A 144,179-nucleotide genomic window follows, 5' to 3' on the forward strand; every position below is an offset into this window, starting at 1 on the left:
GAAGTTCAAGCCCAGGAGCAGCAATGTTGAGAGCAAAAGGAGGTGAGAATGTTATTTAAAAGATGAAATGCTGCAGCTGAAGAGAAGGGTACAAGTGTCATATCAAGGATACTTTGTTTCAGAGAATGGTGGATGCTAAGAGCAGCTGATCTATTACATAAGTCATCAGGGACACCTACTGTCCCAGGATCAAATACTGCATGTGTTAATGGTTGAATGAGAACCACAATAGATTTGGTTTGGACAAGCCCCTGTTTACCATATGTTACCACTGCTTGGCAGTAGGTAGCTGGGGCCCGCTGAGGCCCACGCCGTGTCCACAGCAAGAGGTGATGGGAGAAGTAAGTGGGGAAAGAGCTGTAAGAGGAGAGGGGGGCAAGGTGGTGCAGGTTTGGGAGGCACTGGGAGCATGGGAAAGGGCCCAGAGGTGACACGTGGGGTAGCCATGTGCCCCCCCCCAGAACCTTTAAATTGTGCCTCCCCTCCCCACCCCCATCAAGAATTACATGTTGCCTCTGATAAATAGGGTTCCACAAGGATCTGTACTGGGACGTGCACTGTTCAACAGATTCATAAATGATTTGGAAGAGGGGATGAATACTGAGGTGGCAAAATTTGCAGATGATACAAAATTACTCAAGATAAGTGCAAAGCTGACTACAAAGATCTCACAAAACTGGGTGATTGGGCAACAAAATTAGAGAGACAAGGTGGGTGAGGTAATATCTTTTATTGAACCAACTTCTGTTGGTGAGAGAAGCTTTTGAGCTATGCAGAGGTCTTCAGGCCTGGGAAAGGTGTTAAGGGTGAGCTACAAAATGGTACATGAAATTCAATGTTGATCAGTGCAGCAACCATATAAATCCATGGTATGCCCACACCTTGAATACCACATGCAATTCTGGTTGCCCCATCTAAAACAAAAAGATGTATTAGAATTGGAAAAAGTACAGAGAAGGGTAACAAAAGTGTTTAGGGATATGGACCTTCTTCCATATGAGGAAAGATTTGAAAGACTGGAACTGTTCAGTTTAGAAAAGAGACAGCTAAGGGGGAATATGACTGAGGTTTATAAAATCATGAACGGTGTGGAGAAAGTGTTATTTTCCCCCTTGACATAAGAACTAGGGGTCACCCGATGAAATTAATAGGCAGCAGATTTAAAACAAACATAAGGAAATACTTCATGCAACACAGTCAACCTGTAGAACTCATTCCAATGGGATGTTGTGAAGGCCAAAAGTATCTAATTCTTTTTTGAACCCAGTTATAAGTTCCTGGAGGACAGGTCCATCAATGGCTATTTGCCATGGTGGTCAGGGACACAACCCCATGCTCGACTGCCAGAAGCTGGGACTGAATGACAGGGATGCCTGGATCACTCAAAATTGCCTTTTTCTGTTCATTCCCTCTGAAGCATCTAGATCTGGCCACTGTCCGAAGACAGGATACTGGGCTAGATGGACTAATAGTCTGACACAGTATGGCCATTCTTATGATACTTTGAGGATTTTTTTCTTTTAGTTATTTGTAAAGATTTTTAATTTATTTTAACAGCACTTGTCTCTGACAACTAAATTTCTTCTCCATAACCTGCCATCAAACCCCCATCTGGAATTTTAGATGACAAAAGGGAGCTCTTTGCCATTATAGTTAAAAGCAAGATGAATGTAGACAGAATAACTATGGTGAGAAATCAGCATAGAAGAAAATAGACATCTGAAGCATGAAGGGAATTAAATGAAGCACCAGCTGAAAGAAGAAATGAAGGAAAGTTCTAAATTTAAAGAAAAATGAGTTTCTTTCTTATACTTTTTACCTTTGTATTGGATGTACCTTGTGATTTATCTTAAAGGCTGAGGACCTGATTCTCCTCCCACTTACACCAGTGTAACTCTGTTTACTTCACTGGAGTTACTCCTCATGTACAATAGTGTAAACTAGAGGAGAACCATGACTCAAATTTCATGGCTTGAGTGTTACCAACTCTTGTGATTTTATCGTGCGTCTGAAGATATTTGGTGTTTTTCCCTAAAGCCCCAGCTGCTGGAATCAAGGGTTTGCATGAGAATCTCACTTTAGTTTTTTAAAGAGCAAGCTTCTAGCCCTTGTGGTTCCAGAGAGAAGCTGGAAAATGTGAAGAGGACACCCTAGAGCCTCTGAAAGAAGGCAAATAAAAAGCCAACTTTTTTTTTTAAATGTCAAGATTTTTCAGCCAGACACATGATTTTTGAAAGCTTGGGGTTGGCAATAGTGTAGTCTCTGAAAATATGAGGGAGAGTAAAAAAAATATATATATATAGCAATTTTACAGGCTAGTACATTGGGAAAGCACTGGTTATTTTATAGCACAGATGTGCCTTTATGGTTATTCTGAAAATGACTATATTGTTTATTTCCTTTTGGTTTTCCAGAGAAGTATCTCAAAGATGGAGAGGCAGCAGCTGAAGAGGCTTTAGAGAAAGCTACCATGCCTAAGTAAGAGGCCAAAAGGGGAAAATGTTTACTGGAATGTGACAGAAGAGAAGAGGATGTTGTACCAATAAATTAAAAACCAGCAGGATCTTATTAAAGGGAAAAAGGCAAAATACCACATTTATTGTGAATACAGAAAGAATCATAGTAAGCAGTTAGTTATAGCTATAACATTCCATTCAATCTCATATTTCTTCACACATTCATTCATATACACACACACACACACAGGTTCTGCAAGGTTGTTATCATAGTTACCAGCCTTAGAGTTGCTCATGCCAAGCCACTGGCCAGGTGGCCTGGACATGAGGAGGGAGCAGGGCCTTGTCAGATGCTCATCTGATGCTCCTGGAAGTTGGTTTGCAGAATCAGACCCCAAAGTTCTCACTTCTTAGAGTCTATTTTTATAGGAATTTCTTCCTATGCCAGTCTATGCAAATTGCTTCATCATGCTGTTGCTGATGGCACATTCCTGAAGGCTCCCTGCTGCTAGATGTTATCTTGTTCTTTGGTTCTCCCATTCTTGAGGCTGTTGGGTGGATTCCAGTCTGCCCTCCAGGGGTCCTCTGGTTATTTCCACTTGATGCCTTCTTCAGCCGATGGACACTGGATTCTTAGGCTGGCACCTCCCTGATCATTCAGTTATTATCCACACCAAGCATCCATCCACATACATCCTCTATCTCTATTTTAATCACAATTGTTAATACAACAAAAGGGCGGGGAGTCTCTGAGTGCTGTTTCTGTTGCTTTGAGTCTCTCTCTCTGTGAATTGCTTTGAGAACAGACTCTGTCTTAGAATGTACTAACGCAATTAGCAGCTTGCAAGTTTCACACACAGAGGGAGAGAAACAGTACCAAAAACCAAGAGACCTCTTAATTAGTAATACCCTGGAATTTAAACTATGGGGAATCAAACTCATTTGTGATTTTAATACAGAACTTCTTTAATATGATCCAACAAGGAGAGAATGTGAGTTATGGATGAACACATACAATGTTCCTGAGGTCTTAAGAGGAGAAATCAAACAGATAAAATAAGTTAGTATACCATGGGTATACAATATACAATCAAATACCATGGGTCTTGACAAAAGATTTTTTTAAAATAATCTTGTGTGCTCAATGGATGTTTTAGAAACCTTTAGCGGCATTAGGGAGAAGGTCACACTAGATGGTCATAATGCTCCCTTCTGGTCTTAAAATGTATGAATCTCTGAAAGCAAAAACAGGAAGCGGTTGGCAGACAAGAGGTTGGGGAGTCTTCCAAGATCACATGAAAGCATGAAGCAACTCAGTTATGGAGAGAGAGTTTTAAGTGGCAGTGGAATAGCCAAGAAGAGATGCACGAATGGTCAGAAGGGGTTGCAGGGGAAGGAGAGAAATAGAGTTGGGTTCTTTGGTATGAAGTTGAGGTATAGAGAGCATGAATGGAGAACACCAAAAGAGAAAAAGGGAGAGGAACAGAATCACTCAATGAGATGCTGAAGGAAAGGTCAGTTGGGCTGGCTAGTGTAGAAATCAGGGTAGAGCATGGTCTCTTAATAGTTTAAACTTAGACCAGAGTTTAAAGCTTGGCTAGAATACTGGTTATAAAACTGATAACTAACCCATCCAGACTGGCCAACTAAATTAGGTTTAGACCGTTCAGCCTGGAACGAAGTTTTTTAAATTGATTCAATAAACCTAGTTTGAAACTGAGTGTAGCTGTATGTTCTTTAGCATGAAAAATAGTGTTTGCAGTCTCTGAACTCTCTCATAGGCACCTAGAGTTATAGGAGCATCCATGTTATAACATGGTGGGGAAGCGTAATAGGCAGTATAATATTGTTTCTCAACATAGTTGTAGGACTATGTTTTTCCATCCACCTTAGCAATAAAGTGTTAAACCATGGATATCCCTCACTGTGGCCGACAGCTAGCACACAATTCTGCCTGTAGTGCAGTTGTGCCCTGTGTGTGCTGAGCTGGCTCCATGACAGATTTTTTATTTCAGTGCCACAAACTTAACCATTACAGTAGCTTGGACATTACTGTGACATTATACTCCATGTTCTTTATGAAAATATGCTTGTGGCAGGAATGACACACCTAACATGCTTTATGCAAGATACCTTACAAGAGTTATTGGAAAGGTTATAATTTACTGAATATGATTATTCTATTTGTATGCATATATCATTTCTGTATCTGTATTTCAACAATGCTACTTTGGGTGATGCCTACTGCTACCACTTAAGGTACAACAGTGAAAAAGCCTGACAGTGCTGATGGCCCATCAGCAAGAGACAATGGACTGTAAAAGAGCTTAGTCTTCTTGTGAACTTGTGGGTCAGCCTGTGAAGAATGGCTAAAGGGGCCCTACAGAGGCATGTAACCATGTTACCTGATACTGGAACCCATCAGGAATTCTGTACTTTTCCAGGAGAAACTAGTAGGTGTCGAACTAGGAAACAAAAGACTCCCGCCTTATGCAAATCCTATTTAAGGGTTGGGAGTGAGGTAATCCAGCTCATCAGGTCTCCACTGCTACCCCACCCAAAATGACTGCTGGAAACAACTAAAAGACTGAACTGGGAGAAAGAACTGGACCCAGGCTGGAAGGGCATCTGGCCTGTGAAGAAGATTATTAGAACCACATTACATGTAACCAGTTTTTTAGTATATTAAGTTTAGTTTGTGTACTCTGTTTTATTTTCTTAGTAATCTGCCTTGTTCTGTCTGCTACCTCCTTAAAATGCACCTGTTACAGTTAATAAATTTCTGGTTTATAATATAACCCAGTTTATGTGATTTCTAACGGGGGCGGGGGGGTGGGAAGCAAGAAGTTGTATATACCCTCCTCCACACTGAGGGAAGAGGCAAATGTCATAATTTTGGGTCTGTACTTCAAGGGGGCGGGGGGAGGGTGGACATCTGGGTGCTGTGGCAAGCCCCTCAAACTGAGCCTTTCCAGAGTGGATCTCAGTCTCTCTGTGCAGTTGGGTGTGGCTCTGCCTGTGTGCTTGGCTGGAAAAGGCTAGGGAGCCTAGCCCAGCAATACCAGGTAAGAGGGGGACCAGGCTGGCAGAATAGTCTGACTCAGTGGTGTCCCAGCACACCAGGTGACATCCCAGGGGATCCAGCCCATCACAATTACCTTCTGCATCCTTCTTAGCTAATTGAATTAATTTCCCATTGAAGATATAACTTTGCATACAAGACAACCTGGACAGGATCAGGAAATTCATGTGAGGCCTGATCAAACTCCCATTGAAATCAAAGGGAATCTTTTCAGGATCAGGTCAGTACCCACCGCCACACTCTTCCTTCCCCCAGCCACCTATGGCTTGTATATTCTTTGAGACTTTTTAATTGTTATATTTAAATTTTTTGAAGTGCATTTTAGGCTGTTTCAGCAGCATCAACAGCAATCTTCTTTTAGCTCCCCCAGTGCCAGGTTAAATTAAAAAATTACTTCTTGTGCATTGGTGAAAATGACCAGAAAATTAGCATTCTGAGAAATCAAGATAGAACCTTAAGGAGTTCTGTGATAAATAGCTTCAGATTGGTACTGTTTGTATTCTAGTGAAGCCCTCTTAACTAACGCCACAATCCTACAATGAGTGGTGGACTCCTGTACTCACAGAGCCCCATTGAAACAGCCCAATGCAGGCACAGAGACTACAATGCCCACTAAGCCATTCTAAAGCGCATCGTATACTGTAAAAATAGTGCATGGGTATAGATGAATCTCCAAGATACTGAATAAATCACTCACAATTAAGGTGTTATGATAATGTTCTTCTGGGTTGCACCTGTATTTTATTGCATAACTGACTGCGCTTCTTGGTAAGCCAACTATCTTTCATTAGCCTATGTGTAATTTTTATCAAGCATGATTCTATATGTACAATGGAGAAAGTGTGATCAAATCCTAAACTGAAACATACATGATGTCAAAGATTTGGGCGTTTTAGCTACATTTAAGTTATATGGTTTGAATGAGATATGGTGTCTCTATTGCATAAGTAATAAAAAGAATGGTGAGGGGGAAAAACAAGACTTGATTTACAGAGGTTTGCCCTAGTTAGCAGGAAAGACAGAGGGGGTCTGCCAGTCGGAACTATGACGACTTTAAATGCTCTACCTACTGGGCCCATTTTTGAGGTCCTTACTGAGTTTCCACTTGGCCCTTTCTCCAGCAAATTCCTATTGAAGTCAGCTGCAGTTTGCCTCAGTGAGGATTCAGTTAAAACTCAGTCAAGATCTCAGAATCTGGCCCATTGATAGGGCAATAGACTCCAATATAACTTGTTTAATACTGCATTATTTTACAGAACGTGGCCAGATCCTCAGCTGCTATAATTCTACATAGGTTGACGTCAATGGACCTGCATAGTTTGTACCAGCTGAGGACTTTCCAGATGTGTTGAGTCTTAACAGTCTTCATTGTGCCCTTTGGGCTTCAGTTTAATACTGAAATTCTGCAATACTAGCTATATAATCTATAGTTATATATGGCCCCCGTCACAATTTTTAATGTGACGCTACAGATGAGGTGACTTGCCCAAGGCTACACAGGAAGACTAGAGCTTATAGCAGTGCAGCTGCACCACCGTAGCACTGCTAGTACAGACGCATTACGCTGACGGGAGTGAGCTCTCCCATTGACTTACTCTGGCTCCTGCAAGCAGCAGTAGCTATGTTGGTGGGAGAAGCTCTTCCACTGACATAGCTCTGTCCACACTGGCGCTTAAGTCAGTATAATTTATGTTGTTTGGGGGGTGGCTTATTCACACCCCGAGCGACATAACTTATACCGACATCAACTGTAGTGTGTTCATAACCAAAGCCTTTGGTGGAGCAGGGAATTGAATTCAGGGCCCAGGAGAGTGCCCTAACCACTGCACCATCCTTAGATGGTTAGCCAGCAAAAGTGCTAGATTTAACATCCATCTATTCAGGTCTTTACTAACTTTGGGGGGGGGGGGGGGGAAGAGTTAATGTGAATTAGTTCCCTTGGTATTTGATGTTGCTCCTGTCATACTCTGTACTTCTCCAAAAGTGACTTCTGTTACTGCTTGACTACTTAGAGGCTCTAATTTTTTTGTTTCCTTTGTATGTTAGTTAATAGACAGTTGTCATAAATATAAAGGGAAGGGTAACCACCTTTCTGTATACAGCGCTATAAAATCCCTCCTGGTCACAGGGCAACATCTCATTATCTGTAAAGGGTTAAGAAGCTCAGTTAACTTGGCTGGCACCTGACCCAAAGGACCAATAAAGGAACAAGATACTTTCAAATCTTGGGGTGGGAAAGGCTTTTGTTTGTGCTCTTTGTTTACATGTTTGTTCTCTCTTGGGACAGAGGCCAGACAGAAATCCATCTTCTCCAACCCATCCTAATCCAAGTCTCCAAAATTGCAACCAGTATAGGTAAGCCAGGCAAGGCTGATTAGTTTCTTTTGTTTTATGTGATTTTTCCCTGTGTTAAGAGGGAGGTTTATTCCTGTTTTCTGTAACTTTAAGGTTTTGCCTAGAGGCCAAGGCAAAGTTTGTACCTTGGGGAAGTTTTTAACCTAAGCTGGTAAGAATAAGCTTAGGGGAGTCTCATTAGGGTATAGATGTGGGGACCCGAGAGTTCAGAGTGGGGAAGGAACCCTGACTACACTCTTGAGCTTTGAATCAGTTCTCTGCTGCACCAATATCTTGATATTTAAGGATGAAATGAATATCTGCTGTTTTGCGGATAGTTATGTAAGTGTCAGGGAGGAATTGGTTCTTTTCATAGTGATCTGAAAAAAGTCAGAAGGCACAGTGCACATTTAAAATAATGAGTGAGCAGATGACATTTGTCTGGTTGATTTGCAAGGAGAAAGAGTAAAATCAAGAAATATCTTGAAAGAGTAAAAGTAAGGCATTCAGCGCTTCCCCCTTTTTGTGCTGTTAGGTTAGAAACAATGCATGGCCGGTCTATTCAGCTTGCTAGCTTTGTTTACTCCTCTGGGGATTTCAACTCCTTTTCTAAAGAGGCAGCTGTGAATTAATTTACCAGACACACACATGTATGTCATGTTATAACTGAATCATAATGGCAGTTTAACACATTAATAATCTGTTTAGTTAATGTATTCAGAACGTAAATACCTAGATCAAACTATCCAGAGTTAGAATTGAGTTAGCAGCATATTTCCCCATATATTAGTCAAATTATATGCAATAGGGTTAAATTAAGTGTATTTTCAAATCTCCTGGAAGGGATCTAATTACATCCTGTATGACTCCTGTGGGTACCTGATCTATTGTAGATACCATATTGTCATGGGATACAGTGAGCCAAAGAGCTTCATTTGCATGGGCAGGTTACTCCCCCATATGGATATTTTTAGCTATCCTAAGGAAATTTGCCAGTAGTGTGATTGGCAATAATTCCCATCTAATCTTCATCTGCTGTTATTCATTACACTGCTTTGTTCCTGAAAACTGGAAAATTCAAAATTGAGTATAAAATATTTAAATAGCATACACATCAATGGAAGACTAGATTTTTGGCAAGAAAAACAGAAGCACAATTTCCACAGAACTGGCCTGGCTTTCTAATCTTACACCTGTTTCAGGAAGGAGAGCAACCCTGTTGTTCAACTCCTGCTGCAGAAAATGAATGAAAAGCAAGGAGTGCTGACCGGTAGTGTATGAAGTCTACATGGATGTGCTGTCATTTGGAAATGTACAAAAAATGAAGTCAGTGCAGCGTCTAAACCATGAATGCATTCTTGTGCAATGGATTTACGCTTTAGGTTTTATACTAGTTGCTGAGAAACAGTACAGACAGGGTAATCTTAGGGTTATTCTGTGCCTCTCATTTTTATTTTTCTAATGAATGATAAGGAAAGATAGCTACTGTTCAACAGAAGGCAGCACTTACCTGTTCCTCAATCACAGTTCAAGCCATCTAGATTCATCATTCCCAAACTCTAGAGCTGATCCTGCAGGATGCTGAGTGCTCTCAGTTTCCATTGATTTCAGGAGACTCTAAGCACTTTAGTCTTTCAAGACCTCATCCTCCAATTTGTATGAGGCAGAAATGGTGTGAGGAAGAAAACCAAGGGTCTGATCCTGAGCTGTGGCCAAGGAGTATTCATGCAGCTCAGCAATGGTGGAGGAGGGCAGTGTTGCAAAAATGCTGCATGTGTAACCCATTTTTCAACTGGCTGGGTACTGGGCCCCTACCCAGCATGGATTAGAGCAGTGGTGCTGGAACCCTTTTAATAGTGGGGGTGCTGAAGCCAGCCCCCTTACCCTTGTCCACACACCCCCCACCACCGCAGCCACGTCTCCAGGACAGGGATGGGGTGGGGAGGAGAGACCGGATGGGGTAATGGGGCAAAGGCTGGGGGTGGGCACGGAGCCAGGAGCAGGGGGCTGGATGCAGAGTTCTGGGCATAGGGCCAGTGGGTGGGAAGCAGGGCCGGTAGCCAGGACCTGAGCCCGGGTGCAGGACCGGGGAGCAGAGTCCTGGGCATGGGGTCCCAGGAGCAGGGCCAGCAGCTGGGGAACAGGGCCAACGGCCGGGACCCAAGCCTCAGGCTGGAGAGTGGAGGCCGAGGCGGGGGTACTGCAGCACCTCCTACATCCCTAGTTCCCACGCCTATGGATTAGGGTTGTGTAAAGGCTTCACTGATTACCAGTGTTACTCAGGGCTGTAACAGTCTATTGCCAGGATGAGCCAACTACACACCTTTCTCCAACCATACATTGGTAGCAAGGAGAAAGGGTGGCGTAGAAACCACTGCTGTGGCTCCATGCTATCTGAAAATTTCCTTTATACTGGGGAAGTGGAGAGATCTTCTGGTAATCAGCTAAGCTGGTTTTGTGCCACAGGATCTGGCCCAGAGTAACTGGGTATTAATAAAGGGAGTTTGGCCTGGCTAATGAGTAGGTGAAAGGAGCAAGATTTTAAAAAACAGTCAATAGAATCAATGGCTTCAAAGATCTTGCTGAAGACTGAAGCTAGGAGTCACAAAATGATTAAACTGGTTTGTTAAACCGTCCAGTGAAATTCTGCCTCCTTGGCCCCAACAAGTTCAGTACCAAATTATCCTATTACTAAAATGTATCCTCACAGCCTTTAACTTACCAAAGATTTTACTGACACACTTGAAAGTTTGTGTCCCTCCAACTCTGATCTGAGATAAAACTAGAACTAGCATTAGGGTGACCAGACAGCAAATGTGAAAAATCGGGAAAGGGGGTGGAGGGTAATAGGACCCTAAATAAGAAAAAAGGCCCAAAAATCAGGACTGTCCCTAAAAAACATTGAGACACCTGGTCACCCTAACTAGCATCCACACCCTTTAGGCTTTGTCTACACTATTACCCATTGTTAACAGTGGGCATCAACCATGGGCAAAGTGAACTGGTGCTCAACCCAGCTGCAGGAGTAATTGCGTTTAACCACAGGTTCTGAAAGGGTGCTAAAGCCCCCAGGGTTAGCCTCTGGGGAAGACTGCTGATCTTCCAGTGCTACTAGTGCCCCACCCCCAATTAGATCCATGCTGGGATATTGCTAGCAAACCCAAAAGAACAAGGGAACTTCAGATGCTAAATAGAATTTCTGAGAAGGTTAATTAACATTTATGTGCCAAATGCCTCCTTCTCCAACTAGCCACCCACTTACCTAATCTAGTTAGTGGAGACATCTAGCAGTTACCGCTGGACTAGCCTCAATGTTGATTTTAGTTCTACAGTTCATCTTTAAGATAAGTTGGTAATTGCAATGTGTGACGGGGTTGGGACTCACCACCACAGCACCTCCCGCTGTTCACTCTAGGAATAAGCAGTTCTGCCAGTGCTGTCCCATCCATTTCTTGCCCTAGATGGCATCTCAACCTGCGTTGCTCCCAGCTTGTGGCATCCTCTTCAGGACACTGCTCTCCGGCAGTGCCCACTGCTCCAGTCTCACCCCCTTCTGGGGGTTTGGTGTTATCAGCAGTCCTTCTCTTCGCTCCAGCCACAATGGCCAACCACACCCCAAAGTCTAACCCCTTTTGGCAGGGGTCTGGTGCAGTCCATGATGGCCACTCCTAACGGCCAGGTGGAAGTGCAAGGGGGAAGGGGGGGGACCCAGGCCCACTCTCTACTCTGAGCCCCAACCCAGGGACCCTTTGGCGGCGGTCTTCCTGCCTGCCCTTCTTCTCTCCCTTTGTCTGTCTCTCTCCCTGGGCCGTTTCCCCTTCAGCCCCTTTTCTCAGGGCTCACAGACCAGCAGGTACCGGGCGGAAGTTCGCCTTCGCCCCGGCCCACTGGAGACAGACCTTCACCCTCTGAAGGCCTGGGAAAGACTACCTGCTCCCTTCCTGGGCAGCCTTTATATAGGGCCCAGCCTAGCCCTGATTGGCTGGCTGTAATACTGGCCCTGATTGGCTCTCTAACAGGCCCTCTGTGATTGGCTGCCGCCTTGTGCAGCTGCTCTGGCCTGTTGTAGCCCAGTCTGGCATGGGGGTGGGGCACCGCCGCACCACACCAAGGTAACACAAATCAAACCCTGAAGTGTATTTCAGATTTAACTCCATAGACTCTTGAGCCTCTTCCTTATGTTTCATTTGAGAGTTACATAAGATTCAAAAAAAGACAGCAGGGCAGGCTTCAAACTCTGCAGCTAGTCCTATGCCCTCATTTCTAGAGTGCCTCTTTAGAGCTACCAGAAGGTAACAAACAACGATTTTCAATTTGAACTGCATTCTTTAAAGGCACCCCCCCCCAACCACATAGTTATTCTAAATAGTTCCTTTTATTTTTAGATTTAGTGCTTTGGACAGCTGCTCAGGTACCAATAAAACTCTGAGAATGCTTCACAATGCAAATACTTTAGCTATCTCACTGCCAACATAAATAAAAGCTAAATATAGGTCATCAAAATACTACATCTTGTTTTAGTTATAAACTTAAAAATGTTCAAAGATCAAAATCACTGTCAAATAGTCAATTGCTTTCCCCACTTTCACCCTATATTTATGTCAACTGTAATTTTGTTGTCATGGTTGCCTAGTCAACTGATTAAAAATAACATTTCACTAATCTCATAATATCAGATTTATAGAATTTATTAAAGCCAAAGCACACTCATGATGTTTCATAAAAATAATCAGGAATGAAGGATCTACATCACTAGCCACACTCAAGGTTGGACTAGACACTCGTCTCTTAGGGATGATTTAGAAATGGTGAACTCAATTCTTCCACGATGTAGGGGGCAGATTCCATGACTCACGAGGGATTCCTTCTAACCTAATGATTCTGATTCAGCCGTAGCACCACACAGTCCGAGGCCTGTTTTTGTTAGAGTATTCCTAATGAAATACTAATGAGGCTAATATTTTTTCCTATATTAGTTGGGTCCCATCCAAAGCACTAAGTAGTAAAGTATATGTTAAAAATAATCTGTATAAGCAACACGTAATATGAATCTGAACTCAGGGAAGAACTACAGTTGCCTTAGTTGCTTTAGGAAAAGTGCACTTTCCTTTGCCTTTCCTTGTGGGCAGAAAAAATATTGCATACAAGTCTCAAATCCATACTAAGATATTTTCTTTTCAATTCTTGGCATTCAATCCATTCAAATCTTAAGCCTCTACCAGTAAGATTCATCAAGGGCCTGATCCAGGTGCTATTAAAGTCAATGTATTGACTTCAGTGGACTTTGCCTCTGGCCCCAAGTTAAGTATATACTAATATTTTTCTTTTGCTTTCTAGGATATTGTATAAAATTGTTGCACCAAGCTCAAGCCCTGGACAAGAGCAGCTGAGTGCACTTTGCCCCATTGACCTATAAGAGAAAATGCCTGCCAGAAAAAGAAAGAAGTTTGTTGAATATTTCTGAATTCCTGCTGAAGATGAAGAGAAGAGAAGAGAAGAGAAGAGAAGAGATGGTTACAAGCAAATATAGCATTTTACATAAGATGGGAAAAGACCCAAGTGTGACCGTAAGAGCCTCTCAGTGCCAACTGGCAAAGGGTTCACTGTTCTGTCAGCAACTCCTATCAGGCGTGACCAACTCACTACACCTAACATATTGCTTTCATACTATTTCCAAAAAGCATCTTGTGAGGTATTAAATGGAAGTCAGTGACACACTGATGAATTATATTATTGTGTTATGTTTGTATTAACACTATGTGAGGAATTATGTATATCTACTGATATTAAGTTTAAAGTCTGTAACCAAAGGAAGAAACAAGGTTTCTTCCAGACAGGAGGGAAGGTAGTTATCTCTCTGTCAAATGTAAATGTAATACTTTCATCATCTGGACAGATGATCTAATCTCCCTCATAGAGTTCTACTACAACTTCAACAATCATCACCCATCCATCAAACTCGCTTTAGAACACTCATGGACCAGGATCAACTTCCTGGACACCATGCTTCGACGTGGAACCCTGCAAACAATTATATACAAAAAACCTTCAGATCACAATACCTACTTTCACAATTCAAGTAATCACCCCAAACACACCAAGAAATCTGTTACCTACAGCCAGGCACTCAGATACCACAAAAAATGGTCTGAGGAGAAAGTTTAGGATACACACCTTAACCTACTTAAAACTATCTTCAAACAAAGCCATTCCACCAGAGAAGTAGATTGCATCATGTAACCTAAAAATCCCAAGAGAACCTGCTTCAATACAGGAAAAACAAAATCCCTCTGACCCCACACTCCTAGCTGTCACCTACCCACCCCCACTAGTACCTATACGGGGTCTCATTGAACAATTACAACCCATACTTAATGGGGACCACATCCTGAAAGAAAACTACACACTCTTCTGGTCTTCAGACAACCCCACAACCTCATCAAGTTCATCACCACAGACCAGAACATACCAAATCAGAGGCACCAGACACTATCGTAACAACAGATGCAAAACCTTCAGGTATATCTCCACTGGTATGATGATCAAGACCCCCCACAATCCACCTGTCAAGATCCATGGATCCTACACATGCCTATCACCACATGTGATGTAAACACTGTATCTCATCCATGCACTAAATGTTCCAGTAACAACTATGTGGATAAACCAGACAATCACTATAGTCTTGAATGAACTCAGACAGAAAAATGATAAAGGACAAAAACACCATATGCCCCATGGACAAACACTTCTCACAAAACCATCACTTCACGTCTGACGTCTAAGTCCTCATCTTCAAAGGAAACCTGCACAACAACTTCCAAAGATGAGTCTGGGCACTTTAATTCATAACTGCTAAATGCTAAAAAAACATGATCCTAATAAAGACACTATATTTATGACTTATTATAACAATGAGTAACCCACTAAGCCCCCTTCTTTGTCTTATGACTGCAGAGCGGTTAACTGGCCACTTTACCTTGAATGGTCTCTTACAATGTGTGTTAGCTACTTATGCTGAATAATCTATTCCACCTTGTCTTTAGCTGAGACACTCCCAGTACGTTTCTCAGACCTGAAGAAGGGCTCATGGAAGCTTTTTCATAGGTTCATAGATATTAAGGTCAGAAGGGACCATTATGATCATCTAGTCCGACCTCCTGCACAACGCAGGCCACAGAAACTCACCCACCCACTCCTGCGAAAAACCTCTCACCTATGTCTGAGCTACTGAAGTCCTCAAATCATGGTTTAAAGACTTCAAGGAGCAGAGAATCCTCCAGCAAGTGACCCGTGCCTCAAGCTACAGAGGAAGGCGAAAAACCTCCAGGGCCTCTTCCAATCTGACCTGGAGGAAAATTCCTTCCCGACCCCAAATATGGCGATCAGCTAAACCCTGAGGATATGGGCACGATTCACCAGCCAGATACCCAGGAAAGAATTTTCTGTAGTAACTGAGACTCAGCTTGTCTCTTTCACCAACAGAAATTGGTCCAATAAAAGAAGTTACCTCACCACCTTGTGTCTCAAATGTAAATTCAGCATGGTGAAGCTGATAGGAAGGAAGCCCCATTTGCATGTAGGTTCAACAGCAAAAACAGGCTGACAAGGGAATGTGAACTCAACACTGTGCCAACACACCAGAGAACAAACAACAGGGCAGAGAATGTTATCTGGGGGCACTTCAGAAGGATACATTTTAAAGGTTACTGGGCTATAAAAGGAAGAAGAACCCCTTTGTTATCCATTTACTGAGGAAACCCCTCATAGCATGTAGGGCAATAATGAAAATCTGGATCCTGGCATGACTGAAAACTAGCAAGCGCTGCAGAAAAGTTTTTAGGTGAGAAACTGCTTTAGATAAGATTAACTTACTCAAGTTTTGTTCTAGTCTTGTAGAAGTGTTTTTTTGTGCTTTACTTGTAATCTGTTCTTTTTATCCTTGCTCATTACATTTTTGAATCTCTGTTCTTTGTTAATAAACATTCTCTTTTTATTTTAAATTCGTCTCGGTGCTGTGATATTAAATGTGCATCCTCAGTTGAATCAAGCAAGTGGGTGCGTACAGTGTCTCTTTGGAGACAGCGGACTTGGTAATTACTCTGAGTGGCCACTGATGGGCTGGGCACTATAGGTAGACAGTTCTGAGGTGCTGGGGCACACCAAGTATTACCTACAAGGAGGAATAAAGGCTGGCAGAGCTGAGCAGATTGTTTGGATGGCTAACAGACTGCGGTGAAAGGTAGCTACACCAATTTAACACCAGCAAGTCTCTCTCTCACATAGGTAGTGCGTAACAAGGTGACTTACAGCCCTGACCACGCTGAAAGAAAGTCACACTGAGGAAAGCAGCTTCAGTACCACGAATTTACCAAAAAGGCTGGTATACCTTTAATAATTATTTATAATCAACCAGAAAATACTTTGAAATAATACAGATTCAAATTCCCTACTTACACAAGATTGAGATCTTATTAATCTAAGGTTATTGGCTTAAAAATTAGATCCACAACGTCGATGAATACATGACAAACAATTATACTGGTATTTTGTTTAAGCAACTGTTCTAAAGATATTCATGATATTTTGATTTAAAAAGACAGTAGTAATTAAATGTTGCCCATGGAGATATTTCAAGAATCCAGCAATCACCAGATAATGTAAAACATCCCTGTATGTGTGCTTGACTTATTGCTCAGAAATTTATTTTGAATGTATCAATTTTTCTATTCTAGAGGCAAAATGTTTAACTGTGTCTTTCCCAGAATTAACTCATTCACTTTTTTTTTTTAAGCTCTGCTCACTCCAGCTAATTTTAATCAGTAAAGTAAATCTCAAAGAGTGATTACTTCTATCAATAGATCTTCAGTGCCCTGGCATTTTGCATCACAGTATGCTTTTGTAGCACATCATCTAGAAATGAGAGAATGGACAAACCTTCCCTCTTTCCTTTAGGGCATTCATTCCCAGCACTCAGGCCCTGAGCCAGAGCCCACTGACATTAAGGGCAGTCTTTCTGTTGGCACAATAGGCTTTGGATGAAGCACTAAGGGCTAGATTTTTCATTTTCTCAGGTAAACTGTTGGGTAATGATGCTCTGTTCTGTTAAATGGTTATATTTTCCATCACAAAGTGGTTGGAGTGATTTTTATATGTGTATGTAGGTACACTGGAGTTCTTCTAGAGGGAAACTGGGCTCTTCTAGAGGAAAAGGAATAGAGGACACTATATACTAGAAAAATAGCTTCCCCACAAATCCACATAGCAAGGATTGCACCTGCTGGAGTGTGCCCTTTAGTGGTAGCTCTGCAGCATGACAGGTGCACCTGCCTCAGTTTCCTCTCTCAGGTTCCTTAAAAGACACTAGTGCACATTCTTAAATGTCAAGACTTACCCTATGTGGGGCTGGATTATTATCGGGCACATTGTAAACAGCACTTATGCTCCCAAACCGCAGTTCACACCAATCCCCGTGCACATCACCACAGCTACTCCAGTGGACTGTTCTGGAACCACCACAACCATTCCAGCCGTCTCTTCTTTCCAGCCTTCGATAGGCTTTTCCTGTGTCTTTTTGGGCTTTACTTGCTACTTGCCATACCTGGTCTCCAACCTTTAACAGCCTGCCTATACAGGGAATACCTGCCCCTTCTCAAGGGGCCTTAAAGGGACAGACCACCACATCACATCCTATTTTTCATTTTCATAACTAGAAAAACATCTAGAATCAGATTCACAATGGGATTTAGGCCCCAAAGTCCAACTATTAGGCACCACTAGCATTCACAAAACCCCTGCTCAGATGTGGAGGTGCCTAAATTCCCCAGGCACCTGAATTTTTGTTGTAAAAGTCCCCTCCCTGCCTAAGATTCTGCCTCTGCAGGTGCATACTGCTGCCTCAGGCAGGTGCCAGGACACCCTTCTCTCACCCAAGCCCTGAAGGACCCTCAAACTAGGCATTGCCCCACCTCCTATTTCTGCAGGCCCAATGCAATAGGTGACTCTGTGTTCAGAGCACACCTAACTCTACACAAGACAGCAGGGGAGGACTTTACATCGCCCCTCCCCCCACACGGTTAGGGTGCTCACCCAGGATGTAGGATCAGCTGGTTCAATTCCCGCCCCCCGTGCCCTCATCCTGATAAGGGGGTCTTCCCACCGATCAAATAAGTGTCCTACCTACTGTTCTGTAAGCTATTCTGATGTGAGGTTCCCTCAATGTCTCTTGCATATTTAATACACACTGGAACAGCGTCAGCACTGGGCCTGTGATAATGTTCCAGTGGTTAGGGCACTCTCCTGAGAGAGGGCGAGACCCATCTTCAAATCCCTTTTCTTCCTCCAGTGGAGGAGGGAATTGAACCAGAGTTTCCCACATCCCCAGGGAATGCCTAACCAGTGGGCTAGAGGTTATAAGGGAGGTGAGCTCCTCCGGCTGTTTGGTGTGGAGTTAGGCATGCAGGGTCACCTTTCTTGCAAGAAATGGCTTTGGTGCCTGCCTCCAGGAGAGTTCATGTTTATGAATCCCAAATGGAGATAAATGCCTCACTCCGGCCTGGATTTAGATGCACTCCTCTGCTTGACATCCGCTATTGGCTAGCTTAGGTGGCTCAACATGCTGGCTTTTGTGAATCTCATTCTTTGTCACACAAGTCTCCCCCTGCATTGTATAAAGAGCTTGGGTGCCTAACTCAGGATTAGTGGATTCAACCTGGGGAGGCTAAGCATTTAAAAGTTGGGTGTTGCAACATTTAGGTCCTCTTTGTGAATCCAGCCCCTAGTTGTTCTTTGTTTAAAGAAAATTTCTTTATTATTGCTCAATTTCAGCTTACTGAAATGGAAGTTGTTTGGGTTATGTGTAGAGCCCTGATTGGATTTGTATCTCAAATCTGTATCTGCATCTGATCCATGATCTGCAAATGTGGTCCACGGATATCCGCAGACGTAAAGCGGCTATACACAGATTTGCCGGGCTCTAGTTATATGAATCATTGTGACGGAGTACTTGAACCTAAGGTAGTCACTAGAATATAGTATATAGAAGGCAAGTTTCCTCTTCCTCTCACACAAAAATTAAAACTTTATGTCTGCCATGACTGTGCTGTATTTAATACGCATCCTCCATGAAAACTTAATCCAAGGCTCAACATGTTGATTCAGTTTCAACCATACCGTATACACCCCCTGCCCCCATATGTATTATTTTAGAAGAAAAAAAAAATCTGATTTTAGGTTCTATTTTAAGGTAACATTTGCCAATTATAATGTCAGTATAGAACTTCCACTGTGTTATAGTTAAGTTCTATGTAATTTAAGAAGGCTTACCCTGCAAAGTCCTAAACTGCTGTCATCTGTATTTTATCACACAGGTAACATTACTTTTCTGGCTAGGAAGGGAAGTACTTATCTGTTCCATAGCACCAGTTCCTGCTGTTCCAGGACTTGGGTTGAGATTGAAAGTGCATGGTATTTTGCAATCTTTCAGATAAACCATATTTAGAAATAGGTGACTCATATCTAAAAAAATAATCAAATAGAGAAAATTGAAACAAGTTTTAGATTTGCAGGCAAAAATTCAAACAGTGCCAAAAGAAATGCATTTATAGCTAGAGATTAGGATGAAATCTTGGCCTACTGAATTTAATGACCAAACTCACACTGATTTAAATTCGGCTACCCTAGAGTTTCAGAATAGCCAAAGCTGAATAAAGCATGCTGCATTTTTAAAGCCAATAAATCTTCAGATTAAAAGTAATATATAATTAAATGCAAATTAAAAACTCCAATGGTAATAGGACATTCAATTTGCAAACTTAAGCACTCAAAAGTCAGGAGAATCCAAAAGGTGAAATTTCTGGTGTAGCATTAACTCAGCTCTGTTTCCCATCCAATATAATAAGCTACACTTTAATAAAGGAACAACAAATGAAAAAATACTTTTAACAAGGAATTGGAAATACTGCTAACAGGGCAAGATGGCCAAGTTATTTTTGTGGAGAAAACTTATTTCCTGAACTTTCAGCGCTTCATTCACAACTTTATCATTGCAGTAACATTATTATTATTTGTATTTAATTTGTCTGCAGTTTATTGGTTTGTTTTTAGGAAAAGTCTACCGTTAGTATTCTGCATGATGTACAAGCCTCTTGATTTTGCACTTCCTTGCTTCAGCAGCAGATGTGCTTATAAATTCTTATAGCAATCTGTCAGAAGCACACACCTAAGAGTTTAGTGGAATTTTCTACTGCATATGCTCAGTTCTGGATACTCAAGCATTCAGATTTTTTTTTTTTAAAGTTAGCAAGCACATATTGCTCATTAAGGCCTTGTAATGGGGTGCACTCACCTGTCCCAAGCACCCCTTGTCGAGCATATGCATACCTGAAGTTTTCTCAATTCCCCCTGCTCATGGTGCCCACTGTTGGCTGCTGCGCTTGCCAGGGTCTTTGGTGACTCAGCCTTCTGGCCAAATCACACTCTGTCCATGTGCGAAACAATCCCACCCCTTCTGGGATACACAATCCAAAATGTCCCCAATGCCCTGCAGCCCTCCCTGAGCTAAGTCCCCTAAAACAGTCCAAAAGGGCCCATCATGGTACCCTCACTTGGTCCAGCTAGGTTGCAAGGCTCCCACTCTGAAATTGAGTAGCACCCCGAGGGCATCTTCCCCAGGGACTCCTTGCCTCTACTTGAGTCCTCAGTGACCCAGCCTTCCTGCTGAGACATCCCTCTCCACTCCACCTCTGCGGTTAGGTTTCTCCCTGCAGACAGGAGTATCTCCCAAGGTGACGGCTGGTTTAGCTGTCCTCAGCCTTCTGTCCTTCCCTGGTCTCCTCTAGGGGTCGAAATCTTGCTTCCAGGGGCCCCTGCCCTCCGTGTTGGTGAGGCTGGCCCCTGGGTGGACACGTAATTCTCCATTAGTGTCACGGCCTCTAACTGCTTTTGACGGCTAATGACGCTTCACCCACTCCTTCACCCCGGCTGAGAGAATCTGGATGAACTGTTCTAATATGATAACGTCCACCACCTGCACCCCAGTCTGTTTTTCGGGGTCTAACCAGCACCAACACTGATCCTTCAGACGCTAGGCCACTACCCGGGACCGGGCTCTGGGTGGGTCTCTCTCTTTGTGAAACCTCTGGCAGAATGTCTCGGGGCTGATATCTAGGGAGTTGAATATGGCTGCTTTTACCTTAGTGTAGTCTAGTGCTTCAGTGGGGTCCAAGCTCTGATCAGCTGCTTGCGCAGGGCTGGTCAGGTGTGCAGCTATAAAGATAGCCCAATGTTCTGGTGGCCATTGTGCCACGGTGGCCACCAGTTCGAAGGTGACAAGGAAGGCTTTGGGGTCATCTTGGGGTCCTTTTTAGTGAGCCAGATGGTCAGCCTGGTAGGTAGGGCATCTCCTATAGGTCCAGACACCAGATGCGCAAAAGGGCTGTAATAGTATTGCCACCGGCTGGATCAGGCGTGCTTTTTGTGCCTGGTGCTGGGCTGCCAGCTCCCAAGTTAGCTGCTGTTGCTATTTGCCACTTGCTGTTGTTGCTGGGCCGCAATCTGTTGCAGTATCTGCCCTTAATGTTGATGAATTGCCTGATGTTGGTAGTTCTCCATTTCAGCAGCTTTTCTGTAACCATGGCCTCTTTAGGATCATTCAGTTGGTGGTCCAGTTACCCACATTCTCCACCATGTCTCATTGGGGTTCAGGTCTGGTTCCAGCAGCACTGCCTGCCTGGTGGCAATACTCTGGGTTATGGTGCCTCGTGGTGACAGCCAATGGCTGTGTCGCCCAGTGGTAAGAGCCAATAGCTGGATCGCCCACTGGCAAGAATCAGTAGCTGCTTTGCCTAGCAGCTAGTGTCAGTGCCTGTACCACCCAATGGCGAGAGTCAATGGCTGGGGGTAGAGAAACCCAGGCCCTCCCTGCTCCACCACGTTCCAACACGGGACCCATTGAAGCAGTTAAACCAAAATGTGCAGCTTAGGGGAGCGGGTGCTCCTACACCTGCAGCCTGGGCCACTTCCTACCCCGGCTTCTGGTCCTCTGTTGGTGGTCAGTGGTTCACCTCTGAGTCCCTTCTAGAGTTCTATCTATGCTCCAAAGGACTTTTCTCTTGCAGTTGCAGCTCGTTGTTTCCATCTCCATTGCTGAAAGGCTTGTGGCAGCTTGGCATTGAGCATTGGGCCCAGCTGTGTGGGGCCTTTGTGGCTCCTTAGCAGGAACCTGCAACACACAACTGCTCTCCTGCTCCATCCACCAGACTGAGCTAAACTGGTCCCTTCTGAGCTCAGCCTTCACTGTAAGCATGCCCAGCAGGGGTGGTGGGTGAGGCTTTCCGGGCCCAGAGCTCCTCCTTAACCCTTACTTCCCCAGTGTGAGTTCATACACCCTATCACAAGGAGACAAAGAAAACAGGCGATTTGATCTGTGCTTGCCAGGTCCTTGCTAGGCAAGCCAGTAAAAAGCTGGACAGAAGACTGCGTGAGAAAAACCATCTTCAGCAAAGACTGTATCTTGCTAGAGTAAGTCAGAGTTTCAGAGGTGTGCTTTCACTTTCGTTTATAACCATTGCTGACTTTATCTCTCCTACTTGAACTCACTTAAAACTCTTTTTTGATTAAATACACTTTTTACTTTTTTTTCTCTAAAAATAAATCCAGTACTGGGTTTGACTTGAAGTGATTATTAACTCCCGTTAAAGGAACAAGCTGCTGTGCTTTTGCCTCTTTAAAGGAGCAACAGCCCTTATTACGTCTCTGAATGTACCAGGAGGCTAGACATTTCAGGGAAGATGGTTTTGGAGACATTTGGGACTGGATGTGTGCTGGGGGTCACTTAGCTAGTTGTAACCAAGGTTAATGGAGAACAGAGTATGGTTGTGGAGTAACAAGCAGGCTGCTGGAGTTAGAGATGCTGAAATAAGGCTGCTTAACACAGACATTCAGTGCATGCTTATATGCTGGCTGGGAGTGTCCAGACATGGAGCTACAGCAGCAGAGCATTCTGAGTCACTCAGTGTTACACAACGAGCAGTGACACAACCTCTCACTGGTCTGAACTGCACCACAAAACATGACAGCAAGTACTCACAGTAACTGGTCTGGATGAAGGATGATGTTCTATGCCTTGGAGGGGGCTGGTACCAGAATGATTTCTGGTATGACATGGGGATATAGATCCTGAGGTATCTTAACATAGCCTGGAGTCTTAATGAGTAGAATACCTCATCTGTCCTAAAGCTAAACAGATCCATTCTCTCGAAAGGCAGATATCTGATGGTTGCTTGGACATCCAAGGGATGCCTGCTGCCTGCAGCAAAGATGCCCTGAGCATCAGGATATCTGTGGCCATGGACCAGGTGGCAGTGTCTGACTCACCCATGGCTGCCTATAATGCTGCCTTCGCTGTGACTATCCTTCAGTTCCTCTGAAGTTCTGGGTCAGTCTGGAGAGGAAGCGGGTTGCTCTCTTTCCCACACAAGGAAGCTGTACTTCATGAACAGTGCTTAGTAATTTGCAATGCAAAACTGCAGTAGTCTGAAGAGTATGTTTTTCTGATGAAAAGGTCAAGTTTCTTCAGATCCTTGTCCTTTGGGATTCTTTGGGTGGACCTTGTTATGTCTTGGACTGCAAACAAGTGATCATCATGTAGGATGCGTACAGAATTTGCTTAAAATAACCCATTGGGTGAGATTTGGCACCTCTTCTCTACCTGTTTCAAGGTTGGGGGCCCTTCTTGCAGGATCTATCAAGCCCCTGCTGATGTGCAGGCAATTCAGGTGGGCTCCAGGGAACTCAAAAATGACAAACAGTTTATGGATGTCCCCTTGGATGACTGTAGTTTTGATATCCAAGATATCTGCATTTGGACAAAAGTTTCTAGAATGCCTGAAAATAGTCCATGGTTGGCACCAGAGCTGGGGCAATGGCCTTGTCAGGGGAGAAAGAGGATTCTTTGAGAGAAGGAAGCTGGAGTGTCTCTTGGGCCAGATCTGCCAAAGCTTGCTCAGCCATTCCAGTTTTGTCAAGGGAGCCCTCATTACTAATGCTGACAAGGACCAGGATCTCCTCTTTCTTGTGGAAATGTGATAGGGCATGGCTCCAGGATTGGTGGGATGGCAAGCCCCAGTATGGCCAATATGGCCTTGGGGGCAGGTTGTACTGGTATTGGACAGGTTGTGCATGACCCATCCGTTGCCAGTCTTGTCTGGGAATCTGGTACTGGGCACCCTCGGGGCATCCTCTAGGATATCATTCTGGTCTCTCTGGAGATGTTATCTGGTAGAACCAACAGAGGAGGGTCCAGAGACTGGGAGAACTCCACCTCTCAGAATAGTGGTGCTGTCAGGTTTGATGTTGGTGAAGACAGTGCTAATAGTAGTGTTGGTTCCTAAATCAGTGCTGGGACGGTGAAGGTGGATGCTTAAAAGCTGGAATAGTTTCTCAGTCGGCCGGGCTCTCGATGTTGATGTCAGCGCCAGGTCCAAAGCTTCTCTGTCTCTTTTCACTGTTTATGCTCTGTTACCATACCTGGAGCAGGAAGGCTGTGACTGCTGTCTTTGGACTTAAGGTCCTACTTCTGATACAGATGTGATGGGCTGTTGGAGCAACATTTGTGGTGAAGCTCCATATCAGATGTAAAATGTTTTGGAGAAAGAGCAACAGATGGAGCATTTATTGGGGAACTGAGCTTCCCCCAGGCAGCAGAGACATTTGTTACGCCAGTCTGTCAGGGGCAACTGGGTATCACACAAAGGGCAGAGAGCTTGGAGTCTAATTTTCATTGGTTGTCTGAGGTTTTTTCTATTTTTATATTTTGGAATTGCCAATTAAAATGAAGAATTTAGAAATTTATTACTTGTGAAAAAATACTCTTCATCTAAGTCTAAAGCTTAGACCAAAGACTGAGTAAACTGGGCACAGGCCAGGTTCTATCTTGCTGCTGTGGGCAGTAAGAGAGAACTGAGGGAGGGTCTGTCCTTGCCCAGGAGCACAAGGCCCACCCAGGGTTTTAACAGACATGGCTATGCAAAAAATTCTAAACTTAGATTCACACCTACAGCATGAACTATGCTGACACATATGCAAAGAATAAATTTTTATTATTCCACTGATTAATCTCTAGCATGGACAAATCCTCATGCTGCCCAGGGAATTTGAAGTAGGAGGAGTTTTGGCTGCTCAGAGCAATCATACTCTTTCCAACTGTTAATTCATTCCAGATTCTTAGGGAGACCTGTACCTTTTGTGGAAGGTGGTCTTTGGTGGAGGGATCACAAGGAACTCTGAGTTTGGGTCCCAAACCTCTGAAAAATTGTCTGCTGAAGCGAAGCAGATAACGGCCTCCTTCTACCTGGCTACATCCCACAGGAAAGCAGAAGGCAGCTTGAATTGAGAACAGTCCGTATTTGAACAAGGGCGTGGTTGGAAAGGCTGAGTCACTGTAATCCTTCCATTGATTGTTCTTCATTCTCTTAGTCCTATTTGAAGAAGAGCACTGACTGCTGAGATGCATTGTAGTCAGTGGCAGTTGGGGCCAGAGGATGTAAGGAAGAAGGCCCTTTGCAGGGTCCCATAATGCCATTCTAGGCTCAATTTGTGTGTGGTTCAGCTGGTGTATCAGGTGACTCCTCTCCTGCCAGACACTGCTACTGTAATTGTCTTTGGTGCTTCATTCATACTTATGCTAGATGTCCCAAATTGGGAGGAGTAGAAATCTGATGCTTTAATCCCTTCACTATAATCTGCCCCATGCTGCAGCACAGGACAGGGAAAAATGTGTGTAGTGGAATTTTTCCTTATGCTGTGAAGTTTGGGAAACAGGTCTAAAAACTGCCCATTAGCTACATGAGAAGACAGCTCAAACTGGGGAATTTTCAAAAAGGAACTAGTATTGCAGTAGTATTTAGGACCCACGCTCCTGCACCAGGGCACCATTTATGTAGGAACAGTTCAGATAAAAAGATGCCTTCCTGAGATTAAGAGTAACTGTTCCCCAGTCAATCAATGATTGATATATCTTCTATTACTACTGCAAGCCAAAGACAAACGCCTTGTGTAAGAAGAGGGAGCCCTGCAGAAGGGGAATAATTTGAGGGTAATTTTTTTTTAAACACTCCTTTAATGCTAAGGAACTAGTTGTTCCCACGTCTGAGTCACCATCTTGAATCAGGTTTCAGAGTAACAGCCGTGTTAGTCTGTATTCGTAAAAAGAAAAAAGAAAAGGAGTACTTGTGGCACCTTAGAGACTAACCAGTTTATTTGAGCATGAGCTTTCGTGAGCTACAGCTCACTTCATCGGATGCATCCGATGAAGTGAGCTGTAGCTCACGAAAGCTCATGCTCAAATAAACTGGTTAGTCTCTAAGGTGCCACAAGTACTCCTCATCTTGAATCAGTTGTCTGCCACTGACCTAGATGACATCTTTCTCCCTGCCTCAATCTTCAGTATAGGATGAACACTATCTGCTTCAACTTATGTACAGCTGCACAGACATCAGGAAAGGGATGTTACTTAGCCCTGGTCTACACTAGGAGTTGAGGTAGAATTTAGCAGCGTTAAATCGATTTAACCCTGCACCCATCCACACGACGAAGCCCTTGTTTTCGACTTAAAGGGCTCTTAAAATCGATTTCCTTACTCCACTCCCGACAAGGGGATTAGAGCTGAAATCGGCCTTGCTGGGTCGAATTTGGGATACTGTGGACACAATTAGATGGTATTGGCCGCCGGGAGCTATCCCAGAGTGCTCTATTGTGACCACTCTGGGCAGCACTCTCAACGCACATGCACTGGCCAGGTAGACAGGAAAAGGCCCGCAAACTTTTGAATTTCAATTTCCAGTTTGGCCAGCGTGGCGAGCTGCAGGTGACCATGCAGAGCTCATCAGTAGAGGTGACCACGATGGAGTCCCAGAATCGCAAAAGAGCTCCAGCATGGACCGAACGGGAGGTACGGGATCTGATCGCTGTATGGGGAGAGGAATCCGTGCTATCAGAACTACGTTCCAGTTTTCGAAATGCCAAAACATTTGTCAAAATCTCCCAGGGCATGAAGGACAGAGGCCATAACAGGGACCCCAAGCAGTGCCGCATGAAACTTAAGGAGCTGAGACAAGCCGACCAGAAAACCAGAGAGGCGAACGGCCGCTCCGGGTCAGAGCCCAAAACATGCCGCTTCTATGATGAGCTGCATGCCATTTTAGGGGGTTCAGCCATCACTACCCCAGCCGTGTTGTTTGACTGCTTCAATGGAGATAGAGGCAACACAGAAGCAGGTTTTGGGGACGAGGAAGATGATGATGATGTAGATAGCTCACAGCAAGCAAGCTGAAAAACCAGTTTTCCTGACAGCCAAGAACAGTTTCTCACCCTGGACCTGGAGCCAGTACCCTCCAAACCCACCCAAGGCTGCCTCCCGGACTCGCCAGGCGGAGAAGGGACCTCTGGTGTGTATACCTTTTAAAGTACTATACATGGTTTAAAAGCAAACATGTTTAATGATTAATTTGCCCTGGCATTTGCAGCTCTCCTGGATGTACTCCCAAAGCCTTTGCAAAAGGTTTCTGGGGACGGCAGCCTTATTCCGTCCACCATGGTAGGACACTTTACCACTCCAGGCCAGTAGCACGTACTCGGTAATCATTGTAGAACAAAGCATTGCAGTGTATGTTTGCTGGCGTTCAAACAACATCTGTTCTTTATCGCTCTGTGTTATCCTCAGGAGAGTGACAGCATTCATGGTCACCTGGTTGAAATAGGGTGCTTTTCTTAAGGAAACATTCAGAGGTGCCCGTTCCTGCTGGGCTGTTTGCCTGCAGCTGAACAGAAATGTTCCCCGCTGTTAGCCACGGGGAGGGGGAGGGGCTAGCTACGTGGTGGGAGGAGGCAAAATGCGACCTTGGAACGAAAGCACATGTGCTACGTATGTAATGTTAACAGCAAGGTTTACCGTGAAAGAGTGTAGCCATTGTTCTATAAAATGTGTCTTTTTAAATACCACTGTCCCTTTTTTTTCTCCACCAGCTGCATGTTTCAAGGATCACAGGATCTTCTCCTTCCCAGAGGCTAGCGAAGATTAGAAGGTGAAAAAAACACACTCGCGATGAAATGTTCTATGAGCTCATGCTGTCCTCCCACACTGACAGAGCACAGACGAATGCGTGGAGGCAGACAATTTCAGAGTGCAGGAAAGCACAAAATGACCGGGAGGAGAGGTGGTGGGCTGAATAGAGTAAGGGGCGGGCTGAAGAGAAGGCTGAAGCTGAAAGGTGGCGGCAGCGTGATGAGAGGAGGCAGGATTCAATGCTGAGGCTGCTGGAGGATCAAACTAATATGCTCAAGCGTACGGTTGAGCTGCGGGAAAGACAGCAGGAGCACAGACCGCCGCTACAGGCCCTGTGTAACCAACCGCCCTCCTCCCCAAGTTCCATAGCCTCCTCACCCAGACGCCCAAGAACGCGGTGGGGGGGGCCTCCGGCCACCCAGCCACTCCACCCCAGAGGATTGCCCAAGGAACATAAGGCTGGCATTCAATAAATTTTAAAGTTTTAAACTTTTAAAGTGCTGTGTGGCCTTGTCCTTCTCTCCTCCACCACCCCTCCTGGGCTACCTTGGTAGTTATCCCCCTATTTGTGTGATGAATTAATAAAGAATGCATGAGTGTGAAGCAACAATGACTTTATTGCCTCTGCAAGCGGTGATCAAAGGGAGGAGAGGAGGGTGGTTAGCTTACAGGGAAGTAGAGTGAACCAAGGAGCAGGGGTTTTCATCAAAGAGAAACAAACAGAACTTTCACACCCTAGCCTGGCCAGTCATGAAACTGGTTTTCAAAGCTGCTCTGATGTGCACCGCACCCTCCTGTGCTCTTCTAACCGCCCTGGTGTCTGGCTGCACGTAACCAGCAGCCAGGCGATTTGCCTCAGCCTCCCACCCCGCCATAAACGTCTCCCCCTTACTCTCACAGATATTGTGGAGCGCACATCAAACAGTAATAACAATGGGAATATTGGTTTTGCTGAGGGCTAACCGAGTCAGTAAATTGCACCAGCGCGCTTTTAAATGTCCAAATGCACATTCTACCACCATTCTGCACTTGCTCAGCCTGTAGTTGAACAGCTCCTGGCTACGGTCCAGGCTGCCTGTGTATGGCTTCATGAGCCATGGCATTAAGGGGTAGGCTGGGTCCCCAAGGATAACTATAGGCATTTCAACATCCCCAACAGTTATTATCTGGTCTGGGAATAAAGTCCCTTCCTGCAGCTTTTGAAACAGACCAGAGTTCCTGAAGATGCGAGCATCATGTACCTTTCCCAGCCATCCCACGTTGATGTTGGTGAAACGTCCCTTGTGATCCACCAGTGCTTGCAGCACTATTGAAAAGTACCCCTTGCGGTTTATGAACTCGGCGGCTTGGTGCTCTGGTGCCAAGATATGCGTTCCGTCTATGGCCCCACCACAGTTAGGGAACCCTATTGCAGCAAAGCCATCCACTATGACCTGCACATTTCCCAGGGTCACTACCCTTGATATCAGCAGATCTTTGATTGCGTTGGCTACTTGCGTCACAGCAGCCCCCACAGTAGATTTGCCCACTCCAAATTGATTCCCGACTGACCGGTAGCTGTCTGGTGTTGCAAGCTTCCACAGGGCTATTGCCACTTGCTTCTCAACTGTGAGGGCTGCTCTCATCTTGGTATTCTTGCGCCTCAGGGCAGGGGAAAGCAAGTCACACAGTTCCATGAAAGTGCCCTTACGCATGCCAAAGTTTCACAGTCACTGGGAATCGTCCCAGACCTGCAACATTATGCCGTCCCACCAGTCTGTGCTTGTTTCCCGAGCCCAGAATCGGCATTCCACTGCATGAACCTGACCCATTAGCACCATGATCCCCACAGTGCCAGGGCCCATGCTTTGAGAGAAGTCTGTGTCCGTGTCCTCATCACTGCACTGTCGCCGCCTACTCACCCGGTATCGCTTTGCCAGGTTCTGGTGCTGCATATACTGCTGGATAATGCATGTGGTGTTTAATGTGCTCCTAATTGCCAAAGTGATCTGAGCAGGCTCCATGCTTGCCGTCTACACAAAAAAAAGGCGCAGAACAATTGTCTGCCGTTGCCCTGACAGAGGGAGGGGCAACTGACAACATGGCTTACAGGGAATTAAAAACAACAAAGGGGGTGGCTTTGCGAGAAACAGAATGGCCCCCTCAAGGATAGAACTCAAAACTGAGTTTAGCAGGCCATTGATTTCACAGATGGAGGGAGGAGAAAATGAATACAGAACAAATCTGGTCTATTTCTTGTTTTGAGCTACTTCATCTATCTTTATACATTTTGCTGGCAGCAGACCGTGCAGTACGACCGTTAGCCATCATCATCTCCTGGGTGCTTGGCTGAAGATGGAGCAGTATGACCGCTGGCCCTCATCTTCTGCTGGCTGCAGATTAAAAGACAGTGCACTGCCAGTAGGACTCAATCGCCATGAGATGAAACTTAAAAGAGACATGACCTGGCTGAGTCACTCCCATGTTTGCCCATGCACCCCTGACCTCATCGAGGTCAGTTAAAAGAGCACCCAGGACTATGTTGATGACGGCTACCAGTCATACTGCACTGTCTGCTGCCAAAAGGCAATTAACTGCTGCTGTGTAGCAATGCAGTACCGCATCTGCCAGCACCCAGGAGACATACGGTGATGATTAGCTGAGCAGGCTCCATGCTTGCCGTGGTATGGCGTCTGCACAGGTAACTCAAGAAAAAAGGCACAAAACGATTATCTGCCCTTGCTTTCACAGGAGGGAGGGAAGGGGGGCCTGACGATATGTACCCAGAACCACCTGCAACAATGTTTTAGTCCCATCAGGCACTGGGATTTCTATCCAGAATTCAAATGGGCAGCGGAGACTGCAGAACAGCTACCCACAGTGCAACACTCCGTAAGTTGACAGTTGCCTTGGCACTGTGGACACACTCCACCGACTACATGCACTTAGAGCATTCGTGTGGGGACACACACAAAATCGTCTGTATAAAAACGCTTTCTACAAAACCAACTTCTATAAATTTGACCTAATTTCATAGTGGACACATACCCTCAGAACAGCAAGCTTATAGTAAACCTGACTGAAGTATAAGTTGATTCTGTCTGTAAGTGCACTTTCACCATTAAAACAAATACTGGTAAAGCAGATCATATACATTTCACTCGGGACAAACTGGCAATGAGATGTGCAACTGTTGAGAACAATAGATTTTGAGCCTGCAGTGGGTTTAATATCATTAAGCAGCTCAAGGTTGTAGCCAATTGAATAGTCTGAGAAGAGGAAACTACAGTTTATGTTGCTCACTTTCTGCTCTGACTGCTAGGATGGGGAGTAAATATCTATATTTGGAGAAGGCATCAATAAAGGCATATAGTTCAAAGATTTTACGGATTAAGCTTTACACAGGCTAAAATGTTATCCCTATGTACTGCTCATTATCCATACTACAATGTGTCCTGGCACCTCCACTTGCCCTGTATCTAACCTACATTGTGTTGCTTTAGTTGCTAGACAAAGGTAAAAAGAATTAAGGATTTATGTATGGTGAAACGCCTCCCAAGGGATGTTTAACACACATACTCTGGCAAGAGCTATTTTCAATACCAGCTTGCAGACTATGCTGCACTACTTGAAGCCAGCCACCCTCCACCCCCAATTTAAAGTGATACAATGAGCATGCTTCTAACCCTTGTGAGAACTGCACCGTGTACCAACCTAAAAATACACCTACTCATGGGATGAGCCGTCTGAGCAACCTAACTCAGTAGAAGTGACATTTAGACAGCAGTCTTGAACACTTTTAGTCCGTTATATCTTGCTTTCCTTAAGTTCTCATCTACCAGAAAATGTAGCAATTTAGTGCTTATATAAAGTTCTCCTTTCATCAACGTTTCATTAAAAGAGTTATATAAAAGTGTGTTTGCAAGCTTATCAATACTATTTCTCTGTTTTAGTAGAAGGCAATAGCTTGTCCTTCAGGTGAGGAAATCCTAAGTTTTAAATTGCTTGTGGAACACACCATTGTCATGCTGGGTCAGGGCAGTGGTTCATCTAGTCCTCATGTGTAGCCAGTATGAGATACTTCACAGGAAGGTACAAGCAACCACACCACTACAAAATGCAGTCACCCAGATCTCAGGAATTAATAAAACTTGCTCTGTGATTAGAATTTCTTCACTCCCCCACTCCCTTGTATCTCATCTTTTAAAAAAAATCCATTGAACAGTGTCTACATATTATGAAATTAACACTTAGTAAAAACCAATGCAATCTGAAAGTTAAACTGGCCCTAACCCATCAGTAGACATAATGTAATGGTGACATTTTGCAGTTTAACTTAAATCAATTGGGAATAATGTTTAGACAGCCACTCAAACTCCCTTGTAGACACTGTTAAAAAAAGTTGATTTAAACTCACAAATTTAACTTTTAATAGTGCAACTTCCCTCATTTAGCAAGGCCTCAGCTCTACCTCATCAGTATATTACCACCTCTATACTTTAACTTCACTCCATTTGGATGAAATGTTTTTAAGGAATCCAATTAACCTTTGACAGTCAAAGCTCTTCTACCGGGAGACATTCAGAAACAAGTCAAGTATCACAATGTTTATTGATAGATACAAGTATATAAAATCAGGGCATGAACATGTCTTGATAAATTAAAGTAGACTTAATTTCAATACTATAATAAGAGGGACCAATTCAATTTCTCACTATTTTATGTTTCACACCCACAAAAACCACTTCCAAGGGCATTTAACCACCTTTCCAAACTGATCAGTTTTTGTGCAAGTAAACCATGTTTCTTTTAAAAAGACTTGTGCACTTGCCCAGGCTCAAGGATATTAAAATCTAGCACATAAAGCCCATTACTAGAGGTAGAATTACAGGCAATATACTATTACGGCAACAACCATCGATTACAGTTAAGGATTCTCTGTAACAACCAAATGGATAATCAAATATTGCAACGACTCAAGTATTACACTGAGCAAAGTGCATTTCTACAGTATTCAGTGTTGCTATTCAGTTTTCTAACTTAACAGCCTATAATAACTGGCAGCAAAGAAAACCCTTGCAATAGACTGCTGCTGCTTGAGAACTTATGATGTAATTATTGCATGCTGCTAATACACTGTTATCTAAACATTAAAGATACTCTAAAATATTTTATGGTAGACTATGATTAAGACATTACTACAAAAACCTTATGCAGAAGAATATCCTATTGACACGCTTCTGCTTTAAATATTGTGAAACATTACAGCGGAATGAATTTTCGCAGTGGTTAGGTCAAATGCAGTTACATCATAGCAACAGTGTTTGCACAAATTTAAGGCTTTGGCTGGTTCTTTAGTCAGCTTCTTCTTCAGATTCTTCTTCTTCAGCAGTTTCCAGCCAGGTTAGCCACTGGTTTACCTGCAATCATATCAATGCAATTTCAGAAGCAGAACGAGCAGACTGTGCGCGCGCACACAAATTTCTACGTCTCATTCAGGTGGCTTTCCCCTAAAATACTAGCATAGAAAGCATTTCTTTTGGCTAGCATACATGTCATGGACCTTTGTCCCTTTACTGTGTGGAGTACAGTGCTCCTTTATCCTGCCTCAGATTCCCTTCCCGAGCCCAAATAAATGCCACATAAGAGCATTTCTAAATTAAGCTAAGTACTTAATATTTTTACAATAGGCTTCCCTGAACTCATCAGCACAATGGAAGTAGGCAGATATATACTGAAAAAAGATTTTTTACAATTTCTGCTCCATTATACAGTTTTACCTGGAATAAAGCTTTGCCCTTCCCTGGAAACTCTTGAGTAATATCCTCTTTCCATGCCAAAAAGGCTTCCTCTTCAATAATTTCCATGTCGTAGAAATGAACAAAAAAGCGCAGTAACATGCCTATAAAAACAGGCCAGGTAAACCAATTCAATATTAGGCATATTGCTTTCCTCAGAAGCAGTTTCCCCAGCTGTAGAAAGCTCTACACAAGGCTGACAATTACACATTAAATGAAGTTTCATTTAGGTAAGTAAACTTTAAGCACATCCTAGTTATAAAAGTAGCAGAGGCTGCAATTATTAGAGACTGCCCTTTGACAGACAGGTTTACTAAACACTTCATAACATGGATGGCACTGGATTCATACTTTGCCAATTTGTTACTGTATTTGAGGGAAATATGTAAATACATTATCCATACCTTTTGGAAAGTTGTTGTTGTAGCAGTGCACCTGAAGTGCATACAGAGCACTCACTTGTAGATCAACATGGTCATGAAGAAACTTCTGCATTACTGGCTTGAAGGAAAGAAGCAGTTGTTTTTCCTGTTCTAACTGCTCTTTAGAAGGAGCAGACGAAGAATCTGGTTCGTCATTAGGCGGGCTTACTTCACTTGAAATATACTGCAAGAAACTGGAAATAAAAATTAGATATAATTTCAAAATGTTTTCATAGAAGACTAGTGAATTACTTTCACATCGTCGAAGTAGCTGTACAAACAAGCACTTCTGTCAGTTAGTTAAATTCACTATCAATATTTTCCACTTTCAACTGCTTAGAACTCACCACATTAAACCCAAAGACCAACAAGGTCCTATCTGGGGAAGTACTCAATGAGTAGACAGACAAGTTATTTGTGGGCCTATTCATCTTCAGATGCAAGGAATCCTAATCTATTTCCTTGGACTCTGCTGTTAGGGCACTGAAGGATTTGAGGACAAGGTCAGGATTTGCTCTTTAGAGCATTCTTTCCTTCTGCCGTAGTGCTTTAAACAGCATTAAAAACAAGTCATTATGAACCCCCTACTTGTGTAATATCTTGTCTCTATATCCTCCTTCTGCAGGGTACACTTTATTCCTGCTATGTGGATACTTCATAAGACATTATGAGCACAAGTCCATGTTTGAACTACTAAGAAGTATGACTGATTAATTCAGAGCAAACCTATCAGCTCACCTGGTCATCAAAATATTCACAAATCCCTTATCTACATGAAGTTTGGGTGAAATGTTGTCTTTAATCCATTTATAGATGGCTTGAGGGGATGGATCCAACTTTATTTGCTTCAACAGTTCCTTCTCCAGTTTCAGAAGTGGGAACAAGAAACTCAGTCCTTTCCCTTCCAAGATCTCCAGCATACGATCCTTATTCTGATCAATTTCTAAGACAAATTGAATGAAAATTCTGAATAACTAAGACAACTTTTGAAGTTAAACGATGGACCAAACCAGCTTAGCTGAAAAGGAGAGGTTACTTACAACTGCACAGTAACTGAGTTCATGATGTTTTGCCATGATGGGTGCTCCAGGCAAGGATGTACACATGCCCATACAGACTAGGAGATTTTTCTACTAATAGCGCCTATGGGTCTGCACCTGCACTGTATGCCTCCTTGTGCTCTGGTATGAGGAGCAAACTAGGACACTCCAGTTCCTTCAGAACCTCACAGCACAGTAAGACTCCAAAGCAAATGGGAAGGGAGGTAATGGCAAACACCAAATAGGGCCATTACTATAGGAGTAGGTTTAAACTAGTGTAAACTGTGGATTCTCTGTAACTTCACGTCTTTAAAAATCTTGATTTGAGGACTTAAGTAACACAGCTAGATGTTACAGGTCTATTAAAAAGGAGTGGGTGATCAAGGTTCTGTGGCCTGTAATGTGCAAGGCAGATTAGAGGACGGGTTCTCAAACTGGGGGTTGAGGTGAGTGAGTAGAAGGAGGAGGAAGAAGAAAAAGAAGAGTCGAAGGCTGACAGCCTTCACCCTCAAACCACACTGTCTCCAGCATTTATAATAGCGTTGTGTGTTTTTTCAGGGTAGGAGGCGTGTCTTGCACTGAGCGTCTTGCTGTGTGAAAGGGGTCACCAATTCAAAAGTTTGAGAACCACTGGATTACAGGATCATGATGGTCCCTTCTGGCCTTAAAGTCTATGGATCTAAGTTAAGTAACCTCTCCTTGGAGTTATTGTCCCTACGGGTTGTGACAAAGCTCCCACTCTACCTTGGTGGGTCTTGTGCTTATTGGCGGATTTGCTCGCCTTGGAGCTTCACGGCAGCCCTCAGCTTGGCCATTTTTCCTGAATTAACAGTCCAGGTCGACTCCTCCTGTGTCTGACCAGGAGTTGGGAAGGATTTGGGGGGAACCCGGGCTTGCCCTCTAATCCGGGTTCCAGCCCAGGGCCCTGTGGAATGCAGCTGTCTAGAGTGCCTCCTGGAACAGCTGTGCGACAGCTACAACTCCCTGGGCTACTTCCCCATGGCCTCCTCCCAACACCTTCTTTATCCTCACCACAGGACCTTCGTCCTGGTGTCTGATAATGCTTGTACACCTCAGTCCTCCAACACTCCGCGTTCTCACTCTCAGCTCCTAGCGCCTCTTGCTCCCAGCTCCTCACATGCACACCTCACATGCAAACTGAAGTGAGCTCCTTTTTAAAACCCAGGTGCCCTGATTAGCCTGCCTTAATTGATTCTAGCAGCTTCTTGATTGGCTTCAGGTGTTCTAATCAGCCTGTCTTAATAGTCTCCAGAAGGTTCCTGATTGTTCTGGAACATTCCCTGTTACCTTACCCAAGGAAATTGATCTACTTAGCCTGGGGCTAATATATCTGCCTTCGATTACTCTCCTATAGCCATCTGGCCTGGCCCTGTCACAGGGTGTACTACATAAAAGTCCCAAGCAATTCCTTAATGTGGAGGAGGGTGTTTAGGAGGTGGATCCCATACAAAGTATAGAACAGCTTCAAAGGCTGCGTCTGCTCTGAAGGCATGGAATAAGGCATAATGCTATGAAAATGTATTAAGGGAGGATAAGGTGACTGACTTGCAAGTGTCCTTGATGGGCACCTTCTTAAGGAGGGCAATGGAATTAGATGAGCCCTCACGGAGTAAGCAGTGACTTGAGGGGGTTCATCCCAGAAAGCAAAATGCACCACCACAATCACTTCAGTCTGAGAGGAGACTGAGTGACCCCTCCAAAGGGCAGAGTCTAGGGAAAGCCCTTTGAAGGACTTACTTTGATAAGGACACAAACCCAGGGCCCATTTTATATCCAATGTATGAAGACTGGTCTCTGAACCTTATCTAAGTTCCACTTGTCTAGGGAAGACAGATGAATGTCCTGATGGATGTGGCAGTCCAGTGATACTTCATGGAAGAAGTGTGGTAGGCCTGTAACGTAACTTTTGCCCAGAAGACACAGCATATGGTGGGTCAGCCATGAAGGCTTCCAGCTCCCCATCCCTTCTGGCTTAGGCGACTGCCACAAGGAACGAAGTGTTGAAGAATGGATGAAGCAGTCAGCAGGTTGTCCTGTGTTTGAAGGGAAATCCTCTTACTGTGTTAAGCATTAAGCTGAAGTTCCAGGGTAAGTTGTGGTCCTACACTGGAAGGAACAGATTAAGGAAGCCCTTAAGGAATCTTGCTGCAGGATATGCAAAGATAAGGGGTTTTTCTGAGTGGCAGATGGAAAGCTGTAATGGCAGATAAATGAACCTTGACAGAGCTCAGGAACAAGCCCATCAATTTCAGGATTAGTACAAAAGCTGAAGATAGATTTCCTGCTATTTAAAAAGGACTTGCAAGAGCAGAAGTACTTCTAGATCTTCTACCTATTCTCCCCTGGCATCTACACACACATAGAACCAACTGAACTTCAGAAGAACATTCCTGCTCTCGGCCTGAGAAGCTGGGATGATAAACTGGGGCAGGTTATGGAGCGCTACTACAGAGCCAGAAGATCAGTCATTACAAGAAGGTACAGAGGCAGACCAGATGGGCCAGGAACCACATTCATCTTGGCCACACTGTGGTTATGAAAGTGATCATGGCTTTCTCTTTGAGCAGGGCTTTATAGATCAGTGAAATTGAAGGGAAGGCATATAAGGGACCAATGTGCCAGAAGACCATCTCCCAGGGAGTCACAACTGTGTATCTTTCACACACTGCTCTGAGAAAACTGGCATTTTAAGTTGGAAGGCATGGCAAAAAGGTCTACCTGGGGAAGGCTCCTGGTAAGGCTGATCTTTCAAAATAGCATGTCTGTCATCTCCCACTTATGAACTTGATGGCACTTCTAGCCAACAAAACCAAAACAAAAACTCCAATTAAGAATGCAATGGCACACACACATCCTCATCTCAGGCATCCATATAGACAACTTGAAGAATAGCATTGATACGACATCAAATAAATCACTGGGGTAGAAAAAAACCTGATCAATATAAGAAATTCTGCTATATGACAAAGTTATTTATTAAAATACCTTATCCCCCTCCCCAAGAACGTTTCATGGCATTTTCCACCCTAGTGCACTTCACAGAAGTTGCAAGATAAAATGATTAATATCATGTCACAAGTATTTTTGATTGCTTACCTGGCAACATCTTCTGCATGTTGACTTTGCTTTGTTGGAAGAGTTCAGTTAGCCATTCACGGTCTTGTAACTTAGCTAACTGCTGAAGACAAAGCAAGAAGAGGGGGAAATGGGTGCCACTCTCCAGTGGTTGAGCCAGTTCTGAAATGCTCACCAGTTCTGAAATAATGGCACGGGCTGCAAACTGTGCTAAGTAGGATTTCACCAAAGGGATGTCTACCTCCAGTTTGGGACACTGGTCCAATACATTCAGGAATGCCTAGGAAGAGGGAAGAATGTTAACTTGTCAGCAACATGATTAGTCTAGGGAACTACAAGATGAAAGAACCTTACACGCAAGGTCTATTCTGTCTAAAGGACACTAACTATACATCCAGTGAAAACTGTGTCTATTATTCGGAGTAGTACCTACAATTTACTATAGCAGTTTTCAAACTTTCTGTATTGTGACCCCTTTCACACAGCAAACCTCTGAGTGTGATCCCCTTATATGGGGGGGTGGGGGGGGGGGGGAGAGAAAGACTTAAATTAATGGGGGCTGGGAAATGTCTGCCCCGCAGAGCTGATAGCTCACAATCCCCATGCAAACACCTTGCGACATGAGGAATTATGACCCCCAGTTTGAGAACCCCTGTACTATAGGATATTACAGAAAAAAAAAAAGAAGTAGAATTCTATCAAATAAGAAACTGGAAAACCATCTAGTCAGTTTCACGATTTCCATTTGTAGATCTTGGAAACAGTCATTGAAACTGTCACATATGAAATAGGAATGTAGTTGTAAAGCCACAACAGTTGGGAAGAGGGACTTGCAAGGTCAGCATTCAAATCACTTACAGTTTTTAAGCAGACTACCTTTTTGAAGCTAAGCATCAAAAACAGAACCTTTAACTCAAAAAGAACTCCAAAGCTACAACACAGAGTACCTGCATGAAGTTGTCACTAGTGGCTATTCCTTCTTGTTTGAGTAAGCTGATCAAAGCACTTGCTTTCTCTTTATCTTCATCTGATCGGTCTAGGGATTGAATGATAATTTTGCTCAACATCTCGGGTAGGAAGGGCTTTGGAGCCCTCATTTCTCTCACACCACTGATAGCATCATTTGCATTTCCATTGTTCAGATAGTCAGTCACAACAGCTTCCTGAAACAGAAATGAATATCTGAGCTCCACTGATTTCTTGCAGCAGCCGTGTCTCCTGTTTGGAGCAGAGTACAACATTAACTTACAGTGAGTTTAAGCAATTCTTCCTTAGAAGGTGGTGGCTTTTTACTGATCTTTGCAGGCTTCTCTTGAATAAGTGGTGGATTTGTTTTGAGACCAAGCTGAGGAGGCTTGAAAATAAGTGATAAAGTTAGGGTAGTTTCAGAAATTACGTATTTGGTTACATTTATTCAAATAATCTTTTGCTGAAAGTACAGCCAGAAGAAAAGCCTGTATTCATTTCATTGTTTTTTATATACGATTGTGATTTATCCTGATGCATGTGCAAGAGCTACTTTAGTTGTCAGCGCTTAAATTGCATACATATTTATACAGAGCTAAACAATAGTTACTTATCAAATTAGGAATATTTACCTGTCCCAAAGGTGGTGTCTGAGTGCGTGGTGGTTGTGCACTGGGAGGAATCATAGTTATTTGGGGCTGAAGCTTTGGCACTTGGTTCTTATTCATTAGAAAAGATTGAGCAGGTCTCAGGCTTATCTGTAAGACGACAAATCCTAGCCCATCAAACTGCTGAAGTTCCTTGGCAAGTCATTAAATAATCAGAATATCACACAAGCCCTGCTAATGTAGTATAGTGATTCAGGACAAATTTATTTTTGTAGGCCTGATCTTGATCTCATGCCAGTTTTACACTAGTGTATTCAATGGGATTTCAGAATTTACACTAGTAAAACTAATCAGGAATAGGCCAAGTGTGTACTTCAACACCCAACAACAGAATGAACGAAGTCCCAATTTGAAACAAAATGTGTTAATATAAGGTGCCTGTGTATTTAAGTCTTGGCTGTTGATTTACAATATCAAAGACACAATATTGCTAGTTTCAGCCTTGCTTTGGTATTTTGAGGACTGCAATATAAACCCAAAGTGATCTGGTTTGGAAACAGAGGCATGGCTATTAGGTAAGCCAAGATTTAAAGGAAAAATATGCAAGTTGACATCTCAGTGACTGTGTCAAATGCAGAGTAAACTTTGTATTATTGTACATGCATATCAGTTTTCAGATTGACTGAAATGTTATTTTATCATGGCCAACCACTCCCCAAAGCAGACCTTTAAAGAGAGCCGGTATTGTGACCAGACGAAGAGCTCCTTTATATGAAAGGCCAGAGGTATTGGCCTTGCTTTATGAAAGAAAAATCCTGAGAAATTGCCCTCATATCTCATAATCTTGCTCACAGGACGCTGGACACCCAAGGATAATGAGGGTTAAAGTGAAAGTGGAGAAGGGACAAAAAAGAAAAAGAGGAGGAGATGAGAAGCAGAGGTCCAGCATTAGTCCTCGTAATAACGCGTCTTGCTATAATCATTGGGCAATATATTAAGAATGCTGCAAGTAATGTAGGTATATACCTCATCTGCATTAAGCTGTCCTTTCTTAGAAAACCGAGGTGGCATATCCTTCGACTGTCCTTGTTGCTGGGATAACAGTCCCTGATTCTGGTTATGGTAGAGCTGGCTTTGCCCCTATTTCAGAGGGAGAGAGAGGGAGAGAGAAAGAAAGAAAGATAGAGAGAAAAGAAGTGCAGATGACGGGGGTGCACAAAATATGGTAGTAGTACCAAAGGAACTAGAAGTTCAATAGAAAATATTTGCCAGGGAAGGAAGAAAGAGGGGGAAAAAAAGTAGTGTATTCTATCCCTAAAACCAGGGCCATGGATTTAAAAGAAAAAAAATCGACACATTACACACTTCTGACTTGAAGTCATTAAATGTGCACCTTCCCTGGCAATAAAGAAAGAAGTCTCCCTTGCATCAGTCTCTCTCTTTTTTTGGGGGGTGGGGGTGGGGGGGATGGAGAGGGGAGCTGGGGGAGAAACGACGCAGTGTGCAAGAAGTGCTTATTCTCCTACCAGCTGTAAGAACCTTATACACCACAGATGACCATCATCCATCTGGAAGCCTGCACATCTGTCTCAATCTAAAGAGATTCCAAAACTAAGAGGTTTCAGATATACCTAACCACCAAAAGTCTTCCTTACCTGATTTTTCAAAAAAGATTTGCCTAGATCTCCAAACTGGGATTGAGCAGGAGGCATGAGGTGTCCCCCATGGCCATTGAAAAGTTGATTTGAACGATGACGTCCCATGGTTGGTGAAAATCTATCCTGAATAACTCCTGGACCAGTACCAATTCCACTACCTGTACATAGGAAGGTGAATGAGAACATAGACAGTCATGTACACACCTGACGTTCAAGAGGATGCTGCTGCTGCCACAGCAGCTTTAGGATTTCCGTTTACCTGGCATTTGTCCAAACATATCAGCAAGCCCTCCAAGTGGGTCCCTGTCAAGTTTCATCCTGGGTGGCATAAACGGTCCCTCCAGAAAAAAGTCGCTTCTCATCCCTTGAGCCATAGGAGCAGGAATAAAGACTCCCAGATCCTTCAAAGACAGATTTAGAATCTTAGTCAATTCATCTAGATAGTTCTGCAAGTCCAGAATATGTATTCGCAGTCTATTCAGATTCTAGGATTAAGAGTTTAGTCAGAGTCCAGGAGTCTTCATGCAAACATGCCACAGATAACCAATAATACATCATTACATTTGATGCAAATGTACATGGAAGTACTTACTTTTACTGCATCTTGACGGATTTGATTGATAGTCTTTGGTCCATTGTCAAGAAAAGCTTTGCGAGGAACCCAGTTGTGTTCTCTCAACTCCACAGTATCCTAAATGAAAAAAGCAAAAACTTAATGGGAGGGGGGAGAGAAGAGACGAGACAAAGAGGGCAAAAAACCTCACAGGACAAACTGTTAAGTGACTGGCACTCTTACCTGCAGCAGGAAACGAATCCTTGCTGGCAATTCCTTACTTAACATCAAGGAGCGCATACGGGCAAAGTACTGATCCATTAAGGACTAAGAGGAGAAAGAGGCCAAGTTTAGCTTAGTTGTTTAAAGTTTCAGTTTCCCCCTCAGTAGTCTCTCTTTTCAGGATCAGTATTACAAATTACATTTTAAATGTGGCAGTGTTCAAATGATCTAAAAACGATAAAGAGAAACAGGCTGTTGTCCTCCCCTTCTGTTTCCATTCCTTTAAGGGAATGGATTGGAATGGACTGTAGCTGAATCACTAGACTATCTTCTGCCCAAGTCACTCTGAGGCAAAAGTCAACACTACTTAGCTTTATAAACATTCTGACAAATGACCAGCTACTAAAAATACCTATGAAGACAAGTCAACCTTAAGAGACATGGGTTAGGAAAGTTATAGGCCATAAACATATAGAAGAAACATCATGTAACTAGTTGCTTGTGCTTAGAATACAGATCTACATCATCCCCCCCCCCCCCCCAATAGAAAATATTCAGATACATAATTCCCCAACTTTCTAGAGTGAAAATTGTGAACAAGCAACTTATTTCTGCCTTTTTCCCCCTCTCCAGAAAGCCATCTCAAATAAAAAATACAATCAAAATATGAATCCTTCACAGATTTAACACAACGGTTCCAGCATTCTGTTTGGGGGGGGGGGAGGGGGGGAAGAGGACAAGTCTGCGCTAAGTATGCAGAGTTCACACCAATTATGAAGTGATGAAAAAGCAACACAATTAAATGTAGATGAACTCCCTGAATATAAAGAACTTAGTCCAAATCTAGTTCTTTCCAGCCAGTTTTTAAAGGTTTTGGTATAGTAGCACTCAGTCTGAAACACTAATTCAAAGTGGATTGCAACATATTACACCTGGGTCCAAAATTTTTTTTTTTAAAAATCAGTGTTAGTACTCCCGTTTGAAAGAAAGACATACCTTGGCTTTTGCATGGTCTAGTCTAGGTCCCACTGTCCTCATTATCTGACAGAGGCACTCCAAATCCTCCCCCATATCCTTGAGTTGGACTCTCTTCTTCTTTTCCAAAAGCTAAAACATTAAAAAGAGGGATTATTTCCATTAACAGGGGGATCCTTCTGCAGACAGTTATGAGGTTAATTCAAAATACAGAATGCTCTCCCCTCTCTCTATATAGAGCCTGATTCTGCAAAATACCTGGACCAAATTAAAACCTATGAGAATTCTCCAAGATGAGAACTCTATCTGTTCGATAAAGCTATATACTGCACTGAAAGTTGCCCCTCTTGAACAAAAACAAAAAACCCCCAAAGTATTTTGCACGGTCATTAACTATTCAAATTTTCCTACATACACACTTCTTAAAGCAGTATTGACTATTTCGCACTTGAATGTTAGCTGTAAAGAACTATTTTACCAAGCTGTTACACAAATTTAGGAAGTCCTGACACTTACTGTTTTGATGCACTTATGAAGGATAGATTCATGAATAAGATCAAGCTTGCCAAGTTCTCCAATGAATTTGATGTTCCCCAGCATCTTGATCTTGGCAATAGCTCTCTGTTCCTCCTCCTCCGGGAGGAGGGGACCATCACGCTTATCATAGACTGGACGTAAAGAGAAGTGTGTCAACAATACTCTACAAATATACATAAAATATAAAGTCTAGATTTAATATAGACTAGCTTTAATCTTACTATCAACATTTCTGGTGCGGTTTTCAAATTCATCTTGAAGTTTAGAAATTAGGAGGCGTCTGAATGTCTACAAACAAGATATAATTAGGTTTCAGACCAATGCAGTTAACGACAAGCAAAAAGTTTAGATTTTCAGTGAGAGAGAGGAATAAGACACTCACTGTGCTTTGCTTCTGTCCTGGATGACACTCTGCTGATGGGCCATCAAAGTTGGGTGCATCTTCTGCCAGCCGCAGACATAGTTGAGCATACAGGGAGCTATACTTCGGCTCTTCGAGGGCTTTGTCTACGATCTAAAGAAATAGTATGTTTCTAGTACCGTAATTGATTAGATTTTAATTCAAACTTTAAGATACCCTTTCAGGATTAAGTAGTGAATATCTTCAACAGGACACTAACAGGGGACTTTTTAAAACTGTCTATTTGGGGGCAAAGTACCCAGTCATACAGTTACAAGAGTCACTCTTATATGTGACTATTGTTCCAGATGGACTCCTGGTATTTCCTAACCTCTTACAGCCTTAGAGAACTTGAGTATCTTGTGTAATCTTCAACACACTGGTATTCCAATGTTAAAAAATACCCTCCTCCCTCCCCTCCAACCACCTCAGAATCTATTATAGTCTTACAACATTGCTATGGGATTTAGATAGTAGTTGTGCCTGAGCTCACACATCTTTTATTTCATGTGAATGAGTGTATTTGGTTCTGCCTCTGCACCGGGGGGAGGGGTGGGGGTCACAGCATGGTGTGTGTCTGTGGACTAGATTATCTCTCAAAGTCCCTGCCAGCCCCATTTTAGTTCACCTGACTATACTGAAGTAATTTACACAGAGCACAAAGATGGGTAGTACAGTACAAATTATTTTGCACAGTATAACTACTAGTAGTAGCAATGTTTAAAAAAAAAAAAAAAAAAGCTACACTATCACTTGGCACTCAAAGTGTAACAGAGTCCCAAGACCACCTATAGAAATATCAGAAGCATTTGTGGCTAATAAAAGCCTGCTTCAGATTAAAAGAAGTCTTCACATCCTGTACTACTGTAGAAATCTTTACCAGGAAAGGTTGTTTTAATATATGCATAAACATTAAATTGCTGGTTAGTTAGGCTGCTGCTTCTCTTCCAGTTGTAACCCCCAATATGTAATAAAATTAAGTTCTGGACAATATTCCGTCATCTATTTGTCCCTATTTTATATAACAGGAACAATTCTGAGACTTTAACCAAGATCAATCATCCTTTAAGCAAAAACTTAAGTTTTAGTACAATCACTTATTCTTATTAAATACTAAATTAATAAGCACTTAAAAATACACCTGACTTACCAGCAGTATGATCCCTTTTAGAATGAGCTTAGACTCTACACCCACATTGAGGAGCTCAAGGCATAGCTTGTCAAACTTTTCAGGAGTAAGTTTATTTAGTATGCTATAGGAAAAAAAGTTAAGAGGAATCAGTTATGTTTGTAAAATGTTCACATAGTCCATACAGTTTAATCTACATGAGTTGGGGTTAAGATTTGAGTTCTCCTGGTTTTCTTCCAGTTTTCACTTTTGACAAGAGCAATTTACTTTGTAAAAAGAAAAGGAGTACTTGTGGCACCTTAGAGACTAACCAATTTGAGCATAAGCTTTCGTGAGCTGCAGCTCACTTCATCGGATGCATACTGTGGAAAATACAGAATTTACTTTGTGTGTTTGTCAACTAGAGTAGCTTTTAGGGCACATGAAAAATACACTCAGTAGCAAAGAGAATATAGCAGTCTTAATCCCCCCCCTTAAAGTTTTTTTTTACATGACACAGGGCAGACAATTCATATTTTCTACTGCTCCTGCTCCACCAATCCCTTACAGAAGACAGCTACTCAGGAATTTCTAACCAGCTTCAGGAATACTCTCTCATAAGTTTATGCACATGTATTTGCCCCTCCTTCTAACCCTTCCATTAGGAACTATGTATTTCAATTTTAACCATATAAGACATTTCATTTGTGGACCCTCCCCCCCAAAACCAACAAAACAAAAAACCCCCACAACTTTTAACGGAAGTGTGGACCCCTCTGGAAATCTTGGATATAGTCTGCAGACCCCTTGGGGTCTGAAGACCACAAGTTGAAAACTACTGGTATAAAAAGTACTTATACTACAGGTTGGTAAGACAATATGGGGGAAAAAGATAATTTTTAGTACTCCATTTTGCCAATTGATATTAACCTTAAAAATAACAGACCAACTTACCCTCTTACTTTCCTGAAGATTGCATCATGTCGTTCTTTGTCATTTGCGGAGTCGTCATCTCGTCTAGTGCTTCGTGAAGGAATCCATTTCTGAGCGTTTTGCCCTGGGGTTTTCCCCAGGAACTCGCTGTATTTATTGAAAAATATAAATAAGTAAACTGAGAAAACACGATTTTGCTCAAATATTGTCACAAGCAGCAGAAGCATTGAATGTCACCTTAGATTTAGGATATGAACCTGCAACTGGTTGTGCAATAGGTGCGCCCTTAGCCTATGGGGACAGTACGGAGACCCACATACTTCTTTTGCAGGATTGGGTATTCTCTAGGATCCCCAACAACTTCTCTCCACACCCCCTTTACTTCACTTCAGTTAAATGAAATCTGATCATATTAGCACTAACAAGTTAGTAATTGCCTACAGTTGGCCAGCCTAACTAAAAAGGTAAATGTCTTTTTCTCTTGTATACAAAACTGGAATAAGATTTGTCAGTCTTATCTGTTAGCAAGCTAACAAAAACTGACAAAAAGTATAATCACATGGTGTCTTAGAGAAGTCTGCATGCATGCAGCAATTATTGATCTCAAACCTGTAGACTCCTCATTTATGGGTGTATATGTTTTTACCACCATGGCAATATGACATACCTGTTGCTGGCAGTCTTGGGATAGTGCTGAGGTGCACCCCTACTACCTCCTCCGCCTGAAGAAGCACTGTTTCAGAGAAGAAAATATCTTTATTCAAGGCTTTTCAAAAGTACTCTCTCTAGCTCAGGACTAGCTACACGGTTTTTGTATATTTTATTTGAAAGTTTAGCTATACATCCTTCACAAACAGAAGTTAAAAGTGATACAATTAATCCGTCACTTAGCATATGAAACGAACTTAAAATTCTCAGGGAGACAGTTCAACGTATATATTGCCAGACATTTTGCTTTTGAGTTATTTTACAACAGTCTGTCATTGAGGGGAAAAAACCTACCTGAAACGAGAAGCACCCCCTTCTGCAATCGCACTCTCCACTTTGGCGGCTTGACAACGAAGAATCTTCAAAAGAATAATAAATTGACAGGGTGGGGGGAAAAAAACCTAGAACGATAAATCAAGAGATCATATTACAATTATTCGCTTGTGCTCATATCAGAGTTCTTTTCTTCAGCAGGATGACATCTATTAAACTCAAATAATGTGGTTTGTGTTAACCAAGGGCTTTTATTAAAAAGCACTCCCCCAGAGCTTAAATACAGCTTGAAAGTCAGTTTATTCCTTCACTTATGTGCAACACTTGATGACATCAGCAACATAAAGCAATGTAGGGACATTCTCAGAAAGCTCGATTATGTGACCATAATCATTTCTCTTGTGGCCAAAAATAAGGTCTCAATTCTTGTCCGAGAGGCACCTTTTTCTTACAGGTTACTTAAATTAAGATTTATTTGTACTATTGTTGAGTTTGGCAGGAACAGCCACGCAATAATATCAAATTTAACAGGAATGCATCCTAAAAATCGTAGTGTGAACAGATGTGCCAGATCATAAAGGGTTTAATCCAGGCCTATTTAAGATCACATGACTATCTAATCCATGTGATAGTCATTTAACTACAGAACTGCTTTAAACTCCGTTTGCCTCACCCCACAAATGGTTAAGATCCAAAGATGGAGGTAGTTTGAGCATGCCTGGAAATGTGGGTGGCCTTTAAAAGAAAAATCAGAGCAGTACTCATCATGGAGGTAGTCTGCTCTGAAAAGAGAAGATCGAGCACCTGAACAGTTCTGTGTTTCAAAATTTTCCTTCCACAACCTCTTCTACTGGCTCAGCCATTTTAAAAAATTAAGTGACGAGATAAGGCATGATGGAGCCTAGCATAGTTCTCGTCACTGGAGAATGAGCGCATGAAAAGTGTTTCCCCCTGAGGAAGTCCCCCTGCCTCCTATGCAGGTTTGGCAGGTAAGCGCTACCTCCTACTCTTTAGGGATCCTTTCCGCGTGAGCAATACACCTTCTAATCCTGCCCTGCCTACTCAGGGCTGGGGGCAAGGGAAGGGAACAAGAGGGGGCTGCAGCCGAACAAAAGGGCTGCGGGAAACGCAGGCGGCAGCAGCGCCGCCCCGCAGGACACAGGCACTTCCCCCCTCCCTGCTGCACGGAGCCCCGAGCGCCCCCCTGCCCCCCGCCTCCGGGCGCCGCCCGTTCCTAGGCGCAGCAGGCCCGGCCGGCTCTTTGTTCTCGGCGAGGGAAGCAGGAAAGCCCCAGCCCGCCCTCTGCAGGGCGACGGGCCTCCCCCCCCCGGACTATGCGCAGCCCGCGAGGGCCTCGCCGCCCAGACAAAGCGCTTCCCCCTTCGCCGGCGCAGGGAGGCACCCGAAAGGGCGTGGAGAAGCGCAAAACGGGGCGGGGGGGGGGGGGCGGCGGTGAAATGAAGCTCCTGCGGAGCGAAGGGCTCCTCCGCCCGCCCCCAAGGAGGGGATCCTATGGGGGCGACCACGGTCCCGAAGGTGCGTCCCCCTCTCGGGCAGGTCGGGGATCAAGGACTCGCCCCTCCCTGGGGCAGATCAGGACCCCTCATCCTACACCCCGGTGTAGGCGGGAGCAGGTAGCTTCTCCCGGGTTACGCGGGAGCCACACTGCCTTCCCCGGAGAAATCAGTCCTCCGCCTCCCCTTTACCCCGCCGCCGCGAGCGGGCTGAGGCGCCCTTCCAAGGGCAGAGCCGGTAACCGGCTCCCCCCGCCGCTCCTCCCCCCGCCCGGCCGCGCCGCAGCCGGTACCTCCCCACGGCTTCTCATCCTAGCCGGACAGGCTGCGAGTCTCTGCCCTTCGCTCACCGGTCAGGGAGAAGCCGGTCCCGGCGGCCGGAGCCGCCATTTTGTAGTGAAGAAAGAGGGGGAAGCGAAAAGAAGATGGCGGCCATTTTAGCGGCGGCCATTTTAGACAACAGTACCCCCCCACCTACCCACCGCTGTCCGCCGGCACCGGCTTCCTCACCTTCCCTGGGGCCTCGTCAGCTTCACCGGATCCCGGCGGCTACCAAGGGCAGGGGGGGGGGGGAAGACGAGAGAAGGGAGGGGGAAAGAGGGAGCCGGGGACCGGGGTGGGGGGGGGAGAGCGTGCGACGCAGGACGAGCCTCCGAGTCACCCAAGCAGGAGCAGCCAAAAGCTTCCGTCAACCACCTCCATAGAGATCCAACTCGCGGCCGCTTCTAACGCGCACTGAGACAGCCCCACTAACTTTATTACCCTGCGCGCAACCTACCCCCGCCTCAGCACACCAACGGCCAATCGCCGCCGGAGACTCCGCCCACCCCCGCCAATCACAGCAGAGGAAGGGGGCGGGGATAGAGCAAAGATGGGGGAGGAGCGAGCAAGGAAAGCTTGGTTGAAGAGCAGCACCTCCGCAGTGCAGCACCGGTATGCGCGAAGACATTTACGCCAACGGGATTGCGTAGCTGACTGGGTGTAAAGGGGGCAGTTGCGCAAGTGGCGCACCCATTCAATGGGGGCTGCCTGCCTGTCTCTCTTCTTTGCTGTTTGTTCCTATGTTTCTCCCATCAGGCAGGCTCCTGATTCAGGAGGGCGAAGGAGCTGTCCCCGTGCATTACATCGGGCTGCCTGGCTCACAGCGAGCAAGGGGAGGGGACGTTTTACCTACTACTGTATACTACTACTCAGCCTCTCTGACCAGGTTGAAAACACACGTACACACCCCACATATCGTTGTTACACACTACACGGTTATACATTGTGATCTGAGCCTGAAAACAGCTGCATGAAGGACCTTTGCCATGGTGGCTGCAGGGGTCTAGTCCCCTGCATCCAATTCTAGGGTTGCATTCCCTCCTTAGAGGCCACCTAGGGTGCAGTAGATGGGTTCAGCTGGTAGAGCTGTTCAGTCCATTGCATGGCATCATGCACCTGACTGATGGTTGACGATGATTCGTGAGGCCGGTTCTGACTTACATGGTTTATAATGTTTAACAATCGTTCTTGAACATGGTTGTAGCTATGGTAGCACAGTTGGATGCTTTGCCATGGAAGGACTTTTGCTGCTGCTATGACTGACAGCACATGCACATTTCACAATGCAGCTACTAGGCAGATGAAAGATTTTCCTTAGACTATAAATCACAGTTCCTTCCTCCTCTTAATTGATATGTTTTTGCACATTATTTTAGAGTACAGTCTTGTCAACAGTAAACCATCATTATCAGACATGCCAAACTCTCAAAAAAACAAACAAAACAAAAAACAAAAAAAAAAACCCCACATCCAGAAATGGGGCTTGTTTTTTTGCTTAATTAGCTTGTGAATTGCTTATTAGCTAGTTTTTGGCTTGTTGCATCTTATTGCTTCCTTTTTTTGATCAGCTCCCAGCAAGCAGCAGGGGGAAAGAGTCAGGGGTGCACAGCAGGCCCATGCTAGTCCCAGACTGCACACTGGGGGAAATCTAGTCACAGGTTTTTGCCCAGAACCGTGATTGTTCAGCTTGCAGGATACGCTTCAAAATATGGCTGTTCTCTCAAACTGTTGTTTTTTCCTCACTTTTCACAGGGTGGTGGCAAAAATAAAGTGAGAGGTTTGAGTAGATATGAGGATGGTTATAGGAGAGTCTTAGTTGGGGGGTAATAGGAGAGTTCTACCTATTGAATTGTTCCAAAGTGCATGTTATAAAGATTTAAAGATTAAATAAATATTTTATATACGCAGCCTGATCTTGGAGGGAGCATACTCTAATCACAAAGTAAAGAACAGAGCCCTAAACTGTCAGCTATAGCTATGACCATGTTAAAAGTTGTGAAGCATGGTAAACTCTGCTTAGCAATAGTGTTGCTCCTTCTTCTGATATTAGTCTCAACAATCTGGCAAATGGTGGCAGAGGTTGAGGCCAAGGGCTTTGCAGGTCAGTGCCCAGCATTGACTGAGTATACTCCTGTACTCTACCTAGTGGATACACAATACACTCGTTTTAGAAAAAAGTGGTGGTTAGATGACATTAAGGGTAATCTTTTTTTCCCCAGGAATAATAGCCCAACTTCAAGGCCTGGTTCCCAGAGAACAACTCTAACAGAGACAAAGCAGAGAGCAAACTCTCCCACAGCTCACACAGCCATTTCTTCCTTGACCACTGACTTCCATGCAGAACTTGCATAACCCCAAACTAACAACAACAACAACAACGTGTGCTATACCAAAGCTAAACATTTGCTTGCACACTAGAAGGCGAACTTGGAAGACTTGTAACAGCACCACCTCATGATGTGTGCCATAACGATATCATTTTCTAAGGCTTAGTCTACACTACAGAGATAAGTGAATGTAAGGCAGCTTACGTCAACCTAATCATGTCAATGTCTACACTAGAATGCTGCTTCTGCCAAAGCAAGTGGCCTGCTACACTGACATAACTCCACCTCTGTAAGAGGTATAGTGCTTATTTCAGTGTGATTAAGGCAGCGTAGTGTAGTGGCTGTGTAGACTCTGCCTTACTTAGATCTGCTGTTGGTTGTCATTGTCAGTTTCATGGCTCCAGCTGTGAGCCCCAGGCTGCTGCTCTGAGCAGGAGGCAGCTGTGAAACTGACACAAATGTCAATTTCACAGCTGGTAGGTTTCCAGCAGTGAAATTGAGCCCTGCTTGGCTCACAGCTCAGGCTGTCACCCTGGGGAGGGTGGGTTACTCCACTATGAGCTCTGCACTGCTGTCAGTGTCCACAATGCCCCACTTCAGTCATGCAAGTGCTCCTGGTGAGGATGTGCACCATCAGTGGCAGATACAATAGGTCGGGGAGGCTAAGCCTCTCCTAACCCAGGCCATGGCCCCACCCATGCTTTGCTCCAAGGTCCCGCCCTTGCTCCCCCGAAGCCGGCAGGGGCTGAACTTGGGCTGGCAGCCTGGAGCTCAAGGCTTGTCTGGCTGGCGGCCCAGAGCAGCTCAAGCCAGCCTGAGGGTTGGGACAGTGCTTTGGCCTGCCTGGTCCCCAGGCCTGCTGGTGGCCAGGGGCAACTTGGGCCAGCCCACAGGCCCCCGGTGGCCAGGGGTGACTCAGATGGCTGGCAGCCAGGGGTAGCTCACGCAAGCCCATGGCTGAGGGGTTAGAGTGGTTTGGCCAGGGCTTCTCTGGCTGGGAGGGGCCCCCAGGGCTCTGGTGGGCGAGTGGCCAAGTAGGTGGGCTAGCCTTCCCGAAGTGGGGGAGGGTTCACCCACCACCTATGATGTGCACTATGGACAGAAGTAGGGTAGTATGGACACCAACAGTCAATTGAATTACTGCGGTGGCTGTAGGTCAACCTAAATTAAAATAGACCTAATTTTGTAGTGTAGACAAGCCGTAATACAATTATAGCTTGCAGTTTGGTGTTTTGATGGGGATGAGGCTTTTAATTTGTACTGAATAAAATTTACCCCTGCACTGAGTGCCCACTTCAGGAACTGTGTGTCATTTAAACCAGTCATAGGAAGGCTCACTCCTCTCATTGAAGTCAATAGGAGTGTGCTCATGTATGTTAGTTCAAATAATGCTGCCACAGATGCAGCCTTAGGTGGATTCCTAGGTCATGCAGGATCCCTATCAGCTACAGAATAAAATGCTAGACTGATATGGGTCATGTCCCTTTACCACGGGAGCTTTATGGTGATACTGCTAACTTTAACCTCCTAAAAGAATCAAAATATCTTCCTTTTTATCACAGTCCTGGATGGGTCATGCCAGAGGTTTTTCTTAACACTAAACTTCCACAAACACCCACGTTAGCTCTGGACACATCACCTACTGTGCCTTTCTTTTTTTTAGCTGGCATGACAGAAGTGTAGGGCAAGTGACTGAGAAAGTGACACACTAACTCTTGCACCCTGCAGCTGGGAGGTCCAAACAAATGGCTTTACTGAAAGCCTCTAATTTTCCAGAACCAACTCTGGTTCTTCATACCTTGCAGTAGGCTCTCAACACCTTATATTGCTGTCCAAAAATTTATGGGAGGCCTACCGTGGCGCACCGATATAGGCCTTTGTGTGTTCCTCTTCAGTAGGATGACATTAATCCAAGGTATTTTCCTCTATCTAACAACAATAAGCATTAACAGTTTAATCTACAAAATTCTATATGAAAAAACCTGAACAGACTATTTAAAAATAAATTTCATGCACAGACACATATGCTGTATGTAGGTAAACACATGTAGGGACTGTCTTTTTTTAAAAACAAGCAAACAAAAAAACTAGGAAGGTCAAGATTTCTTTATGATGGGGGGAGGGGTAGAGGAATATTTTTTCCCCTGACTTGTTGTGTCAAAAGGCAGTTTCCCCAAGGAGCTATACAGCAACAACATTGAGCCTGCATAGGATTCACACAAGCAGACCTCCGCGCCTGTTCACAGCTCCACTAACTTCAGTGGGGTTCTATGTGGATGTAGGGTCTGCGTGCACAGAGGCCATTGCGAGATCAAGGCTCAAGATATTAAAGCACAATTATTAATGTTGGTACCAGGCTTCTGTCAAGTAGAAGATTTTGACCTGTAGTACAGAAGAGATCCAAAAATTTGTGTTCTTGGGGGTAAAAAAAAAAGTGTACTGGAAGTACTCAATTTTTGAAAACCAAATTGAAATGAGGGATTGTGTTTTGCTTTGAAGTACAGGACATTCCCCTACAGAGTTTGCAGCACAACTATTCCAGCACTATGTTAGGGCACAAAGGATCCCAAAGTGGAAGTGAAGTAGAAGCTTGATCATTTGACTTTCTCTAATAAGTCGTTGTTGGGAAGTGGGTAGAAACCACTATTTATTTATTTTTGTAAGCGAATTATGTGGGTGTTGATTAGCAGACCATTGTATCAACCTCGTTACTTTTTTTTTTTTTTTTTAGAAAACTACACTACAAAATATTTCTATATTATAGTAATCAATGAATGTTAAAACTACATTTGCTAAATAAACTAACAATACATCTCATGGTGCATGATCCTTACTTTTTAAAGTGTTCTTGTTCTCTTAGGCCCTGACACTGCAAATATGCATGTAAGTAGCTGTGTACATAAGTAGTCCCATTGACTTGAATGAGACTATTCAGGTGCATAAGTGTTTGAAGTGCGCCTTTAAGGTGAGCCTGCAAGGTGTTGAGCATCTCTGGAGAGAGTTGGTTTCTCTTCCTCTTTAGTACTGCTAAAAACGTTGGCAGGACAAATTAGGCTTTGAAATACCAGTGTCACATATATTGCCCATCTTACTAGTACCACCAATCAACAGTGAAGGCACACCATTGCTCATGTCCGAGAGCTGCATAGCCCAATCACTAGTACAGTATCCAGCACATATCTTAACTTGAAGGGGTTTCTATATTATCCCACTTTGCTCCAGGCAATCAGCAATATGTTAATCAGTTATCAGTTTCATTACCCCTTTTGACTGTCATCTGTGGTCCTGATACCTTTATCATAAGCTAGTCTTCTCCAAACTACCCTATCCTCACCCCTTTAAATATCTTTTTTCATAATGTCACTTATACTGAACATCAGCTACTCAATGTCTGGAAGAATCCAAGGCCAGGACTGATCTAGCTATACCTCTCTGCATCAGTTGTCTCTGTGGGTATGGAATAAGTTGCCTCTTTAACAAATAGTTATAATTACAGTATCTATAATCTTTGTGATCATCATGTCACAGAGATGGCACAAAACATGGAACAAACATGGTTTCCTCTTGTTGCTGCTGTTCATTGGCACCTGGGTTGTTCCTTAAGGTGGGGTCCACTGCCTTTTTTTGGGTAAAGAAAGAAAAATGTTTAAAAGAAGCCTCAACATCCTTCCTTCACCCTATATCTAAAACACAGTTTTAACATGGACTGCTAACTCCAAAAGTAAAAACCTCAGTCTGGTCCTGTAGAATCTAAATCCAATTTCAGTACCTGCACATTGTGACTTGGTGACTAATCAGGGAAGCTAAGACCCTGAAAAATGTTGTGTGGGTGTACCCTTACACTCATTCAGAACCCCACTAGTGTCAGCGTACATCCCCATTGATGGGCATGGAACAGTTGCAAGATTAGGGAAATGGACAGATTTTTGTTTTAGGTGGATGCAATTATAATTGCTATTAAAACAATCCCATTTGAAGTTCATGTGTCACTAATGCACAGAAAATAATCTTGTGAGGGCTACATAGATTTGTGGGTATCAAAGAAGGAAAACATTTCAATTTGGGAGAAAATTTAAAATCACATAAGAAAGGCACATAGGCTTTACTAGGAATGAGTGAATTTACTTTGTCAAATCTCAAACCCACTAACAGCAGAAGTTAAACCGTTTGACTTGAACTGGAACATTATTTCATTTGGTGTTCTGTTTAGGAAAGGCAGGGGCTGGGGCATACAGCAGAAGCGGAAGATTTTAAAAAAAAACAAAACACAAACCTCCAGTGGGAAAAAATAGGAGAAAAGATAGTGGAGAGAAAAACCATTTACAAAGGCATTACAAAAAGGACCAGAAAGAAGGAAAGAACAGTATATAACCAAAAATCAGTGATTATATGTACAGTACTGTATAGGGTCATCTATTTGTTTGGGTGTAGTCCTTTAATCCATACACAAAGGTGTTTTCCTAGCTGAGACCACCTTGTATTTGGTTTAACTCCCTTGAAAAAGAAATGGAAAAGTAGCATGCAAATTTTAACAAATCCTGAAAACCCAAGAAGCAGTTTGAACAGTGTAAAACTGTCACTGGATTTGCTCAGCTCTACTCCCTACCTTCACATACTCGTCTCCAGCAGATCAGTTTAGGCACACACAACAATAGTAGCATCTAACATGTCAGTTCAGAAAATGCAATGGAATAAATTGGTTATAAAAATATCTATAAATGTAGACAGCTACCTCAACAAGTGAAAATGTCTTAAGCAAGAGTTAACTGGATTGTGGGGAACCCATCAATTAAAGGACTTGAGATATATTTTTCTGTCTACATGAACAAACATTTAAACAGCCAACAATTAACATTTATCCAGTATAATCTGCTGGAATAGCAGGACAATTGCAATTAACAAGTTATTTTCCTCAACTGATAATTGTTACACACTTGGAATAAAAAGTGTTTGCCATCAGAACGTGTGGGACCGTATGATATTTCTGTAAATGGAACTCTATCTTCACAAAAACAATCCACCCCTCCCTGCTTCTCAAGCGCCTATTGTTATATGCTGTCCTCTAAGCTGTGCAAAGTGATGGGAAAGCTGAACTTAACTCCTTGTTTGCTAAAACCAGTTTGTGTCTCTGCCCCATCACATGTAGCTGTTGTAATCAATTAAATGCTGTCAAGGGATCTCACTAGTTCTTCCTTCTGAGCCTGTGATAAACTCTGAATTGGAGACATCTGTGCTATGGGATTGAAGCTGTGAGGGACTGAAGAATCTATTCATTTGTTTTTCACTTTAAACAAAAGTCCTCTCCTCACTTCCAGCCAAAGAGGAACACATCATCATTTGGCAAACAAAGTTATATTGGGCACTTGCACTTTTACTAGAAGTGTTTATACGTATTTATGAAAAATGCACTAGTGCATTGATAGCATATCACAAGTCTTAGCTTGGGTAATGTGACAGGGTTAGGGGTGGAGATGTTTTAGGGGGCTCTGGGGACATCCTGCCTTAGAAATTTGCTTGAAAATGCTTATTTGGTACAAACGGATTTCCTTTTCAGAAACACTGTATGAGCCCCAGAGTTGCTATTTCCAGAGAGGGGTGACTCCAAAGACTCAGGGAAATCCTCCCTCTAGTTAAGGGGTGAAGTTTTAACAAGGGGTTTCTGAGAGCACCCCCCTTCCCTCCTCCCAAGAGCCCCTTCCAGCTCATCACTGAATATTCAGGAATATCTTTTTATGTTGTCACAGTTTCAGGGTAACTGCATCTGTATTTCCCCCCTCTGTGGTCCCTCAAGAGCACCCGCTGAAAGGTTTCTGGCTCCCAGCTGTCACCAATCCTGGGTAGAGACCTATCTCACTCCCTCCTGACCATGGTTGTAAGGCAGCACAACTCCGTGCACTATCCTCAGCAAGTTAGTTTGCCTAAAAGGCCAGTGCCTGTACTTCGCTTTCTCTGCAAGGGCTATGGTTACTGTATTGCCAGCACTGCAGTTCCAAGTTACCACACAATTCTTTCTAAGAAAGAATGTGTTTCCTTAAAATAAAAGCATTATAGTGAAAACAATGAGAACAATAAAAACTTTACCAGAGGTCACTGCTACTGCAGCCTAAGGCTGTGGTAGTATCAGTCCTTCAAACCCCACAACTGGGTTTCCTTGTTGTTACAAGTTCAGATCAGTCTTCAGATCAGGAACCAGAACCAAGGCTAGACAGATCAGCTATTTCTTTATGCAGCTCAGGCCTTTGATCTCTAGTCTCCAGGAACAAGTAATAACCAGCCAATGGCTCACTCCTCCAGGTGTAGCTTCAAGAAGCTGGTTTTTGGGTGTTTTTTTTGGGGGGGGGGCCATAGCCAGTATTGTGGCATTACCCACTCCCCCAGAAAAATCCATTTAACATGTACTGTCTCAAAAATCCGTGCTTGTCTGGCACATTCAAAAATTTCAAACCCCACCCCCCCCTTCTGACCTTCAAACACCCCCCCAGCTTCACCAAGCTCATCAACCCACAGACCAGACCTCTTCAGAACAGATGAAAAACCTGCAAACATATCTCCACTACTATGAAGATCAATACCCCTCAACACACCTTTCAAGATCCCTGGGTCCTACATGCCTTTCACAACATGTGGTGTACCTCATCCAGTGCATCAAATGCCACGACTATGTGGGTGAAAGCAGACAATCACTCCGGTCTCAAATGAATTCACACAGAAAACCAATAAATGACAAAGACATCCTATCACCCAGAGATGAACACATTTCACAAAGCAATCATTCCATAGCTGACCACGCAGTCCCTGACATCAAAGGAAATCTGCTCAAACACCTTCAAAAGAGAAATCTGGGAACTTAAATTCATAACTTTGTTGGACACTATGAAGTTACAGAGACGTTAGGTTTATGGTTCATTACAATGTGTAACACACCCTACTGCCTGCTAACCCTTAACTGCCCACTTCATTTTAAGTCAGTGGTCTCCAACCTTTTAACACCCAAGATCACTTTTTGAATCTAGAGGCACCCCAGGATCTACCCTGCCCCTTCCCTGAGGCCCTTCCCCTTCCCCAAAGCTCCACTCTGCTCACTCCATCCCCCCAGGCAAGAGCAGCGCACAAGGGGAGACCCCTGCCTTCCTGGCCCCAGGGCTGCACTGGCTGCTTCCAGGAGCGGCATGGGGCCAGGGTAAGCAGGGAGTCTGCCTTAGGGGCAGCCACACTGTACCGCCGGAGATCACGATCGCCTGGAGATCCTCTAGGATTGACCAGTAGATTGTGATCGACTGGTTGGTGACCACTGTTTTAAGTGGTCTCCTACACATGCGTTAACCTCTTATGGTTAACAATCTGTCCCATCTTATATATAGTTTAAACAAGTGGCCGGCAACCTTTGAGAAGTGGCATGCCAAGTCTTCATTAATTTAAGGTATCACGTCCCAGTAATAAATTTTACATTTACAGAGGCCCCTGACAGAACCCCAGACTGGCAGCGGGCTGAGTGGGGCTGGTGGCCAGGACCCCGGCTGGCAGGGGGCCAGGCAGCTGGAACCTTAGACCAGCAGTGAGGTAAGTGGGGCCGGCGGCTGGTATCCCAAGCCGGAAGCAGGCTGAGAGGGGCCAATGGCCAGGACCCTGGCTGGCAAGGGGCCGGCAGCCAGAAACCCAGCCCGTCAGCGGGCTGAGCAGCTCAGCCCACTGCCAGTCTGGGGTTCCGTCCGCTGGCTTCTGCCAGCCGGGGTCCTGGCCGCAGGCCCCGCTCAGCCTGCTGCTGGTCTGGGATTCTGTTCACCCAGGCAGGCAGTGGGCTGAGTGGGGCTGGCGGCCTGGACTTTGGCTGGCAGCAGCGTGCCAGTTAAAAAAAAAAAAATTGGCTTGCGTGCCCCAGATTGCTGACCCCTGGTTTAGACACTTTGGTTACCTTCTGCCAAACTGAGGAATAATTTTGTGAAGCTTGAAAGTTTGTCCCTTCCACTAACAGAAGTTGGTCCAATAAAAGTTGACTAAACCTACCTTGTCTCTCTCTCGTCCTGGAAACATGGCTACAACACTGCAAACAACATTTCAATATAGTCATTGGAACTCTTTACCACTTCTCAAGTGTCACATCTGGCTCAGATGTGTCTGAGCCAGAGTTTTGCTTTTATCTCGTCAGCTTCTGAAAAATCAAGCTCTATATAAATTAGATCAGCATCTGGATTGCCCGCTGCTGCTACCCACTTAATTCTCTATCACATATATGGGCAGTATTCCTCCCCCCCCCGCCCCATCACCCTCTTTTTACACACTGGCCTATCAACTAATAGTCACTGGATTCCTCAGATCTTACAGTCAGGATTGCGTGTGATTTTAGTGGGGTTCTTTGTAAAAATGTGGAACCCAAAATGTCATTGTTTACCCAGGAGCTTGCCATGCTTTTCAGCTTGTTGCACTTACCTTAAGAGACCAAAGAAGGCAAAAAACTTACCACCTCATTATTTCACTGGCTAATGATAAACTATGGCCCAGCTTTACCACATGGACAGGCAATCACTAGACCATCAAATATTAGGAGTATTGATGCTACAGCAATAACTGTGTGTGGATGACTGTGGGCTGTTATAGGTGGGCATTTACTAATTTGCTTAATGGTAGCAGAACTTGAGCCAGTCCTGCTTTAATTAGTATTACACAAGATCTTATGCACAGTTCTGTCTATACAGTTCAATAGCCTACCAGTATGCTCTTCGTTTCCACAATCCTGTTTAAAAATAGTGCATATTCTGAGCCAAAACATAACTATAGTAATACAAATATTTAAATATGCTAATCTTTTTAAAAGCTAAAATAGTGCATATATGTCCTCAGTATAGTTTGTACTCTTGGGGGGGAAAAATGGTGGCCCTTTATTAAATGTTGTCTACTGGTATACGGGACCCACAGAATGCTTAGATTCACCATCTTGTTAAAGTGACAGCATTTTTATAATATTTATTATCAGAGAAATTGCTATACTGGGGCAATTTAGTTCAGTATCCTGTTTCTGCCAATGGCCAGGACCAATTTATTTAAAATAAGGTGTGATTTTAAAATTACATAGTACCTGCCCACAGGAGAAGCTTTTTCCCCCTACCTTCAGTCACTTAATGCTTGACTTATGCCCTAAAGTACAAGGGTACATGCACATGGGTGTATATCCCTCATCAGTTTGCATAATACGTAATGCAATGGTCAATGTTATAATTTTCCATTAAAAAAAATAATCTATTTGAGACTTAAGCCTTTGGCCCCAACATTATGTCTCAGAGTTCCACAGTTTAATTATGCATTGTATAAAATATTTCCTTTTATCAGTTTTAAATGGATTACAATTTAATTCCGCTGAGTATGCCCTTGCTAAAGCAGAACGGGTTTTGTGCTGACCCCTCCCATCAGCATAGGTAGCGTCTATACTGGAGGTCTGCAATATAGGCCTCCCCTCAATTTGTCTCCCTGACATCTTCTCATGGACATCTGGCCATCAGCTCAAGTTCAACATAGCTAAAATAGAGCTCTTAATCTAAATCCCACAAAACCATCCTCACTACCTCCTTTCTCAATCCCCATGGAAAACACTACCATTCTACATGTCCCTCAGGCCCGTAACCATAATCTTCAATTTGGACCCCTCTCCAGGTCCTCACAGTCACATCCAGCCAACATCTAAGTCTTGCAGATTATTTCTGAACAACATCTCCAAGATACAGCCTTTCCTAAAGTTCTCATCTTGATTACTGCAACTTCCTTTTCTCTGGCTTTGATAGCAGATATCCATTTAGAATGCTGTTGCAAAGATAATTTTTATAGCCCATTGCTTTGGCCACATCACCCCTCTTTTTGGATCCCTTCACTGGGATTCCCTCTTTTTTCCCCTCACATCAGAGAAGCTGCTCAACTTTGATCTCCCCTCACCCACTTATCTCTTATTCAGTATTGAAAAGACAGCTGCTGCCTCTGATCAGCTTATGTCGTCAGCTTCCATCACCCACTTGTTAAATTTTCAGACAAGCACTTTTGTGCTTTCTCCCATTTTGCCTCTCATGCTTGGGAGAAGCCCCCTGTAAATATCTGTGAAACTAACATTATCTTCTTTCAGAGACCTCTTCTGAGCTCTACTTTGCTCTGAAGACTGCAAAAAAATTTGACAATGGGTAGGCAGCTGGAGTGCTGAGAGTACTGCCTATCACAAGGACAAATATTGTCTCATTGTTCCTTGTACTCCTCCCTGCTTTGTCTATATCTGTTTGTTGTTTCTTGCCTTATGCTTTAGGTAGTAAGCTGTTTGGGGCAGGTCTTTTTGTTCTGTATTTGTTTAGAGCCTAGCACAGTGGGGTCCTGGTCCGCCTAGGTACTATGATCATACAAAATAAACTAATAATCATACTGACCTCCTTTATAAAGCACCTGGACAGCTACTGATGAAAAGAGCTATAAAAAAGCTAGGTATTATTATTTATAGAAGTGTATTTTCTGAACTCTTTCAATCCAAGTAGTTTAGGGGTACCTTGGTGGGGAAATTTGCACTGTATTTATTCTGCAAATTAAAAATACTCCATTTCTCAATGTTGGGTTTATTTCAGCAGCATGAAATTTACTCAAATGATAAGATTATCTTAAATTCATGAAACGTAAGAAAACAAAGTTTTTAACAATTGTAATAAAGGACTATAGGTGTGTATTTAAGTTCTATGAATTGTTGGCCCACATTCTCTCCTGTCCTGTTTCCATTCAGGACGGGAGAGGGAGGACCTGAAAGGGAGATGGTTATAGTTACCTGATTCTCTGGCCAGTTCTGAGCCAGCTAAGCCTTGCCAGCTGGCAACAGTCCTGCAAAACTATCCACCAGCTGCAGCTTGCAGGAGCACAGCACACTTCTCCACCCACAACACATTCCCATGCTGGGGATGCAAGTTGGGGTAAGAGGGGGAGGACTGAGCTAGCTATATTCGCCTGCTGTGGCTTGCCTTACAGTGGGGGAACCTCTTGCTGGGGAACTGTGTCTAGTTTCTGTGCCCTTTGCCTTGCATAAATTGTACAAAGAAAAGAGAATTGGCTGCAAAATGTCTCCCCCTTTTATTTGTTTTAAAACCAAGGAGCTGTACTAATTGCACTGTAAACTAGTAGAGTTATTGTGGTTAATGGAAATGTTTTGTTGAAAATGTTATAAAATTCAGATTTTATGAGACGTAACTTTTAGACCAGATGGGCCTTCACAGGAACCTCTCATTTTGGGATTAGGCATGTGTTGTGCGTTTCACATTTGAGTACCCGGGTCCTGGGATTAGAGTTGGTTGCAGATTGAATTCAAAACTGGAAGGAGCCTATTTTTCCAGATCCAACTAAAACGTAGGCTTAAGTGGCTCAGAGCTCATGGGAACAACTGACCTTGCAAGATTTCAATTAATTGGGCTGACATCTCTGAAGACCTGCCTCAAAATTTTGTTACTGACATATTTGAATCTATACACTGGCTTTTTTTGAATAAGATACCCAAACCTCTAACATTAAACCTAATCCAGATCCAAACAGACTCCTTAGCTCATCTCTACACATTTAATGGTGGGAAATTATCTTCCCTTCTGTCCCCTCCTACTACATATCTATATCTATATCTGAGGGTAAATAGGACCCTATCCCTCTCCATTTAAGCTCTGAACACACAGGACCAGATTCATCCCTTGTGTAACTACTGACTTCACTAGAGTTACACCAGGGATTAATTTGGCTCACAGTACATTACACATACTACATACTTTGACTCATTTATTGACTTTATTGAATCCCGAAACACAGCAGTTCTCAAACGGAAAATGAAATGAAAGTGGTGTGAAGAGGAACCTGATTGTTCAGAGTAAAGTGAAGCAGTTTCAAAAACTACAGTTGGATGGTTTATCTAGCTCCTTTAGAAGATAAGTTGCCGTTGCCAACTAACCGTATTTGGGGAAGATTTAGGATGATGGGACCAGGTGATTGGCATTAAAGTCCCATCAGATGAAAGGAGACAGTCTGGTTTGACCACCGCTGCAGTGAGTAAGATGACTAAATAGAACTGTCCACAACAGCATCCAGATTTCCATTTCTACCCTCCACCCAGTGGTTACAGTAATTAACTTAGATGTGTATATAGATTACTTATATTAGTCCTGACTTGTGCTTACCATGCCTAATTAGGCAATTTGGAAAGGTCTTTCTGGAGTTCCTCACACTGGTTTCCCTAGTCTTGTCTTCCTTAAATAAGAGTTGTATGTCCTCAGCCAACTCACCACTTATTCCTCTTCCAGATTGTTACTATATTTAGCAGTCACTGTAGTACTAATTCCCAGGGCAGTCTATCAACCTCTTTTCTCAATGAGAATTGGCCATGTATATACACAGTGTGTTCCCTGTCTTCTAACAGTTGTATAGCCATGACAGGACTTTACTTCTCAACTGATCATCATCAAGTTTCCTTAAGAGCAAGGCAGTGTGGCCCATCAGGTAAGGTACTAGACTGGGACTGAGAAAAGTTGAGTTCTATTCCTGGTTCTGCCACTGATCTGAAAGTAAATTTGGGGCAAGTCACTTTACTTATCTGTGCCCCAGCTTGCTCATCTACCAAGTGGTGATGCTATTTTAAGTGCTTTAAAAATTTATGGGTAGAGTGCTGGAGTTTGCATATTATTAATATTAAGCTCTTATGAGAGTGGCATTCTAAAGCCTTCCTTTCCCCTTTTCAGCATTTCCCATCCCCATTTAGGTCCTACCTTTTCATTTTCCCCCTCTCATTGTTTTCTGCATCTGCAAGCCCATTGGGATACGTCATGTTATTTTAGCTGACATAGTTTTGGAGCACCAAGTAATGGTTTCCAGAGCCAGTTATTTTATTAGTCTTTAATCGAGTGGAGGCTGGAGAAGCTGATTTCAAGTAGAAACAGCTGTGCACAACAATTTTTATTTATTTTTAAATACTGATTTTTAATGTTCAGTGGAGGGGAAAAAAGGAATTTTTCCTTGTCATCTATAAGGTCATTCATGTTGAGTATATACAATGTTTCAATCTTACTACACAGAGTGAAGAATGTTGTTTCTACTTTAACTATCGCAGGGGTTCTCAAAGTGGGGGTTGGGATACCTGAAAGGGTCATGAGGTTATTACATGGGGGGGGGGGGGGAGGAGAAGAGGTCATGAACTATCAGCCTCCACCCCAAACTCTGCTTTGTCTCCAGCATTTGTAATGGTGTTATACGTTTCATATTATATATATATATATATATATATATATATATATATATATATATAAGGGGGGGGTAGGTGGGTTTCGCACTAGATGCTTGTTATTGAAAGGGATTATCAGTACAAGAGTGTGAAAACCACTGAACTATAGATTTTCACTATTTGTGTATTAATTTAATGTTGTGAGATACATTTCCTATGGTTTCTGCCGTTTCTTTTACTTGGCTTGTTGCATTTTGCTTAAAAAAGGTTACAAAATGGCTACCCTATTTTTAGGTTTTTGCCCTTAAAAACAAAGGGCTAAAGACCCTTCTTTCCATAACAGCAGTTTATCAGAATGGATAAAGGTATCCCTATAATGAGATCTAGTACAATGGATTCCTTCTGTTCAAATGCCATTTTCAGGGAGCACTAATCAGGTTTGTTAGACACAACAGAGCTCAACTGAACAAAAGAAAAACTGGCTTGGTAGTGGTTATCCTATCATATGTATTGCTTCAGCTTTTGTTGTTTCTTGACGAAAGGAGCAATACTGTTCATATTTAAAAATACAGAAAACTCCACAGGTGATACTTTGCACAGAGGCTCAACTCCAGAAAAGAAAATAGCCTCAGGAAGGATATGGTTTAAAAGACTGACCAACATTTAGTATCTTGCCAGGTTTTGTATGTTTTGGCAACCATACAAAAAGGAAGAGAAAAGGTTTTTTCAACCAGATATTCAGAGAAATGTGGGGGTGGGGTTATATTCTCTGTATTGAAAAGAAAGGAATTCTGTGTACAATATGTTCCCCTCCATCCTTTTTTCTTTGGTATGTTCTAAATTGGATTGCAAATTGGTAGAGAAGGTTAACTTGTGAAAGTGAGATTTTTTCCATCACTATCAAGCCTTTTGTGTCCAAGTTGAAAGAAAATGTTGTTTCTCAAACATATGGCAGTTCACAAACAGAAAAACCTACCTGAAGTCATACCTCTGCCTGCTAGCATCTGGGCACTGGATGCTATGCCTCCTCCAAAAGCCTCTCTCCTCTGATTACCAAGTTTGTATAAAATCTCCTGGGCTTCCTCGGACTACCTGATTGGGCCTCTAGGCCCCAATCCTGCCTCATTACTTCAGTTTACAACACCTGTGTGAGAGATCAGAGCCAAGCATTAACTCTGCTTGCTAGAAATCAAATACAGCTTCTGTATCTTGTCACAGGGATTACAGGCACAAAGACTTTTAAACAGAGCTGTGATTTCATGCTGACTGTATTCCCAATATGAACAGGAGTGCTTGTGGCACCAACTAACCTATTCCCAATATGTTTACCAGAAATTCTGAGAAATTTACAGTGCCTCAAGTTCTGCTATTTGTGGCTCCGATATATTTAACTAATTAGTGACTCCTCCATGATTGTATCTCTCATTCCAGGGAATTTCTATTCAACAGATGTTTCCCAAGAGATGATTGAGCTATTCTACACACCCAGGAAAATTTCAAAGATCATATACCATCCGGTTTTTAGAAGTTAGATTACTTGTGTAGCTGGGATAATATTCCAGACCTATTCCAAATGTTATTTCACTGATTTAAAAGTTTTTGGCAGCAAGAATTAAGTCTGGTCTTCAAACTTTTCTATTAAAAACAATCATTAGCACAATTCTGTGTTTCCAGATGTGAAGCCACATCCAGAATATTCTTTATCAGAGCTGCTAAATTAAACAGCTTGATAGTTCCAAAATAATATATTGTTCATTAAAGTAGTGACAGAATTAATTTTTATGTCATAATTTAAAATCATTTTCACATGATCCATGCAAATAGTAACAAGGAACGTTATTTTCTTTAGGTCTATTTAGCTGTCAAGGAGGAGGAGAATAAACTAGTTTAGTATCTGTGGTCTATGCAGGCATGGTCTCAATCAGAACACAATTCAAAAAGATAACTTCAAGCCACAAAGGTTTGTTGGATACTAAATATAAAACACAGCTATCAGAAACTCCTACACCCATTACTTTTCTTTATCTATTTTTAAAAGAGAGATAATGGTCTTTTTACTGTTGGTACCACTAGATCTTAAACAGCTTGGCACTGATATTTCAAACTCCTCTGTCCCCCGCCCCCTCTTTTTTTTTCTTGGTAAAAGAGGAGGAGAAGCTGTCACTGCTGCTTGTCTCCCCTCAGAGTTGCTTCACTGCTGCTACTGAAGGGGGTTCATTGCTAATAGCAACAGGGTTGGCCTGGAGGAAACACTTTTGAGCAATTCCGTTGGCACCCTTCAGATGTTGAATGATGCAATCCAGCCTTAAGAGGTGCCATCTGTCAGATGCTACAACCTATTCATTAACAAATGACAAAATTGTAATTGCTACCAGTAAGAATTTATGATTAAGTGATTGTCTGCAAAAGTACACCAATATGGAAAAATACAGTTTCATGAGAGGGGCATGAGAACTCACTCAAAAGGACCAAGGGTGCTCATTCTAGGCTCCTCAGCAGCCACCTCCCTTGGTTAGAGACCTGTGTCTCTCTTGACTGTGTTTTTCCTGGCTGCACAGTTCCTTGCATATACTGTGATATTCCCAGCAAGCCAGACTGCCTAAAGAGGCCAGCTTCTGCATTTTGTTTTCTTTGCAAGCTACGTACTATGTCGTCGTCAGCAATGATGAGTTACCGCACTGTTCTTTATAAGCGAGCACATTTATTCTTAAGGTGAAAGCATGATGGAGTAAACATATTAAAAAAACCCACACAATAAAAGGGCCTATACGCATGCCAATGAACTTACCAGAGATCACCCTCCAGCTCAAAGAAGGGCTCTGGTTAGGAGTCAGTTCTTCAAACCCCACAAAGGGGGTTTTCTATGGTTACAACACACTCAGCTCAGAACCAGAATAACCATGAATAGTTCAGTCATTCCTTTATACAGATTGGGCCTTTGATCTTGGCCTCATGTAACAGGTGATCATCAGTCAAAGGCCCACTCCTCAGGTCATAGCTTCAAAAGGTTGGGCTTTTGCCTAACCTGGGGTGGGGAATTTGCATTCACTGCCCTTATGTATTTCCCAAAAAATCCACTTTACACATATTGTCCCAAAAGACCATTCTTGTCTGCACTTTATTCAGTCTAGTCCTTTAATCATCCAGGGCCACAATAATACATAACCTTTGCATTTAATACTGTGGAGTCCAAAGATACTTAAACTTAATTTGATAAGGTTTTTCAAGGATCTTGCAGGAAATTGCCATATCTGTTACAGCTAAGACTAAAATGACTTTTAAAAAGAGGAATCAAAAACCGAGGAATGGACAGAGGTGCCTTGCACATGATGAAAGATGATATCCCCCTGTAATTTTTAAATATGGTCATCTAGACTGAACACAGATCCCAAAATTTGTGCAGACAAAATGGGCAAACATGTACACAGAATGAGTAAGTGTGCACTGAAATTCCTGTGTGGATGTTCAAATGAAGGATTTGTGCAAGCATTTTAGTTGAAAGCAGTTCTCAAAGAATGAAGTTATTTAGCCCAATGGAGAGAAGAAAAATAGAGGAAGAAGGGGAACACTTTACAAAGTAATGCACAGTATGATGGAATCTAATCAGGGAAGGAGGTGTATGTGTGTCTTCTCTATGGCACAGTAAGAATTAGGCACTTATTCAGTTTGCTGACTTTTAGTTTTAGGCCAGATGAAAAAATACTTATTTTCAGCAGTATATATTCAATCTGGGGAATATATTCACAGGATATTAGCAAGTTAAATAGCTTTCTGAATTTTTGCTGTTGCAAGATCTAGATCAAAAAGTTGCATTAGGTGTAAATTCTCTTTCATCAGGGCACGAGAAGATTGCCCGCTGTAGAAGCAAAAAAACCCCATCTTCCCCTATGTAACCAGCCAGGTGCACTGTGGAGGCTGGGTGGTGAAATGTTTTGCCTTCCTATGCGGCATCAAGCATTGACCAATGTCAGATGCAGTATACCTGATGTATCATGACAACGAGTTGCTGTGATATGCTAAGTCTAAAAGCATGTCCACATCTAACTGCTACCCTGATTAAAAATGCCAAAGGTATATTTCTGTTTGCAAGGAAAATTGCTTTTAAAAGGACTAGCAATTTTGGGAGTATTAATGTTTGACAGTTTTCCTTTCTTATAAAGTGACATTAAAACTGTTTTATTATTCTGTCATCTTTGTCAGGTTTTTCAGGCTCCTCAGCAAGTTAATGGCAAGAGAATAGGAGATTTATATTGAATTTGAATTTCACTAGTTCAATCTTTAATCTGAATCATTCACCTGAAACATGGCTCAGCATGGGGCAACAAAGGGTGAGTATCATGGAGTAGAATATATACACACACTTGTAAATGCCAGTTGTTTCAATACATTTTACAAATCAGCCATGGCCTTTGTGATCTAACTTGTGGCAGAGCTCCGAGTGATGTTGTACAGGACAAAAATAATGAATAGAGATATTTTACTTATACAAGGAGTTACACAGTGAGTTAAAACTTGTAACATGTCTTCTAAACATGCTAAATTTTAAAAAGCATTTTTAAAGTGTTTCAGTGCTATAATCTGCAGAACTGGAATTAATTTGCAAACTGGACACCATTAAATTAGGCTTTGTGGCAAGATAGTTGATTTTAGTCTGATGGGTCCTGCACTTTTCTTGGCAGGGAGCTAAGATACCACCGTTTGCCCCTGCTCTTGGGTGCCGAGGGCCCCGCTACTAGCCCAGGAAGGTGGTAGAGGAAGGAAGGGGTCTGGTTTTGCTCCTCACTCCGAGTCCCAGCCCCTCTCAACCCCTGTGGGTTTCTTACCCTCATCCCCCTTAGGTGGGGTTACCCTCGGTCCTTAGATGCTGGGGGACAGGTCTCCCTTACTTCAATTCTCAGGTCTTCTAAATCACTCACCGTGCCTCCAAGCTCAAGTCCTGACACAGGGGGTTTTATTAGGTTCCTAACAGGGCCTTAATTGACTGCAGGTGCTCCAGTTAACCTGCAGCCACTTTCCCTAGTCTACAGGGAACCACGCCTTAATTAGCCTTGAGCTTATATATTTCCCCTCTAGCACTCTCCCACTGCTCCCTGGCCCTCCTGTATCACAACTTGAATAAAGAGTGAATGAGTCATTATACAAACTAAAAACTATTTCCCCATGCTAATGTCACACCTTCTTGTAAACAGTTTGAAATGGGGCATCCTGATTATCACTACAAACGTTTTTTCTCTCCTGCTGATAATAGCCCACCTTAATTGATTAATCTCGTTAGAGTTGGTATGGCAACCCCCATTTTTTCATGTTCTCTGTATCTATCTATATCTTCCTACTGTATTTTCCACTGCATGCATCTGATGAAGTGGGCTTTAGCCCACAAAAGCTTATGCTCAAATAAATCTGTTAGTCTCTAAGGTGCCACAAGTACTCCTCGTTCTTCTTGCTGATACAGACTAACACGGCTACCACTCTGAAACCTATAATCATCACAGGCACATGTAGTCATGAGAATAATGGCCCGAGAAATATTATTTATTGAGGTATTTCACAGGGCGGGGTGGGGGAGAGGGGAAGTAAAACTATGGATTCTGCCTGTATTAACGTGTTATTGGGCCCAGTCACCACCGCCCTGCCCCAAAGGAGAAAGCTACGGGAGAGGAAATCTTTGAGGTTTCCCCTCATATTGTTCCCTTTGGGAGAGTCTGCTCCTGAATCATGCAGATCCCCTAGACATGTGTAGAACCTATGCTATGAGAATCAGGAGGAGGCCAGGGCAATCTGTGCAAAGGCTATGTGCATTTGTGCCAGTTCTGTGTTCCCAGTCCCTCCATGTTTTCTGACAACATGGAGCCAGTGGGGCCAATATGCTAGGGTTTCCCCAGCCTGCAGCTGCCTTGGGGGATCTATGTCAGGGGTGAGTGTGTAGAAAATTGATATAACTTAGAGCCATATTAGCTTTTCTGTGGAATTTCCATGGGGCAAGTGTGAGTGGGGACAAGGCACTTGACCCCAGCCCACCCATTCCCTGTTTTTAGATCCCTGGGTACATGAAGTGCCCTCTGCAAGGCCTAAGGGCTCTGGTTGAGTGTGGATGTAAATACTGTTACAATGAGTCAACACACATAATAGGACCACCTTTGCTCCCACTATTAGGGGTAAGTAAATTAGTGAATATTATGCAATAAGTAGTGCAGTGAAACAGGCATGAAAACTACTGCCATTATATTTATACTGCAACACACAAAAGCAAGTTCAGTTATTTACCATGACTTAGATCTCAGAGTCCTTACTCAGGTCTACTCTATTCTAATCTTCTATCGTTGTAGGTAATTATATAGCCGCGATTACTATCGTATCTAAGCAACTCACAAACATTAGTGAACTGACATCCCAGATCCTTTTACATTGTAAGTTACATTTACATCCAATGTAAAGCCCCTTTACAGTGCTCTTAGTATATATGAGAATCAGGCCCGAATGTAATTATCCACAGACACATCCTTGTGAGGAAGAGATTGAGGCCTAATCTATCTTTAAAATTTTAGATCAACCTAGTTAGGTCATTCAGGGGTATGAAAAATTCACAGCCTGTTAACACACATTTAAGACAAACTAACCCAGGGAGTAGAGGTGACTAGAATTCTTCTGTCAACCTACCTACTGCCGCTCAGGAAAGTGGATTATCTACATACATGGGAAACACCCTTTCACTGATGTACAAAGAGTCTACACTACGGGTGCTAAAGTGGCATAGCTGCAGTTGTGCTGCTTGTAGAGCCCATAGTATAGACATGGCCATAATATTTTCCATTTAACAAATGTGAAATGGAAGCACAGAGAGATTAAGTGAATTGCCCATGGTCACACAGGAAGTCTATGGAGTTACTCTGGATTTATACTTTTGCAGCTGAGAATAATCTGACCCAAGGTGTCTGCTCCATGAATATTAATAAAATACGATACACTAGGCAAGAGTTCAGACACGGGCAGAAGCAGATGTTGGTAGTGATGAGGTCAGTGTTGGAAGACTTTGTGTGGTTTAAGGAAGGACTGGACAAGGGCACGAGAAGGGTTGCTGACCTTACCTTTGGAATAAACAGGGCAGCAGTAGACTAGCCCAGGGTGCTTGTGATGCTCACAGACTGTCATGAAAATGGCATTTATTCTTGCCTGGCTGGACCCACTTTCTACCCAGTCAGGCAAGAATACAGGCTATTTACAATGGGATAATAAAAAAGGCCAGTGCAGGTTCTGCTCTGAAAAGGAGACATCACCACTTTGATTTATGCTTGTAGGATCCTGACTTGTGATCTTGCCAGTACACCCCTTAAACAGTGAAGAAAAACACTTTGTTCTTCCAGGATGACACGAAGAGAAGAGACCTTAAATACATTAAAAGGCATCAGTGAAATTAAAAAAAGTTTATATTAAATAAAAAAAAAACTCTACCCAAAGTTCTCCCCCCTCAGCAGCGCAATGAATGCTAGCTGAACATTCCATTATATGATGCAATATTTTCCAAGGAAAGACGTGCCAGAATGTTCAGCCAGTTTAATTTTCTTTATTTGTGTATATATAGCACCCAAGCTGTGGGGCTGTACAAAGTTAAAAAACAACAATTAAAGCCAGGCCAGTTGGCCCAGAGAGACGCAGCCACTCTACTAATGGGGGAGGGACAAAGAAAAAATGTAATCATTTGACTGACTGAACAGATTTAGGCGCTTTGTAATATTATGTACTATATTTGCTTTGCATCACACACACTCTGGATAGATTTTGGTGGACTGAGTTGACTTATTTTGGCCTGCTGACATTACCTGCTCTGTATTAGTCTCCATTATATCTTTTTGGTATAGTACAGAAGGTTGTGCACTGTGTTGTTTTTAAGTAGCTTATATTCCATTCCCTTAACAGTGTCTGTCTGCTGCAGGAGTCATATTGTATTGCTAAGCAACAAAACAAAAAAAATCCTTGTATTGCTCATTTATTGTATCCATGCCTGACCCTGCATTCACCAACTTCATAAACGCCAAATGTAGATGTATTGTATATTAGTAGAATGTATATTATATTGTATATTAATATTTTCAACGTGTCTTGAAAACTGAGTTGTCAAACAGTTCATCAGCTTGGAAAAATAGTACTGAATCCTTTTAGTGTTTAGGGGCCCCACTCATCTATCAAGGCCTCATTATGCTTAGCCCTGTGCAAACACATAACAAAGACAGTTCCTATCCTGAATAGCTTGCAATCCAAGTATAAAATGGGAGATAACAGGTGGTTAGAACATACAGATGATGGAGCACAAGGTAACAATGAGACAAGTAATCAGCTTGTTAAGCAGTGGTCATAGCATGCTAATTGCCTAACCATTGTCAAATTTTTGTAGGCACCAGGGCAGAAGCACTGCAATAAGTGGTGCTTGGAGCATGCAAGAAATGGAGAACTGGGCCCAGAATAGATGCACTATCACTACATGTTGTGTAAGCTTCTCCATACTGCTCTGCCAATCCTGAGTTTGGAGGAAGCACTTCTATGGAGGAGTTGATAGTTCAGTCCCCAGTGCCCATCCAGTTCTTGACCTCTTTGCTGAGACTGAACAAAAGTTGACAGCTAGTGCCAGCTATGATAGAGGACTGTTTTAATGATGTGTACTGGACTGACATCACCAGGTTCATTTGACATAGGCCACTGAAAAGCTTTGAGTAATACCAGCCAAGCCTGGATTCAGACATGCAATATGAGTGAAAGGCTCTTCTTCCCATTACTAATCACCCAAGCTGTCCAGTCCTCCACAAAACAAAGTTAATTCATATTATGAAATGTAATAAATTAGAAATTGCAAGGGAAAATCCCTGAGTGCTTTATGGGATTTGGATAGATCTCCTGTAAATATTAAAAAGAAAAGGAGTACTTGTGGCACCTTAGAGACTAACAAATTTATTTGAGCATAAGCTTTCGTGAGCTACAGCTCACTTCATCGGATGTAACTTATGCTCAAATAAATGTGTTAGTCTCTAAGGTGCCACAAGTACTCCTTTTCTTTTTGCGAATACAGACTAACACGGCTGCTACTCTGAAACCTGTAAATATTAAGGAGACGAGAAATACCCTCTTATTAATTCTAGTCAGTCTCTTACACTTTTACAGTAGATGTTCTCTGCAATAGAGAACTGCTTCTCAGTTATTTCACAGATGAAAGGCTATTGAAAAACCAATAGTTTATTAAATAAACACAAGAGACAGAAGCAGCATTAATATTTACAGAAGGATTAAGTGTTTATGCTGTGCAGAATCCTACAATTTGGTGAGCTAGGCCTGGTTTCACTGTACCTACTGAGCTTTGTGAAAGACAGTTTTCTCCCTAGTCATCACAGGATCACCCGGGGGGGGGGGGGGGGGGGGAGAATGATAGCTCAGTGGTTCGAGCTTTGGCCTGCTAAACCCAGGGTTGTGAGTTCAATCCTTGAGGGGGCCGTTTAGGGATCTGGGGCAAAAATTGGGGATTGGTCCTGCTTTGAGCAGGGGGTTGGACTAGATGACCTCCTGAGGTCCCTTCCAACCCTGATATTCTATGATCTAGATTGTAAATACTGGTATCCATTCTTTGTATGGCTAAAGAATCTAGAGCAGTATGCTCTTCAAGTTTGGACATTTATACTTCAGTCTAGTTTGACACAGTCTAGTGTACGCATTACCTTACAGAAAGCACTTCAGGTCTTTCACTATGTGACCATCCAGTCCTCCATAGCCTTTCCCCTGACAGTACTTTAAAAGGAATAGCCATTATATCATAGAATCATAGACTATCAGGGTTGGAAGGGACCTCAGGAGGCCATGTAGTCCAAACCCCTGCTCAAAGCAGGACCAATCCCTAATTTTTGCCCCAGATCCCTAAATGGACCCCTGAAGGAGTGAACTCACAATCAAGAGTTTTACATCCAAGCCAGGGAAGTGTTTTATATTAAGCCACCACAGCGCGCGCACACACAAAAAACACAAAAAACTGTTAGTTGTGCCCCACCAATCACATCATCCTTGCACTCCTGCCCCATACCACCATATAGGGAGACTGGGTATTGCTCTGGGTGAAGACAAAGTTGAGTGGGCGGGTGGGGAAACCTCAGAAACACCTGAGAATCTGAGAAAAGCAGCAGAAACCAAGACGACAAACAGAACAAGCATTGGGAACATGGGTCTGAGTAAAACACAAGAGAAACATTTTTGGGTAGAATGCTGCCTGAAAGCGTACTGGAACTCTGAGCAAAGAAACCGTCTCCTCTTTGTACATTCTTTGTAAATAAATAGGATTACATCAAAGTATTACCTGACTCCATCATCACTTTCTCCTCCAGTGCAAACAATCCACAAGACTCTGAATATTGGTGAACCACTCTGGTCAAAAAGGGCACAATACCATCTCTGTCTAAATGAAATAACCCTAACTTCACTTATGTATAAAAGGATTTATGCAACTGCATATATTAGGCCCTAGGTGCACAGAGAAGGGGAGATAATACAGAATATGGGTGCTCACAATCCAGGTTGCCTTACTCATGCAAGTGATCCTATTCACTTAAAAGGGACTACTTGCATAAGTAAATTAAACAGAATTTGGTTCATGACCATTAGGGAGATAATACAAACAACATATTTTAAACTAAAAGACTACCACCAATCATTTCCTTTTTAAAAAGCTATAATTATAGGGAGTGAATATTTGGAGAAGTATGGATTTTAAATGGAGTTTAGATAGATTTCAAATTTCCCCGTACTTCCCACACTCCATAATATGCAACAGTGAACACTAGGTAAGGTTTAAGACCTTGTGGGCTCTCCTTTTAACACAGACTACATAATCCTACAGCATCAGTTGCAAATAATGTAATAACACTATTAGCTGAAATTTTTGAATAATTATTGTAGAATGTAAATGTTTATAAGTATGGCAGGCATGCAATAAATAGATGGTTCTGAAACAATCTTCAGGATCCAACTGCTGATGAAATTAGGATCTCTCTCAAAAGGTGGGTCTTTCGATACTGCTGCTGCTTACTGTAGTTTAGCAGACTTCAGTAGGAATGGCCAGCACCTGGGAGCCTAATTCTGCAACTTTTACTCAGCTTACGTACGGCTTACATACACCACAAGACGCACTGACTTCCTTGGAACATCTGTTTAATAGTAATTAATTATCAAGGAGTGACATTTACAGAACTGAGCCCAACTCCTTCAAAGTTCAAACTCACTTTAGATTAACCAAATTCACGGTACTCTGGTGTGCTCACATTTGATTCTGTCTTCAACAGGTTCTGAAGGCAAGTTCATAGCATACTGTGGGAGCACGGAAAAGCAAACAAACAGTCATCCAGTATTAGTGAGAGAAGATCTAATTACAAGATGTTTGTGTTTGTATAATGCCAAGCATCTAAGGCTATACAGTTATTCCAAAAGGTGCAGGCAGACAGCTCAGCCTGTGATTGTTTTAACACTGGTCTTCAGAAGGATATTGGATGCCTTTTAATTCAGACAGAAGCAAGATACACTTTTTGAAAATCAGGAACTTAATCCTGTAGCTCTTAGGCAGGCAAAGTTCCCATGGCAATTTGTTTCAATGGGAGTTCTGCCTGAACAGGGATTGCAGAATGAGACCCAACATATATTTTCTGTTTACAGTGCGTACTATCATTGCTACCATAATATGTAATGCACAGGTAAATGAAAGAGCAAGGACAGGCCATCTTGCTTTTTTACCTAGACTTTTGATAAAACTAGACCAATCAAGAGAATTGAGATAGTGAAGCATGAGGAAATCTTATCAGAGTTCTCACAGGCATTCCCAGATACCTGTACTGTATATTTCACAGTAAAAATAAAGGTTATCTGCTTTATACTAGTGTCATCAGTCAGTCTCTGAAACCTTCCATCCATTTGTAGAAATCACAGTTCTCCAAGCACAAGTTTATCTCACACAATACAGAACCAGTGTAGGTGTACTGGTATAACACACACGGTACCGCATAGGCTAGTTCTGCAGTCCTTAGTCAAAATTCCTACTCAAGTCAATGTGAGTTTTGCCAGAGGAAAGCTGTAGTATTTGAACTCTAAGCATCTTATTGTAATGACCTAGTTTATCATGCTTTTGGCCTTACTTTAATTCTAACCATTGTCTGATTACTAGTTACCAGCCAGTTCCACAAGGTTGTTTGTAAAGGGAAGGGGGAAAAAGCTTACAGTGTATCTAAGAGTTTAATTAATTCCCTGCAGTTCTTTGCAGTCTCATCAACTCCCAGTCTGATTTCCTGTATCTTTCCACCTGATCGTTATATCACATATATTCAGCAGCTAAGCCATTACATTTAATATGTCTTTGTCAAAAACAACAACAAAAAACCACCAAACAAAAACACTAGCTAACTGCAAGTTACAGGGAGATTCACTCTCACAATAAAAGATTTTAACTATAAAGTAAGGTCTGTTAAAACAAATATTCAACTTATTTGTCTCATGTTAGCTTTGTACATTATTATTGGTTGGAATGAAGGTTAAACTAATATTGCGAAAGACGCCTCTTTTGTTGTACAATAGGCAAGAACCACTATTAAGCAGAATGCTAAAATCCCTGGAAATTGGTGCATATAAGACTGGAACAACACTGCTTTTCAAGGTGGAGGGTTAAACTCTGCTGAAAATAGATGGAGCTCCTATGAGAGTCTGTGGGCCAAGTTTGCTAGTGAAGTCAGTGGTGGTTTAATTTACATTTTGAACCCAAGTGGTAAAGCAACACAATTTTCATTAACTTGGCATTCAGTTAGTGAGCAAAAATGAGTGAAAAGGCAGAAGATAAAAAGAGCTTTTAACAAGAAACTAAGAGAGAGCATGACATAATGTAAGTAGGACACAGCCATGCAAATACTTACTCACTAAGTGGTTCCATAGAATTCACTGTGATACTTGGGTGAGTGAAGTTACTCCTGTGTATAAGTGTTAATTGGACCAACTCCAGAGTCATGTTCTACTCGTTTACATCCATGAAACCCCTACTGACTTCAAAAGTCTGTTGTATGACTATAGGTAGATACAGTCTTTAATTACATGATCACATGCTATTTCCCGCCCACAGGATTTGACTTTTCAACCTTAACATTCTTTTAAGATTGTGTTTTGGATGTACTTTCACATGTTTTTAAAAATTGCAAGAAAAATTTTATCTTATGTAATTATATTGATGCCCACATGTGTCAGTGGCAGGGTAGGGATCTTTAGATCTACAGCACAGTCTTGCACCATTTAAGCAAACAGAGAAATAGAAGGTAGCAATAGAAGGCTCTCTCTTCTGTGTGGATCTGTTGCTAGAGGGGATAGACACACACTTTGCCAGTGGGTTTCACAGATATTTGCTAGGCAGCGAAGGAATGTTGAGACTCAGGAATAATGGATTTATTCCAGGTTCTTTAGAGGATTGTTCTCTAGTCATTATATATACACACTCCTGCCCCTGTCCAGCCTCTCCCTGTCCCCTTCTGCTCCTATACCTCCCTCCCCAGTTCCTGTCATTGTCCTCCTCCAGTTTAGATCTAATCCTTCCCCAGTTCCTGCCCCCAGCTCCTTCCCTCTACTCCTAATCCCTCCCATATCTCTCCCCACACCCCAGATCCTGCCCTTGGCTCCCCACTCTTGGCTTTTGCTTCTAAATTAACATTTTCCCTTAATCTCATTCTGAGAAGCAGCAGAACTGTTTTAGCTGAAACTTAAAATCAGCCTGGGGAAGACACAAGGGCATTGAAAATTTCAGCCCAAATGGTTTAAATTTAACAGAAAGTGTCAGGTAACATTAACTATAGGTGTCCCACCTATAATGCAGCGTGCATTGTTCTATCCTCAGATACACATGCAATATGAAATGACATCAGTGATTGCATGGATGTATCTGAAGCAAAATGGAGTCATATGAAATATACATGGATAGTGTAGGTAAGTTCAAATTGCTGTGAAAGAGAAAACATTTTATAGCTAGGGCTGGGGCTTTATGAGATCTGGGTTCTGTTTCTGTCTCTGCTTTTTCTTCCTGGTGTGACTTTGGGCAAGTTACAAAATAGCCACCGATTTGGGTGCCCAAACTCAAACAGGTTTGAGCCTGATATTTAGAAGTGCTGAGCCTCCACACCACCATTTAAAGTCAACAGGCGCTGCAGGTGCTCGGCACTTCTGGAAATCAGGCCACTGATAGTTAGGCTCTCTTACATCCATGTTTAAACTTCTAACCCATGTTTGAAAATATTAGCTTATGCTAATAAGTCCTTTTATTGAAGTTTTACAAACTGACTGGAGGCGACAGTTATGGATGGAAACATTCTGATGGAAAAAATACGAAGAGCAAAAATTCTGTTTGTTTGATTGCTTACTCTGAAAATAAGATGTCATTTCTCTCTCTCCCCTACCCAAGGTGGTATATGCCATTTGTCAAATCGAAGAGCCTGCACAACAAATTAATTTTGCAAAAACAATAAAAATCATTTTCAAAGTGCATAATCAATAATGGTTTATAAGAGTTCTTTAGCAAATATTTTCAAAAAGTGGTGGTCCAGAAGATGGCAGTGTATAGGTTAAATATTTAACATATATAGACTTGTGTGTTATAATATATACAATTTACATATATGTATATTATACACCCAGAAATAATCAGTAAAAAAAACAAAAACAAAAAACCACGAAGAGAAAATTAATAGAACAACATCTTTTGACATACATATGGCCTAATAATACCACTATGAATTTACAGAGTGTTTTTGTGACCTTGATCTCTCAAAAATAATTGACAAAAGGCTCTCCAAGGCCAAAATACCAGGTCCTTCCCCCTCACGTGACTTGTGATAAAATTGGACTATTATAATTTAAGTCTGACCATAAATTTTCTCTTAGAAAAAGAATGTATTATGCCAACATAATGTCAAGGGGGAAGGAATGTAAGCCAAAATTGGGTAAGAACTGGTTAAAGAAAATTTAGATAAATTAGATGCAGTCAAGTCAGCAGCACCTGATAAAATTCATCCTTGGATACTTAGCTGAAGAAATCTCAGAACAGTTAGCAATTATTTCCGAGAACTCATGGAGTACAGGAGAGGTCCCAGAGAACTGGAAAAGGGAACACATATTACTTATCTTAAAAGGGGGAACAAAAACAACCCAGAGAATTATAGACAAGTCAATGTAACTTTGATACCTGCAAAGATACTGGAACAAGTTATTAAACAATCTACTACAATCCCCAGTTCCTTTTCAGCAGTACTACCACCTTGCCAGTTATTATTGATTTTGTAGCTGTATGTATAATTTTTCCTTCCTAGGTGCAGTAGTTTGCATTTGTCTTTCTCAAAATTAATCTTGTTGATTTCAGACCACTTCTCTAATTTGTCTCAGTCTTCTTTGGATTTAATTGTCTGGAGTGATTTGCTATCATCTGACACAATCTAATCTAAACATTAAATAAAAAGAATCTATAAGGGTAGTTAAGCTTCTGGAATCCCTACCAGTGGAAGTTAAGAACAAGTTGGACAGACAGCTTTCAGGAATGGTCTAGATCAGTGATACTCTGACTGTGGTTCTTGAGTCACATGTGGCTCTTTAATGTGTATCCTGCGGTTCTTTGCAGCACATATTAAAACACTGCGTGATTTATTATTAACCAATCTGAGTTATTAACCAATTAGGATGCTTCTACTATGTTATTAACCAATTATAGTTCATAAAATATGTGGTCAGTCATTTTTCTCTGAGAATAATATAAACTAAATATTTCCCATGTCATACTTTTTAAATATGACTATATAGTATTATAGTAAATGAATCAAATGCATTCACACTACTGTGGCTCTTTTGGGTAATGTTGATTGCTAATTTGGCTCCTGAACCACTGAAATCTGAGTATTACTAGTCTAGATTTACTTGGTCCTGCCTCAGCACAAGGGACTGGACTTGCTGACTCTCAGGGTGACATAGCCCTACATAGCTGTGATTCAACATGCCCAGAATTTTCTTCAACTCAAGCACTAGTGCAGGGGTTCTCAAACTGGGGGTTGGGATCCCTCAGGGGGTCATGAGGTTATTACCTGGGGGGTTATGAGCTGTCAGCCTCCACCCCAAACCTCGCTTTGCCTCCAGCATTGATAATGGTGTTAAATATATAAAAAAGTGTTTTTAATTTATTTTGGGGTTCACAGTCAGAGGCTTGCTATGTGAAAGGGGTCACCAGTACAAAAGTTTAAGAACCACTGCTCTAGTGCCATTATTAACTGTGACACTAGAGAAAGTAATGAAGGGAATTAGTGGGGACATCCACTTGCATACAGCCAGGCAGAGCAGGTCATGTTTATGAAACAAAGAATTGGTGTAATTGTCTTTTTCTCATTTTCTAACACCTTAACAACACTTTTTAATTACAGACAAAATAGAGATAAACCTGAACTGCAAAGTTTAGATCCAGATCTGAATGTGAAAGTTTGTCAGCGTTTACATCAGGGACTTCTGTTTGTTTCCTATCATAACAGGCTGCCATGAAATTCAGATTTTAGTGAGAACTTCTCCAAAGTTTGGACATATTCATTCTTTTTCTTTCAAACAAATATAATTTTGAACTCATATTCTGTATAAATAACTCCACTGAAAGACTATATTTTCCAAATTGCTTATGTCACTCTATGTTATCCACACATACACTCTTATGCTTGTATAAAGGACAGAGAAGGATGTGGACATTTTCCTCACTGGTGTGCAAGGACTCCTTTGGAATGGTGATCATCTATCAGCCCAATGCAGATGTTGAGTCTTCCATGAAATGTTAAGGCAGCCTGCTTACTCTATAGATGCCAGTATGTTTCCATTTGTGGGGTTGACTAAATGTAAACCCCCAAATACATACCACCCCAGACACTTCAGAAGTATTTTACCTGATTACCGAACAAACTTCAAAAAAGAACTGTGGTGATGAAGAAACCCTGCAATATATCTACCTAGCAAGACAGTAAAATCCTGTTTCAGGCAGCCAGAAGCCCCTTCAAGATACTGCTGAGATTATAGAGGACAGCTGTCTCCTGAGGTTTTGGACTCCAATGCTCCAGAAATTACAACAGGTGTTCCTTGGGGCAATGTTAACAAGTCTAATTGGCAGCAGGGACATGATTAAGCAAATGGGGGATGTAAATCAGTAGCCTGGAAGAAATCAGGAGATCTAAGAATGGCAGGAGGGTGTCTTGTCTCTAATGCCTGTCCTGTGTAACTGAGTTTGAAGAAACCGGATCTTGGTTTATTTTGGATGTTGGCTGATAGAAGCCTTTTCCCTGCTGTCTGGGCAGCGTGGTGAAGAAATCTGTTTCTTCTTTTTGCTCTTTATCCTGACTTCTGGCTGGACAAAACAGGAACAATTTCTCAGGTGAGAATGAAAACCCATTCAGTAAACTCCTTTCCCCCCCTGGCACACAGAGTAGTCCATCACAGGAAATCTTTTGTTGCTTGGCTTGGTGACAAATGTCCTCAAGGTTCTAAAAATTTGTTTGTTTCTTTAACTCCCCACCCCCACTCACGGAGATTAAAATGTTAATGCATTGCTTGCAGCCTTTTTGTGCTGTTGCAGATAGGACTGGCTCTAGGGGGTTCTGTTGCCCAAGGCAGCAGTCTGCCCCTACTGTAACAGCCTGAAGTAATTGACACAGTTACTGGGTTTTTTTGCTGCCTCTTGATGGCCTCGCCTAGGAAATGAATGAGCAAAGGCTTGAGACAACGTGCAGAGGTCAAAGAGAGACAGGATGCACAAATGATTAGTTTTCATCGAACTTCCATTTTTTTGTTTTGATTCAGTTGTTTAGATTCATAGATACTAAGGTCAGAAGGGACCGTTATGATCATCTCTAGTCTGACCTCCTGCACAACGCAGGCCTCATAATTTCACCCACCCACTCCTGCGAAAAACCTCTCACCTATGTCTGAGCTATTGAAATCCTCAAATCATGGTTTAAAGACTTCAAGGAGCAGAGAATCTTCCAGCAAGTGACCTGTGCCCCATGCTACAGAGGAGGGCGAAAAACCTCCAGGGCCTCTTCCAATCTGCCCTGGAGGAAAATTCCTTCTCGACCCCAAATGTGGTGATCAGCTAAACCCTGAGCATATGGGCAAGATTCACCAGCCAGATACTACAGAAACTTCTTTCCTGGGTAACTCAGATCCCACCCCATCTAATATCCCATCACAGGCCATTGGGCCTATTTACCATGAATATTTAATTACCAAAACCATGTTATCCCATCATACCATCTCCTCCATAAACTTATCGAGTTTAATCTTAAAGCCAGATAGATCTTTTGCCCCCACTGCTTCCCCTTGTTAGTACCTTGTTAGTGAAGACTGAAGCAAAACAGATAGTAAACACCTTAACCTTCTTACTGCCATCAGTTATTAGCTCTCCTTCTCTGCTAAGTAGAGGACCTACGCTTCCCTTTATCTTTCTCTTGCTTTTAATGTATTTGCAGAAAATATTGCCTTTTATGTCCCATGGTAGGTGTAACTCATTTTGTGCCTTAGTCTTATGTATATCTGATTTTGTCCCTACATGCTTATGCTAATCTTTTGTACTCCTCCTTAGCAATATGTCCATGTTTCCACTTTTTCTAGGATTTCTTTTTGATTTTTAGGTAAAGAGAGCCTAATAGAGCCATTTTGGCCTCTTACGATGCTTCCTATCTTTCCTCTAGTTTGCAGTTTTGCCTTAACATTAATCTCCTTCAGAAGCTGCCAGCTCTCCTGAACTCCTTTGTCTCTGAGATTTTCTTCCCATTTACCCACCAGTCCTCAGTTTGTTAAAGTCTGCTTTTTTTAAGTCCATTGTCCTTATTCTACTGATTTCATTCCTTAGAATCATGAAATCTATCATTTCATGATCACTTTCACCCAAATTGCCTTCCACCTTCTGATTCACAACCAATTCCTTCCTGTTGGTCAGAATCAAGTCTAAAATGGCTCCCCCCCCCCCGTTACTTCCTCTACTTTCTGGAACAAAGAGTTGTCCCCTAATACATTCCAAGAAATTACTGGAAATTGTGTTTTGCCATATTACTTTAACTACCCAGACATCAGTTGGAAAAGTCCCCCATTATCCAAAACAAGTTCTGGTAATATTTCTGTTACTTGTTCTAGAAATGCCTCATTCATTTTCTCCTCCTGACTTTGTGGTCTATAGTAGACCTCTCCCATGATGTACCCTTATTCCCGCCCCCCACCCTTTATCTTCGCCCAGAGACTTTCAACTGGTCTCCCACTCAGCTCCTTCTGGACCTCAGAACAAGTGTATATACTCTTGATGTATAATGCAACACCTCCTTCCTTTTTATCTTGCCTTCCCTTCCTGAACAAGCGTATTTAAAAAAATCAGTCTTGTAAAATTCTACTTCCCCACAGGGAAATTTTTTTCTTTTGTTTTCTTTTCCCTTTAAAAAAATAAATATGTGGAGGAAAATAGTGTTTGCTTTATTATCATATTTTCTTTTTCATTGAGTCAGTAGAGCTGTAATACTGCAAGAAAAACTCTGTTCATGGTATTTCCTATCTGATCAGATCAGCAAAAGGAAGCAGGGAAAAGTCTTATGACTTATTGTTGGGTAGATTTTCAGCCCAGTTTTACAGGCCAGTGAATTTTGGGTAGCCTGGATAAGATTCAGATACGCATTCTAACTCTTCAGTGATTATCTTAAATGAACCTCCAAACATTTAGAGGTTTGTCCATCACTAGCAGCTTTACCAAATTGCTCTCATTTAAATTCTAGTAACTCTTAGATTAATATTCTTGTTTGGGTACCAATCTACAAAAAAATTCGTAACAGCCCTGCCCACAGGTAGAGGGGGGATGAATTCCATTTTTACTGCTCCTGTCACTCAGATCTTGTTTAGACTGTGTATTTGCCTCAGTTACAGCCAGCTAGTAGTAAGCAGGGGTAAACGGCTCTGGTACAAATCATATCAGATGCTTTGTCTATCCTAGTGCAGTTAGGACTGGTGATTGGTCACCACTGTCTGAAATCCCCAGTGGAGATCAGTACCCTGCACAAAACTAAGTTTGGATCACTTACAAAGATGAGGGGAGAGGTAAATTCCACCCTCAAAGAGGAACAGCCTTTGTAATAATAACTAAAATATTTATATGCAGAAGTGTGTCAGGCTATGTTCATTTACATATGCTTCTTTTGACTCAGCCCTGGTCTACACTACGAGTTTAGGTCGAATTTAGCAGAGTTAAATCAATTTAACCCTGCTCCCATCCACATGACAAAGCCATTTTTGTTGACTTAAAGGGCACTAAAATCGACTTCTGTACTCCTCCCCGACGAGGGGATTAGCGCTGAAATAGACTTCACCGGGTCGAATTTGGGGTAGTGTGGATGCAATTCGATGGTATTGGCCTCCGGGAGCCATCCCAGAATGCTCCATTGTGACTGCTCTGGACAGCACTTTCAGCTCCGATGCACTAGCCAGGTACACAGGAAAAGGACCAGGAACTTTTGAATTTCATTTTCCTGTTTGGCCAGCATGGTGAGCTCATCAGCACAGGTGACCATGCAGTCCCAGAATCGCAAAAGAGCTCCAGCATGGACCAAACTGGATCTGATTGCTGTATGGGGAGATGAATCCGTGCTATCAGAACTCCATTCCAAAAGTTGAAATGCCAATATATTTGGAAAAAAAATCTTCAAGGGCATGATGGACAGAGGCTATAACAGGGACCTGCAGCAGTGCTGCATGAAAATTAAGGAGCTCAGGCAAGCCTACCAAAAAACCAAAGAGGCAAACGGCCACTCTGGGTCAGAGCCCCAGACATGCCGCTTCTATGAGCTGCATACAATTCTAGGGGGGGCCCCTACCACTACCCCACCCCTGTCCGTGGACACCTGTAAGTGGGGAGTCTCATGCAACAGGGATGAGGATTTTGGGGACAAGGAAGAGGAGGAGGAGAAGGAGGATAGCGCACAACAGGCAAGTGGAGAAACTGTTCTCCCTGACAGCCAGGAACTGTTTAATCACCCTGGAGCTAATACCCTCCCAAGGCGGGCTCCCGGACCATGAAGCCGGAGAAGGCACCTCTGGTGAGTGTACCTTTTGTAAATATAATACATGTTTAAAAGCAAGTGTGTTTAGTGATTAATTTGCCCTGAAGACTTGGGATCCATTTGCGGCCAGTACAGCTACTGGAAAAGTCTGTTAACGTGTCTAGGGATGGAGGAGAAATCCTCCAGGGACATTATTAAGGGGACATTCAGAGGTGGCTGTTCCTGCTGGGCTGTTTGCCTGTGGCTGAAAAGAAATCATCCCCACTTTTAGTCACGTGGTGGGGGGGAGGGGGTTTCACGTTGAGCTGTTCGCGTCTGGCTGGCAGGGATCTTCCCTGATACTAGTCACGCAGTGGGAGGAGGGGTGAAGCGATCATCCCAGAGAACTGGGGGAGGGGGGGTTAGTTGGGTTTGTGCTGCATGTTAACCCGAAAACCGCAGCCCCTCCTTTTAAATGGCCAACCCAACGGGTGCTTGGTATGGGAAAGGAGGGCACTGCTGTTTGAAACCATTCCCACATGTTATTAAGGTTGAAGAAGCCAAAATACTGTGGCTTACCATGGCTGCCTGTAAGCCGAATTCTGTTGCCCGGCCCTGCGTGTGTGATCTCTCACACCAAGCCGGCAAGCCCTCAATATAAGAGGCAAAAATGCGACCTTGTACCGAAAGCACATGTGCTATGTAATGTTAACAGCTTGGTTCACCATGAAAGAATCTACCCATTGTTCTCTAAAATGTGTCTTCTTAAATACTACTCTCCCTTTATTTACTCCCGCAGCTGCAAATGTTTCAACGCTCCTCCTATCATCTCCATTCCCAGAGGCTAGTGCAAATAAGAAGGTGGGGGGGAAAAACGCACTCGTGATGAAATGTTCTCTGAGCTCATGCAGTCCTCCCGCACTGAAAGAGCTCAGCAAAATGCATGGAGGCAAACAATGGCAGAGTCTAGGAAAGCAGAAAATGAACGCGAGGACAGGAGGGACGAGCAAGATGAGAGGTTGCAGGAGCAAGAGGAGAGGTGGCAGCAGCATGATGAGAAGAGGCAGGATGCAATGCTGAGGCTACTGGGGGAATCAAACTGATATGCTCCGGCATCTGGTGGAGCTGCAGGAAAGGCAGCAGGAGCACAGACCACCGCTGCAGCCTCTGTGTAACCACCCGCCCTCCTCCCCAAGTTCCGTAGCCTCCTCACCCAGATGCCCAAGAACGCGGGGCGGCAGCTCTGGGCACCCAACCACTTCACCCCAGAGGACTGCCCAAGCAACAGAAGGCTGGCATTCAATACGTTTTGAAGTGCAGTGTGGCCTTGTCCATCCCTCCTCCCACACCCCACCCGGTGCTGCCCTCCTGCCCCACCCCTCCCAGGCTACCTTGGCAGTTATCCAAGTGTGTGATGAGTTAATAAAGAATGCATGATTTTGAAACAACAATGACTTTATTGCCTCTGCAAGCGGTGATCAAAGGGGGAGGGTCGTTGACTTACAGGGAAGTAGAGTGAACTAAGGGGGTGGGTTTTCATCAAGGAGAAACAAACAGAACTGTCACACCATAGCCTGGCCAGTCATGAAACTGGTTTTCAAAGCTTCTCTGATGCGCAGCGAGCCCAGCTGTGCTCTTCTAATAGCCCTGGTGTATGGCTGAGCATAATCAGTGGCCAGGTGATTTGCCACAACCTCCCACCCCACCATAAACGTCTTCCCCCCTTACTCTCACAGATATTGTGGAGAACACAGCAAGCAGCAATAACAATGGGAATATTGGTTTCTCTGAGGCCTAACCGAGTCAGTAAACTGCGCCAGCGTGCTTTTAAATGTCCAAATGCACATTCTACCACCATTCTGCATGTGCTCAGCCTATAGTTGAACAGTTCCTTACTACTGTCCAGGCTGCCTGTGTATGGCTTCATGAGCCATGGCATTAAGGGGTAGGCTGGGTCCCCAAGGATAACTATAGGCATTTCAACATCCCCAACAGTCATTTTCTGGTCTGGGAAGTAAGTATCTTCCTGCAGCTGTTCAAACAGACCAGAGTTCCTGAAGATGTAAGCGTCATGTACCTTTCCTGGCCATCCCACGTTGATGTCGGTGAAATATCCCTTGTGATCCACCAGTGCTTGCAGCACCACTGAAAAGTACCCCTTGCGCTTTAGGTACTGGCTGCCAAGGTGGTCCGGTCCCAAGATAGGGATATGCGTTCCGTCTATCGCCCCACCACAGTTAGGGAATCCCATTGCAGCAAAGCCATCCACTACGACCTGCACATTTTCCAGAGTTACTACCCTTGATAGCAGCAACTCAGTGATTGCATTGGCTACTTGCATCACAGCAGCCCCCACAGTAGATTTGCCCACTCCAAACTGATTCCCGACTGACCGGTAGCTGTCCAGTGTTGCAAGCTTCCAGAGGGCTATTGCCACTCGCTTGTGAACTGTGAGGGCTGCTCTCATCTTGGTATTCTTGCGTTTCAAGGCAGGGGAAAGCAAGTCACAAAGTTCCATGAAAGTGCCCTTATGCATGCGAAAGTTTCGCAGCCACTGGAAATCATCCCAGACCCGCAACACTATGCGGTCCCACCAGTCTGTGCTTGGTTCCCGGGCCCAGAATCGGCGTTCCATGGCATGAGCCTGCCCCATTGCAACCAGGATGGCCAAATTGCCGGGGCCTGTGCTTTGAGAGAAGTCTGTGTCCATGTCCTCATCACTCTCATCACCGCGCTGCCATCATCTCCTTGCCTGCTTTTGCAGGTTCTGGTTCTGCACATACTGCAGGATAATGCGTGAGGTGTTTACAATGCTCATAACTGCTGTGGTGATCTGAGCGGGCTCCATGTTTGCCGTGGTATGGCATCTGCAGGAGAGCAGAGTTGCAGTGGAAGCGGTGGCTGACGATGGATGCCACAAGAATAGATACTTATAGAGAATGACGAGAGGACCTGCGAGGTGGATTCATGAGAGCAGGAAAGCAGAGTTGCGGTGGAGGACGACGGTTAGCACCGCGCACATTTCCCGAGGAGCCCATGACAGACAACATGGAGAAATTAGCTCTTGAGACAATAGCAGCAGAGCAGAGTTGCAGCGGAAGCGGTGGATGACGATGGTTAGCAGTCCTACTGCACTGTCTGCTGAAAGCAGTATGGCGTCCGCACAGGAAAAAAGGCGCAAAACTATTGTCTGCCATTGCTTTCACGGAGGGAGGGGCGACTGACGACATGTACCCCAAACCACCTGTGACAATGTTTTTGCCCCATCAGGCATTGGGAGCTTAACCCAGAATTCCAATGGGTGGTGGAGACTTCCAGAACTGTGGGATAGCTACCCACAGTGCACCACTCTGTAAGTCTATGCTAGCCACGGTAGTGAGGACACACTCCGCTGACTTAATGCGCTTAGTGTGGACATATGCAATCAACTGTATAAAATCGATTTCTAAAAATTGATTTCTACAATATCGACCTAATTTCGTAGTGTAGACATACCCTTAGTTGTTCACTCACACACTTCTGAGACAGAATTTAAGATCTCACTAATATGCCAGTTACTTATCTAACATTAGATAATTAGCAGCATTAAATATCTTTATCTCTTAGAGTTAACAGCTATGAAAGTGTTATTCTCTTAAACCTTGATTTTTCACCCCCCAAGTTGGGGAATTTTTAAAAATTCCCCATCATCACTATCATCAATAATATATGACTTTTTCTGGTCATATATTATTCTGCCACATGATGTCCTCCTAACCCAGGTTAAAGTCAGAGTGAATATACTTGATTAACCTCAGTAATGCAGGCAGAACCATCTCATGTACAGCAGAGCTACTGCAGATTTTATATGAAAAAGCATTGATCTTTTATTGAATATTTACTTCATCTGCCCTCACAGACTTCTGTTACTTTAGAGAGTGAGGCACCTGTGTAATTTTTGTTCTTACTGTAGGCTAAATCTAAACATCCCCTCTATGGCTGAGCATTCTAAACAAGGTTCTGAAATATCTGCCGTGGAATTCAAAAGCCTAAAAAGCGGATGCATTCCTATTTCATGCTGCTTTAGTTAACTTGTTCCAGTTTCCCAAAAACTGGCATTTTGTACAAACATAGCACCATTCTAGACTTTGAAATTTTATTTGTTATGAATTTTTGAATCAATACACCATTTTAATGTAACATGGTTTAATGTGAAATTTTGCAACAATTTAATAAAAAATGAAATTTTGGAGCCAAGAAATGGCCTTGAACAAAATTACAATTTTGTTAGTATTTTGTTTTGGAACAGCCCTAATTTTTAAATACGACATTAATTGCATTTAAATTTGTTCTGGAGTGTATTTCTTTACAAATCATCTTTCTATCAAGAATGATTCCTCTTTGAAATGCTGCTACAACAAATCCACAATCACCTAGAACTTTATGGTGGTCATTATGTTGCCATCTCAGGAATGTAGTAGTAGGGATTAAACTCAGTGCCTCCTGTTTGAAACAGAGGCAACTATCACTTAAGCTAGAGGAAAATCTTCATTACCTCTCAGTTGGATAAGGTCTATGTTATAGTTGAGTAATTCCTTCCACTAGGACAGTAACACTCAGTGTAAGTGTTGTGCATGTGATGACTAATCATTAAAACCATGCAACAATTTACTCATCAGGATAAAAGTTTCCAAAACTTTGTGGTTCAGAATGTCTTACAAAAATAGAGCCAGAACTTTGTCTACTAATCTGTTTTGGCTGTAGCAATCCCTTGCAGACATCCGACTAGTTTCTCTCTTCTCACGTCCCCTTCACACACTTTATGTATGGCCACCTATAAACCAAAAGAGAGATAGCCAGAGCTTCCTCCTCCCTGTCCATCTGGCCCACCATTGTGGTGACAATGTGCATAGTGCATGGACTATGTACAGTATCATACATTTAAATTGTGGTTGGATAATGGCAAAAGGGGCAAATTAGTGCTACAAAAAATATCTGAATGTATTTGGAACGATCATCTGCAAATCAGGTTTTGATCACGTTCATTGAATAAGGGCTCCCTGACTATTAAGTTCTACAGTGTCAGATGCTTCCCCCCCAGAGAAATATGATTTTGAATTTTCAGAAGATCCTATCCCTAAATTGTCTTCCACCAAAACAAAAACAAGAAAGTAGCGAGACTGAGTTGTAGATGCCATTAATTTGAAAGACCCAGCCCCAGTGAGCTGTTGAAGAATGCAGTTCAATATGGACAAAAATAGAATGAAAGGACTGAAAAAAAATAGGCTAATGGAAAGGGATTACATGGAGTAATATTTAAAAATGAAACAAATAAGTGTTATCTCCTAAAGATTTAGTAATTTTTAAAAACCCACTCAGTGTTATCTAAGGTATTTATATCTATCACCACAATATCTGGGAACAAATTATATCCTGGAAAAAAATAGCACTGTTCTAGAATGTTCATGAAATCTATTTTGACAAGTCCATGAAGCATCTACTTAAATAGTAATAAAAAAAATTCTGCTTAGATTCCTACCACAATCCCCCAACCAAGCAAAAAAACAACAGGCCATGCTATTGTGACCCAAAGCACTCCTGTATTCACACCCTAAACACTATTGTAAAAATCCTTGTGAGCCATCATTTGAAAACTAATAACTCTGGTAAATAATATCATGGTGAAATGTATGTAGCAACATTATATGTAAAGATATGAATTCACTCTGTATGATGTTATTAGCACATGTTCAAAACCAGACAGTTCTGCCTAGGCAAAAATTCTTAAATAGATCTATCCTAAACAAAGGAATATATGTTTACCCCAATTTACATATAGGTAGTAAACAGGATCATCTGGACAGCAGGGAGAGGACAGGAGGGACGAGCAAGATGAGAGGTTGCAGGAGCAAGAGGAGAGGTGGCAGCAGCATGATGAGTTCTCTCTCTAACCTAAGAGAGAGGCACCAGCACCTTTGGGCCTCTGGAAGGTATCCTGACTGAGGAGAGGGTCAGTCACCATCTTGCTGTAAGACTGTGGGTGTGAAAGGCAATCTTGAACAAGAACTTGCTAGATGAAATTTTAGACATTTAGATGCGTGTTTTCACTTTTATTTGCTTGTAACCATTTCTAACATTCTCTCTTATACTTGAACTCACTTAAAATCTTATCTTTTGTTAATAAACTTGTTTTACTTTAATGTAAGCCAACAGTGCTGTGTTCATACTAAAGTGAATGTCAACTCCAGTTAATGTGGCAAACTGATGTGTTTTGTCTCAATAAAGGAGCAAATATCTTATTATTCCTGTGAACATTTCAAGAGCGAGCACATGGGACTGGGGAAGTTCGGGACTTGGGGTGTTTTCAGGTTGCACCTGCTAACATTACCCAAGTCTGGTAAAGACAAAAAGGTGTGTGTGATAACTGCTGGCAGGCTGTTGAATTCAAAGTGGTTGAATCACAGCTGCACAGTATACAGAACATGGAGTGCAGGATGGTTGCGTGTATGTCCTAGGCAGGGAGCCCCAAGTAGCAGAAGCATTTTGGGGGAACCCAGGGTTAAAATACAGCGTGAATTGCATCACAGCACATGATAGTTATATGTCAAGCAATGATTTAAGTGCCTTGAGCACAACCTAAGAGCTAATTAATCCTGTGTTCTATAGATTAATAAAAGGAATTGATCTGCATTGTGCACAGATGTAAACAGTTAATCATTTATTCTCTATCTGAAACTGAAGCAAAGAAGGAAAAAAATGAAAAACAAACCAATTTTGCCTCAGAGGAATGTTAATCAGCCTCCTAATGCTAGCAGGCTATAAACACCAAGTACTAATTAGTTTTAGATGATATTAGTAATGAGTCTCTAGTTCCTTGGAGGCAATAGACTAAGTTGGACTCAGATTTATTCCAATATTTATCAAAAGAGTTATTGTGACATGCAGTGTCAGCAGCTTGATTGAACATTATTAATGCTAGATATTCCCCAAGAACTTCAGGAGAGACAGAAATAACAGCTGGTTTAAAATGTCTGAGCACTAAGCAATGATATCATCATCAGTCTCCTCAGGACAAACAAAGTGTCTTATTTTGCAGTTACTTTCTCACACGCTTTTACCATTTCTGAGGCAGTTATCTGGAAGTCTCAGGTAAGACATCAATAGGGGGAGTTTTTTAAATGAATTTGATGAAAGGAATTGGATTGATATTCCTGGAGATTATGGACCTGACCTAAAGCCCAGTGAGGACTTTCCATTGACTTTAGATGACCTTTGAACCAGGCCCTGATTTACCACAGAACAGGTACAACACAGACAAGAGCAGAAAGTGAGGATTGCAAGCTTCCCCCACCTGAAAGGGCCAACTGAATGGTTAAGAGAAAGTAGTTTAGTCTCCACTCCCATGTACTCTTTCTTCCTGCTGGGACTGCCAGAGGGTTATATATTCTGTAGGCACCGTCTGAGTGCATTTCAGGCTAGCCCACCATTCTCCACCAACTTTTGGCCTATACTAAAATGGGCTGGATTTAAATGAGCAATGTAGGGGTTAAAGGCTTGGTATTCTTTACCAATCCTTTGAGGCAGCTAGTTCCTACCACAGGATTAGTGATGGAGGATTGTAGCATACTGGAATATTCTGTTTTTCCTCTATTACATATCTTTCAATATCCTTCCTCTTTAAGTGTTCAGTAAAGTTACCCTATAGCAAGTCTTTCATTGTTCCACTTGGCACCTCTGGAATCTTCTCACAGCTACCATTGGGTTGTTGCTTCCTTCCATTATATCATCATTTCCAAAAGCCGTGCTTCCTCACAACCTGACACTGTTCAAACTGTGAGAAGCTGCAAAGAGGTAGCACAGAGCCCTCTGATTCACAAACTCTGGGCTGCTTAACACAGGGTGCGCTGGTTTTAAATCAAAGGTGAAATAAATGTCACAGTGAGTCTTGAACTCCTAATCCACTGATGCCAAGGTGATTAAAATGAAGCTTTCATAAATTAAACATAAAATTTGAAGCAATATTAGTAATGCTCTGTATTGCTATTCCCTTTATGGGAATTCAGCCGTAAGTCATTTATTTGTTAAGTACAGTAAATCATCAGTGTTATAACTCTGCAAATGTTTATACAAAAAGAACTATAAACCTTTTCTAAATATATTAAATAGCCAGCTTTTCAACTTCAGGATAAACAGTTCAATCCTTTCCCTTTTGGGAGGAAGTGCAAACAAAAGCTTTTAAAAAAATCACTTATACTAAAGGATTTTAGCAGCTCTAGTCCACAATTAGTATCATACTAATATTAAGATGTAAATGACTGAACTTTCCAGTTCTTCTAAGTCATATTTAACTAATGAAGAATTGCCCTTCCAAACCAACATCTGTTAGAAGTACACTCTAAACCTTGTAGCCATATAATTGTAAAGAATAGGAAATTCACCAGCAGCTCTGTAACTCCTAAAAATATTGAAGTCACCAGCCCTGCTACAGACCAAAGAACAGTATATACCAATTGCATACACTACTCCAGATCTAATATAGGTTATATACTGTGAATAAGACAGAGCAACAGCATTGTACAGTTTACCAGGTTTTTTATTCCAGATGTTTTTAAAACACCAAGGATCGTACTGCAAATACTGGTCTTGTGGCTAGGGACCCAACCTAGGATTGGCGAGACCTGGATTTGAGTCTGTTCCACCACAGAGCTTCTTTGTGACCTTAGGAAAGTCACTTATCCTTATCAACAGCCTGTGAGAGAGGGAAGTACTATTATTACCATTTTAAAGAGGGAGAACTGAGGTATAGAGAGGGTAACTACAATAAAAATGGTGAGGCACTTAAATCGTATGACAGTGGGGGCCATATAACTACCATAGATAGAAATAACTGCATCAGTAATTCCTCGCACTCAGGTACAATGCACCTATGTTCCCATCATATACCCCATAAGTACCCTGCTTTGGCAGGGGAACCAAAATTGCAACAAGCAGGCTGCTACAGGTTTGAATTTTAAAAATAATAATACAAGATGTTGAATAACCAGATTAAACTAGAATTTATTAGTCAAAGATCAATATTGCACAGTCCAGAAAGGAAGGTTATGCATACCAAACTAGTCCAGAGAAGCACCTTTACAGCTCAATTCACTCCCAAGTAACAACCAGCAACTCTCCCCCTTATATACCATGCATTTTCTGTCTCTTTTTCTGTGTAAATGACCTGTTGACCTCTGTAGCTTTTCCAGTTATCTGGTCTACCTAGCAGATAAGATAAAGACACCTGCAACCAAGTCATTATGACAGAAAATATCTGTGAGTAGTTCCTGATAATGATCTTGTGGGAGATGCTTTGAGCTTCTCAATCACAGAAGCCATTTACCCTTCATGAATCACAAGTCGTCCATTTCTGGCCATCTTGACACATTTCCTAAGGGCCAATACCTCAGATTAAGAGGACACCCAATCCACCATTGATAAGACGCTAAGGCTCAGCCTAAGTTCATTTTATTGATAACACAATAGTTTCAGCTGAAGCTCAGTTAAGGTTCATCTTAAATATAAAGAATTATAGACACAAGGCATTGTGGGACTCTGTCTCGCCTACTCATAATCATGGAAGTCTGGTTCACCTACTAACAAAGTCAAAACTTTCAGATCACGGCCAGCATGGACTTTCAGTGATCTCAGCAGTCTTACCCATGATCAAGAAACCTTGGACATGGGCCCATTTCTGAAAATCCTTCAGCTAAACATTTAACCAGCTATACTCTCCATTCTCCAGCCCCTAGCTTTCAAACATAAAACTGATGTAATTTTCCTTCAGGAGACACCTGTTGACTCCCTCTCTGCCAGCTGCTTATGACCTTGTGAGTTATTCTCTGCATAGCAAATATAGCCATGTTTCCTATGTTATAGCATATCTTGTCAGCACAAAACCACTCCCACCTAATATATCGGAGATGTTGTGAAAGTCAGACATTTGAGAGTGCCAAATAAGTACAAGCCCCTAACCTACTCCAGATATTCTTCCTCAACTCACAAATCCTGCCATCTATGTTGGAGAATATAGCAGTCACCACAACACCTGGAGATACAGAGAGTCAGATCAAAATGGAGTTCATTTTTTGGACTGGGTCTCACTCTATGACCTTCAACTCATTCATGATCCAAAACAACAGGGTACCTTTTCAGTCTGCCAGACGGAAGCAAGACCGCTCCCCTGACCTCTCCTAGACCACTAGCACAGGCAATCATCCCCTTCAGGCTATAAGCAGTGTTTTGAAAAACTTCCCACATAGTCAACATCATCCAATCCTTTCCAAAGCTGGAGTAACCATACCTATTGTGAACACCAATAAAACACTCACTGGAGCTATCGGAAAGCAAATTGGCAATCCATCCAAATACATCACTCATATCCCACACGATTTCTATTGATGAAGCTTGCATGTGGTTCACAAAAGCTATTTACAAACCTGCCACCAAGTCAATTCCAAGAGGTCTCTATAAGATCTATAGTCCCTGTCTAGATGAGGTGTATACAGAACTCCTCAAGGAATATGAAGAGAGTGGCAATCCAGACATCGCCAGACATCTTTTAAGCAACTTGAATGCTTCTAGAAGGGCAAGATGGGAGCAGGTCACCAAGGAACTAAATATGCAGAGATCCAGCCGCAAAGCCTGGGCAGTAATCAGAAAACTTGGTGCTGCTTAGAAGCCTCCAGCATAGTGCCACTACCCAATCTTTCCAAACAGTATGGCTACCCACCTGATAAATGTCGCAACAGTCCATAAGGACAAAAAATTTGAAGAAGTGAAGAAGAAAGGCAGCAATACAGGGGTACACATATCCCTGGTTGAGAATCACTGATGTAAAGAGTTGATGTATCAGGCAAAGGTCATAATGTATCTGTTTCAACACATACTACCCTGAGGACCTCAACTGCCCTATTTCCAGATTATTTTCTGAGTTTTTTATGAGCCTTATGAGTAGAAGAGCTGAATGTGAGAAAAGTCTCTCCATTTTTGAACTGGAGCTCAGTGTGGTTTTTCCAAAGAAAAAGTCAAGGGACGGGGGAAAGAAGTGGGAAGTACTGAGGAATGAGAAGATGGCAATAGGATGAAAGAGAATAAGGAGAAGCGATATGAGAAGAGACAGTGAAGAAAAGCAGTTTGGTTCCGCTTCAAAGGATCAGACAGCTTCCTTTTTCTGCTTGGGAGTGTATAATTCATGTGGACATTTTGCCCATTTATGCCATACCAATTTGCTGCTTCCTTTTATCAAAGAAATGTGAACTGATTGCAGCTTACCAAGGTGACAATAAGTGTATATTTGTTCAGGTGAGAGCTGATGTTTCATCATTTCAGCATTTCTGTGTCACACAACATAACACTCAAGTGTTATATGCCTGAATGACAAATGCAGCTAGCTCTCTTGCCAAACTCTTCAAGCCATGAACTCATTTATTTGGCAAAAATTCTAATAGCGATTTATACATCTGTGTTTTCTGTCAGCTTCAATTCTCTTCTGCTACCTGCCTGTTGCATGCAAATATAAATCTTGAACTCCTCAATCAGCCAAAGGGAAGAACATCTTATATCCTATAGTTATTTTATAAAGGAGGACAAAATAGTTTTCCCTACAGACATTCATTCAAAGAATAATCAACTTTTGAGAAAAATTATCTACAGGCATTGAAAAGCTGGAAAAGACTGTTGGTTATGCAAGTTAGAATTGTTGCTACTCTGAAAAAATCCTATATTTTTTATGCACCCATAACTGCATACAATGCCCACCCCCACCACCATGCTAGTCCATCATTTCTGTTGTTACAATGGTTTAGAATACCTGGAAATGAAACTAGATTTGTAAACTTTTTCCAGTTCACTACAAATTAAAAAAAAGAAGTTGGTTTCTGTTTGACCCGACCCAATTTCCACCTCGCCCACAATTTTTTTTAGAACGCTCTCTGAACTGAAAAATTCACCCAGCTCCAGTCCCAACAGCTGTTTACATTAGGTAGTTAACAATATGGAGGGGATTTTCCCTGGGTCTGTACTGGACCACATAGGTCAGATTCATAAGCCTTACAAAATTGGTTATTTTTATGCTGTTTCACTATATGCACAAAAATTGATGGAACAAATTAAGGTTCTGCAGATCATGCAAGCTGACGCACCACGGTGGAACACCGTTGATATCAGTGTAACTTTTCCTACAGCTAACTTTGCCTAAGTAATTTTGCCTAAGCTTCAAGAGAAAACTGTAATAAAGAGTGAGTATACCCTCACATCTAAATTCTGGAATATATTTTCTCAGTGAGAGCCAGACATGAAGCAGGGAAGCAATGGTTGTATTGATCATATAAGGAAACCACTCAACATCTAAAAGTCTAAACAAAGATTACTATTACCGCTGCTCCAAAACAGAGATGGTAGGGACTTTTCCATCTGAATGACTTCTGAATGGAAAATGCAGTTTCTAAAAAAGCAAAATTTTCCATTGCAAAATTCTGATTTTTGCCAAAAATTTTCCACAATTCAGTTTGACTCAAATTGGAATCTTTCCTTTTTTTGAACTGAGAGAAAAAGTTTAAAATCAGTTCAACAAAATAGTAAACTGGATTTCTTTATGAGTTCATTGATTTATGGGATTTGTAGTCCAGGCCCCCATTCTCTCCTCTCGACCAGTCTTCCTAGGGGGACCGGGGGTCTCCATCTCCCATAACACTATATAGATTTCTATCTGACTGAGGTGCACAGTGCATCATGGAATATGTAGTTCAGCTCAGGAGGCTGGACCAGAAGCGAGAATGGGGGCGTCAGATTCTTGAACTACAGTTCCTATGAGGCAATGTTCCACTATGGGAAACTGTAGTTTAATATTGAACTGACTCCAAATCAAGTGTTTGGGTCTGTTCAATAAACTGAGTGAGGACATTCTTATTTAAATGCCAGTTACCAAATTCCCAGTTCCTATGCAATGGAACATGCAGCCTTGAATTCCTCATTCCTCATCACAACCCCATACAGCAACTAGCTGCCCGCTGCATCTCACTCACATATTGGTAATTGCATCTCAAAAAATGCTTAACTTACTGTTTCTGCTAAAATGACCAGCAATGAACTAGTTAATGTTGACATTTTAATTTTCATAAGGTGCTAGCATTGGCTCATTGAAATGATTGAGGCAGTTCATACCTCAGAACTGTTTCATGCTATCTGAAGACTCAGGCATTATTTTATGTTCCTTCACATTTTAAAAGTTACTTTTGCACCATAAAGGCTTGAAACAATTTTAAAATAAATAAAGGCTTCATTGAAGAGCACAATTTTGTGGCAACTTGAGTAACTAAAAAAGGTAACTATGCAGTCACAAGTCCTATTGTAAAAATATCCTGTTAATTACATGAAATAAAAAAAAAAAGGAATAGAAATTGACCTACTAACTAAACTGCTTTTTTAAAAAAAGATTTATTTCAATCTAATTTGAATCAAAGACTTTGTGTTAGCTCATCTCTCCTGCATGAAAACATTAATACTCTGACCCCTCCCACTAATTAGTAATGTACTTACTACCTTTATGCATTCATCACTTAGTAAACCAAAGTGTTCAGACTTGGTGGTTGTAATCAGTCTTCATTCACTTGTGTTACCATGGTGATTGCTGAATGGTGCAGCAATATTTTCTCTGAGTATTTCTAGGGGCCCAATTCAAAGTCTGGTGAAGTCAGCATGAGTCTTTCCCACTCCCAGAGAACAAGAACATCAGCTGTACCATGTGCTTGCCTTTGCTGGCCCAAGTTCAGGCATGCGCTTGGATTTCCACTCCTGTTGCATGTCATGAAGTCAGCTAAGACACCAACTTCCCCGCCCCGGATTCTATGTCATTAGTTGATTTATTCTAATGTATACCCTCTGAGGGTTCCAAGTAAATGCAATGCCTCTCTAGATGACATACTGCCACCACTGTGATCAGCAGAGGTACTCAATCTGGAGCTCATGTGATGCAAGAAAGAGACAGGGCATTCTCCCTGACGGGGCCACAGCATTGAACTAGCTTCCCACCTGGGTTCAAAATAGCCCAAATTTGTCTACTTTCAGGGCAAGTTTTTAAAGGGGGGGGGGGAGAGAGAAAGGAGAGAGAGAATTAGGAAGGGAGTTAATGGTGTGAAGGGAGATTGCTTTAATTTTTAATTTGTCTGGTTCTGGGTTAGAAAAATTGCTGAGGTTATAATGAAGGGGATTCTGATAAAGGTGTTTTAATTGATGTCACATGCACTTAGATCAAATTGATAGATGCCCTTTCCTTTTCTTTACAAATTGACATAAATAAATGGGGACCTGTAAGGGATTAATATAATTTGTGAATTCATTTTTCATGCAAACTTTTCTATAGCAGCTGCCCTACAGCACATTTTGAAATAGGTTAAAATCTCTTTAGGCCACCTCCAAGATAACAAAATTATTCTCACACACGCAAAGGCTAATGGAATCCACTTTTGCCATTTGCCTGTATGAGCTAATGTAAATTTCCTGTGGTGTGAAATGGCTGAGTTAATAATGACTGAATACAGGACTTCTATCAATATTCTCCCATTTTGTGTGGTGTTTGCATCACATTATGATGGCCAGTATGCTAACACAATAATAGGGTGAGATTAGGCAATAGTACTATGCTTTTATCAGAGTTTTCAACCTCCAGAGCTATTAGAACAAAAAACTCTCCAGGGGTAGCATGATTCTTTTTTAATTATAGCACAATTTTACATCTCCTTCTTGGTTTAGTGTGTGCATAAAATAGCTTTTTGCCATATATTTTCTAAAAAGGTTGGCGGGAGATAGTTACTAGAATGGGCCTGAAAACAGATCTACTTCTGAATTTGACAGTTGGTCCCTTTTTCTAATCTCAGATCCAAACACACCTGAACTTTGGAATCTGGATTTGAAGTTAGAAACCCATTTTTGCTAGTAACTGGGGGCCCAATCCTGCAAACCCTTAATCATGTGAAGAATTCTTACTCATAAATCCATGGGACTAAATTCCTTGAGCTAAGGTATTGCAGGATCAGGTTCTGGGTTTGAAATATTTTCTCCTTGAAACAGTGTATATTATTAGGTTAAAGGAAAGGCTTGTTCTGACAAAATAAACATGGAAACCAAGGAGCTTTGAAGGAAAATTAAGCCACTGCTATTCACATATTTTATTTCTTAATGAAAACCCCCCACAAACACCCTTTCAAGTGATTCAGACCTAGCAATATGAACAGCTTTATAACTGCATGAACTTTTTTACTGTTACTCTCTTCCTTCCTCACCTCCTGCTATTCATTCTACCAACTTATTACATCTTGTCTTAAATTATATTGTAAAATCTTTGGGACAGGGACTGGAGCTGGTTGAAATTTGCAACTTTTTGGTTGAAAAATGGCTTTCATAAAAATTAAAATCACTATAATACATTTCTTCCATGAAGTGTTTCATATTTTTGTCAAAACATTTCAGCCAAAAACTGTAATTGTTTTTTTCATTTTGGGGGTGTTTGATGAAAACCTGAAAACTTAAAAAAAAAATTGAATAAACTTTTGCTTTCATCAACATTTTTCATAAATGCCAATAAAACAAAAACAACCTATTTCCCAAATAGCTCTAGTAGGAATAATTTCTTCTTGTGTGTACATATAGTGCCCATCATAATGGAGCTCTGAGCCCTAATAGCACTTTTGGGTGCTACCACAATATAGACAGTATAAAAACCTCCAGCATTTGCTGAGGGATTGATGCTCATCTCAAAGTGCATTAACCCTAGTCTGTTAATTGTAAAGCAAGTGCACTGGACCAAGCTTGTTATTACTATTGAATTCATTTGGTTTTTCTTCAACAAAAGATAATCGAAAATGACTTTTCCTGTGGTGATTTTTTTTCCAAAGTACCTCTGGGACAATTGCATTGATTGGCATTGTTGTTCTACTAGGCACTTCTAGGGAATTCATGCCTCTTACAACAGCCACTCAATGTCATTATTTAATGCGCAGTATGCTACTGGGGCTATGATTTTCAGTGAATTGAACAGATTTTTCCCCTCCCTTCCATTTAATGACAGTACCATTGTTAGAAGGTTAGTGTCCTGGGTTTTTGTTGTTGATGAGCCTTCCCTTGTACTAGTGACTGATTAGTCTTGTTTCTTCTGTGTTTAATTATAATCCTGACAGAATGCTCCATATAAATGAATAACTGATCAGCATTCTCCGTGAGGTTGTTTTGACAAGACAGACAATAGCTTTCTGTGTGGTGTCAGTCAGTGTGTTTCAGGCCACTTTTCTGATGCACAGAAGAAATGGCTATGGGAGGAAAGAGATATTTTAAGTGTTCTTCCTCTCATTCTTATGCGGAACAGTTACAGGGTCAGCATTAAGCTTTATCTGTCCTGCAGCAAAAATCACTCCAGAAGCCTTGATCTCAGAACTTAACGTCTGTGCTACCTAAGGTGACGAGACATCCCAATATTCGGGGCTTTGTCTTATATAAATGCCCCCACCCCTCGTCCCGATTTTTCACCCTCGCTATCTGTTCACCCTAGTGCCACCTTCAGACCTTCAAAGGAGCAGGTTTGAGTGTGGAGCTGAGGACATGAACACTATCAATTGTGTTTACCCAGCATTTGGAACAAAAACAACATCATAAATCTTTCTCTTTTTGAGACTTGATTCTGTCCCATTTTCTGTGTGTGTGTCTTGAATCTCAGTACCCTATTTCCTTTTATTATTGTAGAAACATGGACTGATAGTTTCATAGAATTGCCTACAATAAGCCTCTAATAGTTTTGAGTAAAGCATTCAAATTGCTCCATTTACTCCATACTCTCTTCCTTTGGTTTGTCCCCAGATATAATGTATTTTACGTGGAATATATTAAATTGTGTATTCCTCTTACCATCCAAAGCTACTAAAATGCAAATTCCTTTTAGTCTGGTTACGTAGTATCCTCAGAATTAATGACCTACTTCACCCCCCACCAAATTTAGGCTCCAATCCTGGTATGGAGCTTTGTATTTGCAGGCTCCAGTGCTTTTGCAGAGCAAAATGAAGATGATGGGAATCCTTGCAGGACTGGAACCTCTTACAACTTATTTTTGTTGCTACTTCTCACAGAGGGATGATTCCAGGTTCAGAAGGTTCCTTTCCCCAACCTTAGTCCCTTTGGACCTCTCACACAGGACCTTTGTAAGCCTCTCATCTCCCCTGATTGCCTTCAGTATTACTCTGGTCCTCTGAGAACTTTCCTCATCTCTCATCCCCTCACTCATTGCTCCATGTCATTCTGATTCTTAAGATCTCATTGAGTCTCATTTCACTTATACACTGATTTTACACCAGAGTAACTCCTTTCAGTTACTCCTGAATCACACTGGCACGAGATCAAAACTGGCCATTATTTTTTGTTGCTCCAGGCCTCTCTAATCTGGTCTGATCTGTGAAGCTACCCAAGTATCTCTGATCCCCAGAATTCACTTATATACTCTGGCACTTCCCAATTAGTCCCCTCCACTGTAATAAAACTTGTGACGTACTAAAGAAGGGCTTTCATAGACCATCCGTCTTTTTCCTAAGTGGGTCAGATCACTGGTTGGTATAAATTGTCACAGGTCCATTGAGTTCTGGTGAGCTATGTTGATGTTCACCATCTGAGGATCTGGTCTCTATTTTTGAATGTTTATGATTAAATGGAATTTAATTACAGGCTGAAATTGACAAGTCTCTTAAATACAAAGATAGGCTGTGATCATGTAAAGAGTTATACATGTGGTTTACTTTATATACTAGCAGTTACCCTGTTGGAGTGTATGGGATTACTCACAATGTACAAAATTGTGCACGTGCTTAATATTTGCAGGGTCAAGGCCAGAGTCTCTGTTCATTTCTCTGTAAAAACACTCGACCTGTTATAGAATGTCAATCACAGTTCATTGGTAGAATTCATATTTCTTCAACATTACTTTTCCTGAAGTCACTGTATTGTATTCTACCTTCTCCAACTTTTATTTTCTTTTGAATTATGTTGTAACTCAGGGTCAAAAGATTTTGCTCAAACTCAAAGAAAAAATCCACCTCAGAGCAAGAACAAACACTGACATTTTCAGTCTCACAAGAGACTTTTGGAAAAAGCTGCAGCAAGTGAAAAGACGGGATTGTAGCAGGAATAATTTTACAACTTTAACTCACTGCTCACCAGTGAGTTACCAGCATACGTTATAATACTTGCATTATTTTTTAGAAGTAGGTCTCCAAGCTGAATCAGAAGGGTCTAGCTTTACCAGCTGTGTCTATACCAAAGTTTTTCTGAACGTCTGCTACCGATGCCCTAGCATTGGTGCCACAGGGTTAGAGGATGGTGGTAAAAACTCTGGAAATCAGTCAACTGCCACTTCCTCTGGTGCTCTGGCACCTGCGCTAACAACCATGAGATTTTTCAAAGAACTTCAGCGTAGACTGTGGAACTTGAACCAACAACCTTCAGATTCAGAAACAGCTGTTACCATTTGAGTAAAAGGAGACTGTCCGTTAGCTCTGAGTAACAGTAGCTCTTCTTTCCTCCTCTGCTTCAATCCACTAAAGTGACTAAAGAGAGACAATTTTAGGCTCTTAAATTGTCCAAAAGCCATCCTGCAATGCTGTCCCTAGAGAGGCTATACTCCTTTAATAGTTGCATAGATGCTCAAATGCTGAAGTCAATAATTCTCCATATCAGAGTTTTATACCTTTTTTAACCTTGATTCTGCAATGTCTTTCAGACAAGCCATGAAAAGTCCCAATGAAGTCAATGGTGTCCACAAATATACAGGAGCCCACCTGTGCAAATCCAGTTGCAGGACTGGGGCATAAGTGGGTAAAAGGAAAAAAAAGTCCCAATCTACTTTCACAAGCTATAGTAACCAAGAATCACTTGAGTATCTTCAGGGCCAAATTCTACTCTGAGCTATACCACACAAAACCCATTGTGGTACATCATTTTTTATGTATATCCAAATGATCTCTGACGTATCAACCAAAACATTTCTCTCAAGATTTAATATCATCCTTGATTGATACTACCACTACGATTGAGGCTTTATTTTACCTGTCCCATGACAAAAGTTCTGCATTCTGGTATTTTAAATTTCCAATCATTTTCCTGGCTTACCCAGGCCCCTCTTCTCCAGTACAGTAATTAGAGGATTATGTGCTTTTCATTTGCAATAAAAAGGTATTTTACTGGTTTTTTCATTTGTATTCTCCTGTCCTCTTTGTCTCTTATTATATGATGTTATTCAATAAATACACTGCCTGGGCCAAACCTCCTTGTAATCCTTCATTTATCACTAATCTAAAAATCAGCCAAGGTAATTTTCCATTTTGAGCAACCAGTCTCCTAGCTTTCACATCTCTGGGAAATGCAGTTTATTTTTCACAACAGTTTGCTTTGATATGATTATCCACAATTCCCACACACAGTTAACTTGCACTAACTGGTTAACTATATTCATTCACATCCTGAAGATTTGGTTGATGAACATGAAGGGTCCAATTTTTCCTCAACACCAGGAGTCTTGGGCCATGTTAAAAAAGTGCATGAAACTCTGCTAATTTGCATGCTCAGTTATGACACTTCCCCCCACAGCTTGCCAATTAGATGCCCATTTGCACAATAGTGTAACTTATAATTCAAATTAGGCATGAGATTTTGTGAACATATTTATGTGTGGCCCTGAACTACTGGGGTTTTGAAAAACCAGAAACTCTATAGCTACCAATAACTGGTGAATGTATGGTTTCTGAAAATCACCTTATGCTATCATCATCGCCATCTCCTGGAACAATACTGATTATCTACATTTCAAGCAAACTAATAGTAATGAAGTGAAAAAATCCATAACAGTTTATTTTTATAGGAGAGCATCCCACAGTGACTTTTTCTTGGTATTAGGGGGGAAAATATCACATCTGTATCAATGATTCTATGCATAATTATTGCTGGAAAACATGCATTTGATCAGAAGGAGTTTCTCAGTACGGTAGGTCCTTAGAGTTTGTAAATGGGAAAATTAGGCACCAAAGAATGAATGTTCCAAAACAGGACAAGTGATCACTTCAGCTTTGTACGTCTTGGTTTCCTTTTCTAAAATATTGGAATAGTACCCACCATTGTAAGTGCCTTAGTATCCTTGGATGAATGAAATATGCTTCATGATGGAAAAAATATTATCCTGTCTTATAGAATTTCTTTGCTTTGGAAGGAAAGAAACACTGTTGGAAAGAATAATAGGAACTACTGCAGGGTATTTATTAAAATTAAAATAAACTTTATGACATCCTACCACTTAAATTAATAAGGAAGGCATGTTAGCATGTGGCGTGATATCAAAGAACTTTAGAGGGAGAAGACTCATAGAGCACTTTATAGGGAGAAGACTCATAGAGGAGACCCCATTTGATGCAAGTAATGCAAGGAAGAAGCCTGTAATTTACTGTAAAACATGGGAGAGGCAAGAGAATATGTGTAAGAGAGAGAAGATGGCACGGGAGAGAGTTTGGGAATGTGAAAGAGGAAAAGAATGATGGAGAAGAAAGAGAGATTGGAAAATTGGGGTAAGGAAGAACAGAACAGCACAGGAAGAGAAAGAGGAAAGGGATGAAGGAGGGTAAAGGGAAAGAAGTAAAAATAGATCAGTTATATGATATAGAAAAGTGATTTTGAAGGGAAAATAGACTGAAAAAAGACAGGAAAGGAAAAAAATGAAGGAAATGAAAGGAAAAAGAACAAACGGGAGGGAGAAAAAATACATTTAAAAGTTTTGCTTAATAGAAAAGAAAAATGCAAAATGTATGCAATAGAATAACTTAAAAAACCCTATTTTTTAAAGAGGAAAGGGATAACATTTGCTGATGGTGGCCCAGGACAATTTCTGTGTCTAGCGCTGCCTGTTTTGTCTTTTGTTATATTTCTAATACAATTTCACTCTCCTGACTTTTAAAAAAAATGTGGTTGCATCTATAGGTCAATGACAACTGTGTGAGTCATTCATAGACTCGTGATGTTAGCTAGATTTGAACCAACATCCTTGAGCTGAAAGGCTCTGTATACCCTTGTTAATTCCCCAGCCTTCTTATTAAACAGGATAAAAGCCAAAATGAGCAAATGCACCTTGTTGCTTTGAAACTTTAAAAATACTTTTTGGTTTTATGTTAAATACACAAACCTGACCAGAGAACTTTATCATCTGTTCTAGTCTATAGTTCCTACTTCTATCTTCTTCTCTTTGTACATCCTTCCTGAAGAGATGAAATAAATATTTACTTGCCAATCCTGGCAGGTTTTGTCAGAAAGTGTAGTTGTTTGGAGAAGAGATTAATTGGTAACGTTTCAATGCAATATATAATTAAGCAGGAACTTGCTTACAACTGGGGTTGGCACTTGCCAAACAATATCAGTTTCATAGAGTATTACATTGTTTATTTAATCATTATTAGGTCTGCAATACCAGAAGCACTTCTCAGGTGCATTGCAAGCATAAGGCCAAAGGCTGGAGATGAAATCCTGGCCCCATTGAAGTCTATGGGGGTTTTACTGTGGACTTTAGAGGGCTTTGGAGCAAGCTCTAGTATCCTATACAACCCCACCACCATTGTGTTGTCTCTTGGATGCATATGCTAATCCCCCCAAAACCCTGCTCTGATTGAGAGAACAGTGTGGGGCCAAAAAGGAAGGGTGAGGTTGCAGCTTTAGAACTCTCTCTCTACTGCTGCTCTATGGAGGGGAATGGCTGCTTGTTCAGCTCTTCTTCTAGTCCAACCCAACCACGCCCTTCCCCGCCTTCCATGCTAGGGCACAGGGAGTCTCTATAGGCCACAGCTGCATGACATGCAAAGATTGTAGACCCTCTGTCCTTACACTCAGACCACAGCAAGGGATTATACTATTGTTTAAAAAATGACAGACATGTATGGGTTTATAATTTTATTTTGAAAACAAATCTTACCATTAAGCCAAGGGAAAAATTGTTCCTAGACAAAGAAAACAAATTGCACCCAACAGCAGATCTGAACTTGCTCCCCAATGGAGCTGAATTTGATGATACCAGATATGAATTTAGACCCTGAAGTAAATAACAACTCAGTTAGACTTTCTATGTGGTGCAAAGAAATGCTGCTAAAGGAGGATTGTTAATCTTTCTTTTTCAGTGGTGTTCATGGTCATGCTGTTAAGAGATGGTGCATGGATGGGATAGCAGTGAAGATAACTTAAGTAGCCAATAACAATATGACCATGAATAACCAGGGTCCCAAACCATATTCTACATGGGTGAAGTACCAGAAGGATACTATTATTCTAATGTTAGGCTGATTATAAAACCTGATAGCAGTCCAGAACCTATCTAAACAGCCAAGTTGTCTCTCCCTGAAGCCATTGGCAATTTTGCCTGTTACTTCAGTGGGATCAAGATCTGGCCCAGAATCTTCTCAATTATATATAAATCAGCCTGTCTCGCCACTCATTTTTTATAATACGAATTTGTTGATTGATAAATTATTTGAGTGAAAGCTGCTTTCTGAACAGCATTAAAGACAGAAAAGAATCGGGACAATCTTTCCACTGGATGTCACTCTTAGCTTAGGTCTAGTTTATCCTAAGACTAGTGCATCAATAATAGAAAACTGGTCTCCTGGCTTTTTTTTTTTATAAGAAAAGGTTTCTTATTTAATCCTATGGTTTATAGAATTAATTTGTTTTAAAGAAGAGTTCTTAAAATTTAATAATAAAATGCCACTCATGTTCTTTTTTGCCTGTGTATCTCTAATACAATATAGTTCTGTACAACGAATGAGGTTAGATAAATTAATTGATCACTGAAATCATACTATAAATGATATCCTTTTATGTCCATGTAATGACTGATTGTGTGTTGAGATTTGGACTTGACATAGGGTCTTCCGTATAAAGCTAATGGCACATTCTCTATTTTATATATATCCACAACAAAAACTGCACCGTGCAGACAAACACAGTTATCCCACAATAAATAACTCTCAGCTTTCCCCACACATCACCATTTAATCTCTTTACTCAAAAGTGAGAATTTTTAAAAGCACTAAAAACTGTCAAAGTATAAAATCATACTTTGATACATAAATAAGTTTGCGCAAACATGGATCACTTAGCCAAAAAAGATGTTTCTATCTGATAAAATACATTGTGTGCTAAATCTTTATCAAATCCACATAAGAACATACTTTTATTCTCAAAAGGTAGTCTATATACCAGATTAATTAGTGTATGCTTATATTTACTCATTTTATCTTGGGACAAAATTGCATCCAACCAAAATAGCCAAATTTTGTTTACATGTCAACAATACAAGAATTACTTATCAGAAGGGAAAATCCAAATCCACTAGGAGACTTTCAATTCTCTGAAGAAAAGAGGCAAAAAGTTCAGTGGAAATAGCTTTGCTTTTTCCTCTGAGGAAAAAAAACCCCATAGTTCAAAACTCTTTTTGTTAAGCCCTGACACAGTCATAGGCATGTGCAGCACATTTCATTAGGGTGTGCACCCAGAGAATTTTATTTATTTATTTTTTTAAAGGCGAACATTTAGCACACAATTTTCCACACTGAAAAAAAACAGTAACCTAGTTAATAATAAATAATAATAATTATTAATAATACTAAAATCAACTCATAAAATTAATGAAAAATGTGTGTATACTGTATATGAGATTATTATATGAGAAATGAAAATGAGCTTGCTTTGGGATTTTACAAGGCACTTATATCATTTTAACACATTTGGTACCCTAAGTAATGATAACACCTCTCGCAAATCACATAAATAGGGACATCATGGTCCCCTTCCTTCACCCCATTGCAAAGGCGCAGGTGTTATTGCTAGCTGCCCTAGGGCTGCAGAAAACCCTATGGGCAAAACATATAGAAAGAAGAGGATCAATTTATACAGAGGGCTGAAGGGGGACTCCCATAGTGCATTAATTAACACTTAATAAATACATCAAAATTAAATACATTACAGAGAAGCTCCAGAGAAAGAAGACCCAGAGGGAGTAATGGTAGGCAGAATCCCAGGGAGACCAAAGGGGCAGGTAGAGGGAGCAGACAGAGAACAAGGGTAGAGGCAGAGTGGCTGTTGGATTGGCCCAGTCTTCTGCATCTCCCCTGTGGGTGGAGACACTGATCTCTATCACTGTAAGAGGGAACAATAGAATGGAATGCCCAGAAGAATGAATGACTTGAGGACAATTTCCTGAGGGACCCCTACCCATACCCCTGCAGAGCTTTTCTAGCTCTGACATTTACATTTCTACATGGTTTGGCCCACAGAAATAAAAATCTGCACATCTTCCATGTGTTTTTGGACCAATGGAAAAAAAAAAGTTACAATTCAAGTGACTTCTAAAATTCCCTATGAAACCGAGTTAACAAAATAAATGAGCTTTTGAACAACCAGAAAATACACTTCTCAAGTGAAAAATTATAACTGGACTTCTTTGCAAAGAAATTGTAAGTTTTCTTATAAGAAAAGCCACAAACTGTCTGGAAAGGAAGAGTAGATTAAATTATTTGCCTCAGTGAAATTAAATATCCAGAGAATTGCTGTGCCTGTGATGATGACTGGGGTTTGCTCACCTGTGGCGCCCTCTCCCCGTGCTGTGGAGGCACAGCCGGGCAAGTCTGCATCTGCAAGCAGGCCCCCTGCCTCAGGTGCAGCTCCCATCGTCCTTGGTGGCCAACAGTCTGGGAGCCTCTTGGCCAATGAACTGGGGGCGGGAGGGGGAAGGCAGAGGGGAGGGGAGCTGTCTCTGGAGGCACAAAGGGGGGGCTCTCTGGAGAGGGATGATGGGGGCACAGGGGCTGGTGGGGATCTTTCAGGGGGGCAGAGGGTTGTGGGGGTCTCTGTGGGGTAGGGTGGGGGGAGTGATGGCCAGAGCCAGCTGCAGCCCCGGGCTGGTCTGCGGGGGAAGGGAGTATTGCTATACCCCCCAGGAAGCCCCCTCTGTACTGTGTATTTTATGCCAGCCCCGGGGTGCCCATTGCTGCTCCTTTCTCCTGCCCCTGGCTCCATCTGTTTGTCTGCCCCCACAATGCCCCCCCCGTCTGTGTCTGACAGTGACAGACTCCGGCTGCTCTCTCTGCCTGCAGCTCCCTCCCCCTCCCTGCTGGGGAGGCGCGGTCAGGCAGCTCTGGCACGCCCCCCCCCAGCTCCCATTGGCCAGCGTCCTGGCCAATAGGCTGGGAACCAGGTCAGCTCTGGGACTGGGGACGGAGGCAGCGTGCGGAGCTGCCCGGCCTTTGGCGAGACTCTCCGCAGCGCGCAGAGGATGCCGGGGAAGGGGGAGCTGCCCCCGAGGTGAGACAGCCCCACCTCACGTTGCCGAACTGTGGATCATGGGCACCATGGCCCATCTCCCTGCCTATGTATCCCACTCACCCTGTCCCCTGACTGCCCCTGCCCCTTATCCAACTTCCAGGCCCCCCTAACCGTGAGGCTCCTAGCAGCGTTTGGCTCAGCGCGGAGCCAGACACGGTGCCCCGCGGGAGCACGCAGCCCCAGAGCTCTGCCCTGCTTTAGGGTGTGCCTGGGCACACCCCGTGCGCACGCCAATGGACACAGTATTCAGAGTATAGGGCCTGTTCCAAAGCCCTTCACAGCCAATGGGAAGACTCACTCGGACTTCAGTGGGCTTTGGATCAGCCTCATAAAGCACAGAAGACAGATTTTTGCCCCAGGGACCTTAAAATATATGAAGCAAATCCTACTGTTCTTTCCATACTCGCTGAATGCTCTTGAAACAATAGGTTTCAGAGTAGCAGCTGTGTTAGTCTGTATTCGCAAAAAGAAAAGGAGGACTTGTGGGACCTTAAAGACTAACAAATTTATTTGAGCATAAGCTTTTGTGAGCTACAGCTTATGCTCACATAAATTTGTTGGTCTCTAAGGTGCCAGAAGTACTCCTTTTCTTTTTTCTTGAAACAATAGGATCACCTTGGAGAGAGGGGGTACTATAGAATTCTAAGAGCACAAGTACTGTGTTTACATCGCCTGATCCTCTGCAGAGGCTTTGTGTCCCAGTGCAGTTTGGGTGTGGGTGAATGCACTACTACATGGATCCACCAGCCATTCGTTCCTCCACAGTGCAGAGGAGTACAGGAGACATGGTGTTCAGCAGCTCGGAGACAGAGCAGCCATCATGGAACGGTTAAGATTCCATTCCTTCCCATTGCCCACCTCAGCACACAGACCATTTACTGCATGCTGGGAAAAGAATTTGATCCTGAGTAAATACACTTTTGAAAGTCATTTTAGTTTATGCCAATGAGTTAAACTGCTCATTAATTGAAGTGATGTTCTGTAATGCTCCATTAGAAGCAGCAATTCAAAATCTATCACATATAGATTTTGTTTGCTTCAATTCCATTAAGCTGTCATAGGGCACTTCTGGTTTTGTGGCATTTCATTTTGCATGGCTCCTCAGGGTCAAAACCAGAACTGCACACAGCTGTCCCTTATAATTACATTTCAGTGACAAGTCAGGTGTTTGGTTTTTGGCTTGATGCTCTAACAGAGTCAGCATTTAATAGCCAGAAATAAGCTTTGAAGCTAATGCTCCTTTAAAGTGATTGAGGTAGTTTGCAGCTTTGATACTTAAGTTTCAAATGAGTTAGCTAGAGAATTAGCAAGAGAAGACAAAATTCATACCAGCACAGAAGTCTAATGCTAGGGACCCTTCACTATCTAAGTCCTGCATTAAGCAGGACATAAATGGAGACAAAGGCCTTGTTTGTAGCTCTTGTACTGCGGAGGGTTTCACCCACATAGCACTGAGTCACATACGTGCAGCTAGAAACATCACTTAAGAATTTAAGTAAACTTCTGCAGACTACCTTAAGAGCTGTATTAAGCTGCATGTATGTCAACAATTGTCAGTATAACTTAGTACACTTGAATTAGCGCTCTGGGGCAGAGGTACAAGAGGCTTTGCTAGAAGCCTAACTCCACTAGCCTCCCCCCACATCAAAATGGCTTATAGTTTTACCTGGGAACAGTGAGCCGAGGTGAAGGGACCAGAGCCAATATGCTGCGGAACCTGCTGGCTCTTCGGCAAATTTCCCAGAGGACCATAAGCATTGCTTCACACAGACAAGTCGCAAACAGAGTTCCAGAGAAGCAGAAGCTTTTTCAGGAGGATAAAGGAATGCCAGTGCATCTTAAGGGTGGACTAGCAGATGGTCTGCTGTATAGAACCACCATGGCTCTAACAGTTTTTGGAACATGCTATGCTGTTTATGAGCTGTTTGTAGCTGCAATGCCCAAGAAAGTGAAATGATTCCAGTTTACAGGATGCCTCCTTAATTAACATCTCTTTGTCCAATTTCATGTAATTCTTCAGGGATCTTGCTTGTCTTTGTCATACATGGTTGATTTCATGTTTGGGATCAATATTTATTGTAACATGTTAACTGCAACCAATAAAGCAGTTTTTACATGTTGGGGGAAACAAAACAAAACAAAAAAACAGTGAGCCCAGGCTGCTGCAGCTTACACTTGACCTCCCCGACCTGCCTTCCTCCCTCAAAAACTTACCTTTGTTGTCTTCTGGCCAAAGGAGCGGGTTGATTGCCTGTTCTACCCAACTTACTCTGTATGGAGATAGATGCTGACTACAGATGGTCCCATTGCACAGCTTCAGGGGAGTGGTTGCTGCTAAGTAAAGAACACTGTTCCCCAAATCCTAAAGCTCCTTTGGAAAGTCAGAAAGCAACCTGGCTTCTTCTAAACCAGAGTAGCAGAAGCTGGGAGTTTTTGTTGCACCGGCTGCTCTAGTAAGTAGAGTAATTAGTACCAAATAGAATGGTTGGTTTTTTTTTGTTTGGTTTGTTGAGTTCCTCATACTGACTAAATTTCTTCATTCCTGAGTTGGAAACAGCTCTTTCTGGGGGTGAAAGGACAATTCAGCCCCTATGTCCAGTTATTTTTGATGTCTTTGCTGAGATTGATCATAAATGGTTTCAGTTATAATGGTAATTTTGAGCTGTAGATTCAGGATCTACATATGCACCTCATAATGTGTTGGGCTGGATTCACTTTGTAGTGGCCATCCAACAGCCATAAAATGGTGACCTTTATAACTGCCCACCAGAAATGTGTTTGCTGTCAGAAAGACACTGCAGCAAGGCATACAAAACCAGCCTGGTTTCCAGCAAGCAGGTTGTTAACTTTCTACTTAGATCTTCAACAGGTGTACAGGGCAGAGCCAGGAAGCAGAGCTGGGGAATGAAATTCCAAGTAGACCCTTCGGCCTGGTCTATACCTACCTACTTTGCTGAGGGCTGTGGAAAAATGTTGTGCCCTGGGCACTATAATTAGGTTAACCTGACACCCAGTGCGGATACAGCTAGGTTGATGGAAGAATTCATCTGGCCGCTTAGCTACTGCCTCTCCAAGAGGTGGATTAACTGCATCAACAGAAAAATCTGTTCTGTCAATTTAGGAAGCATCTACGCTAGGGTGCCACAGTGGCACAAGTGCTGTACATCCAGTTGTGTGCCAGATCTGTACTTTAGGTTGGTGCTTTGCTGTTTTGTGTGTAGTTGTATAAAACTGTTTTATTTTGCTTGTGGCAACCAATGAGCTATAAAATTGTGGGGAGGAGAACTTGCAGAGGCCTCTTCCTTCATCATTGCCTTCTACCAGCTTATCCACACTATATCCCATTAGCCCTCTCTTGAGCCAGCTAGTTCCCCAACAGATTATGTTATACAATAATCTTTTATCTTCATCTTTTGTGTTCATTTGGTAAAGAACATGAGCTTTAAGGTTTACATGGTAAGTGATCTGCCAAATGTCATTCTACTTTGTTTTATCTGTGGGAAAGGTTAACAAAAAGGCGGGTATCAGCAGCCGAGACTTGTACTGGTTCAAGTTTCTGACCTTGTGAAGAATCCAGCTACACAGTATTTACAAGTATTTACCCCCTACTTGTACGCATATTTCCTTGCATAAATTCATGTTTCTAGCTGCTTAAAACTTCATGAAATTTGCATAGAATTCATTTAAAAAATGAGTCACAGAAATAGCATCATCTGATCCAAATAAACAATTATGGATAAAAAGAGCAATGCAGAACCAAAATTTAGGTCCGGTATAAGTGGGAACAAATCTCCCTAAGTTTTTATGGGATGTTAGATAAGTTAAATTAGTAAAGTACTGATGTCCTAGACCAGTGATTCCCAAACTTGTTCTGCCGCTTGTGCAGGTAATGCCCCTGGCGGGCCGGGCCGGTTTGTTTACCTGCTGTGTCTGCAGGTTCAGCCGATCGCGGCTCCCAGTGGCCGTGGTTCACTGCTCCAGGCCAATGGGAGCTGCTGGAAGCGGCGGCCAGTATGTCCCTCAGCCCGCACCACTTCCAGCAGTTCCCATTGGCCTGGAGCAGCGAACCGAGCCACTGGGAGCAGCGATTGGCCGAACCTGCGAACGCGGCAGGTAAACAAACTGGCCCGCCCTGCCAGGGGCTTTCCCTGCACAAGCGGCGGAACAAGTTTGTAATAGACATTACAACCTGTTTTCTTTATTTCATTATATTTTTACAGTTAACAGCATGATTTTTCAGAGATAATTTAGTGACTTCTTCCTTACCCCAGGCACATACTTTCATTGGTTATTGAAATATGAATTAATAGTTTTAATTGTATGATAATACATGAATTCATTCTTTGTGCTCTTTGCTGTTGAATACCAGACAATTTCACAAATGTGACTTTTCCTCCTCTTCCAGCCACCCCCCCCCCCCCCGCTCCCAGACGAAAATGCAGAGATGTGAAATGAATGGCCTATTATAACTATATATTGAAGTTTTTGTACCGACACTTATACATGGAGAATCTTATTATCTAGGTTATACATAGGACACTTGATATATTACTTGCCTAGATGAGCCTACTATAAGGTGGGTGCACAACTGGCTGAAAAACTGTACTCAGAGAGTAGTTATCGTTCATAGTCAAATGGGAAGGGCATATTGAGTGGGGTCCAGTTCTATTCAATATCTTTATAATTGATTTGGATAATGGCATAGTGAGTACACTTATAAATTTTGAATTATACCACTCTGGGAAAGGTTGCAAACTCTTTGGAAGACAGGATTAGAATTCAAAATGATCTTGGGAGAACTGGAGAAATCATCTGAAATAAATAGGTTTAAATTCAGTAAGGATAAATGCACAGTACTACACTTAGAAAGGAATACTAATTTGTGCAAGTGCAAAATGGGAAGTGACTGCTTAGGAAGCAGTACTGCAGAAAAGGACCTGGGGGTTACAGTGGATCACAAACTAAATATGAGTAGAAAATGCAATACAATTGCAAAAAAAGTGAACATCATTCTGGGATGTATTAGCAGGAGTGCTGTAAGCAAGACCCAAGAAGTAATTCTTCCACTCTGCTCAGCACTGGTGAGGCCTCAGCTGGAGTACTGTGTCCAGCTCTGGGTATTACACTTCGGGAGAGATGTAGAAAAAGTGGATAAAGTCCAGAGCAGAGCAATAAAAAATATTAAAGGTCTAGAAAACATGACCTTCTAGGAAAGATTGAAAAAATTGGGTTTCTTTAGTTTGGAGAAGGGAAGAGTGGTGGTGGTTGTGGGGGAACATAACACTCTTCAAATAGGTAAACGATTGTTATAAAGAGAAGGATGATAATTTTTTCTCCCTATCCACTGTGGCCAGGATAAGAAGTGATTGTCTTAGAGTGCAGCAAGGGATATTTAAGTTAGACCAGTGGTTCTCAACCTGTTTACTATTGTGGGCTGCATATGCAGCTCTCTCTGTGTTATGTGGGCTGCATCTGCACAATAGATACCTGTATGGCCCAGAGGATATCACATGTGCCACAGCTGTCTGCAGATTGGGCTGCAAGCAGCCCCCAGGCAGCAGGTTGAGAACCACTGAGTTAGACATTAGAAAAAAATTCCTAACTGGAACAAATTACTTAAGAAGGTTGTGGAATCTCTGTCAGTGGAGGTTTTTAAGAACTGGTTAGACAAGCACCTGTCAGGGATGGTCTATAATACTTAGTCCTGCCCGAGTGCAGGGGAATGGATTAGATGACCTATAAAGGTCTCTTCCAGTCCTACATTTGTATGGTTCTATAATAATTCAGTAGGTTTTTGCAAACAACTCTACATTTAAAAGATTATTCCTTCACTTCTAATATCTTATACTGAAGACAAAATCACACAAAATTGATGATAAAGAACAGTGACATGTGAAGTTAACATTGCAGATTGTGCTTAGTACTTACTTCTGTTGAAAAATAGCATCACTTAATGTGTGAATACTGTCTGAAACTTGCCTTAGGGAAGTCCAAGAGCTCTATGGAATTTTGCAGGCATGGTGCTTAGCCACAGACAAAGTGCTTTCCAGTGAGATCAAGTATATAACTCATTCCATTAAATGCATTTCCTACACAATTTTTAGTTATAGTATGCTTCAGCAGCCGGGCATTTAGTACTTTCATTACATTGCTACCGGTTATTCTTGTTTTAAATAGGTAGAAATTGCATTTTGCACCTTTTTACACTTGGAAATAAATGTCTTACAGTTTCTTTGAGACTGAATTTAGCTGTAGAAGTACCAACGGTGCACTGTGGTTATGTATGGATGTAAAAGGAGATAGCTACTTGTATTTAAATATTTTATTTGATATAGCTTTACTTCACTTGCAATAACCAGCCAAATAAATAAAAGCACAATAGGGAAAAGGTGAGGAGATCTTAAAAATACTTATGTAACTCATTCCTCCCCCCACCCCCCGATACTTTAAACAGGGGAGAAACAGTGGGGAAAGCCTGATCCTAATCCTTTTGAAGTCAGTGGGAAAACTCTCACCATTTGCAATGGGAACAGGATTTTGAAGTGGGACTTGTATAGTTTTGGGGGATTGGCAACATGGAAACTTTCAGTTTTAGGCTCTTGATGTGGCAAAGTGATGCAAACCGGTGGACCCCTGCGTTGGTATGGAGCCCTGTTGAAATCAGTGGGGGGCTGTGCAGGCAGATGGGCTTGCTGGTATTTGTTAGATTGCAGGATGGTGATCTAGGAGGCTAATTCCAATCCAAGTTATTACAAATGGAGAATAGTTATCTGACTGCTGCTTGGGAGCCTATGTCAGATGAGTTTGATGATCTCAGCCTCGTCCTTGATGGACAAGCATCCATATTCAAAACCAACCACAAATGGTGCTAATTAATCCCCTTGTCACTAGTATCAAGAGAGGCTCAGTACTGACTCAGGCATGGAGACTGAACTATCACTTAACTTCCTAGGGTGGGTCTACAGTATGTTTTTTTTGCAAAACAAACCTACCACTGGTTCAGCTGCATTAGTAATAGTAGCAGTGGGATTCACAGGGCTCCAGGCAGCAACGAAACATGTCTATATGAAACAGTGCTTAGGGTATTGGCAGCTGCCTGAAATCCTGTTTATTCTAGCACTCCCAATATTGCTAAGGAGGCACGAAAGGGGTAAAATGTATAGAAATGAGCCTAGTATCCGCCGTGTGCTAGATGTGCTTTTCTAGATCAGGACTGAGGCACAGTGGAGTAGCAGACCAAATTTGGTGATGAATCCTGGTCACATGCCACTTGAAGAATGTTGCGCATACGCTTAGAAGAAGGTTGCATTGCCCCTATGTGCCTGTTTGGTGAATAAACGGAGAACTTCTCTCTCCAGATCTGCTAATCCAGCACTGTTCACGCCCACCAAATTCACATAAAAATATTTAATTAAAAAAAACCAACAACTGGACACAACATTAATAGGAACCTATCCAAAATTCTGGCTTCATGGGGACTATGTAAAATAATCAACACAGGCAACAGTGCAGGAGCTCCATTATTGTTTTCTAATAAAGCCCAACCTCTAATAACATGAGGAGTGGAATAAAGAAGAGAGACCTGATCATGCCAGAAATTCACCTGGGAGGACTCCTAAGGACTGGAAAGATAGCACTATTCACATTACAAGTAGTAACTTGTATGCTTTCTCCATCCCCAGGTTCATGAGGCAGGTTGGTCATAGGACTCGAATATGTAGCCCTTAGTATATTAATAGTCCCTCCAAAAAAAGGTCTTCCATTACTTCAACCAAGCTCGATTCCCTGGTTGGCTGCCTTTATTTCAGCAACCTTATCCCTGACCACAAATTTGTTCTCCTTCTTTATGTATGCTTTTCTGTTTTACATTTACTATCCCCTTTCATACATATGTATGTTAGTTGGGATCGAACCAAAGGGCCGTTGATTTTGCTCCTTTGCCAGAAGCTTTGGTTCTGATTGGTTCTGTTTGGGCGATTTGGTTCACTACTTGTCCATGTTTTGAATTTATTGTATCATCTAGGGCTTAGATTCTTTTTCATAATCACTATAAATATTACATAAAACTTATGCTTAACTCAGTTTTAATTTTTGCTTTATATCTTACCTTTTAAGATGTGTGGGCTACAGGCCATCAATGTTTGGAGTCCTTTCTGGTGACCTTCAGAATGAAAATACCTGACAGCCAAGTAACACCTTAATGCCATAAGACAGTTGAGGCTTGGCAGGGGAGAGGAGAAAAATGATTGCTCTATTTATGAAGTGGGCTGCAGAATTAAAAAGGAACAGCCTTGTTTTAGTGCAATTGTGCTACCCTTCCTAAACTATAAATTTTTTAATCTTACATCTCGGCTGATTGTTAAATTGAATGAATAGTTTAGTGATTGTTTGATAGTCGATAGTTGAGTAAAGCTTTTAAAATAAATCCATTTCACTTTATTTTCTTCTACATGGCACTTCTGTCCCTTCTTTCACAAGGCCCAGTTAGCAATTTTGTCACTGCTCTTGGTTATACCATCTCTGTAGTCATCTTGCATTATATGTGTGTCTACAGTAAGTGCCTGAGTGATTAGCAAAGATGTCTAAATGTAGCTTTTCCCATTAGACTCCAATTACCAAAACAACGCCCTGGAAATGGGGTGTGAGCTTTGAGGGTTTTGTCATTTGATTTAGACATATTAACTAACACATACTTAGAAATTTAAGAATCTCTTTTTGGAGACAATCAATTTTGACATTTCTAGTCACTAACCCCAATTCAAAATAAAAGGTCTAGTTTTTTCTGTAACTTTCACCCCATATTCTTAATTTTAAAACTGTATCTTTCTTCCTATAGGAGTTGCTGTTATACTCAAAGACTTTTTTTTCTTACACAAAATTGGAGGACTTCTTTTTCTCTGGATAGATCAAAGCATAACAGATACAACTACTCTGAGAAAATGAGTCACGATATCCCTGCTCCCTGTCCGCCTCCTGCTGGGGTGGAAGACAACTAATCAGCAAATCAAATCTGTACTCTGTCTTGTTATCATTCTCACCCAGATCAAAACATAAAAGTTGGGCATGAATTTTTTTTTCCAATCAACCTCATACCAAAACTTTTTTGCACACATTTTAATTCAAAGAGGAAAGCACAAAATACGATGTCTTCATTGTGTATGTATCTCATTTACAGCCAAAGTCAGCAGCAATACCTAAATGTAAGTTCCTGAAAAACTGTTCTGTTATGATCCAAACTCTTGACTAGGGCTCTGCTTGGTTATATATGAGTGTTTTTTACCTAAAGATATATAAATAATGTTATTATGTGTGCCATCTCCTTGCCTTTGGTAGCCCTTCAGTGGCCAAAGTACTTTGTTTATTAAATGGTTTGTGGGGGCAAGATGGAGGTGGGAATGAAGAGAACCTCATGAGGAAAGGTTCAGCAGTGTCAACCCCCTTTTCAGGGAAGGGAGAAACTGCTTCACTCCACTATGTAGCTCTCATTTTTCCTCTAATGAATATGTAAGACTGGTATTGTTAACAAAAATCAAAAGCCCTGTGAAAAGATGGAGCCTGCACTGTATTTGCATGAATAGGAATATTAAATAGCCTTAGAAGGTCCACAATGGCCCAACTGTTGCAACCAACTTCAAGAGAATCTTGTTATCATAAAGATTTTGTGAAGACTCTTGTGCTTACTGATGCATGTCTTAACTGCAGATGCTGTAAGAAGCAAAAATGAGTCAACCTGATTTTTCATACCATGGTAAACCTAGGGACAGTAGCCAAGATTTCTTGGGCTGGTAATTGCATTAAAAGATAACTAGAGAAATGATGTATTTGTATTTAACAATATTCATATCTTCTTTGGCAACATGTTAATTAAACAATTGTGATGCTGTGCTGGCTGCAGATCAAGTCTAACAAACAGGAAAGAAAGTGAATCATAACTAGTCTATTATCCTAGTGGGAAATAGAGTGGTAGGAAATTCAATGTTTAGCTATTATTTGAACTCTGACTTTGTGTCTTGAAATTCTTATTTAATTAGAACTGGATGAAACTGGTATCTAGTACGTACCCATGCTATTGACTCTTGGGCCAATATGGTAGGTCACAGTATAGGTAGATTTTTTTTTTACAGCCAGATTGGATCAACTTCTCCAGCTGCAGTGGCAGAGTCCATTGTGTCAGTAGGGTTCCACCAGTAACTTAGAGGTGACTAAGACCAAAGAAGTGGCTTGCAACATAATACCTTATTTTTATATGGCACACTTGATCCTGAAGGATCCCAGCATGCTTTGCAGACTAAGCGTATGTCTGCACTGCAGCTGGAGGTATAATTTCCAGCTTGGGTAGATACACACACTAGCTTTGATCGAGCTACTACACTAGTCGGAGCAGTGTAGCCACAGGCAGTGGCATGGGCTAGTCACCTGAGCACAGCCCTTTCCCAGACCCTGTGGAAGTACTAAAGTGGATACACTACTATTTCCTGGTACTACTTTGATCAAAACTAGCATGTATCCGTCCACCTGAGCTGCAGTGTCGATGTACCCTGAAGGTGGGATTTTTAAAACCAGTCCACTCTGGCGTAACTTGACTCCCACATAAGTCAATGGTAAAATTGCCTTTGATCTCGGTGGTAGCAGAGTTAAGTTGATGCTGAACATTTCTGAAAAATCTGCCCTAAATGTACAGGATTTATTTTATTTACCACTATTCACAGCAGAGTCATTGCTGTGTGACACTGGTCAAATCACTAAATCAATATAGGCCGCATTTGCCTCACCTGTGGAATGGGAATGCTTATCTACTTCATAGAGCGCTGGGGGACATAATTATTTGCAAATGCTACGAGATCCTCTGCTATGAAAGTGCAATAGGTATTATTTTATTTTTTTTCCTCATAGAGCGGTGGTTTGTAATGTAGTATAATGGAAAAATTAATACTTAGTTAACTCATGTAAAATCTTTACATTTCTATAGTCTCTTACATTGGATGATCTTAAATCACTCTTACAAATGCTTATTAAAGAAGCCTCACGTCAGCCTGGTGAGCTCTGTAAGCATAAATATACCCATTGTACTGATGGGTAAAGTGAGGTGAAGTGCCTTGCCCAAGGTCATATGCATGACCTTGGCTTAACCTGGAATAGAACCTAAGCATCCTGGCACCTAATCAGCTGCTTTAACTACTAGACCACATAGGGTATGTCTGCACTGCAATAAAACATCTGCAGGTGGCCTGTGTCAGCTGACTCAGGCTCGCCAGGCTCGGGCTATGGGACTATAAGATAGCAAAGTAGATGCTCAGGCTGGAGCCTAGGCTTTGCGACCTTCCCCTGTTGTAGGGTCCCGGAGCCCCAGCTGCAGCGTGAGCCTGAATATCTACACTGCAATTTGATAGCCCCACAGCCCAAGCCCTGAGAGCCTGGGTCAGCTGACCAGCTGACCAGCTGGGCCAGCTGCAGTATAGACATACCCATAGTAGCACAGAGTTGGTAACAAGTGATTCAGTCACCTCTTAGTGATTGAAAACTGTTGCCATCTGGTGGCTGGGTGTGGGTGTATGTAATGAATTAGTCGTGTTAGTTCAGTTCTTACTAAACAGGCAACCACACTGCAAAAACTGCTGTTGTCAATGGCACTAATTGGCATCCTTGTTGCAAGCATCGGCAGAGAGCTTTCTACAAACCCTAAGGGGAGAAGAGCAAGGGACTCTGCTCTTGCCAAAGTCTCTAATCTATTTTGCCTAATAGGCACATGGATATTACAGTGCGGGGCAGCAGCACCAAATCTTCAAATTCAGAGTTAGGGCATATTGGTGGGATAATAACATAGAAAATTTTTTCTATACTCCGACTACACATGTTCAGGGCACAAATAGAAAGCTTAATTCTCAGGTCATCAGGCCAACACCTTTCACCATCCACATGAACGTAGGGAGAAATACTAAAGAAAAATGTGTCTAAATAAAATGTTGCTTGAGAAAATCAGGACTGACTCCAACATTTGCATGCCTTCTAGTAGATCGGTAATGTGTTTAATACTGGAAAGTCCTTCTGGTACATATACTGGATAATACTGTCAGCTCCTGCTCTGACCTTTTGATAGTGTCGACATAGAACAATGTCATTAATGGATACGCTCTACTTGGATGGTAACTGATAGTACAAAATGTTTTAAAAGTGAACATAATCTTCTCCTGATGACTAATGGGCACAAGGGAATGTCTTCTGAGATGTGACTAAAGGTAGGGCTTAAGGTAAAAGTTTGTCTTCTGAATGGACATGTGCTATAGACGCACTAGGTAGAGCCAAATTTCTGAAGAGTACTCTATTGGCAATTGTGGGCCCAGTTCTCAAAATTGAGTATTAAAATTAGCATACAATTTTTTTTATTAGCGATGACTGAGAGAGGAGAAAAAAGGGACATTTTTACATTTTGTAAAAACAATTTTTTGTGAAGAATAAGTCCCTTTTTTCATTGAAGAATTTTGAAATGCTTCAAGCAGCTCCAGTTCTGAACCTCATACTGGTACCCAAATAAATACATGTTTTAGGCACCTGAATATAGATCTGAGCATCCAAATGCAGAATCTGGACTCCAGACATAATTGCCAAGGTTGCAAATTGGGCCTGTAGTCTTCAAAAGAAACAGTATTCAGACCTCTGCCTCATTTCTAACATGTTCAGGTGACCTCTGATGGAAGAGTAAAGGTGCAGCCAAACTTTATTTTACAACTTCTTGCTCATAAATGCATCTTTCTTGTCCTTCAAGAGGCCCAGTTTCATTTACGCTTTTACAAAGTTGATGAGGCAAGACACCTTCAGAGGCTTGTTGAAGTGAATTTCCTTAAGACTCCTGTGTTAGTGGTGATACTGATTATTAGATTTTTTTATGCAGATGAAGAAACTTTTCTGCAAATCTATTGACAAGTCAGTTTTCCTTCCAGGGACAGGAATTTTTATAAGAAAAACACAATAGAGGGGACAACCAACCCGTCTGGCAGATCCATATAGCTTCCTGCCTGGAATCAATCCTCAAGTCTTTCTAAAGGATGGTGGTAATTTTGTCTGTGAAGGAAGACATATGCTACACACGCTGACCTGTTTTCTAGGCAGACAGAACAAATTACCTGGTTGTGAGGCAGCTTGGTTATCCTGATGACCTATCTCCTAGGCAGATTTTAAAAGGGTAAATATCTTTAAAGAGAAACTGCAATGATATAGTGCTATAGGATGCTAGGTATTTCTGAAAACTGCTTTGAAGATTTAGTTTTTAAATGTGTGTGCGCATGGGCATCTGTCTGCATGCACACACTCATATACACACACAAATTCTTTGTGTATATGTCTACTAATATTATTGCTTGTTCAGCACCTGCCTTCAGTGACTCTAGGACTGCTCTCTCTCTCTCAGCAGGGGCCTGATCTTGCACCTCTCTCATTGCCTTTAGGGTAGATGGAAGACTGAATTCAGGGTTAGTTCCCCATTCCTATCATAAGCCAAACTCCCCATTGTGGCCAACAAGAGTAAGGGGTGTGTGAGGTACGTGAGACAGGACCCGGAGTGATACGAGCTTGCATTTTCAAGCATTGAATTTCATCTAGCAATTAGAATTGAGTAACCTTCAGGTCCCATCAGAAACCAGGAAAAATTGATTTCAAAGGTAGTTTAGGGTAAACTCTGTAACTTTAAAAAAGAAAGAAAGAAAAGGCTTTCTGTTAATTTAATGGTTTAATACAGTCAATTTAGCCAAATAGTATAAAAGAAAATTACTTTAAAACCACTTTGAAACTGACTGTCACTGATTTCTGATGGGACTCCCCTCCATTTAATCTGCTTCAGAAGAGTGGCTTTGTGTTGTATTAACCTTTCTCATTATATTTTAAGGCCTTCGTTCCTTGATTTAGTAATTTACTCCTCCTGGCAACTGGATGTAGTAGTCATTGTTTTTTAATTGCACGCTGTTCTTGATGAGCTAAAAAGGCACTGACTTGTATGTTTGCCAACTTGGCTTACTCAACGCTCTCTACCAGCAGTAATAGCTACCTAAAGGGGGCAGGCTAAACTGCAGAGGGATGGAGCTGTAGCACTGGCTAGCAGTCAGGGTTGGTACAGCTAGACTGAACCCTGTGCTATCACAAAGAACGATAAGAACTGCTCCCAACTGCCCTTGGAGAAATTCTGCTAGCCTTTTACTCAAAAGGGAGAGCACTTCTGGGACCTAGTGCTTGTGCAGTGTACTTTCAGTGGCAGTGGCTTTAAAGCCCATAGAGAAATGAGACACGCTACTCAAATACGGTGAGCCAAATATATTTTAGTACACTTTCTTCAATGCCATTCATAAAAAATGAAATTAAACATACGTAGCTGATCCTGCAATATCTGAAAATACTAGACCTATGCATTCTTTCATTAGACCATATATATTTTATTTCTTTAGCATTTGATTGGGTTAGAGAAGAAATATAAGAGGCTGCTCATAAAGTGAGATAAAAGCATGCATTCTATTTTAGCTGGAAAAGGGGACTGACGGACTTCGAATGAAAATATATGTTCCACTTCAAATAAAAATTAACTGAAGATATTCATGTCTAGGCAAATATTAAATGGTAATAACAGTACATTGCCTTTATCAATCCAATCCTTTTGTTGCCCGCTTTTACCTAATGCACCATCACCACCACCTGCTGCATCATTCAATCTCAAGGTAGCATTAGGAAGATCATTCTTTTCCAGTAGACTAAGGGTGTCAGTATGAGAAATTTCTCATCCTGTCTTTCTGAGCAAAATGCAGGATGACTGCATCTTTTACACGCATTCATTGCATTTAGGAAAGTCTCTTTTTTTTTGTATTGATTTATGAAAGAAAAATAAAGGTTGCCCTGTGAGCTGAATGATGAATCAATTGCCTATATATGATGGGCAAAAATTACTGGAGAAGTTCTAAAGACAGTCACAGTCCATATGAGTCTACAATAGACAGTTTTGTTTTTCTTACTACAGTCTCTTTGATTAATTGCTTTTTCACTGTTCTTGATGCATTTTATGAGCTTGTTTCACTATTGTTGGTGCTAGTGTCTAACAGAATTCTCTTCCCTGCTTCAGCCCGCGTTTATTTTTGTGTGTGCAATGATTAGACCAGAGGTGGGCAAACTGCAGCCTGCAGGCCACATCTGGCCCGTGGGACCCTCCTGCCTGGCCCCTGAGCTCCTGGCCTGGGAGGCTCGCCCCTGGCCTCTCCTCCACTGTCCCTCCTCCCCTGCAGCCTCACCTCACCGTGTCACTGGCACAATGCTCGAGGCAGCGAGCTCCTGGGGCAGCACAGCTGCAGAGCCCGGCCTGACCGGCTCTGTGCTGCTCAGTGCATGGCTGGCTCCAGCCGGGCTCCAGCCACCGGTGCACCAGGCAGCACGATAAGGGGGCAGGGAGCGGCGGGGTTGGATAGAGGGCAGGGGAGTTTGGTGGGAGGAGTGTGGACGGGGGCTGGGGCAGTCAGAGGGTGGGCAACAGGGGGGTTGAATGGGGGTAGGGGTCCTGGAGCGGCAGTCAGGGGACAGGGAGAAGGGGTGGTTGGATGGGGCAGAGGTCCCGGGGGGCAGTCAGGAAGGGGGCGGGGGGGTTGGATGGGGCAGCAGGGGGCAGTCAGGGGTGGGGATTCCGGGGGCAGTCAGGGGCAGGAAGAAGGGGAGGTTGAATGGGGGCAAGGGTCCCAGGGGGGCAGTCGGTCAGGGGTTCCGGGGGCAGTCAGGGAGAAGGGGTGGTTGGATGGGGTAGAGGTTCGGGGGGGTGGCAATCAGGAATGAGAGGAGGGGTTGGATGGGGTGGCAGGGGGCAGTCAGGGGCAGGGGTTCCGGGGGCAGTCAGGGGACAGGGAGCGGGGGGTGTGTGTGTGTGTGTGTGGATGGGGCAGGGGTCCCAGGGGGGTCATCAGGGAATGGGAGGTTAGATGTGGCAGGAGTCCGGGGGGGGCATCAGGAGGTGAGAAGCGGGGGTGGGGATGGGGGAATCAGGGGCCAGGCCAAGCCTGGCTGTTTGGGGAGGCATAGCCTCCCCTAACCGGCCCTTCATACAATTTCCAAAATCTGATGCGGCCCTCAGGGCAAAAAGTTTGCCCGCCCCTGAATTAGACCTAGTTATACTGCCAGCCATGGGCATTAATGTATGATTGGATTTGCTTGCTTCTTCCTGTTCAGCCCAGGTCCATCTAATCAGTGAAGTTGGGCAATTGGAGGATCTTATGCAGAGCAGTGATTTCCTTGATAACTGTATACTCAGATTGGAGGATGCAGCTGTTTCTCCTCTGTCCCTTTTTGATTGGTTCTTTAAAGATTGCCCTGTCTTGGTGCTAGGCTGTCTGAAAGAGGTGGGTTATACAAGCTCATGGCAGTCTCATATATGTAATGGATCATGTTTTGCATGGTTACACCTGTACAACGCATTTGAAGTCAATGGGATTTTTATGGGACTATAATTTGATTTAAAATGTTTATCTGTATGCTGTTGTTGGTCTAGCTTTGACTTAAAAAAGTTTAGTGATGACAGATTCTCTTCCCGCATGCCAAGAATGGCAGAAGTTTCTTCTTCAGTTAGCCCTGTGGCTCTGCAGCGCAGATCGCTGTTTCTTCCACCTCCCAGGAGTTCCCAGGTTGAATGCCAGCTATATGCAATGGAGTTCTGCACTGTGAAGAAAAGATCCAGAGAGTGGATCAGAGAGGTGGAGTATTGCCCGAAGATTCATACTTACTGTTTAAAGAGTAAGATCTTGTTATATATAGTATCCAACAATACCACAGTTATTTAACAAGCCAGGCAGATGCCCATCTCGGTATTTACACAAGATCCATCCAACAGGAAGTTTGTAAATTTGAAGGCGAGTGTGAATTAATGCCCTGTGAATGTGAAATAATGCAGGATGTTTGAATTGCCCAAGTGCAATGGACCAGTGGCAGCTTTTCCTGCCTCCTAGAGTGAAGTAAAAAATATTGTTTGTCTACAAAGGAAGGAGACCCGGAAGGAGCAAGGGGAATTCCTGCTCTCTGGGAGGGGGCGTGATGAAGGCAGATTGGAGAGAACCATAGGGAGCTGGTCAGGCGCCTATGAGAGGACCTGAGGATAGTGCCTGTAAGAAGCAGAGAGGTCCCAAGAAGAAGCTGGCAGAGTCCTTGGAGAGGCAAAGCAGTCGGGAAATTGCTAGGAAGAGAGGCCTCCAGGGGGAAAAAGTCCTGAGAAGCAGTGTTCAGCCTAAGGAGCAAAGAAGAAACTCTGCAGTCCCTGGGAGTAGGGGTGACAATCAGGGAACTTCAGTGTACCCCGAGAGGGGCAGGAGAATCTTCTGTTTGAATGGGGTTTTTTTTTTTTTGGACTTCTGTACCCAGGAAGGGGAGAGAACTGGAAAGAAGGTGACCTGACTAACAATGGCTTCTGTGGCCTAGCCTTTTAGAGACAGGCCATTGCAAGACCAATATGGCGGTCAATAAGGGGCGGTGGAGACAAAGACTGCGACAGCATGCTTTGACACCAGCAGGCACCAAGGCTGTGAGTGACAGTCCCACATAGGCTTTGCCATAATCTGTGCCTTTATGTAGAGATCTCTGTGCATGAGGGGGGTAACGTATTTACAAATAACACTTCCTGTGGTGCTGAGACTTCAGATGCATGTCATAGCATTATTTCTCTGGATGCTGATGCATACGTCTCCATTAGATATGTTCTCTTTTACTTTGAGAAGAATATAGAGTCCAACTAGGCAAGTAAAGAAACTGGTAGGAGGTTGGCCTGAAGATTATCACAAGTGAAAAATGTTTGCTAACAAATTATTCCAAAAGAATAAGCAGACATGGGTTCTGTCTGCCTGACACTAGTTCATATTTCAAATGGTTTAAACTTTATATAGGGTTTTTCCATACGTCACAGATTGTATACACAAAAGGGAAGAAAAGAAAAAGGAGATAGACCTATTAAACAGTACACCAGGTAGGCAGGTAGCCAAGCAGTGCAATAGTATCAGTCACCACAAGCCTTTTCATACATTGTTGAGTGGGTGGGGAATAAGTTAACCATTTTTTATTAATAAGCAAGTAACCAATGAAATTGTGTGGGCTTGGTCACACGGGGTTTTCCATATCCATAAATTCATGCAAATATCTTTTTATTCGTGATACGTGTTGCCGGTTAGTTTCATTGTCAGTGCTTCCGATATTATTCTAAACCAGAATGTGTGTGTGTATCTTACTTTCAGCAGTGTCTTGCAGCACTACCAGTGCTAGTAGGTGAGAACTCACTTCCCTGTATTTGTGACTCTTGGCTATGAGCCCTAATAGCAAAGCAATATCCGGGGATTATAACATTAGTCAAAGAGCAGTTTTGCTTCAAGGATACCGATCTCTCAGGACATTGCCACTAGTTGGGAATAAAAATCTCCCCAGTACACCTTGTGTTCCCCAGCAGCTATCCCAAAAGTTGTCATATAGTTCCTTAAGTTTTTGAAATGCCATAGAAAGATCAGCTTGATAAAAGAGGAGGAAGATGTCCGCTCTCCAAATATTTCATTCTTCTGCTTTGATTTGTCTCTGTGATCACTTTACACCAGTGAAAGGCAAATCCCAAATATAAAATTATTTTTGCCAGCATCTAGTTACTTTTAAGACCAGTCCTGTTGTTCGTTTTTTCCAGAGAATTTTTTGTATGAATAAGTATTAAGCCCATTAGTTTCAATCAACTCATGATATGTTATAAGATGGTGGGAGACTGGTTTCTCAGAAATGTGGCCCCAGGGACCATTACAAGGAAAATTACATTTACTTTTGAGTCTAAGTGGTCAAATATTAAATCAAGTGTCTTCCACTGTAATTGTATTTATTACAATTTTTAGATAAGCCAATATACAATATCCATTTACATCTGAATGTTGGAAAAGGGTGGAAATCAAAGATCTTTATTATACTACAGAGACTGTCTGAAATCATGAAATATCTGAAACCTTCTGATTTCTTCAAACCTTGTTTCACTTTCCTTTTTAAGACAACATTCAACTTCCAGAAAAATAGATTGGAATTGAAGTCCTGATGGTTGGTTTTGTGTGTACATTTCCATCCACTCTCTTCTACCTGGTTGTGGCTGGCCCATAGGAAGGCATGCAGAAATATTTTGGGAGGTGCTGTTCTTGCATGGTGCCCAGCTCATTTCTCAGACCAGGAGGCTTTCATAAAATTTGGAAAAGCATCTGAAGTTTTGGTTGCTTTATCCAAACAGAACTTATGAACCTTCTGAAGCTCACCTGTAAACTAATGAATATTTCTCCTTTTTAATCTGATTTAGCAGCCTCTGCTTACTCATTAAAGCCCCAAATCCTACCAATACTTACCCATATTCTTATCTCTATCCACTAAATTGGACTTCTTGTGTATAAAGTGTTCATTGGCATCAATGAAACTTACTCGTGTGTAAAGCTAAGCAGTTTGCAGCATTGGGGCCTGAGATAAGATCAGAGAAATTTTCTTTATATTGTGCAAGTAACATAAAGTCTTCATGTGATAAATTGTTTGTTTGGTATTCAAAAAGCTCTTTTGAAGGATCATTTAAAAATATCTCCTTGAGTAGGTTTTAAAATGTAGCTTTTCTTTCACAAGCTACAGATGCACAAATAAAAAGATGCACTAGGGTACAGCGGCACTGCACTACTGGCATTTTGGAACTGTTATTATTCAGAGAACAATTATTAATGCCACCTTCTCTTGTCTGCTAAAGCAGAATGTTATTCCATGCATGTGGTATATGGATCTCTCTATCTATTCATCCATTTATCTCTGTCTCTGGGCATGATAAGTTATTTAAACCCTGGAATTTTAATTAACTGAGATACAAATGTGTTTTTCTCATCTATCTCCATTTCAGTAGAGCAATCTTATTGAGATGCATAATTTGCATCAGTGTCACCTGTGTCAGAATTCAGAAAGGATGGTAATGTATCACAATATTATACATAGGGAAAAGGCACCATTCGTGTGTGGGTTTGAGGAGGATATTAATAAAAATAGATAATCACTTATCCATAGAACAGTTTAAGAGTGAAAAATATCTCTCAGCTTTTGCTTCTAAGTAACTTTAGTGATTTAACTTGACATTGGAACATTTTGTTTGTGACATTAGCTCATCTCTTGGCATCAGCATCCAGTTGTTGCTTGGGAAGATAAAATCAGTGACCTAAGCAGCGACTAGACTCTAGACCTCTGGCTGCGGTCCCTATAGTCTACCAGCTAAGCTGCAAGATTTATGTTTAATATCTGATATTAAATGAAAAAAATGCGTATTTATTCTTCTTTGATATGTTTAATATGAGATTCTCCCACGATAACAGATATTTTATCTTAAGAGTCAAAGGGTATGATTCAAGATTAGATGAATTCTTTTCAGAACCATAGGTCATTTTGTAATAAATATTTGGCTGCACTCTGGGTGTAGGACTCATGGTGATGTATTGCATGTTCAAGTGAAAGCTGAGGAAAAAGTTAGATTACTGTGCCTAGGATATATGCTGTATAGCTAGGTTCCTCTCATTTCTTGTTTTATGGGAGCATGAGGCCACAATATGATATCCTTACTCATTCCCACTGAGTATTCCAGAAGCAGTCCTGTGGAGATCATAGGGACTACTGGTGGAGTAAGGTACTACTCATGGAATAAGGTGCTATTCAACATGAGTGGGGATATTGTAGTCTAGAGAGCTGCTATGCCACACCTGGCCACAAGGAGGCACCAGTGGTGAGTCAACCCTTTCACTAAGGGAAAAAAGAAAGATGGGATTTTCAAAAAAACCTGAAATCATATTGAAATTCCTTGGGAGTTTGGTGCCTAACTTCCTGAAAATCCCAGCCTAAATTTCTCACCTTCTCCCTTGCAAAGGCAGCCTTAAAAATATAAACTGCTGCAAATGCACCACTAAGGCTGAACGTTTGCCACTGATTATGCTGAAGATCCCTGGTTATGTAAGGGAAAATACTAGGCAAATTCAGTAGAACATCCATTGCTGTAACATAATTAGAACGAGTCATAACGTTTAAAAATCCTAAATAATAAATATAGATGTCATTTTGTATATTGTCATAAAAAATAGAAGAACATTGATCTACCCCAGCATTGGAGCCTGCCTTTTTCTTGGCAGTTCTTGTTGCTTCCTCTGCAAAATGTTCATGATCAGTCTGCATTTATATATAGTGCTTCTCATCCAAAGATCTCAGTGTTGTTTACAAACACTAATTAATTTAGTTCCACACCACCACTGTAAGGAGGTAGGGGATTGTCCCACTTTAGCAGTGAATAAATGGAATCTGAGAGATTATAAACTGTGACTTGGACTATGCACCCACTCAAGGGAGGTTGAGAGGGAGCAGGATCCTGAGTCTGAGCATGGAGGAGTAAGTCAGGCTATACATCTGTTTACTCCCTCCCTTGAGAAGGTGTGGTGGGAGTGAGTGAGAGGTGACAGTCAGGGAGTGGGGGAGGAAATGGGTGGATCATTGGTCTACCCCTCCTTACTCATAACCAAAATAGCTGAGCCAGTGCAAGGGAGACGGTAGTAAATTATTGCTGGTATAGGCTAGCAGTAAACTACCCTCTGCTTGAGAGGCAGTATAGACAGCATTGTGACTCAGATAATCTCTTTTTGAATCATAGTCCCTGGTTGTGTAGTCCTATTGAAGTCTTTAACACAAAGGCAACAAGAAAATGGAATGGGAAAGTCAGTGGAAACTACATGTGGGAGTAAAAATACATATGGTTGTAACTGTATGGTTGCCTCCCTCAGTTGTAGTTCTAGGAAATTAAAGAAAATCTAGGCTATCTGGAAGCACATAAAATAGGCAAGTTGTTTTTAAGAACAACAACGTATATCTGCTTGTGAGAGGTAAAATGAAGAAAAATTTCTGCTACATCATTCTATTTGAGCCAGGTTTCTGTGTGCCATGAAAATCAGTGCTGAAGTCAAACTCTGTCTTCTTGGACCCCCACCAGTGTTGTCCATCTGTTTTCTTCCTTCCTTTTTGTTAGACTCTGATTACTATCTTCATTCCACTCCTTTCACATACAGTAAAGGGTTTTTCTTATCCACTGTCATGGACTATTGCAAATGTTGCTAACTCTACCACTCTTCAATAGTTGCACATAAGAAGCTTTTCCTTTTCACATGGTGGTTCATGCACATCAGTGGAACTTGAAACTATCTGCGGGCCATACTTTTGACTATGAAAGTAAGTGACTGGAGATGGAAAGGAACTGTAAGATAAAACTTGACACATAGTACGTAAACTGGGCAAAATGGAATCCAAACACAAAGTAATGTATTCATTTGTAAAAGGTGCACAATTCCTAATCATGGCACTTTCCACTTCTTTCCATACCTACAAATGGGGAAAAAGAGGGTTGGGGGTGTGTGAAATCCCAACCCCATTGAAGTCAATGGTAAAACATCTATTGACTTCAGTGGGGCCAGGATTTCACCCAGGCTCTGTTAACAGCCCTTTCTGTGATGTCCTCATGCTGCAGACCATTCTCCTGTGACCATCCAAAGTCCAGTGAGTTTTTCAGGCTTTGTCTTTCACTTTGTGGAAGTGCTGAGAAAATTTCAGTGAGTGCACTTTGGAGATCTCTACACTTTTGTATAGGAGCTCCTTATGCTAGTGGCACCGAGGTGGAGAGTTATTCCTTGAAAGTGCATTCCCCCAAGAAAGGTGCACAGTATGAAATCAAAGCTTTGTGTGAGTTCTGTATGAGGCTCTTCAGACTAAGATAGAAAGGGTTCACAGTTTGATGCTTTGTTATATTATTTTCCTTTGCTTTCTTTCTTAATGGGATTTAGCTTTTATCTTATCCCAGATAAATGTCACTGTCAGCTACAGCGTCTTCTTTCTTTACTTACATTTATGCTCGATGGGACTTTTATCTTTTTACAGCTCATAGCTAGATTCCCTTTGCTTCCATGGATGTGTGAACAATTTCTATTCAGGTATTCTTTTGGGAAGGCACATTATTTTATCACTGCAGTATGTGGTACAATAGAACTATACAGTAAAGGCCCAAGAGAGCTAACTAGTAGCACTAATACATACGTGCAATGTCTAGTCCTTAAGGCAGCTTGGAAATGCTGGGATGAAAACAATGTCATTTAAAAGGTCATGTGCCTCCTGCCCACTGTTTGTGATGAGAGGGCATTGAAAGTTCCTAGTTATGGTTATTCAGAAGAACATCTACAGAGTACATTCTTGAGATGGGGCCCAAACCAGAAACTCAAACTCAACTCTCCTCCCCATTCCTGACTTTTTTTTTTTGGGGTGGGGGGAAAGGGAGGTATATATTCAGATTCATTTTGTCCAAGCCAGGCCCCGGAGCTTTGGCTTCAGGTCAGATCTAAAATGGGAAGAGTCTTATTCTCTGTATCTGGTTTGGATGCTGCTCAAACTAGTTGAAGTCTGTTGAGGACAGCTGTTCTCCTGAGATTGCAGCCTGATATGGTAGAAATCTTACTGCATCCACCAACTGAACCCAATAACATCCACTTGGGAATAATTTCTCTATGGAACCCCAACTTAAGCCTTATGAAGACTCCAACCAGAACATCATCCTTATGTCTCTTAGGTTTCATCATATTGATTTAATTTGTTGGTTTGACTTCCTGGCAGAGAAATCAGAAAGAGACTCTGAGATGTAAGACTGAGAATATAAGGATGGGCTTGGGGTTGATCTGGAACTAGTCAGCAAAGAGGTGGCACTTGGACCATAAGAGTGGATGAGATGACTTATGAATTGAGTGTAAGAAGAAAACTCGGAAGACAGGAAACAGAGACCAGAACCTTGCAAATAGCAAGGGAGAGGTTACAGGAAGGAGCCACCAAAAGGTGATGAAAAGGTTGGAGTAGTGAGAGGAAATCAGGAGAATAGTTTCAAAAGCCAAAGGAGGGAAGAGCCTGTAGATAGAGGGCATGGCTGACTGTCAGAACTAAGCGGCAGGTATATTGCGAATGATCAGCATAGAGAAGATGACTCCCTGAAAAAGGCCAGGGAGTGGTCAGTGGTGGTCTTTTAAAGAACAGTTTCTCGGGGAACAGGGATGGGTTTCGTAGAGACTGGACAGCAGGGAATCCAAGAGTTAAAGCTAGTGGTGAGGTAGTCAAAGCAGTGCGACTTGACTACAGACCCAAGGAGAAGCTGGAGAGGCATGACAGGTCAGGGAGCCAAGCAAGAGAATGCTTAAAGGCTGAAAGGGAGAGGAGCAGGGAAAGGGGAATGAGTTGGTGGAAGCAGTGTGGATGACTGTAGATAAGGAAAAGTAAGGGGAGGCAGAGAGGATAAGAGATTTGAGACGTAATGGTTACACAAATGCTCCCCCCATGAGGCATTAAAAGCCTGGGAAAATATAAAGCAAATTGTTGAACACAAAAATATGAATCCTTAACCCCGTCTGCATCTGTCAAGGTTCCTTCCTCACTCTGAACTCTAGGGTACGGATGTGGGGACCTGCATGAAAGACCCCCTAAGCTTATTCTTACCAGCTTAGGTTAAAAGCTGCTACCACCAAAGTGTTACACAAAGAACAGGGAAAGAGCCCACTTGGAAATGTCTTTCACCCCAAGCTCTACACCCCCTTTCCTGGGGAAGGCTTGATAAAAATCCTCACCAATTTGCATAGGTGAATACAGACCCAAATCCTTGGATCTTAAGAACAATGAAAAAAGCAATCAGGTTCTTAAAAGAAGAATTTTAAATTAAAGAAAAAGTAAAAGAATCACCTTTGTAAAATCAGGATGGTAAATATCTTACAGGGTAATCAGATTCAAAACATAGAGAATCCCTCTAGGCAAAACCTTAAGTTACAAAAAGACACAAAAACAGGAATATACATTCCATTCAGCACAACTTATTTTATCAGCCATTTAAACAAAAACAGAATCGAATGCATATCTAACTAGATTGCTTACTAACTCTTTACAGGTTTCAGAGTAGCAGCCGTGTTAGTCTGTATTCGCAAAAAGAAAAGGAGTACTTGTGGCACCTTAGAGACTAACCAATTTATTTGAGCATAAGCTTTCTTGAGTTTATGAGAGTATCCAGTTTTGAGAGCTCATTCTTAATCTTTCCCTGTTTGCTGTAGAGGATGTTGATCAGGTGGTTCCACAGTTTCTTTGAGAGCGTGTGACACAAGCTGTCAGCATAGTCTGTGTGGTATGTAGATTGTAATGGATTTTTTACCTTCAGTCCTTTTGGTCTTTACAGGAGTTCTGACCTGCATTCCTGATCTGGTCCTGGCAAAAGCATCACACGGACAGAGAGGACCCTTTGTCCCCATCCCCCCCAGCTTTGAAAGTATCTTGTCTCCTCATTGGTCATTTTGGTCAGGTGCCAGAGAGGTTATCTTAGCTTCTTAACCCTTTACAGATGAAAGGGTTTTTCCTCTGGCCAGGAGGGATTTAAAGGTGTTTACCCTTCCCTTTATATTTATGACCACATCCCTAGTTTAAATGCAAATAAAGCAAAAAAAGGACACTGTAAGTGCAGGTTAACTCCATTGCTAACTCACCTGGTTGCAGCTAACTACTGTAGCATATGTGGTCTGTAAAACCATACACTGTTAGGAGAACCTAATCCCAGCTCAGTGAATATTAAACAAAATGAGAGTTCTGCCTCTCAATATCCTTGGTTATTTTTGGTTTGTTAGACCCCCTCAGTAGAGTTGTCTTTGGTATCTGATTCTGTTGATATAACCACTAGAAATACTTTCAGAGAGCATTTGATTTAGAATTGATATTAGAAGCTCCACTATTGCAGGGCTGTAAATAGTGATTCATTTCAGAGTGGTAGATTTCTTTTCTTCAAAATAAGATGTAGCAAAGTAATTGGTTTTTGAAATGGCTAGATCAAGACGCTGGATGTTAAATAGGGTGCAGCTAGCAAATTCAGATGCCTAATGTAGGCAGCTTTCTTAAACTTAAAAACTAAGTGTGATTGTTGTAATGTTCTCATTTTCATCACAGCTGAAAGGAATTGTGTTTCATGTTAGCCTTTGTAAGAGCTGATGCAGTTGAATGCTTTTTTGGCACCGTCTTTCAGTCGGCCCACATCAAATAAAACTATTGGTTAGTATTGTGACTAGAGCAAAGCAAACTTGTGTTTAATTTGACCCCGTCTTCACCCACCTCCCCCAGTAACAGCTGAAGATTATTATACCTGAGAGAAAAGAGAGTGCTTCCTCTTTTTCAGTTTGTGCATTTGAAAGCACTTTGTGTACAGTCAGTTTCACTGTTTCCCCTGCATAGTCAGGGCTGGAAGAGCTTGCACTCTGAGGCTGACTACACTGCCCCACGGTTTGGGCTACAGGGGTATGAATAGCAGTGAGCACCAAAGTGCTGCTCTGTACCTCCCTGTGGGGACACTGCGGGTACAAACTAAAAACATTCCTAGTTTGTATTAATGAAATCCTGTTTGAAGGAACTAGGAACCTCCAGGTTCGTGCCCTCAGCATCCCCCTGGGGGAGCTACAGCGAAGCACTTTGGTGCGCATTGCTATTCACACCCCCGTAGTCTGAACTGCAGGGCAATGTAGATAAGTCCTAATCAAATGAGACACATAAGGGATCAGTGACTGCTTGGAATGTAGATGCCTGGTTTCCTAGTACCCAGCTCAGTGCCCTGTCCACTAGACTATGGTAGGCAATGCTGCATCTCAAATAGGTGTTATGTACTACTTGAAGGGTAGGTTACTACTAGCAGGTCAGGCTTCTGTATCAGGGCTTATTTCTCAAAGAGATGCATGCCAGATGTGTTCACTATCCGATCCTTTAATGCTGTGCCAGGTATGGGGGAGGATAGCTTAAAGTATTTTCAACACAGTGCCACCTAGTGGTTGAACTGTGTAATACAGTTTAGCATCTTGTTACAGATGTAGTACAGTGGATCCCTGCACCCAGCTGGAATCTCAGTGACCTAGGAATTGCATCAGTGGAACTCTGTAGTGGTGCAGTGGATTATATTAGTGTATCTGTTTGCAGTATGGGGCCTTAGTTAATCAATTTCACATGTTTATGTGGGTCTTTCACACCGCAACGATGGGGAGAGAAACATTTTAGAATAATAGGAACAGGTGACTTATATAATAGATGGTCTGGGCAGATGATTCTGAAACTACTTTTAACTCACTTTTTGAATTTGACTAGAAATAAGGTTGATGTTCCTGAAAACCAAAGAAAGGAATTTCCCAAATTTGAACTAGTTTTGTGAACCTGAAGAATATTGTGATGGCAGTGCTCACCAGATGGTGCTGTCTTGCATTGTCTTACCAGTTTTTTTCTTGGTGTGCGAGGAAGATTTTAAAAATGTGGTGGTAGTTTTATAATTCAGTAGTCCTTTGAGAAAAGCTGTGACAGATAGCAGTGGGTTTGCTCTCTGCTATATTCTCTCTAATTGGAGGCAATTCTCAGGGCAGAGTAGTTCCTTGGAATCTTGGCAGGGGTGTGTAGGCTGATATTTCTGGAGGAAAGTATTGCCTGCATGCTGGTTGTGACTGCCTCCATTTCAGGACAGATGCCTCCATTCCAAGACTGTGTGTGTGTGTGAGAAAAGTAAGTGACACTTAAAGTATACCTAGACTCTGCACCATTGATTTCTCCTCCTCTGGGAAGCTGAACTACAAGGCTTGAGACATCCCCTACTGCTTATGAGAGGGGTAGCACTGGTGTCAGAAACAGAACACCAGTGTCAGAATAAGGAGCAATAATTCATGGTTCATAAAACCTCAAACTACAGTAATTTCATCTATCCCTGGCCCTGGCATGTCTTTAGCTATCTGTTGGGACATCCACATTCCATGATAGAACTTCCAGGGTTGTAGAGTCATTCTGCACAATTCTGACAATGTTCACTAGTAAGAGAACCTCCACTTATGGTGACTTTATTGTACTCTTTTTGGGACAAGTGCAGAGTTCCTTCTGTAGTTACTGCTTACGTCTTACTCAAGCAAACCTCCTTTATCATAATTGAGAGGGTCCAGTTCATGGACTGTCCCACAGGCCAATGCAAGGGAGTGTTGGGCCATTACCTTTACACAATAGAAGCAGGCTCTGGAGAGCCACTGTGGCCTTGTTTACATGGGGAAAGTGAACAGAATAGTAACTGTGGAATAGCTCCTTGTGTGACAAACTATTCCAGAATAGTTACGCTGCTCACCCATTACTTCCTGTTTCCAATCCCCTACCTCCAGGCCTGTGCACACTCTGATAGGTAGGAAGTGGTGAGAGGAGGCAGGGAATTGGTGGGACTTAGGCTTCATCCCACCCCCCAGTGTGCCTTGTGACGTAGGTACAGCAGCATGTCACAAAGTTCACACTGACAGAATTAGACCTGGCATAATTTATTCCCTCCTTCAGACAACAGGAAGACTAGGAGGGATATTGCCCTACAGTCACAATCCCCTCCTCAGCTGTTCTAAGGGCAGCATGGCAATGCTCAGCCTTTTACTTGGGGCTAGATCATAAACTGACTTTTCCTAGACCTTAATAAGTGTTAACTTACACGATGCTTTACATGCAGTTTGTAAATAAAACAAGCTGTGGTTTTAAAACAGATTCCTGCACAATCTCTTAGTATTGTAAAGTGCCTTCAAATCCTCTTCCTGGTATGCAGGTATCAGACAAATGGAGCAGAAGAACATCTTGAACCTGCAAAACACTTTAGAGCTTTTCAGGTCTTTTTTTCCATGAAAGTTTGCACAGTGGGGAAACATAAGCAAGTTGTCAGAGCTAGTTTCTTTCACCTTCTAAGAAACCTATACAAGCCCTTCTCATTATTATGGAAGAACAGCAGCAGTAAGGCAGTACGTTATTATTTCACATAGAAGTTTTATTTTTTCAGGTCTTAGTGTTTGAAGATCATTTCATTCATTAGTGTAAAATTCATCACTAGTGTAATTTCAGTGACTTCAGAGAGTTTACATAAAGCATGAAGATGGCCCCGTGACCTTAGTGCCAACATGAATACTCTAGCACTAATAGGGGCTGGGCGGGGATGTCGGGGGGGGGTGGTGGGATGCTCATGTAAATCTTTCCTTTAAAATGGATCCCAGCCCTGGATCCGTAATGATCAAAAGAGAATGGGGTGTAGGTTTGGTAGCTAAGGAGAAGACGTATGGACCATTATCTTTTGATTCACTATAGATTGAGGGCTGGGATCCATTTTAAAGTAAGCCACGGGTTTTCAGCAGGTCATGGTTTGTCTCACTCTAGTTACACGAAACAACTATTTTCTGATCATTCCTGGACCCTGTTCTAGCTGCTGGAGTGTAAGTGTAAATTTCTCTTATTCCCTACACCACCACCCGTACCCCAGGGCTCAACCCAGCAGCTGTCATAAGACAATGTGGGGCCAGCAGCAGGTCAGTTTCTATTTGTGAACATTCTAATAATAATTTCAGAAGCTGCTGTATACACAGGAAAACAGTCTGTAGGCGCATGGACTTTAGCTTCAAGAAACAGGAAGGGGTGGGGGGAAGGTGGTAACCGTTTTGCTAGCAATGGCAGCAACAAGGGCTGGGTTCAATCCAACTAAGGGTCTTTTCCTAAAATAAATAAAAATAATGGCTCCACCTTTGCCCTGAGCCATCTTAATTCTGAGTCTGGGAAATAAAAATACCTCCCCCCCCCCCCCCGGTCACCTTTAATGGTGTTTCTTCCATATTTGCTCAGACTCCTTGGGATATGGCACCAAATACTCTTTATTTGGGGGAACAGGTGGGATTAGGGTAAATGAGGGAGGCCTTCACTGAGAGCATCTCTTCAGAGTCTTTGACAGCCTAGGCTACAGAATAAAGCTGTTTCCTTCCACCTTTGACCAAAACGCCATTGAGAATTACACTACCTGTTGCTGTTTTGGGATGAATTCACTTGAAATGAAGTGGGCTAGACTGCCACAGGGAGGTATTTCAGAGCACGTAGGATATTTTCTCCAAAGTCTAAACAAGGCCAGGTAACTTCACAGTTAAAAGGTGATAGGAAGAGACTAATGGGATGAGATGAAGCTGAAAAGAAAACCTTAGACTAAATATCAAGAAAAACTTCACAATGAAATCTAATAGGCTGCAGAATAGCATCCCAAGGGAAGTGGTGGAAGCCTCTGCTCTCTGGAGTGAGTGACACTTGAAATGAGATTGGGCAAAATACTAGAAAACATGCTACAGTACATGAGTAATATAATCCACCCTGGGCTGGATGAGGGGGATAGACCTACTGAGTTCCTTCCAACTCTCATTCTGAGGCTATAGAGTGAATCATTTGGGAACCTGAACACTCTGTATTCTACATCCATTCCACAGAATGCATTTCAAAATTCTCCCTGTTTCTCGCTTGTAATTACAGTGTAATCACCCATATGACAACAGTCAAACAGCATAAAATCTTGTTATAATGTTACTCAGCAGGTTGTTGAGCAAATGAAGTTATATCTCTGACACATCTGATGTGTGTTTTTTTAATTTGTTTTTTGTTTTTTTTTAAAAGGCATGTAAAATACTTTATCAGACATTCTCTCCACCCCCGGGGCCTCAAGTATTGGCAACTGCCATAGGCACAATGGCAACCTACATCAATCAGTGGTCTGATCCAGCATGAAAAATCCTATATACGTGTTGGAAAGACTTGGCCCATGACTGTACAATAATCTCCATGCGGTAGAACCTCTCCATGCACACAGAGCCTCATTTAATTTAATGAGGCTTTGTGCAGGCACAGCAGTCTGTCCACATGATTGAGACTTTAATTTCTCAGCTGTAGATTGGAGGACAAGGGCTGTTCATAATGGTAGGTAGGGCCCAGATATTCCTGGATATGATGGCTGACAGACTTCTGCACCAAATAGTTACTGAACCAACAAGAGGTGATGCCATTTTAGATTTAGAATTGGTAAGTGGTGGGGACCTCAAGGAACAACTGGTTGTAGAGGACAACCTTAGTTCAAGTGATCATGAGTTCATTCAGTTTAAACTAAATGGAAGGATAAACAAAAACAGGTCTGCAGCTAGGATCCTTGAGTTCAAAAGGGCTGTGGGAATTAAGGGAATGAATTAGGGAAGTGGACTGGACTGAAGCACTGAGGGATCTGAATGTGGAGGAGGCTTGAAATTACTTTAATTCAAAATTGCAGAAATGGTCTGATCCTGCATCCCAAGCAAGGGGAAAAAATGCATAGGGAAAGCTTGTAGACCAAGCTTGATGAACAAGCATCTCAGGCAGGTTATTTTAGAGAGAGCCTACAAGGAATGGAAGATGTATGGATCAGTAAGGAAAGCTACCTCTTAGAGGTCAGAAAGTGTAGGAAAAAAGTAAGAACAGCCAAAACCAAACAGAGATGGACCTGCAAAAGAAATTAAAACAAATAGTAAAAGTTTTTAGCCATATTTTTTAAAAAGAAGAAAAGAAGTGGGACCGCTTAGCACTGAGGATGCGGTGGAGATTAAAGATAATCTAGGTATGGCCCAACACCTAAATGAATATTTTTGCTTCAGTTTTTTAACAAGAGTAATGAGGAGCTGGGGGACAGTGACTGTGTGGCTAATGGAAATGAGGATCTGGAAGTAGAAATGACCACATCTGAGGTGGAAGTCAAACTCAGACAGTTTAATGGGAACAAATCAGGGGGCCTGGATAATATCCATCCAAGAATATTAAAAGAACTGGCACATTAAATTGCAAGCCAAATAGCAAGGATTTTTAATGAATCCAAAAATGTAGGGGTCATATTTATGACTGGAGAATTGCAGATATGATACCAGTATTTAAGAAGGGGGAAGGTGACCCGGAAAACTACAGACCTGTTAATTTGACCTTAGTTGCATGCAAGATCTTGGAACAAATTGTGAGAGAGAGTAGTTACAAATATAGAGGTAAATGGTAATTGGATAAAATACAACATGGTTTTACAAAAGAGAGGATTTTGCCATATCCACCTAATCTTTCTTTGAGAAGATAACCAACAAAAGAAATGCAGTAGGTCAAATCTACCTGGATTTCAGTAAGGCATTTGATAGTTTCACATGATAAATTAAATTGGAGAAAATGGGGATTAATGTGAGAATTGAAAGGTGGGTAAGGAACAGGTCATGCTGAAAGATGAACCATCAGGCTGGAAGGAGGTTATTACTGGGGTGTCCTAATGATTGGTCTTGAGACCAATCTTATTTAACACTTTCATTAATGACCTTGCCACAAAAAGTGGGAGCGTGCTAATAAAATTGGTGGATGACACAAAGTTGGGAGGTAGTGCCAATATGGAGGAGCAGAAGATACAAGAAAACTTGGATGACCTTGAAAGTGAACTAATGAGAAATGGGATTAAATTTAAGAGTGAAAAGTGCAAGGTCATGCATTTAGGGACTAACTACAAGAATTTTTGCTATAGGCTGGGGACGTATCAGTTGGAAGCAGCAGAGGAGGAGAAAGACCAGGTGTATTGGTCAATCACAGGATGACTGAGTAACCTATGTGATGTGGCTATGGAAAAAATCATAGGATGCATCAGGTGAAATATTTCCAGTAGAGACAGGGAAGTGTTATTACTGTCACTGGTGAGACCTCATCTGGATACTGTGTGCAGTTCTGGTCTCCCATGTTTAAGAAAGATGAATTCAGACTGGAACAAGTGCAGAGAAGGGTTATTAGGATCATCAGAGGTACAGAGAACCTACCTTTAGTCTAACAAAATGAAGGCTGAGGGGAGATGACAGGTCTCTCTAAATATGTCAGAGGGATAAACCCCAGAGGGGGAGAGGAGTTATGTGGGTTAAGGGCTAATGTTGGCACAAGAACAAATAGGCTTAAACTGGCCATCAACAAGATTAGGCTTGACATTTGAGAAAAGTTTCTAACCATCAGAGGAGTGAAGTTCTGGAATAGGCAAAAAAACCAACTTGTTTTAAGAGTGAGCTTGATAAATTTAGGGAGGAGATGGTATAATGAGATAGCATATGGGCCATTGTAGGCAACATTGCTATTAATAAACAGCTCCAACTGCTGGAGACTGGACAGCAGATAGGAAGAGCTCTGAGTTTACAGAGAATTCTTTCCCAGGTGTCTGGCTGGTTGGTCTCACTGACACTAACTGATCACCGTAT

At 42.2% G+C, this 144,179-nt stretch overlaps 1 protein-coding gene, 1 long non-coding RNA gene, 1 other non-coding gene and 1 pseudogene across 4 annotated transcripts; 2 read left to right on the forward strand and 2 right to left on the reverse strand.

Annotated features, from left to right (window-relative positions):
* Positions 1-32,505: 32,505 nt before the first annotated feature.
* EIF4G2 (eukaryotic translation initiation factor 4 gamma 2) lies at positions 32,506-49,050 on the reverse strand. Of its 2 annotated transcripts, XM_074955056.1 has the most exons (22): positions 49,018-49,050; positions 47,232-47,338; positions 46,897-46,962; positions 46,251-46,376; positions 45,339-45,441; positions 44,171-44,302; positions 44,010-44,076; positions 43,768-43,919; positions 43,273-43,383; positions 42,298-42,381; positions 42,094-42,192; positions 41,761-41,902; positions 41,499-41,659; positions 40,870-40,983; positions 39,868-39,993; positions 39,519-39,623; positions 39,217-39,432; positions 38,291-38,549; positions 34,872-35,076; positions 34,116-34,327; positions 33,694-33,815; positions 32,506-33,333 (listed from the first exon to the last, which is right to left on the reverse strand). In XM_074955056.1, the coding sequence occupies exons 1-22, from the start codon at positions 49,033-49,035 to the stop codon at positions 33,268-33,270; spliced, it is 2,793 nt and encodes a 930-aa protein (XP_074811157.1). In that variant the 5' UTR covers positions 49,036-49,050; the 3' UTR covers positions 32,506-33,267. The 2 variants fall into 2 exon arrangements, with proteins under 2 accessions (XP_074811157.1, XP_074811158.1); XM_074955057.1 differs by lacking the exon at positions 40,870-40,983.
* Positions 40,667-40,833, reverse strand: LOC141990281 (small nucleolar RNA SNORD97). The gene has a single exon (XR_012640147.1). It is a non-coding gene; the product is annotated as a small nucleolar RNA SNORD97 (small nucleolar RNA).
* On the forward strand, positions 47,968-91,544 carry LOC141988925 (uncharacterized). Its single transcript, XR_012639868.1, has 3 exons — positions 47,968-48,199; positions 68,777-68,904; positions 91,466-91,544. It is a non-coding gene; the product is annotated as an uncharacterized LOC141988925 (long non-coding RNA).
* Positions 91,545-112,732: 21,188 nt separating this feature from the next.
* On the forward strand, positions 112,733-113,002 carry LOC141989997 (cytochrome c oxidase subunit 7A2, mitochondrial pseudogene; annotated as a pseudogene).
* Positions 113,003-144,179: the final 31,177 nt, after the last annotated feature.

This window comes from Natator depressus, chromosome 6 (assembly GCF_965152275.1).
Source record: "Natator depressus isolate rNatDep1 chromosome 6, rNatDep2.hap1, whole genome shotgun sequence".
In the NCBI taxonomy this organism is placed as follows: Eukaryota; Metazoa; Chordata; order Testudines; family Cheloniidae; genus Natator; species Natator depressus.

Excerpts from the sequence above, each read along its gene's own strand:
- EIF4G2 (XM_074955056.1), bottom strand. Across the intron at positions 45,442-46,250 it reads ATCTTCAGGAAAGTAAGAGG|CATACTAAATAAACTTACTC; the intron begins GTAAGTTGGTCT and ends TTTTTCCTATAG. Across the intron at positions 39,433-39,518 it reads AAGAATTGCTTAAACTCACT|GAAGCTGTTGTGACTGACTA; the intron begins GTAAGTTAATGT and ends TTTCTGTTTCAG.